General features: G+C 44.7%; 2 protein-coding genes across 3 annotated transcripts; one reads left to right on the plus strand and one right to left on the minus strand.

Moving 5' to 3' along the window:
- Positions 1-30,362: 30,362 nt before the first annotated feature.
- Positions 30,363-39,405, minus strand: PFDN4 (prefoldin subunit 4). Its single transcript, XM_030212839.1, has 4 exons — positions 39,299-39,405; positions 35,614-35,721; positions 31,679-31,819; positions 30,363-30,874 (listed from the first exon to the last, which is right to left on the minus strand). Exons 1-4 carry the CDS (start codon positions 39,374-39,376, stop codon positions 30,743-30,745), a joined length of 459 nt encoding a protein of 152 aa, XP_030068699.1. The 5' UTR covers positions 39,377-39,405; the 3' UTR covers positions 30,363-30,742.
- A 221-nt stretch (positions 39,406-39,626) lies between these two features.
- On the plus strand, positions 39,627-96,492 carry LOC115476453 (1,25-dihydroxyvitamin D(3) 24-hydroxylase, mitochondrial). Of its 2 annotated transcripts, none has more exons than XM_030212838.1 (12): positions 39,627-39,691; positions 63,161-63,351; positions 69,231-69,324; positions 75,096-75,192; positions 77,129-77,220; positions 78,060-78,171; positions 81,398-81,543; positions 84,113-84,279; positions 84,405-84,483; positions 87,663-87,860; positions 92,249-92,360; positions 95,749-96,492. In XM_030212838.1, the coding sequence occupies exons 2-11, from the start codon at positions 63,197-63,199 to the stop codon at positions 92,357-92,359; spliced, it is 1,251 nt and encodes a 416-aa protein (XP_030068698.1). In that variant the 5' UTR covers positions 39,627-39,691; positions 63,161-63,196; the 3' UTR covers position 92,360; positions 95,749-96,492. The 2 variants fall into 2 exon arrangements, with proteins under 2 accessions (XP_030068698.1, XP_030068697.1); XM_030212837.1 differs by lacking the exon at positions 39,627-39,691 and adding an exon at positions 62,586-62,868.
- The last annotated feature ends 47,687 nt before the right edge of the window (positions 96,493-144,179 follow it).

Consider the following 144,179-nt stretch of genomic DNA (forward strand, 5'->3'; position numbering starts at 1 on the left):
CTGGGGAAGACCAAAGGTCCATTGAGCCCAGCATCCTATTTCCAACAGTGGCCAATCCAGGTCACAAATACCCGGCAAGATCCCAAAAATGTACAAAACATTTTATACTGCTTATCCCAGAAATAGTGGATTTTCCCCAAGTCCATTTAATAACGGTCTATGGACTTTTCCTTTAGGAAGCCATCCAAACCTTTTTTAAACTCCGCTAAGCTAACTGCATTTACCACATTCTCTGGCAACGAATTCCAGAGTTTAATTACACGTTGAGTGAAGAAACATTTTCTCCGATTCGTTTTAAATTTACTACATTGTAGCTTCATCGCATGCCCCCTAGTCCTAGTATTTTTGGAAAGCGTGAACAGACGCTTCACATCTACCCGTTCAACTCCACTCATTATTTTATAGACCTGTATCATATCTTCCCTCAGCCGCCTTTTCTCCAAGCTGAAGAGCCCTAGCTGCTTCATAGGGAAGTCGTCCCATCCCCTTTATCATTTTCCTCGCCCTTCTCTGCACCTTTTCTAATTCCACTATATCTTTTTTGAGATGCGGCAACCAGAATTGAACACAATATTCGAGGTGCGGTCGCAACATGGAGCGATACAAAGGCATTATAACATCCTCATTTTTGTTTTCCATTCCTTTCCTAATAATACCTAACATTCTATTTGCTTTCTTAGCCGCAGCAGCACACTGAGCAGAAAGTTTCAACGTATCATCAACGACGACACCTAGATCCCTTTCTTGGTCCGTGACTCCTATCGTGAAACCTTGCATGACGTAGCTATAATTTGGGTTTCTCTTTCCAACATGCATCACTTTGCACTTGCTCAAATTAAACGACATTTGCCATTTAGACGCCCAGTCTCCCAGTCTCGTAAGGTCCACTTATAATTTTTCACAATCTTCCCGCGATTTAACAACTTTGAATAACTTTGTGTCATCAGCAAATTTAATTACCTCACTAGTTACTCCCATCTCTAGGTCATTTATAAATATGTTAAAAAGCAGCGGTACCAGCACAGAGCCCTGGGGAACCCCACTAACTACCCTTCTCCATTGAGAATACTGACCATTTAACCCTACTCTCTGTTTTCTATCTTTTAACCAGTTTTTAATCCACAATAGAACACTACCTCCTATCCCATGACTCTCCAATTTCCTCTGGAGTCTTTCATGAGGTACTTTGTCAAACGCCTTCTGAAAATCCAGATACACAATATCAACTGGCTCCCCTTTATCCACATGTTTGTTCACCCTTCAAAGAAATGTAGTAGATTGGTGAGGCAAGATTTCCCTTCACTAAATCCATGTTGACTTTGTCTCATTAATCCATGCTTTTGAATATGCTCTGTAATTTTGTTCTTAATAACAGACTCTACCATTTTGCCCGGCACCGACGTCAGACTCACTGGTCTATAATTTCCCGGATCTCCTCTGGAACCTTTTTAAAAAATCGGCGTTACATTGGCCACCCTCCAATCTTCCCAAATCCCCCCCCCCCAAAACCCACTCCCCACAACTGTACACCACTAGCATAGCCCTTAGGGATGAGGGGGGGGCACCTACATGTGGGTACAGTGAGTTTTAGGGTGGGTTTGTAGGGCTCCCATTTACCACCACAAGTGTAACAGGTAGGGGGGGATGGGCCTGGGTCCGCCTACCTGAAGTGTATTGCACCCACTAAAACTGCTTCAGGGACCTGCATACTGCTGTCATGGAGCTCGGTATGACATTTGAGGCTGGCATAGAGGCTGGCAAAAAAATGATTTTTTTTTTGGGTGGGAGGGGGTTGGTGACCACTGGGGGAGTAACGGGAGGTCATCCCCCATTCCCTCCTGTGGTCATCTGGTCAGTTGGGGCACCTTTTTAAGGCTTGGTTGTGAACAGAAAGGGACCAAGTAAAGTCGGCCAAATGCTCGTGAGTGCCGGCTTTCTTTTTTCCATTATCAGCCGAAGCCGGACATCTCTTAACCACACCCTCATCCCGCTTTCGGTACCCTGCCGAGACACCCCCTTGAACTTTGGCCGGCCCTGCGATGGAAAGCATTTGAAGCCAGCCAAAATTGGCTTTCGATTATACTGATTTGGCCGGCTTTAGGAGAAGGCCGGCCATCTCCCAATTTGTGTCGGAAGATGGCCGGGCTTCTCGTTCAAAAATAAGCAGGATAACCAGCTATCTGCCAAGTTTTCAGCCCAACTTTAATGGCTATATTTGGCCATGTGAATACATAGGATATCTTTGTTCAGTTTGAATATAACTGGCTAAGGGGTCATTTTACTAAGGTGCACTGAAAAATGGCCTGCACTAGTGTAAGTGCCTGTTTTGGAAGTGCGCAGATCCATTTTTTGACATACCTGTAAAAATGCCTTTTTAAATTTTGACCGAAAATGGAAGTGTGGCAAAAATGAAAAATGGCGTGCGTCCATTTTGGGTCTGAGACCTTATCGCCACCCAGTGGCGTTCCGACCCTAGCTGACACCCGGGGTGGATCGCCGATGCGCCCCCCCCCCCCAGGGTGCAGCGCGACCCCCCCCCCCCCCCCCCCGGCGAAATTACACCTCTTCCCCCTCCCTCTGGGAGCAGTGAACACATGCGAATTGCGAAATCGGACTGAAACAGGGCAACAGGCGCGCGCCGCGGCACCCCCCCAGCGGCATGCACCCGGGGCGGACCGCCCCCACTGCCCCCCCTTGGTACACCACTGCCGCCACCCATTGACTTAGTGGTAAGATCTCAAGCGTTAACCAGGCAGTAATGGTCTATGCTCATCAAATGACTTTTACCGCCCAGTAGCACCACTCACCAGAAAATAAAAATTATTTTGTGGTACACGTAGTGGATGCGCGTCAAAAATGAAATTACCGCCCAGGCCACGCGGTAGCCGGTCAGTAACTCGGAATTGGCGGCACGTTGGTGTGCACGTAGGTGCTTACGCAGCTTAGTAAAAGGGCCCCTAAGTCTGAACATTGATGTAGCCAGTTATGTTTAAACCCGCCAAAAATAAACCAGATATTCAATGCTGGTCACCAGAAACTCCTGTGGTCTGAATATCGGTCCCCCAATAACCTTTGTTTGTATAGCTATGAAATTCAACTTCTTTCTGGCAAAAAAAAGTTCCTGTTATGAGATTTGACTCTGCAGTTTTTCTCTCATTTGGGCACACAAGATTTCTCTGACCCAAAGAGAATTCTACAACCTCCTCACAATCAGTCCTTCAATTCTCTTTCACCTATTGTCTCAAGCCACTGAACTGAAACTACTGACAAATTGCTATCCACATGACTCTTTGACTCCAATGTTTTAGATAAACAATTTTCTGATTTATATATGATGTTCATCATTTATTAAAACAAGCTGCGATAATGTTGGAAGTGGTCAGAGTAACAAGGAGATTTGGGAGAAGGTGAGGATGGACTCTAACAACACGGCACAAAAGTCACTTTCTCTGAGTCAGAAATATATTTCTAAGCTATGGAACTGCTAGAAGACCTTAGATGATATTGTATCAAAATTCCACATACAAAGAAAAACATGGTCATAACATTTTCAGAGAAAATGTTTTAAAGTCCGGTTGTCTAGAGCTGAAAAAGTTGTTTGTTAAGTTACTAGAAAAATATATTTTAAATCAGCTCCCCTGGAACTCTGAAATCGGCATGAAAGTCTCAAAAAGCTCATTAGTTATGGTAATTTGTATTTTGGATGCTAAACTAAATGACAGATTATCCTGCTATCAAGATGATTCATGTGTGCATCTCGAATAAACAAAATTTTCCACAGCAAATGCTGAAAATGAATAGAAACCTTGGGATTGACTCAAGGGAAGCAAAACACACTGGTATATTTTTCTGCTCCATATCAGACAAAAGGAGATTTTTATACTCCGCGGGGCCTTTCTCTAAGCTGCGTTAGTTGCTAACATATGTCTAATATAGCAAAAAATGGAATACAGCAGGACAAACTCAGGTGTCCTAAAATAACTTTGAAATCTGTGCATGCTAATTGCGTGCTAAAAATGTTTCTATTTTCTTTTTTTTCGGGGGGGGGGGGGTGCAAGTCAGAAGTGGAGAGTGGGTGGTCCTGCACTAACCAGAAAGCACATCTACATTACTACACACTAATTGGTTAGCATATAGATAATGCAGGACCCCTTACCATCTACAAAATGGGTGGTGGTAAGTGCTCATGCAGTAATATTTTTTAAATGGCTGCACGCTAATGGCAACCTTAGGGGCCTTTTTACTAAACCGCGTATGCATCTACACATGCCAAAATGGAGTTACCACCTGACTACCATGTGGCTCTTTTGGTAATTTCATTTTTGGCATGCATCCAATATGCGCATCTGAAAAATATTTTCTTCTTTTCGGACCCACGTAACGGACGCAAGCCAAGAGGCATTTGGCTTGCTTAGGTCATTACCGCCCGGTTACCGCGTGAGTCTTTACCACTAGATCAATTGCTGGCGGTAAGGTCTCAGACCCAAAATGGACACACGTCCATTTTCGGCAAAAATTTTTAAAAAGGCCTTTTTTTTTACAGGCACGCTAATAAATGGATTGACGCACACCCAAAACCCACGCCTACATTACTGCAAGCCATTTTGCAGCGCGTCTTTGTAAAAGGACCACATTAGCACATAATACTCAAAAGGCTCAATATAAAAGTCTACTTCCTCAATGTAATTGATACAACAAACAGCGGACCTTAAAGTTCACATAAATATCACTAGATTGGTACTACTGCTGTTCCCATTACTGCTGTGTCTACTGCTATTACTACTTTAGCTCCTATTATTAGTGCTACAGCTGTTACCACTCTATGCTATTTATAATGCTGCTGCTGCTGCTACTATTGTTGATTCTACCATTGGTACTTTGTTGATCCTACCATTGGTACTATTGCTGCTACCATTACTGCTGTGTCTAATACTATTACTACTGTCCTTTCTACTACTAGTACTATTATTACTACCACTAATGCTATATGAATTGCCACTACTGATTCTAACACTAGTAGTACTACTGCTACCATTACTGCTATGTCTTCTGCTGTTACTACTTTAGCTCCTACTATTAGTGCTACAGATGTTACCACTCTATGCTACATATAATGCTGCTACTATTGTTGATCCTACCATTGGTACTACTGCTGCTACCATTACTGCTGTGTCTACTGCTATTACTACTTTAGCTCCTACTATTAGTACACAGCTGTTACCACTCTATGCTATAAATAATGCTGCTGCTGCTGCTACTATTGTTGATTCTACCATTGGTACTTTGTTGATCCTACCATTGGTACTATTGCTGCTACCATTACTGCTGTGTCTAATACTATTACTACTGTCCTTTCTACTACTAGTACTATTATTGCTACCACTAATGCTATATGAATTGTCACTACTGATTCTAACACTAGTAGTACTGCTGCTACCATTACTGCTATGTCTTCTGTTGTTACTACTTTAGCTCCTACTATTAGTGCTATAGATGTTAGCACTGATGCTACATATAATGCTACTGCAATTGTTGATCCTACCTCAGGTACTACTGCTGCATCTGATACTATTACTACCATTGTTCTTGCAACTAGTACTACTGTTTCTACTAATAATGCTAAGTGTGCTGCTACTACTACTACTACTCATTCTATTACTACTGTTTGTTCAACTGCTACTTCTGTTGCTACTACTGCTCTTACTAGTCATACTGCTAGTCCAATTACTACTACCATGTAGGTGTTCTATCAACTAGAAAAGGATGGACACATTTTCTACATGAAGAGGATATGCTTATTTTTGGCTTGTGTGTACTAGGAAACTCCTTTTCCAAAAATAGCTTACACTGCCTAAATCTTTACATATGAGAATAACTCTTCTCCTCTGCTTCTCAGCATGGATTGCATTAATTAGATTTTGTCCCTGGAACACATGTGTGATATCATCAGCTCATTTTATCCTGGTTTTAGTGTCTTTCTTGCAACTAAACTGGGTGGCAAAGTGATACAAAGCAAATTCATCAGCATTATGAGAGTGTAATTACCACTTCACAAACAGACACTTACGCAGTTAATGTCCTGAGGATGAAAGTGCAATTAAAGAATTTCACTCTTGGGCATACAAACTAATATCTTTTTCTGTCTATTCACTGATGTTCATTAAAACCTTACAGACCATTAACTAATTAATAATTGTGGAATGCAAATAGGGTGAGATGGAGTGGATCTAATATATTGCTCGCTGGCTATAAACAGCACTTCAATACCACAGTGACAAAACACTTTGCTATCATTACTGGACGTGGGACCATCAATAATATAAGTCTCAGGAAAAAGAAAGCCATTTTGAACAATATTGACAGAACAGAAAATCATTCTATTCCTTTTGAACACAGAGAGCGGACAGTCAGATAAATGATGCCCATAGATGGAGGAAACACGTTGCATATTGAAGGAGAGATTTTTTTTTCTATTAAACATTGCTCTGGCAGTCAACAGGTTATGCAGTAAGGATGGAGGTTCATTAACGTGAATTCAGTTCTTTAGCTTGCATTCAAAATTTCAGTGTATGTAAATCCGACTTAATGTGCATTAACCTACAAAGTAACGCTTGTAAAATTGATTTGCATGTTGTGGTAACATGAGAAAGGGCTGTCCTAGAGCCTGGACAAAGCAGAGCTGAACAGCAGGTTCAGGGGGAAAATAATAATACTTTATTAACAGTGCCAGGTATGAGGGGTCCTGTTAGCATCTCAAGCAAGCAAGAATTAAAATACACTAGGGCATATAAAAGTTCTCCCGTGGTCCTGCTCCTGCAGGCCACGGCATGCACTATGGTCTCTTGTCAACAATATTCACAAGCCTGCCTCTGGCTGAGTCAAGAATACTGTTCTTCAAGGTCCCAAGTTAAACTTGACCTACCTGGCTGTCATGGTTACAGTTCACAGACACAGGGAGGAGGCATACACAGTGGGCCTTTGCTGCTTCCCTCTGGGCCTCCTTAACCTACCTGTGCTCTGAGGTTTTATACTTCTTGGACCATGCCCTCCTGGCTCCAACCCTCCAGTGTCACTTCCCCCATAGGTGGGACTATAAGTTTTATGGTGGTGCTGACTCAGTGAGGGAGTATCCTTAAGGGGAAATGGTCACATCCTGTAGACTCCCTCAAACATGTTGAAATGATCTAACACATGTTTTTAAAAATGATATTAACACAAATGTGTGAAATAAAGTGAAAAATGTCCGTTGAGAAAAAAATACCAAAAATTCATAAACGACCCAAATGATTTTTGCCCTGTTTACATTCCTAGCACTCTGCGAGTGAAGAAACTCTACAATGTCTCAGTGGTATTGGCAGTCTACAGCCAAAAACATACATACAATTATATGCATTGTGATAGGCATATAGGGCTGGATTCAGTGATGGCGCCAAAACTTAGGCGTTGAAAAATTCAGTGCTAAGGGCCATATTCTATATATGGCACCTGAAAAATGCACACGGAAAAAAATATGCCTAGGCGTATTCTCTAAAGTATACCTAAATGTTATAGAATAGGCTTAAATTTCTGCATGGTATATTGAATATCGCCAAGCACCTCACCTGTGACCAAATGTGGTCACGTCTATTTAGGTTATGTTTTACTTGGAATAAATTCTGATGCCTAAATTAGGCGCAGAGTGAGTATATTATATTTAATATTTATTACCTCTCTTTATCCAAGGCAGAGTACAAAGTCACATGAATAATAAAACACAATACATAAAAACAAGCATAGTCCTTACAATCAAAACTCAAAAGTAATATTTTTGAAATGCCCATTCCACATCAATAACCACGCCCCTTTTCAACTTGGAATTTATGCACATAAATCATTAATGCCAATTAGTGCTGATAATTGCTTGTTAACATCCAATTAGCAGCACTGATTAGCTAGTTAACCAATTAAGTTACACGCATTATTATAGAATACGCTTTGATTTCCACATGGAAATTAAGGTGCCTTGACTTTAACTAACCATCAAATTATCCTGACTGACTCTGTACCATGCATCTTGTTGCCATCTTGGTCCCTCAGCTATAGGGTAAACGGTATTGTAGAAAATCTTTAGCATCATATCTCTGTTAGCTGAATGTTCTAATGTATGCTTATTAGGTTTATTTATTTATTTGTTTGTTTGTTACATTTATATCCCACATTTTCCCACCTATTTGTAGGCTCAATATGGCTTACATAGTACCGGAGAGGCATTACAGACTCCGGTGTAAACAAATACAACATGATGTTGTGGTAAGATAAAGTTCATGTGGCACAGCCACACTAGGGAATCGTACAACGGAAGAGTTGTGTTATGTCCATTACATTCTTTAGTTTTGTTGTTTTGCAGAGATCAGGCATTTATGTTGGATCGGTAGGGTATGCCTTTTTAAACAGGTTAATTTTTAATGTTTTCTGGAAGTTTAGGTGGTCGTTCGTATTTTTCAAGGCTTTTGGTAATGCGTTCCACAGTTGTGTGCTTATGTAGGAAAAACTGGAAGCGTAAGTTGATTTGTACTTGAGTCCTTTGCAGCTTAGGTAGTGCAGATTTAGGTACATTCGTGTTGATTCGGATGTGTTTCTAGTTGGTAGGTCGATGAAGTCTGTCATGTATCCCGGAGCTTCACCTTAGATAATTTTGTGAACCAGAGAGCAGATTTTGAAAGCAATGCGTTCTTTGATTGGGAGCCAGTGTAGTTTTTCGCGAAGGGGTTTTGCACTTTCCAATCATGTTTTTCCAAAGATAAGCCTAGCTGCCGTGTTTTGAGCGGTCTGAAGTTTCTTTAAGGTTTGTTCTTTGCATCCCGCATAAATTCCATTGCAGTAGTCTACATGGCTTAGTACCATTGATTGTATCAGGTTGCAAAATGTTCCCCTCGGGAAGAATTGTTTCACGCGTTTGAGTTAGTTATATCATTAGTATTATGTTAACACAGTATTATATCTCTGGTATTTGAATTCCAGTGCTGTTAAATGTGTATATTTTTGATACTGTTTTATGGTAGTTCAGCTTATTGTTTTCAAGTTTACCTCATTTATTGTATTTATGTTTATTCTTGGTTATTTTACTATTATTATGCTGTTAACAAAATTATAAGTTTTATGTTAAATTGTACCTACTGTACACCACCTTGGGTAAATCTCTTCATAAAGCCAGTTAATACATCCTAATAATAAATAAATGAAGGTATATAGAATTTGGGGGTAAGTGCTATTCTATAAAGGGCATGCACCTTATATAGAATACCTTTAGCGCTGACCCCGCACCTAACTTTTGGGCACCAGACTTATTACTGCTAAAACCTTGTATAAACATCAGCACCCAAATTAGTTGTGGTTAGGCAGTATTTTGTAATTCGATGTGCAACTTTACAGAATGCCCATGACACGCCCATGCCCCCTTTTGAGATACACGCCATGGGAGTTAGGTGTCGTGCCTTATAGAATAGTACACAGCCAAATGCCCACACAAATTATAACGAGTGCCATTATTATTATTAGCATTTGTATAGCGCTACCAGACGCACGCAGCTCTGAACACCTGACACACAGAGACAGTCCCTGCTCAAAAAGAGCTCACAATCTAAATAATACAGACAGACAAGACAGTTACGGGTGAGGGAAGTACTGGGTGAAAAGGAAGGAAGGAGCAAGGGGAGGGCAAATGAGTAGAGGCCATTAAACTTCAATAATTGGTTCTTAGCACCCAATTATTGATGGTTCAGAGCTGATTATCCAATTTCTTTGGGTGCCCTATATAGAAACTGGGGGGGTATTGACTCCATTGTTATCTCATGCATATGCACTGTGGAAATCCTGAAAAGCTGACTGGTTGTGGGATTCCAAGAAGAGACTTGGGAAGCTCTGTTATAAAAAGACTTTTAGGGGTCCTTTTATGAAGCTGCAACAAAAGTGGGCCTATGCTGGCATTGGCGATTGTTTTTGACATGCACCGAGGCCCTCTTTTACCGTAGTGGGTAAAAGGCCGTTTTCCCTTTTCTTAAAGAAATGGCCATGCGGCAAGTGAACAACTTGCCTCATGGCCATTTTGAGGGGGAGCAATTACCGCCACCCATTGAGGTGGCGGTAAGGGCTCCCGCGGTAACAACTAGGCTACTCTAAATGTCATCAAGTGGCCACATCAGGGCCGCCGAGAGGGGGGCAGGGGGGACAAAATTCCCTGGGCCCGGGCCTCCAAGGGGGCCCGGCGCCGCAGTTCCCTCCACCCGCCCCCCTCCGTCCACCACCGGGCTGGGCCCCCTGAATTCAAATCATAGTGCCTCACTTCGACCTCGCTCCATGTGAAAGAAGCGTAGCAGTGGCAGTTTGCAGATCACCTCCCTTCGGGCCTTCCCTCCCTGTGTCCCAGCCCCGCTGTCGTCTGACATAACTTGCGCGAGAGCGGGACACAGGGAGGGAAGGCCCAAAGGGAAACGATCTGCAGACTACCGCTGCTGCGCTTCTTTCACATGGAGCGAGGTCGAGGTGAGGCGCTATGATTATAATTCAGGGAGGCCCGGTGGTGGACGGAGGGGGGCAGCAATGACGATGACCTCGGGGGAGGGGCGGCGGCAGGGGCGGGGCCACGGGGAGGGCGGCCTTGCCCCGGGCCTGGCCCAGTCTCTCAGTGGCCCTGAGCCACATCAAAGTCCAGACCTGAATCCAATAGAAAATCTGGGGCAAGACTTAAAGACTGCAGTCCACAGATGATCCTTAGTTAATTTGAAAGAACTTGAAGAATTGTTGGGGAAAAAAACCCCATTCCTCTCTAAAGCTTGTAGATACAAAGGACTAGCGGCTGTTATTACTGCAAAAGGGGCTTGCATCAAGTATTAAGTCAACGGGTGTAAAGCCTTATGCAATCAAAGCATTTGGGTTTCTTATTCTTCACTACTATTATTGTTCTTTCTTTGTTGAAAGTGTTGAGTATGTTGTGTAAATCACTGAAACACAAATTCCAACTTTAATGCATTTTGAATGATAGGTTTTAGACAATAAAAAGTGAAAAACATACAAGAGGGCGAAGACTTTTAAGAGGCACTGTATATAGTCAAATATGGAATGCAACTAAATGTCTTTCATATATCTCCACATGGTTATTAATATCTGAATTAGTTTAGGAATACATTAGCCTTCAAGGTATATTAGATCAAGCAAGAAAATGACTCACAGGAATTAGTGCTTTTTTTTTTTTTGTTAGAGATCTTGAGCACAGTATAGAATCGGCTGCGAATACTCCAGGAAAAGTGTCGGATCTGATGTCCTATTTTCATTTATTTTAAACAGTTACTAGTGGACATGTGTGTTCTCTTAGTTGACAGCATGGATTATTGCAGAAGACAGGGGGCAATTCTATAACTTGGTGCCTCATTTTACGTGTCCCAGTGCTGCACTTACCCCTTAGCACATAAGCACCGCCATACTGGGAAAAGACCAAAGGTCCATCAAGCCCAGCGTCCTGTCTCTGACAGCGGCCAATCCAGGCTTCAAGAACCCGGCAACCCCCCCCCCCCCAAAAAAAAATATATATATATGTATTTAATAATGTTCAATGGACTTTTCCTTCAGCAATCTGTCCAAACCCCCCTTAAACTCCGTAAGGCCAGCTGCTTTCACTACATTCTCCGGTAACGAGTTCCAGAGTCCAACTACATACTGAGTAAAGAAAAACTTTCTCCTATTTGTTTTAAATCTACCCTATTCTAGCTTTTTTTTAATAAAAGTTGCTAAAAATTGTACGTGCAAATTTGGGTACATGCCCAATTTGTGTGCGCAATTTAATTGATTATTGAACTAATTAGCACTGCTAATTGAATTCTTATGAAGCAATTATTGGCACTAATTATATTAAAATGTGCATGTGTAAATATTGGACTTGAGTCGAAAAAAATGGGAAGGTCATGGGTGGGTCATGAGCAAATTGAGAAGCATTTAATTAGAGAATAAGGGTATCTGCATCTAAATTTTCATGCATGTACTTGCACCACATTTTAGTTGGTGCACATGGTCACGCCTAAAGTTAGGCACCAATCGGGGGTATAAGTGCTATTCTACAAACTGCAGCTAAATTTAAGTGCATTTTGTAGAATAGCACTATTTTTTGTGCCATATATAGAATTTACCCCTTAGTGCCAATTCTATAATGGTGTCTAGGTACCTAGTTGTTATATAATACTAGCGTAAGTTGATATTGGTGCACAGCACATCATCCTGCTAACCAACAGTTACACCACGTCTATGGCAATCCCAAGTGTGCCAAGCGATGTGAGTAATGTACAGTATTCTGTAAGGTACATGCATAACCTGGAGAAGCATCCGGCTTCTCCTGCATAAGCGCACAACTATGGAATGGCCTTCCAAAAGCGGTGTAAACAATCCATGACCACCTGAACTTCAGGAAATCACTAAAAACCAACCTCGTCAAAAAGGCCTACCTCAACGACCCCACGTAAACCTCTTCACCCAGGAACATAACATGACTAATGATCGTACCGGACATCACACAATCTTCATCCCTTCCGATCCTCCACATGTACCTCATTCGATCTTTATACAACCTGTATTTGTTATCAACTGACTGGGCAAACGCCTTTGACGGTATTATGTAAGCCATATTGACCCTGCAAATAGGTGGGAAAATGTGGGGTACAAATGCAATAAATAAATAAATAAACTGTCCTTGCTCTACCTGTGGGTACACCCTCCACACATTTACCCACACAATGATTTGAGCATATAAGTTACAGAATAGCACCTGCCATATATGCACTTAAGTGCACATTATCCCTCGGATTCTATATAGCGTGATTTAAGCTGTGCATGCAAATGCAGTCGTATTCTGGATTTGGCTGTGCAACTTAATTAGTTAACAAGCCAGTGTCAATAATAGCCAACTAACAAGCAATTATTGACACTAATTAGCATTAATTAGAATTTACATGCACAACTGTCTAAGCGTATTCTATAACGTGATGCACATAACTTCAAAGTCACATAGCTGAAAAGGGGGTGTGGGCATGGGCGTGGAATGGGGGGGTTGTGGGTGTTTCTAAAATCTGTGCGCATTGTTACAGAATACACCCGGTCCACGCCTAATTTAGGCATCAGCATTTGCACCAAGTTTTACTTGGCGTAACTACCCACAACTAAATTTAGTCATGCAGATGGGTGCTTGGTGTATTTTATAAACCGTGTGGAAATTTAGGCTTATTCTACAAAATATGCTGAAATTTAGGCATATTTTATAGAATACGCCTAGGCCTAGTTCATTTTGGTGCTGATTTTTAAGCACGATATATAGAATCTAATCTTATACATATATAAATGCTAGAAATATATAACTTATGAACGTAATTAGCACCAATTTTGCACCAGGTTATGGAATGAGGTGGGACAGACATACATTCTGGGTGGTTTGTAATCTGGAAAGTAATATGAAGGGAAGACCTTCATTGTGGCTAATACGTATAGTTTGATTAAATGAGCTGGACCCGTGGCTCAGTACCCTTAGCACTACCAGAAGAAAGGTTCCCAGTTCAATTGCCAAGTCAAGTCTATGGCTACTCAAAGCAGCTGGAGTTCAGGAAGATTTGGAGGTGGTTTTCACAGCCCACCAAGGGGGGGTAGAGCCCAATTTTGCAAGGAAGCATGGGTAGATGGATCCCAACCATTGCTCCCTCTAAGCTGAGCAGGTGTCCTCTAACTGTATTGCTGCCAGTAGGTGATGGTGCTTCAATATGCTGTTTTCTAGGGTTACCATATTTGTCCCCCCCCCCCCCCAAAAAAAAAAGAGGACATGCCCCATCCCACCACACCCTTGCCCCGCCCCACCCCTTGTCACATACCACCCCCCCTCCCCATCACACACCACTAAGGGTGTCCTATCCTCCCCTTCCCTTACTATACTGCCCTAGTGGTCTAGTGACCTCTTCAGGGCAGGAAAGAGCCTTTTCTTTCCTGGCCGGAGCACCTACATACTGTTCTCCTTGCTGACTCTGGTCCCGGTGCCGATTCAAAATGGCCACCGAGAGTTGAAGCGGCCTTGCGAGACTTCCACTCTCAGCAGCCATTTTGAATCAGCGCCAGGACTGGCGATAGTTTGGGCTTGGCACACCGCAAGCCCATTGTCACTCACCAACCCTTTAGTAAAAGGGCCCCTTAACCTTCCATTTCCCCCGATACAAAATAATTACCTGTATATATTTGTTCGGAACCCTTATTTTATTTTATATTTCACATTGTTTTCTACTGTTTTATTAAAATTCTATTAACTTTGTATTTCAAATTACTATGTAAGCCGCGTTGAGCCTGCATTATGTGGGGAAAGCGCAGGGTACAAATGTAATAATAATCATCATCCTCACTTTAATATTCCCTTCTCTCTTGTTTGTCCTGTTTGTCTGTCCTAATTAGATTGTAAGCTCTGTCGAGCAGGGACTGTCTCTTCATGTTCAAGTGTACAGCGCTGCGTACGTCTAGTAGCGCTATAGAAATGATAAGTAGTAGTAGTAAGCCGCTTTGATTGTAACCACAGAAAGGAGGTATATCAAAGTCCCATCCCCTTTTCCACAAAAGTTGCGTTTAGTTTGAGGTTGCTTAGTGAGGGAATCCAAATAGATCTTTGATCCTGTAAGATTGGAAAGTCTTCCAAGCAGCACAATGGGGCAGTATAGCCTAATAAGCAAAATGTCACCTGTTATTCAAGGTGAAAAGATCAGTCACAGAGACAAGAGCAGATGGGAAAAGATATCTGTAATTCCACCGTGTTGCCAGTCAGAAGCTGTGTTTCACCTCATAAATTATTTCTGCTTTCCAATGAATTATTGTCACTTGAGCAGGAGTGATCACTTATCCTGGCATTTCCATGGCAGGCAGAATTACGAGCTTAATCCTTTATTCGTTTTCATGTGCTTAATGCAGCTTAATATGAATAACCAGGAAATGGAGTAGCAAGTATGAAGTATTTCATTTCACTGTGTTCTGTAAAACAACACGGACTTTTCCATTTTATAATTCCCAAGGTCTGCACAGTTATATCATTTATTATTCTCTTTCTAAACCCAAAGGAAAATATTAAGGGTAATGAAATCTGCTCATGAAAATGGATCTGTTGGAAAAAGCTAAAATCAGCACAATGAAAAATGAAATGAAATTCATGTGTGAATGTCAGTCATATTTTTCAGGTGTTCAGCATGCCAGCAACTGTTTTATTCTCCAATAAATAACATTATCTTTTTATATACAGATCAATATTTCTTAATGAGGTAAAGTATATATTTTTACTGATCTGAAATGACTGGTGATGATTTTGAGCTGTCTTCTCATGATAAGGATATTTTTGGCAGACTCTAAAAGACAAGGTAGCTTTTAAACTTTTTAAAAATTCTTTCAGATACATAAAATTATACCTAATACTCACTCAGGTATACAAATGAAAATGTTACGCTTAAGCCATTATTGTTCACATTTTCAAAAAGTATTTTTCACAATTCCCCTGTACAAAGTCACAAAATTGTCTCATTTAAAAGATGGTGGATGCTTAGACTACACTCTCAGTGGAGGAAGTGAAGACTTAACCTGTAACATAATTCAAGAAAGGATGGGATAAGACAGAGGACCCCAAATAATGAGAAGATGGAATTGAAGCAAAATGTAAATGACTTTCAAACTTCTCAAAAGGCAAAAGAGGTATAGCCTGCACAGAGCAGAGTGGCAAATAGAACTCTAGCCATGTTACTGGGCAGTTCAGAAAGCCTCTTATGAGAAAGATTATCAAAGGTTTTCCTAAACTATAAGTAGACCACATCCATGCATGTCCTCCTTGATCTAGTTCTGTGATCACCCTGCCAAAGAAATCAATCAGATTCATTTGACACAATCTTCTTTTGGTGAAACCAGGCTTGCCTTGAAGCTTGCAACCTACTGGATTCTGGAAATTCACTATCCTTTCCTTCAGCAGAAACTTCATTACTTTTCTCAGCATAAGGTATTCTGGCCTGTAGTTTCCCACCTCTTCTCTGTTACCCCTCTTGTGAAGAAGGACCACTTCAGCCCTTCTCTAATCCATTTTAAGGAGAAAGCTCATTAAGGGGGGGGGGGGGGGGGTCTTTTACTAAGCTGTGGTAACATTTTTAGCTTGCGGTAGAAATCAGCTGGCAGTAAATACCGATATGTCCGTTATATTCCTATGGGCGTCTCGGCGTTTACTGCCAGCTGATTTCTACCCTGAGCTAAACACACTTATTTGCACATCCACACACTAATCACAAAAGAATGCATCCTCTTTTGAAAGGGTGCAAATTTTCACAAAGGTTGCAGCCACTTTTGGAAGAGGGTGTACGATTTTCTAACAGTGTGAGCATTCTCCCCCTAATGCTACAGTGATGTGGTAGCCATATTAGTCCACTTTTAAAGGTAATCAACAGAAATAAAATAAAACATAGAAAGGAAAATAAGATGATACCTTTTTTATTGGACTAAATCAGTGGCATTCCAACGCTGGCTGACACCCGGGGTGGATCGCCGATGCGACCCCCCCCCCCCCCCCCGGCGAAATGACCCCCCCTCGGGTGCACGCCGCTGGGGGGGGGGGGTGCCGTGGCACACGCCTGTCGCCCTGTCGGGTCCGAGTTTGCATGTGTTCACTGCGCCCTCTGCCCCGGAACAGGAAGTAACCTGTTCCGGGGCAGAGGGAGCAGTGAACACATGCAAACTCGGAGACAGGGCGACAGGCGCACGCCATGGCACCCCGCCAGCGGCGTGCATCCGGGGCGGACCGCCCCCACCCCCACCCCCCTTGGTACGCCACTGGACTAAATACATTTTTTGATTAGCTTTTGAAGGTAATCCTTCTTCATCAGATCAGAAATAAGCAAATGCTGATAAATAACAGCACATATAAGCATTCCAATGACAGTCTCACAGGATAAGGGTGGGTGGGCTAGCTGAGAGATATGCATCCACCCTGCCCTCCCTGTCTCTCACCTAACCCACCCCACCCTGTGAGACTGTCACTGGAATGTTTTGATGCTTTACTTATATATACTGTTATTTATCAACATTTGCTTATGACGAAGAAGGATTACCTTCAAAAGCTAATCAAAAATGTATTATGTTAGTCCAAGAAAAAAGGTATCATCTTATTTTCTTTTCCATGTTTTATTTTATATCTATTGATTACCCTTAATGTTAGAAACTAGCACATCTAATTTTACGCTTAGCATTCAAGGTTGCATGCAGAAGTTATACTGGCAGTTGCATGTGTAACTTAAATAATTAGATGTTAATCAGAATTAACATTTATTGGCTACAATTGGTGTTAATTGGCAATAATTGGCACTAATTAGCAGTTATATCTGTAACTGCCTGGTCAGTATTCTATAAACTGTGTGTGCAAAATTGAAAGTGTACGATTAAAGGGAGGTGTCGATCTCAGAGGGGCATGGGCTGGTTAGCGACATGCCCAACACTTGCATGCACAGATTGTGGAATACTACATTTAAGCGCAAGCATTTACACAAGCCATTGAGCTAGTATAAGAGCTTGTGCCTACAGTTAGGCGTGTAACTGTGGAATTATGTTAGTATTCTATAATGGCAATTGCACACTTAAGAGGTGAATTCTATAAATTGCACCAGAACAATAAATTTGAAACTGCAAAACCACTCAAAGAAATTCTGCATTGGCTCCCTATGAAAGAACGAATAGCCTTTAAATTATGTACATTAATCCACAGAATAATCTACGGTGAGGTACCAGAATACATGCTTGAATTGGTTGATTTACCACCTAGAAACAGAACCAGTTCATCGCGATCTTATCTGAACTTACATTACCCAGACTGCAATGGCTTAAAGTATAAATCAATTTACGCCTCAAACTTCACTTCCATTGGCACTCAACTGTGGAACGTCTTACCCAAATTAACAAAAACTACCCAGAACTATCTAAGCTTTAGGAAATCATTGAAAACAGTATTGTTCAAGAAGGCTTACTCCCCAGGTTCAACATAATCAGAATTATCCCTTACTATTATAAGATCCAATAGACTCTAATTATATCTTATCTTTCATATTTACTACTGATTAATTGTTATTCATATCCTACTTCAATACCCATCGCTGTTTAACTGTTATTTTTTTTATTCTGCTAAATTTGAAAAATTGTACTTCTTGCATTGTAACTTACTACAATATTTTTGTAAGCCACTTTGAGCCTGCTATCAGTGGGAAAAGGTGGGATACAAATGTGATAAATAAATAAACATACCAAGTAAAATCAGACTCAAACATACCACCACTGTGGAAAGCAGCCTGCGAAGTACCTCAAGGATCACCATTATCACCAATACTCTTCAACATAATGATGATCCCACTGGCAAAGTCCCTATCCAATCGAGGCCTCAACCCGTTCATCTATGCAGATGACGTTACAATCTACATTCCCTTCAGACATGACTTAACAGAAATAACCAATGAAATTAATGACAGCCTGAACATCATGGACTCTTGGGCAAATTCATTCCAACTGAAACGGAACACTGAAAAAACACACTGCCTCATCCTCTCATCTCAACATAACAAGTACAAACCCACAACCATAAACACCCCAGGACACACCCTCCCTACTTCGGACAGCCTAAAAATACTCTGAGTCACAATCGACCAAAACCTTATCCTTGAGAACCAAGTAAACTCCATAATAAAGAAAATGTTCTACTCAATGTGGAAACGTAAACGATTAAAACCTTTCTTGCCGAGAAAAATCTTTTGAAACGTAATATAATCAATGGTCCTAAGCCATGTAGATTACTGCAACGGAATCTACGCGGGATGCAAAGAACAACTCACAAAAAAACTCCAGACCGCCCAAAACACAGCAGCCAGGCTGATATTTGGTAAAACACGATTCAAAAGTGCAAAACCCCTCCGAGAAAAGCTGCATTGGCTCCCAATCAAAGAAAGGATCATATTCAAAATCTGCACTTTGGTCCACAAAATTATCTACGGCGTAGTCCCAGGATACATGACAGATCTCATAGAGCTACCAACTAGAAACAGAACCGGATCATCACGATCATACCTAAACCTACATTACCCAAATTTCAAAGGACTTAAATACAAAACAACTTACGAATCATGCTTCTCCTACATAAGCACACAACTATGGAATTGACTCCCAAAAGCTGTGAAAACAATCCATGACCATTTAAATTTCAGGATATCACTAAAAACCAACCTTTTCAAAAAGGCTTACCCCACCGATCCACTGTAAATCCCCATATTCAACAACACAGCATAACCAATGATTGTACTGGACAATATACAATCTTCATTCCCTTTGACCCTCATGGTGTCTGATACACACCCACCTCATTAGACCACAATATAACCTTGTATTTGTTATCAACCGACTTGGCGAACGCCAAGTCGGTACTATGTAAGCCACATTGAGCCTGCAAATAGGTGGGAAAATGTGGGGTACAAATGTAATAAATAAATAAATAAAAATAAAAAATCAGCATGGAAAACGCTTAAGTACTATTCTATAAGCAGTGCCTAAAGTTAGACATGGTTTATAGAAGGGTCACATGTAAATTTAGGTGCCTCCATTTGCACCAACGAAAACACGGTGCAAACGCCACCTAAAATTTATGTGTGGCACCCTCTTATTCTGTAATTGTGCACGTAACTCAAACCCACGCCCATGTTCCACCCCAAAATGTCCATGACCTTCCCATTTCTGTGCCCTCTTTCCCCAGGACGGATGTAAAATTTAGGCATGGCTCATGTGCTTAAATTTATAGGCATGATTTCAATTAGCACCAATAATTGCTTAAGTCAATTATTGGCACTAATCAGCTCATTATATTCAATTAACTTGTGCATGCAATTTTTGGCAACTTTTATAGAATTAGCACACATCATCCTGGCACCTAATTTTAAGCAGTCTATACAGAACTACCCTCTATTCATGCACCTGCAGAGCGAGAGAGGGTGTAATCTTTTGGAATAATTTGCATTATTAATGATGCATATTTTTTTTTTAACTGAGGTTTTCTTCCTGTTGTTTTGGGCAGAAAATGAAAATTTTCATGTCATTTCAACCGAATGCACATCCCTATCAGATATATCTTTAGGGTAAATTCCTACTAAATAGGACATTTAGCAGTTGCCAGGGAACCTATTTGAAAAACATGTTGGCTACGATTACTTCATGTTAAAGCTGTTGCACTATTTACCAACATGTGGCAACTTATATCATTTATAAAGCCTTTCCAAGAAAACATACGTAGGTAGGTCTAGCTGTTTAATACTTGCTGCTTTGTGTTGCTGAGAAAGAGGAATGTGCTGTCATTCGGTATATATCATTCAGTGTAAAAAATGTAACGAAGGATGCTATATTGGAGAAACAGGCCAGATGCTTAAGACAAGATTCAATTTACATAGACATCACATGAACAATACAGCCAGTAGGGCCCCCACCCCTGTGGGACAGCACTTCACAGAACCAGGACACTGTACCAGTGATTTCACAGTGAGAATACTGAAAGGTAACTTTAAAACCATACAAGAACGCAAGACCTTTGAAGTCAGAATGATTGAATATTTTAACACCCAACAGAAAGGACTTAACAAGGATCTGGGGTTCCTAGCCCATTAAAAACCATAAAGCTGTATGTCTCTGTTGATCACCCTCCCCTCACCTATCCACACCCATCCTATTAGAATATCAATGATATGCTTTGATGTCCCCATGCATACTTCCTACCCACCCCCCTCCTCCCACCCTGTCAGACTGTCATAGTAATGCTTGAATGTTTTCACTTATATACACTGTCAGCTAGCACATTTGCTTATTTCCGATCTGAGGAAGAAGGGCAACCTTCGAAAACTAATCAAGAAATGTATTAAGTTATGTCCAATAAAAAAGGTATCATCTTATTTTCTTTTCCATGTTTTATTGTGTTTGATTTCTATGAATGACACGGAAAACACAAACCTGATATTTAAACTCAATGATCAGCACTGCTTTAAAATGCCGACCATGAGGTTTAAACTTATACCCAGATTCTGGTGCAGAATCTCCAGGTATAAAATGGCCACTGGAAGTTAATCCAGGTACCAGTGGCTTCTAGCAGGGGCTTGAGGGGACATGGCAAGTATGGACAAAATGGTTTTTATTCTCCTGTTTACCTATCCTGTTGGGATGTACGCAACTTTCCTTTTTTAACGGAGTTCCTTTCTTTTCTTATGTTTATAATTTTATTGTAAACCGCTTTGTTTTCCTTTTACAATTTAAGCGGTATATTAGAGGGCATTTTCCATATGTCTAAATCCGATTTTGGACGTCTTGCTGAAAACGTCCAAAAATCAAGTGGCACACAAAGCGATTTTCAAACCACAAAAATATCTTTATCTTTTTGTTTCAAAAATGGCCATTTCCTAGATGCTTTGTGCGTTTTTCCTTTGTGACCATGATTGGGGGGACCACAAAAACAAGCCATTGGGGTGCATTTGAGGAGGGGGCAGCATTCTTAGTTGACTGGCCATACAGACATCGAACCAGAGCGAAGGAGCACCCTAGGCTGCAATGGACTTCACATACAGCTACACATCTCACTGTAATCTCCTTATATTGTAAGGCGAGCCCTCCCGAACCCACAAAAAAAACCTACTGTACTTACATATAGGTGACACCTGCAGACATAAGGGTTAGTGTAGTGGAGTACAGTTTGGTACGGTCGGTTTTTGGTGGGATTTGGAGGGCTCACACTGTCCACTACAAGTGTAACAGTGGGGTATGGGATAGAAGCGGAGCCAGCTTGACGGCGCGGGGGGAGCGAAAGCGGTATGAGCGGACTTCCGCCAGCGCGCATTTTTTATGCAACACGTTAGGCGCCGGCAGAACTCTGTTTGGGGGAGCGACCGCTCCCCTGGTGCCCCACCTAGCTACGCCACTGGTATGGGCCTGGTCCCCTTCTCTAAAGTGTACTGCACCAACCACTAGGCTACTCCTGTTTGCTGCTCTAATAGGACTGGCCATAACAGCTGATGCTGTCATAGCGGCTGCTATATACTGTTTCTTTCACAGGGTGGGAGGAGGAATCGTGCCTTAATCTCTCCAGTGGTCATCTGGTCATTTAGGGAATCTTTTTATGACGTGGAGGTATATTTTCAAAGCACTTAAGACTTACAAAATTCCATAATAACCTATAAAACTTTGTAAGTCTTAAGTGCTGTGAAAATGAGGCACTTAGTCACAACTGAACCAGGTCTAGACCAAAACATCTTTTAGCCCTGGACATTTTTGCTTTGTTCCATTATGGAAGAAAAACGTCCTAGTTCTGCGAACACCCAAATCACGTCCCCTGGTGATTTGGAAACATCGCAGCTGAACTGCATAGAAAAACATCGCAAAATAAGTTTTTAAAATAGTGATTTGGATTTTTGGCAAAAAAAAACCAAAACCTGTGCATCTGCAGCTTTGTGCCACTTTTTGGAAGTTTTCTTTTTGAAAAATGAGCTCCTAAGTGTATTAAACAATAAAGATCTATCTGGACAGGTTAGGATGGCACAGATGAAATCAGTAAAAGATTCAGCAACACTATCCAAATAATGTCGCTGAAAATCAGTGCCTGGTCCTGGTGAATGGCACTCATCTGGGTAGGAGCTGTTCTTACCTGGATAAGGTCTGCAGAATATTGGACCAAAACCCGATTGTTGGTTGATTTTGTGGCCTTTTTACTAAAGTGTTCGTACCACACCTTAACTGCAAAGCTTAAGGCGCAGTACGTGAACAGCTTGGCAGAGTTTAAAAAGGGGTTAGACGGTTTCCAAAAGGACAAGTCCATAAACCGCTACTAAATGGACTTGGGAAGAATCCACAATTCCGGGAATAACATGTATAGAATGTTTGTACGTTTGGGAAGCTCGCCAGGTGCCCTTGGCCTGGATTGGCCGCTGTCGTGGACAGGATGCTGGGCTCGATGGACCCTTGGTCTTTTCCCAGTGTGGCATGTACATTTACTGTTTAATACAGAGAAGACCCAGCATGAGAGCACCAAAGTATGTAATATGGTGCCAGCCTAAATCTCTCCCCCTCCCCCCAAAAAGCAACAATGGTGCAACCCACCCCACTGAAGGCCTTGATCTGATTCTCCTCCCCCCACATGCCCACTCTTCAGAAGACCCCCAGCACAATGCCCCTTAAACACAGATGCATCTCCAGAGCACAGACCCCACCAATCCTCCAGCAGAGATCCTGACCCACCCCAGTCTCCCTGATCCTTACCCGAGGGTCTTCCTGGTAGTCTAGTGGCCCAGCACAGGAGCATTCACCCTCCACTCTCACCCTGGTACGGCACTGGGTTCAAAATAGTGCCAATGACCCCTAGAAGTCGTCTCACACTACTACCACTAGGGGTCAGCCTTTAAGACTTGCTTCCACCCTAAGCTGATAGACCATAGGTTCTCAACACACACTAGGCCTAACCCAAAGGGTACAAAGCACATGTTGAGAACCAATGCGTGTTCCTGCTTTGCGTTCCTCCCACATGGTTGCTGTCGTTTCCCCAACTTACAGCGGTCACACAGGCCCAGTTTAAGTGGACGCCAGTCCCCTGTTCCAAGCTAGGAAGTTAATGTTGGAGGGGGGAGAGGCAGAGGACCAGCAAATTCAACAACATCCACTTGAAGACTGGGGCCATGCAACTGCTATAAGCTGTGTGGTCACTTCCACTGCTGCTTTAGAGGAGGGGGAGGAGAAGGCGAAGAAGCAGCAACAGCTGAGGGAAGGGAGAATAGAAGGTGCAAGGGAAGAGAAAAGACAGTGGATAGAAAGGTGGAGGAGAAAGAGGGGAGAGAACGGAAGGGGGGGGGGGGAGACAAATAGTGCCCAGCACTATCCCCGCCTCCCAACCACCAGTCCCGCCTCCCACCACCGGCTCTGGCACAGACCGTATAAGTCTGCCCAGCACTATCCCCGCCTCCCAACCACCAGCCCCGCTTCCCACCACCGGCGCTGGCACAGACCGTATAAGTCTGCCCAGCACTATCCCCACCTCCCAACCACCAGCCCCGCCTCCCGCCACCGGCTGTGCCACAGACCGTATAAGTCTGCCCAGCACTATCCCCGCCTCCCAACCACCAGTCCTGACAGAAGGATACTGAGAAAAAGAGGATAGAGTTAGTGAAAAACTGGGGAATAGGACAGCCAGGGTCAGGGAAAGAGATGGAAGGAAGTAGATAGACACAGTAAAAGAGAAAAATTGGATCATAAGAATAAATTAAATTTGGGCAAAGAGGCTGAACAATAAATTGAAGAAAGCTGAAAGGGAAAGGAAGAGAGAACAAAATGGCACAAAGATTTAAGAGAGGATGGAGGAAAACAGAAACCAGGCTTGAACCAACATAATTAGAAAAATAAAATAACCAGACAACAAATTAAAAAAAAAGTACAACTCTTTCTATTTTGCTATTAGAATATATGTCTTCTTTGGAATGTTTAAAATCTCTGCTGATCGACGCTCAGGGGTACTTGGTTGAAATTTGTCCGAGATAGGGGGTACCTGACTTGAAATTGAAAAACAATGCACTAAACTACCAGGTAGATCCCCAAGTGCCAGGGGATAGAGGGTGAGGTGGGGTGGGGGTTGCTTAGGAAGCAGGGTACACGCTTGGTAGGTCAGTTTCAGGAATAACATGTATAGAATGTTTGTACGTTTGGGAAGCTTGCCAGGTGCCCTTGGCCTGGATTGGCCGCTGTCGTGGACAGGATGCTGGGCTCGATGGATCCTTGGTCTTTTCCCAGTGTGGCATTACTTATGTACTTATGTAAATCAGGAGAAAAAAACAAACAAAAAATCAGAGGAATGCAGTACTGCAACTTTCATGCTTTGTAACTGGGTTAGCAGTTGCACCACTGAACTGCAGGTAGCATCGAGTGCAGCCACACTATCAGCAGTTATCATAGCAAACGTGCAGCACCAACCACACACTATCACAACCAGCCCCTGTCACGTCCATGACCCACCCCTACTTGCATTAAGAAGCCAGCATGTTTTTTTTTTTTTAACCATGCAACAGCCCCGTACTACAGGTCCACGTTACCATCTACATTCCTTTATAAAACAACTCCAGAGAATTGCCCCTTGTAAAATTATTTTCTTTGTGTGTTAAATCGCATGGGAAGATACTGGACACACCCCTAACAGTTACCACAGAGGATTTGTGGTAATCACAATAAACATGCAGTTACTGCAAATGCATATTTCAACAAAAGGGCCCCAACTGGTTTCTTCTTGCCTAAGCAGAAATGCTAAATTCCAGGAAGGGACATTTTCCAAGCTTTTTTCTTTAATTTTACCTTTTTTGGAAACCTAATTCTATCACCTTCCCCAAAATTCTATATATGATGCCTTAAGATGTGTACACTAATGCGTGCACAATTTATGAACAAGCCAATCAGTGCTAATAACTGGTACTTAACAAATTAGCAGCACTAACTGGCTTTAATTTGAATTTATGTGCACAACTTTCTAGGTGTACTCTTAATGCGGTGCGCATAAATTCTAATGTGCAAAATTGAAAAGGGGGTGTGACTGTGGGCATTTCAAAAATCTATGTGCACTATTATAGAATACACCCGATGTGTGTCCAACCTTAGGTGCAGGTATTTAGGCCTGGTTTTAGGTAGCCTAAAATGGGTGCGCCTAAATTTTAATCACAAGAACGGCATGTGAGCGTATTCTACAAACTACACCTAACTTTAGCCATAGTTTTACAGCAACAATTTTTAAAGGTGTCATATATAGAATCCCTCCCCCCCCCCCCTTTATGTTTAATTGAATTTCCTATTGTATGAATGCTACATTTTAGTACACATATTTTAATGGCATTTTAATGCATGGGTCTAATTGAGGGTAGGAATAAAAGCAGTCAATTGCAAAGCAATAGATAACTAGAGAGGAAGAGACCTGGGCAAAATGGAAGGGCCAAATGACCTCTATCCAACATCATCATTTACTAATATTTACTAACATCTGCGTAACAAACTCCAGCATACTAGTACTAGGTGACATCAACCTTCATCTAGAAGACTCAAACTCCACCAACGCACGGGAATGCAAAGAATTCCTCCAGCTCTGGGACCTCAAACTGCCATATATGCAAGCAAAACATGTCAAAGGGCACACACTTGACCTCCTCACACACAAACTATCCACAGACCAAAACCTAATAATATCAGTCACTAACTGGACAGACACACCATGACCAGACCATTACAAACTAAACCTATCCCTTCAATCGTGCAAAAAAGGCATAAACCGAATACAAGAACACACGACTTGCACCACAAGAGGCCAAATAGACTCGGAAACATTCTGGCAAAAGATCTACGATAATGAATGGTCAGCTCAAACTGACTCGATACACTATCTCCTCGACTGGGATAAAAGATGAAGTAGCATATCAGACGAAATAGCACCATTAAAAACAAGAACCTCACGCAGACATAACTCGATACCGTGGTACAAAGAAGAACTGAAAAAACTAAAAACACAAACAAGAAAACACGAACGAGCATGGAAGAAAACAAAATATGTACACACACTTAACGCATGGAAATAAACTTAAAGAAAGTACAAATATGCAATAAGACAAACCAAGAGGTCATACTACAAAACCAAAATAGGACATGATTATAAAGATACGAAGAAACTATATCACCTCGTGAACAAACTACTAGACACTACTCCGGTCACCACAACCAACACAGACATCCCATCTGCGGACAAACTTGCTAAATACTTTAAGGACAAAATTGTAAATCTATGCAACACACTACCACAAAACACCACTGACAGAGAAATTCATTGAATGCCTGGACCCAACCCTCGATGAACATCCAGTGGACCGAACCTGGACAAACTTCGCCCTCCTCACCCCCGAAACAGTCACCCATGCGATCAACATTTGCCAAGACTCACTGTAAATTGGACACCTGCCCCAGCTACTTAATAAAATCCGCTCCTCAATGCTTCATATTAGATCTCACATCCCACCTAAACTATCTGCTTCAACACGGACTCCTCCCAAGGAAAACGGCAATATCCTACTTACCCCTATACTGAAAGATACAAAGAAAAAAATCAAGTGAACTCACCAACTACCGGCCGGTAGCATCTATCCCACTGGTAATCAAACTGATGGAAAGCATGGTAACCAAACAACTCATCGACTACCTAAACAAATTCTCAATACTACATGAATCACAATCTGGATTTCGCCCTAACCACGGCATCGAAACAGTACTAATTACCCTCCTAACCAAATTCAAACAAGAAATCGCAGCAGGCAAAAGCTTACTGCTCCTACAATTCGACATGCTCGATATGGTTAACCATAAAATTCTACTAAACATCTTAGATTACTTTGGGATTGTGGAAGTGTACTCAGCTGGATCAAGGGCTTCCCTAACCACCAGAACTTATCAAGTCAAATCAAAATCGAACACATCATCACCATGAAATACAGACTGCGGCATACCCCAAGGATCACTACTATCACCGATCCTATTCAACCTAATGATGACCCCACTAGCCACATCCCTATCCAACCAAAGACTATACGCAGATGAAGTCATGATATACATCCCATCAAACACGACCCAACAGAAATCACCAATGAAACCGAACTGAGCCTGCAAATCATGAACTCATGGGCAGATGCATTCCAACTAAAACTAAATGCAGAGAAAACACACTGTCTCATCCTGACATCCCAATACACCACCAACAATCCCAACAATATTACCATCGACCGAAACCTCACGCTAGAAACCCAATCGAAAACTATAACAAGGAAAATGTTCCAATCAATGTGGAAACTCAAATGAATAAAACCTTTCTTCCCGAGGGCAACATTCCGCAACTTGGTACAATCAATGGTACTAAGTCACCTAGACTGTTGTAATGCAATTTATGCAGGATGCAAAGAACAAATCATAAAGAAACTCCAAACTGTGCAAAACACCGCAGCCAGACTTATTTTTGGAAAAACGAGATACGAAAGTGCCAAACCTCTACGCGAAAAACTACACTGGCTCCCGATCAAAGAACGCATTGCCTTTAAAATCTGTACTCTAGTGCATAAAATCATTTACGGCGAGACCCCAGGATACATGACAGACCTCACTGACCTCCCAGCCACAAACACTACAAGATCAACAAGCACATACCTAAACCTCCATCACCCAAGCTGAAAAGGACTTAAATATAAATCAACCTATGCATCCAGTTTCTCCTTCATAAGCACACAACTATGGAACGCATTACCAAACGCCTTGAAAACAACGCACGACCTAACAAATTTTCGGAAATCTCTAAAAACTAACTTATTCAAAAAGGCATGCCCTAATGACCCAACCTAAAAGCCTCGATCCTGCAACACAACAAAACTAATACTCGAACTGGTCACAACTCAACCCTTCCTCCTTATTCTCTGATGTGCCTGTCCTACATGAACCTTCTACATTGTCACTCTGTATCTGTTATACCGGAATTGGCGATCGCCATCACGGTTATTATGTAAGCCACATTGAGCCTGCAAATAGGTGGGAAAATGTGGGATACAAATGCAATAAATAAATAAATATGTAAAATGAGTCATAAAATGGTGCCGCTCTTCTGATTCAAACACAACCGTCAACTATCCAGGAAACACCCCAAGCTAGAAAAATGTGCTTGAGTTAACAGTGGCCTGAATGGTGATACTACACATCAATTCCTGAATCACACCACTTCACGGCTTCTTAAAAAGGGCAGATCACCAGTACAAATATGTATGTATAAGTACATATATGCAGGAATTAAGATTTCTCTCATTAAAAAATTACAAACAAAACACTGCTGCTCGTCTTGTATGCAGCGCGTCTCGCTTTGCAAAAGCTTCCCCCTCTTTTATTAAAACTGACCTGGCTTCCCATAAACGCCAGGATCACCTTTAAAATGTGTGACTGTAGACCAAATTCTCTATGGTTTATCACCTTCTTACATGAAATATCTCACTGATTCACCTCCACATAATGCAACAGACCTACAGAAATTACCTCTCGCTCCGCTATCCAAATTGTAAAAGATTACCTTACAAATCGATTCTTCTCACAGGTTTCACATATCAGTGTACCAAATTACGGAATTCTATGTTTAAATGATTATTTGAGATTTCACAAATTATCAAAAGCCTTTCTGCTTATTGACAATAAACTAATGTTGCCTTTTATTCTTATCCATCTTCTTCATATTAAACATGTAATTATTCTCGATTTGTTATAATGTTTCAATATAACTGACTGTATTCTAATTTGATGTTGCTATATAAGCCACATTGAACCTAATCCTGTTTGGGAGTGGAGGAGTAGCCTAATGGTTAGTGCAGCTTTGAACCTGGAGACCTGGGTTCAATTTCCACTGCAGCTCCTTGTGAGTCTGGGTAAGTCACTTAACCCTCCATTGCCTCAGGTACCAAAAACTTCGATTGCAAGTCCTCTATGGACAGAGAAAGTACCTGCATATAATGTGTACAGTGCTGCATACGTCTAGTAGCGCTACAGAAATGATTAGTAGTAGTAGTAATAATGTGAAAAAATTTAATTAACTGAAAAGAGAGACTATAGAAAAGGTTGAAAGAAGAGCGATCAAAATGATAAAGGGTATGAAACTCCTCTCGAATGAGGAAAGGCTAAAGAGGTTAGGGCTCTTCTTCTTGGAAAAGAGATGGATGAGGGAAGATACGATTGAGGTCTACAAAATCCTGAGTGGGGTAGAAGTAAATCAATTTTTTACTGGTTCCAAAAGTACAAAGACTAGAGGACACTTGAGGAAGTTACATGGAAATACTTTTAAAACAAAACAGGAGGAAATATTTTTTCACTCAACAGATAGTTAAGCTCTGGAACTCTTTGCTGGAGGATGTGGTAACAGTGGTTAGCATATCTGGGTTTTAAAAAAGGTTTGGACAAATTCCTGGAGGAAAAGTCTATAGTCTGCTATTGACATAGGAAGCAACTGCTTGCCCTGGGATTTGTAGTATGGCGTGTAGCCACGATTTTGGTTTCTGCCAGGTACTTGTGACCTGGCTTGGCCACTGTTTGGAAAACAGGATACTGGGCTAGATGGACCATTGGTCTGACCCAGTAGCAGTAACACAGGTGTGGCTGGCAGAAACCCTGCAGACATAAAATAAGGGCATCAGATTAGGGCATAAAAGTTAGACACTGGCCAATATAAACATTCATCAGAGTTATCTGGAAAGAAGATCAAGCTCTCAAGAAAACAAGCTTTTAATGAAATCTCTGTCAGCAAAATTATAAAACCTACATCTGAATTTCATGTCATTTCAAAGTGCATTTGACTTTGAAACAAATACAATGTAATAAGTCAAGAAAGCTTACAGAGTTATTACTATTTTTCAAACAATAAGCAATACTGTACCACTCCCCAGAGCAATGGTACTTCTGTAATAAATAAACTGTAAAGGTGTAAAAATGAACCATGTTTCCCTTAAAATAAGTACAGCACAGGAACTCTTGAAATGAGTAAAACAGTGCATTTGTATTGACATTATTGTTTGATTGAGAGCTGTGACAATTGATGTAGGTCAAGTATAATTAGCAAATAATGATTTTAAAATGTTTTCAAAAATGTTTAGCTCTCATCTGCTTCAAGATTAATGTTATTCCCAAACTTTGCATACAGCTGAACTTTGAGTTCAGATAACACTTGGCTGATCGATTCCACTCTGGATTCTAATGCTTCCACCTTTTCTCGTAAATTTTTCTAGAAGAAAGCAGAAAAGGATTCCAGTTGAAATATGGAGAAAGCATGTTTTGTAACAAGTTGCCTAGAAGAGAGCAAGAAGGTGCCTCTTATTTATTTAGACTTATTTATTTTCTGAGCACTGTTCACTAATGAATAATATATTTCTATATGTAATATTTTTATTCAACTATTTTTGCTGGATATTGCATTATTTGTAGTATTTTATTTTATTCACGAGAAAACAGATTTCCATTCACAACATCATTATTTATTTTCTGGCCAATATTCAGCCAGTGGAAGTCAGCATTATTATTGTTTTTTTAACGCTGACCATAGCTGAGTAAATTAGCCCTGGATATTCACTGCCAGGCCATGAAACTGAAAAACCAGGGCTAATTTGACAGATGTTTGCTGTTGGGATTTTTCTTTAAAGCCCTCCAAAAATTTCCCTCCTTTCCTCCCCCCAGCTCACCATCAGGCAGAGCTCCCCCTACCCCCTCCCAAAAAGAAATTCCCTACCCCCCACCCCTCCCGTGGTCAAGATTTTGGCAGGTGTAAATGCTCATGTCCAAAGTGAGGCGCAAAATGCACGCTAAGCTAGTACTCGGTAAAGGTCGTTCCGCTCAGAGTGCTCTTTGAAGAATACTACCTTAGCGCTGATCATCCCGTTACCTAACTTTGGATGCCATATACTAATGGAGGAGGAGTGGCCTAGTGATTAGAGCACCGGTCTTGCAATCCAAGGACTGGGTTGAGAACCACTGCTCTAGGGACTGAAAATTACATCTCTGGCATTTTACACAATGGAAATTGGCTGTATACCTTTGCAGCCTCCAACATATCCAGCGTCTCCTCCTGGGAATGGCAAATAAAAACGTCTCCAATCTGATAGGGTATTTTTGGTGTTTCATCATCTAGCATCATGATGTCATCGCATGCATCTTCCAGGTTTTGAAGCTGTTTCTGTAAAATGACAAAAGCACGAATATTAAGTCCATCAAACACGTCCTGCATGTTATGGGCTCTTGGGCAAACGCTTTTCAACTAAAGCTTAATACAGAAAAAACACACTGCCTTGTACTGTCTTCCCAGCGCAAAATAATTCATCCAACTTCTATTGTTGTTAACAATCTCATCCTTCCTATCTCTGATCAATTGAAGATTTTGGGTGTTATCTTTGACCGTTTTTTAACATTTGAAAGTCAGGCAATGGCGCAAACGAAGATGTTCATCATGATGTGGAAGCTGAAACGGGTAAGCCACCTCTTCGAGAGGCATCTCTTTAGAAATATGATACAATCATTAGTGCTTTGTCATACAGACTACTGCAATGGTATGTTAGCAGGGTGTAAAAACTTTGTTTTGAGGTAATTACAGACTGCCCAAAATACAGTGGCAACACTTTTCTTCAATAAAGCCCGGTTCGATAGCGCAAAGCCTCTTCTTGCTAAACTTCACTGGCTTCCAATCAAGGAGCGAATTGTATTCAAGGTTTGCACTATGGTACACAAAATCATCAACGGGAATGTACCAAGTTACATGCTGAACATGATTGACCTGCCTGCCAGAAATGCTGACCCAACATCTCGATTATACCTCACCTTGCATTACCCAAGCTGGAAAGGATGTAAGCATGGCTCTATTCAGGCGTCCAGCTTTCCCTTCATCAGTGCGCACAACTGGAATGCACTTCCCAGAGCCATAACCAGTCTGAGTGACTACCTTCTCTTTTGCAAGGCACTAAAAACGCATCTGTTTGCAAAAACATTTTCTACAGGACCTATGTAGGACCATAACCCCTGCAAGCATGCAAACGTGGATTCTGGTTGGACCCATTGTTTTGAAATGTTCTATGTAAAGTGTCTTTTCTTTCTTGCACTTTTGCTCTTCAATTCTAATTTGTATCTGATATCACCCAGAGATCTCTCTCTCTCTGGTTTTGTAAGTCACATTGAGCCTGCATGTTTGTGGGGATGTGGGGTATAAATACATTGATAAATAAATAAATATATGTATGAAACCCTGTCCAGGCACAATAAGAAATATGAGAACAGTTTGACACACATTCTTTCTTGCTGTGTAGAAAGCATCAAAGGATTTTAGTCACCAGACAGTTTAACTTTCTCAGCATGTATCAGAAATCCAAAGCAATTAATGTACTTCATGTTATTTAGGTCAGCTGGGCAGTGAATTAATCTACAAAATGCCAATTTCTAAAATAATATAGAAGTAATAACCTTTTGACCAAGAAAACTGTATATGCAAAGAGTGCTTTTGGTTCCTAACCACTACTCAATTCACCTATCCTTGTTCCTTCTCACCCAGTTCTTTCCTCGCCCTTAATTGTCTTGTCTGTCTCTATTTTTAGATTGTAAGCTCTATCGAGCAGGGACTGTCTCTCTGTGTCAGGTGTTCAGCGCTGTGTGCGTCTGGTAGCGCTAGACAAATGTTAATAATAATAATAACTTAACTCTCATGACACCTTTCATTGTTCTTTAAAATGTTGTTTTGGCTTATTTCCTAGACAACACTCTGTAAACACTAAACTCAAGTTTACATGGACATTTGTCTTTTAAAACACTGATGCCCATAAAAAAGTTTTCCAAATAAAACGTCCTGAAAAAAAAAACCACACACACAGGGTCAGCATACTAGTATTTAACAAATGGGGGGAAAGGATGCTTGGCATTGGCCAGTACAATTTGAAGTATAAAAACACCACTGGGCAAATCATTAAGCCACAAAATGTTCACCTCCTGCCAGCTTTAGGAGGGCCTTCTCTGTTGTATCATGAGTGAGGGGCTGAGATGTGTGCTCCAAGGACTGGGTCTACATCTGTACAGCCCTTAGAAGTGTCTATTTTCTATTTTAATTGGTTAGCAAGTGCAGTCTGGTATAGGAATGAATTACTTTCGCTTTCAAGTACATGTTATTTTAACCATTTTTGAGTTTATAAATGATAGTACTTATGGCCGGCTCTCAGATCATCTGTTTGCATGGAATGGTGAATAACAAAAATATCCATTTAGGGTATAATATGTATGAATTATTGTTTTATTTCTGTTATGGTATATGGTTGTTCACCACTGGGTGATTTATTTGTTTATTTTTGTTACATTTGTACCCCGCACTTTCCCACTCATGGCAGGCTCAATGTGGCTTACATGGGGCAATGGAGGGTTAAGTGACTTGCCCAGAGTCACAAGGAGCTGCCTGTGCCTGAAGTGGGAATCAAACTCAGTTCCTCAGTTCCCCAGGACCAAAGTCCACCTCCCTAACCACTAGGCCACTCCTCCACTGTTGCTACTATTTGAGATTCTACATGGAATGTTGCTATTCCACTAGCAACATTCCATGTAGAAGTTGGCCCTTGCAGATCACCAATGTGGCCGCGCAGGCTTCTACATGGAATATTGCTAGTGGAATAGCAACATTCCATGTAGAATCTCCAATAGTAGCAACATTCCATGTAGAATCTCCAATAGTATCTATTTTATTTTTGTTACATTTGTACCCCGCGCTTTCCCACTCGTGGCAGGCTCAATGCGGCTTACATGGGGCAATGGAGGGTTAAGTGACTTGCCCAGAGTCACAAGGAGCTGCCTGTGCCTGAAGTGGGAATTGAACTCAGTTCCCCAGGACCAAAGTCCACCACCATAACCACTAGGTGAATACGTTTAATGAAATGAAATATCAAATGTCTAAATGCTGGAAGGCAAGTGTGAGAGGAAGGGGAGGTTTGAACACATTAATTAATTCTGCAACTGGGAGAAGTAGTTTTACCATGCTACACATATTCACAGTACTTTTGCATATCTGCTCACTGAAAATGTTCTGATGAGTTATCATTAACAAATTTTAATAAAAACAAATTAAAAAACAAAGCAGTGCTTGTTTGGAGGTCTATGCTAAAGTTAAATTTCAAGCAGGCTAATTACAGTGGAAGTACAACAAGACTTAGTAAGTTTTGCACCCTATGAGCTAAATAAGGGGGCCCTGCTTGCACTAGCTGTAACAAACCAATGATATAAAAAGGTCTCGCCCGGAGTTTTGAAATTACCCCAGCAGATGCTGGCTGTTGCTTCAGCCCTAGTCAGGAAAAAAAAAAAAAAAGAGAGCAGGATCTCTTTGCTGAGGCTCAATAAACAAACAGTTATATATCCTGATCTTCCAAGATACTTTTCAGAAAGTAAGCAAAATGTATAGCTAGTGTTAGAATTGATCCATATTTCAGTTACCTGTTATTGTTTGCATTGTTCCAGTGTGAGAATAAAATAAACACATTTGTTCATTCTGCCTGTCTGGGCTGATAAAGAATCCTGGTGGTTTGTGTGTTTGGTCTGCGAGTGCTTTCTGGGAACTGTAGGACCACAGGGAGTGGGGCTCCAGTAACATAGAAATCACTGGGGATAACTTCAGAGTGGGAGACACGCCAAGAGGCTGTTGTGACACAGTCAGTGGGAGGCAGGTGCTAGAGTAGAGCATGAACGGCAGGGTGTAGGCGGACCTGAGCTGAGCTGGGGATAGACCCTCTAAGTGGTCGCAGGGTAACCCCGGGCGGGTGGCTAGGCGTTTCGTGACAGATAGTTTTATCCTATATGTCTTTTGATGTTTTTTTTCTCTTCAGGACATTTACTCCGTTACCTCCTTGATGTCGTAATTTATGCAATAAGATGAATAAAGAAAAAGGAAATTACATTAACACTGTTCTGAAAATCAACCTGCTCATTATAAAATTCAAATCCTGCCAGGTATACCTTTTTATCTTCTATTTCTTCCTTCAGCTCCGTTATTCTGCTTGTATTCCTAGCAAATTTATTAATCTTCTGTTGATCTTCAAAAGTAACATTGACATCTTCTGCAGCCTGGATAAAGAAGAAAAAAGTACATAGCCTCAATCATGTGGGGAAACAGTTTTACAGGTTGAAGAATTCTTCCAGAAAGGTACTATCGACTTGCAATTCTTTCTGTTACTATTTGTTACTTAAATTCCAGACAATCCACAGCATATACGTATACAAACAGCTTGACTTTACAGGAGTTTGCCAATTCTACCTCATCCTCCTCGTCGCCCATCTTCACACTGAGAAATCACACAGAGAATAGTTAAAGCTGAACTCACAAACCATCATAATGGGATAGGCCGATGCATGGCTGCTGACATCACAGTCTGCCTTTATGCGCTGGTTTTCAAAACTTCAAACAATGTTATATCTGCTAAGCTAGTCTGCAGTTTTAATAAGGGAATATGGTAGTGTGACTTTATTATTGTTGCTTAACAACAAACTAGGATACTATATAGTAAAGCCACCTCTCTTATTGGCGGGGTTCAGGTAACATTCTTATAAAGGAGGTGATAGTGCCGTTGTATAAGTCTCTGATGAGGCCTCATTTGGAGTACTGCGTGCAGTTCTGGAGACCGCACCTACAGAAAGATATAAACAGGATGGAGTCGGTCCAGAGGGCGGCTATGAAATTAGTAAGCGGTCTTGAATGCAAAAATTATAGGGACAGGCTTATGAACCTCAACATGGAAGACAGGAGGGAGCGAGGAGACATGATAGAAACGTTTAAATATCTCAAGGGCATTTATGTACAGGAAGAGAACCTTTTTCAAATGAAGGAGAGCTCTGGAATGAGGGGGGCATATGACTAAGTTAAGAGGGAACAGGCTTAGGAGTAACCTAAGTATTATTTCACAGAAAGGGTGGTGGGAGCGTGGAATGGCATCCCGGTGGAGGTGGTGGAGTCAAGGACTGTTCCAGAATTTAAAAAGGCAAGGGATAAGCATGTGGGATCACTTAGGAACAGGAAGAATTAGGGGTTACAGAGGAGGGGCAGACTGGATGGGTCATATGGCCTTTATCTGCCGTCATGTTTCTATGTTTCTATACATATTATTACTCACCTTGAGTTACAAGTGAAAAAAGGTGCAAGCTAAATCCCTTCCCTACTGTCCTATTTCAAATACTTCTAAAGTAATAAAAACACTTGCTACTGTCCAAGTTTCATTGTATAAGGATGTAAATAAAACTAGAAGTACTCCCTGCATCTTTGCCAAATATATGAAGTGCTGATTTTAGGTAAAATTTCTAGACTATCAGTGTCCTCTATAGAAATTAGGGGACTTTGCAGGTTGCAATATTTTGAAATCGCCAAGCAAAAAACGGTCATGAATTTTGAAACTAGGCTGGTCCTTTCTTCAAGGGTATAAACGAAACTTGAAAGCTCACAAAATATAATTTTTTTTCCTTTAATTTCCAGGCCATTTTAGAGGTATCAAAATCTACTGTCGGGTCGATATTCAAAAAAAGTTCAGCTCCTAAATTAAATTTATACCTAAATTTGTGCACTATTTTCAGTCAGAAGCTTATGTTTTCAGCTAAAAATTCATCTTAATTTAGGAGCTTAAAATTATGTTTATAAATTTAGGACTGCCAAATTCATTTGCCTAGATTTGAGCTAAGCTCATAACCAATTTCTCCACCCTAAATCCTCCCTTGTTGCCATTTACCAAGTTTAGTAGTTTTAGCATAAATTTAGGCACTCAGCTCTAGAAAATTTTCAGAGGCCGATTTATGAACATAATTTTCAAAGGGGCCCTTTTACTAAGCTGTGTTAGGCACTAATGCACGCCTAACACAGCAAAATGGCCTAATGGAGAAAGCACTAAAGCGTTGTGTTCTGTCATTTATGCAAGCTAAAGGCGGGGCAGAAAATTGTCATGGATGTGCTAAGTTAGCGTGCTGATTTTAGCACATCCATAACACTGACACCCTTAGCCAGTGCTGTTCATCTACAGAAAAAGGTGCCGGTACTCAAAATGTCAGGCCACCCCTTCAGGGGTGGGGTGATCACTGAGGGACCCACCCCACAATGGCCAGGCTCCCCTGTAACCAGTCACAGAATCTATGGCAAGAATTGGTGTGTAGAGCCTGAGCTCTTTCATTAAAACTTGGGGACCATGGGTTAATTTTAGCAGACAACGGAAAAGGTGCCATATTCAGTATCCCCTCAAACAAAAGTCCTGCCCTTAACTATTCCTAAACAGCAGGCAGTAAAAGTTCCTGAGTTAACTTTTTTTTTTAACATTAGCACATGGTCATATATTCAATAAATAGGGTTTGTGGCTGGTGGGCTACACTTCTCCCCCTTCCCCCACCCAAACCTACCATAGTGCACCTGGTGGTCTGTTTGGGCAGGAAAGAATCCCACTCTTTCCTGCCTGCTGCTACTGACCTCCGCGCAGCCGCAACTTCTTGAGAATGGCTGGTGAGACTTTGCCATACATGGGGGGAAGGGAAAAGGGGGAAAAGCAGCACATGGATAGAAGGGGATGGAGAAGAGCGGGGGACATGCAGCTCATGGATGGGAGGGAAAGGAAATGGGGACATGCTGCTCATGGATGTTTGCTTTTTTGGAAATGTACATCTTTTCTAATTTTGTATTTAGACTACAGAAGAAAATACATTTCTGCCACTTTTACCAGCATTTTACTGTTGATAGAATATGGCTTTCAAGGTGAGAAACAACGGGCGCACGGCTGGATGGCATTTTATTTGTTTCTGTCCTCTTTTTTTTTTGTCTCCACAAATATGGTAACCCTAAGTAAAATGTACATAATAATAAAACAATAGTACATCAGTCCACCATCACTAAAAGGAACAGGCTCAGCTCCACATCTTAACCAAAAAAAAAAGGTGTTTTCAGGCCTTTCCTAAACTGCTCCACACTCCCCCAATCTCAGATATCCAGGCAACCAGTTCCAAAATACTAGTCCTGCTTAAGAGGGAAAGAGAAATGGGACTTGATATACCGCCTTTCTGAGGTTTTTGCAACTACATTCAAAGCGGTTTACATGTATTCAGGTACTTATTTTGTACCAGGGGCAATGGAGGGTTAAGTGACTTGCCCAGAGTCACAAGGAGCTGCAGTGGGAATCGAACTCAGTTAAAAGGAGCCCCATAAGGGTGGTTATTTCAAGCAGAGGGGAGGGGGGAAGACATGGAGTTTAGAATCTCCTGTCACTATCAACTGTGCAACCCCTCCCACCCCCACCCGAGATGCCAAGTTAGCCACTTGCAGGCTGTAGATTTTGGAACAGTCTGACCACCCCTTCTAGTGCCTTGTGGGATGCAGCAGATTTAAATGGGCAGGATCACGCACTACAAGCACTACAAATCCCACACTGCCTTTGGATGTACGTTCAGAACCCGAGCTGGTCAAAAAGTCTCCAGCTTGGAACTGGGCAACTTGCATCTCTGCCCTGTCACCGGCAAAAGCATCCGATCCTGGTTTCCCCGTGATCACTACACAGGAAGCCCGTGTAGCAGGAGTAGGAGACTCCCCGGACCGGTAAAATACCTAGGACCCGGCCTGCTAACTCTCCCTGTCTCCCAAACGGCAGAAAAGAAAAGACCGCTGGCTACTACCCTCACTCACCGCCTTCTTCATGGTGGCCGCCATTGTGGGACTGGACGACTGTCCGCCGCAGCGCGGGGGTGCACTGCCGAACCGCATGATCAGGCGGGGGGAGCGCCTGAATTAGATTCACTGAGGGTCGGATAGGGCAACTCGCTTTGTTCATAGGGTGGGGAGGGGGGATGTAAGGTGACAACAAGCGCTTCGCCCCTAAACAGGATCCAAAAATGGTTCGCCCCAGTTAAAGGGCACGCTGGGAACACCTCCCCGACTTTAAGAGCCCTTTAAGGCCGAGAAGAAGAACGTCTAGAGGCTGAGTGGCGCTAGAGGGCAGCCGTGGCTCGCGACTCCGTCTCTTAGTAAGTTTGACTGGAGCCGAGCAGAAAGGGAGATGCTCCTGCACCTGTGCAAAAGGTGAGCAGAAAGAAAGGTTCATACGTGAAAGCAGCAGCAGCACAAATTGATTTATTAATTTATTATTACCTTATTATTGAGCTAAGCCCCCCCCCCCCTTCCTTAGGTAAAAGGGGATGGGTTTTTGATATACCTCCTGTCTGTAGTTACAATCGAAGCGGTTCACAAGGAACTGCTATGGTAACAGAGCCCCAGTTTTCCTGGTTCTTAGGCTACTGCACTAACCATTAAACTGCTTCAGATTAGAGCAACCAGAGTTTAACATTAGACCCCTTACTCTACTTTTACTAGATACCACGAGAAGGCTGAACCTCCTTAGGGTTACCATACTTGTCCTTTTTTTGAACTTTTTCAGATATAGCCAGGTTTTTTAATTTTTAGGCAAATATCTTCTTTTTCTTTTATTTATATATTTATTTATTTAGGTCATTTATACCCCGCCTTTTGCCGCATTTTAGCAGGCCCAAAGCGGCTTACAATGAACTAATGAAATAATTACAATGAGAATTGAGAGGGTGGAAGGCAGGGGCGTAGCCAGACACCCAATTTTGGGTGGGCCTGGGCCCAAGATGGGTGGGCAGAAGAACCCCACCTCATCCCACAGATGATGTGGTCTCTCCTCTCACCTGCATTCCATATGTTCTCTCAAATATCCTCCCTCTCTCGCATACCTTTTAAATAGCAGATTTTCACCGGCAACGGGCAGCAACTAATACACACTGCAGGTGATGGCTCCATCCTGTTTCCGCCTAGGCAAGAATACATCAGAGCAAAGGCTATGGGGCTGGTGTGAGTAGTATGCATCAGTCACTGCTCACTGCAGGCGAAGATCTACTATTTACAAGGTATGCAGAAGGGACAGTTGTTGGGAGTTTTCGGCTGGTGGGGCTTGGGGATCCCTGCCAGCCACATTATAGCTATGCTGGTACTGGGTGGGCCTGAGCCCAAAGTGGGTGGGCCTGGGCCCACCCAAGCCCACCTTTGGCTACGCCACTGGTAGAAGGAACAGAGAGAGAGAGGAAGGAAGGAAGGGAATATAAATACAATCTTAAAACAAATAAATAAGTAGGCAGGGAAATGGAAGCAAAAAAGAGGAGGAAGGAAGGAAAAGGCCAAAATCACCTATCCACATAATGAGAGACACCATCTCTGGCATATTAGTCAGTCTGGACACATGAGGGTGCTAAAGAGAGAGGAGGCACTGCTGATATGTTTCCCTGCTGGTTGATTCTGTCAAAGGAAACTTGTTCAAAGATTTTCAGGTGTATCTCAGAAGCCAGCCAGAGTTGCTGAGGGATATCTGCGCTTTTTGATAAGTACAGTTGGGCTCACACAGTTCAAACCTGGAAGTTTTTAAACAGCAGATTATATTGTCTACTGCAAGTCACTGTTTGATGTGTGTTAATTAGCTAAAATCTACTAAATAGATAATAAGGGGAAGTGGGAACAACAAATCGCTAGAATAGGTCCATGAAACTATGTATCACAAAGTGGTATAAATAGACAAGAAGCTATCAGAACTGTGTAGTTCATAGAAGGAAAAACGGCCTCAAAGAGCTCATGGATATAAATTATCTGTAGAGCTAAACCGGATCAAATAGATCCTCTCTTCATCATCGGCAAGTAAAAAAAACCTTCAAAGATGGAGTCTAAACCACGACACTATACAAGTGGTGAAACATACATTGCTGGTGCAATTTACACTAACTCAGTCTCTGGCTGAGTTCTAAGCTTCAAGCTAAATAGTAAACTGAATGTGCTTCAGTACAACAAGAGCACTTATCTTTCTAATTTGTGCCCACAAGATTATCCTGTGCCTGTATCCACTGCATGAGTCTGCCACTGGTGTAGGCACCTATGTGGCTTAGTAAAAGGTCCCCTATGTTTACCTGAGGCAATGGAGGGTTAAGTGACTTGCCCAAGATCACAAGGGGCAGCAGTGAGATTTGAACTGGCCACCTCTGGGTGTCAGGACCCATGCTCTAACCACTAGGCTGCTGCTCCTCCACACCTTTTGCCTCAACGTGGGTGGACTTGTAGTTGTTTCATTACATTATATTAAGTAGCCTATATATGGCAGTTGCTATTCACGCTTGCTTATTATTTTTTTTTTTTATTTCCACCAAATACCTCAGTGGCAGATTTGCCTTTTGCAGATGACAAGAAAGATCTGTAATAAACGGTAAAGGCAAAATGAGATGTGAGTGGGATATGAACCAGCCACCTCTGGATTGCAAGACCGGTGCTCTAACCACTAGGCCACTCCTCCAATCCAATTTTCTGTCACTGGAAAGCAAAGATGCATGAGGCAAAGATGATTAAGGGGCCCTTTTACTAAGCCACTTAAGTGTCTACACGTGCCAAAATGGAGTTGCTTCCCGGCTGCCATGTGGCTCTTGCGGTAATTTCACGTTTGGCTCGCATCCGATACAATTTTCCGAAAAAATAAATGTTATTTTTGGACGTGCGTATTGGACACGTGCCAAGATCATTACTGCTCGGTTACCGTATGAGATTTTACCACTAGGTCAATAGCTGGCGGTAAGGTCTCAGACCCAAAATGGACGCGCGGCAATTTTCATTTTGCCGCACGTCCATTTTCAGCAAAAATGTTAAAGAGGCATTTTTTTATGGGTGCGCTGAAAAATGATTCTGCGCACACCCAAAGCACGTATCTACACTACCACAGGCCATTTTTCAGCGTGCCGTTGTAAAAGGGCCCCTAATTGACTTGCCCAAGATCACAAGGAGCCACAGAGGGATTTGAACTAGGCTCCTCTGATTCTCAGCCTTAACCATTAGGCTGTCCTAAACCATTCCAGAAGGAAGCCAGTGCTATAATAAGCACCACCTTTCCTGCCACATGCTTTCAATTTTTATTGATGATACGATGTAAAAACAGAAGAAGCAAGTCTTCGCAAAAATATAAATAACAAAACAGCGAAGATGACTAAAAGAAAATGGACGACGCTCCAAATAAAAATGCAATGTTTATTGATCGATGAACAAGACTCGACACAGCTGTGTTTCGACCTAGAGGGCCTGCATCAGGAGTCTTTTGCGATCAGAAAGATTGATCCTTGTATTTGTCATATAGTTGTTAATACCTCTACGCAGGAAATCTAGACTTCCCCAACTTGACATTTCGTCCTTTAGATTGTAAGCTCTTTTGAGCAGGGTCTGTCCTTCTTTGTTAAACTCTACAGCGCTGCGTAACCCTAGTAGCGCTCTAAAAATGTTAAGTAGTAGTAGATCAATAAACATTGGATTTTTATCTGGAGCGTCGTCCATTTTCTTTTAGTCATCTTCGCTGTTTTGTTTGTTATTCAATTTTTATTGCCCATAAGCTTTTAACATCCCAAGCCGACACACTGGCTCATCTGTAAAACCTTCACTGGCAGAATCAAGTTGGGCAGATCAGATTCAGACCTCATTTGAAGGCCAGGCCTGCTCCTAGAATTTATCCTACTGAAATTCCCCAGAACCTGCTCATGGTAAAGTGGTAAGCATTGCAGGATCATTCTTCCCTGGAGTTGTCTTTTTTTTTAATCTTTGCCTCTAGTGATAAGCCCTGGCCCTTCCTGCTATAATGCTCGATTTACAAGCATGTTCATAAGAAAAGGCGTTTATGCTTACTACTTCTGTATGAGTCCCAAGGGAGTAACATGCTTTTAGCTACATGTGTCACCTCTTACTTCTATGACTGAACATGTGTGCTGGTTTATGTGACTCGCTGAACTATTGCAAAATACAAATCTGTATTTATGAGGAGCCGCTTTGAAGCAATTAAAAGCATAACAAGCACTTAGCCTGCAGAAAAGCAGGGTTACATGTCTAAACCTAGTTTCTGCTTCTCAGGGAAGCAGAGGCTGGGGATGGAACAGAGCCTACTGTCCTAGGAGGGTTGAAGACCTGCTGATGACATGATTGCACTGCCTTATCAGCTGGACATGGATGCATGAGTGCTGGTTTCTAGATGGAAAAAAAACTTTCAGAAAGCAGCATTGACATTGTGTGGCATCTTATGTTGTTGCTGGGTTCCAGAGGGAGCCATGACCTGTGGTAAAAATGTGAAACAATGCCCACTGCTTAAATATATGTCTTTCTTCCAACCCTCTCAGCGGAAGAAGAAGATACAATGTGCTAATCACAAGAGTACAAACAAGATTTACAGACAGCATATACACTTATGTAGTATTAAAACTAGGGGACACTCAATGAAGCTAATAAGTGGCGAATTTAACACTAATCAACAAAAATGCAATTTGTTGGCAGAAGAGGCATTCAACGTAATGGTGTAGAGGAGTAGCCTAGTGGTTAGCGCAGTAATTTGAAAATCTGGGGAACTGAGTTCAATTCCTACCACTGCTCCCTGTCCCTTTGGGCAAGTCACTTAACCCTTCATTGCTCCAGGTACAAAATAAGTAGCCATATATAATATGTAAACTGCTTAGAGTGTAACCACAGAAAGGTGGTATATCCCATCCTCATCCCATCCCCTGGCCTTAAAAAAAGGTTTAGACAAGTTCCTGGAGGAAAAATCCATAATACTGCAAGGAATGGCAAGTACAACCCTAAACAAAGACATACCCCCCCTTTACTAAGCCACCCTAGCAGCTACCCAATACTCCATTCAAAGTAAATGGTCTGTCAGCATTAGCACACGGCAGCCACCTAGTAAACGGGGTGGGGGTAGAAAGGTGCAACCTGCATGCAGCTGCCAATACAATCCTAATCAAAGCCACAGAGGGGAGCAACCTCCATGAAGGAGCAGGTACCACCCTAGTCACTTCACTGTGCAGTGTGCTCTTTATGTCCCATCATCTACCATGTTACTGTGTTTCTCAATTTACATTATTAGCAGGGCTTTTTTTTGAGAGGGTACTGAGTACCGGCACCTTTTCCATTGTCTGCTAAAATTCACCCGTGGTCCCCAAGTTTTAATGAAAGAGCTCAGGCTCTACACACCAATTCTGTTTTGTCATAGATTCTGTGACTGGTTGCAGGGGGCCCGGCTATTGTGGAGTGGATCTCTCAGTGATTACCCCACCCCTGAAGGGTGGCCTGGCATTTGAGTACCGGCACCTTTTTCACCAGAAAAAATGCACTGATTATTAGCCATGGGAAAACCGAAGTTTACCACTGAGTGTGAGCAACAATGAATTGATCCTGCTGGGTACTTGTGACCTGCCTGGATTGGCCAGTATTGAAGAAAAGAGGCTGGATTTGATGGATCATCACTCTGACCCAGTATGACCCATCTGATGTTCTTATATATTTTATTTATTAAAAAAAAATATTCCACTGTTCATGGTGGAATACAATCAAGCATACATATTTAAGAAAAACAACATAAAACATAAAATAAAGTGATATGAGGAATGGATCCTCAGAAGCTTAGCAGAGATTGGGTGGCAGCACCAGTGGTTGGGAGGTGGGGCTATTGGTTGGGAGGCGGGGCTAGTGCTGGGCGGACTTCTACGGTCTGTGCCCTAAAAATGACAGCTATAAATCAAGGTCAGGTTTACATATAAAGTAGCACATCTGAGTTTATCTTGTTGGGCAGACTAGATGGACCATACAGGTCTTTCTCTGCCGTCATCTACTATGTTACTATCCAGCTTATAATCGAAAAAGAAAAATGCCTATATTTCGACCCAAATCGGGAGATGGGTGTTTTTCTCGCAAAGGCGCCCAAATCGGTATAATTGAAAGGCGATTTTGGACTTTTCCAACTGCACTCCGTCGCGGAAACGAATAAAGTTGATGGGGGCGTGGTGGAGGCGGGACTGGGGCGTGGTTATCAGCTGAGATGGGCATCTTTAGCTGGTAATCGAAAAAAAAAGGCGTTTTGACCGCGATTTTGGGTCACTTTTTTTGGACCCTTTTTTCTCATGAACAAGTCCCAAAAAAGTGCCCCAACTGCCCAGATGACCACTAGAGGGAATCGGGGATGACCTCCCCGAACTCCCCCAGTGGTCACTAACCCCCTCCCACCAAAAAAAAACCCACTTTAAAAACTTTTTTCCAGCCTGTATGCCAGCCTCAAATGCCGTACCCACCTCCATGACAGCAGAATGTGTTTGATCCTGTTACAGCCTTTCCCTGGGTCAGATGTGGCTCTCGGGTGCAGTACAGGGTCACATCAGCATTGCATTGTGGTGGGTGTAGGGTATTGGGCTCCGTGATTTCATTAGCTTGTGTTACAGTCTCACGATGTTGGTAGTTGGTAGGCTCTTCTCCCATGGTGCTTTTCCCCCTGCCTACTGGGTCAGAGTGTGCCCTGTTGTGTTTCCTGTTGTAGTCCATGCGGTAGTGGCCATTTTTGTAAGCCAGTTTTAGTTCCCTTTCCTGTGTTAGCCACGTTAGAGAACTTGGTTATTACCTTGAATGTGGCTGAAAGAGGGCATTGTACAGCATTCTGCCAGCTCTGACCTACTGCTCATCTCAGTACCAGGGAGACTCGTTGCCAGTGGGGCACAACCTCTGATCTGCAGTTAACTGTGAGTAAACGCGGTTATTGCAATAAAGGACGTTTTCGGAAAGATTAGTCTTCAGATGTCAACTGGTGTGCCAATGTTATACAGCAGCAACAAGTCCTAGAGGCCTGCGTGTATGCAGGTCCCTGGAGCACTTTTAGTGGGTACCGCAGTGCACTTCAGCTAGGTGGCCCTAGGTCCATCCCCCCCACCTGTAACACTTGTGCTGGTAAATGGGAGGGCTCCAAAACCCACTGTACCCACATGTAGGTGCCCCCTTCACCCCTAAGAGCTATGGTAGTGTTGTACATTTGTGGGTAGTGGGTTTTGGGGGAGGGGGGTTGAGAGCTCAGCACCCGTGGTAAGGGAGCTATGGATGTGGGAGCTTTTTCTGAAGTCCACCGCACTGACCTAGGGTGCCCAGTTGGTGTCCTAGCATATCAGGGGGGCCAGTGTATTACGAATCCTGGCCCCTCCCACGACCAAATGGCTCGGATTAGGACGTTTTTGAGCTGGGCGTTTTTAGTTTCCATTATCGCTAAAAAAAAACAAATGCCCAGCTCAAAAACGTCCATTTTTTCGAAAATACGGTTCGGGCCGCCCCTTCACAGACCCGTTCTCGGAGATAAACACCCATGGAGATAGGCGTTTGCGTTCGATTATGCCCCTCCACGAGATCATTATCCAGACTTCACATCCACGCTCTTATTAAATCCTTCTGGGCTAAATTAGGTAAAACTGTCATAAATGTTTTGGGAGCAATTTTTAATAATCTGTATATATGTGCAATAGTAAAGCCCACATTTTAACAAATTTTAATAAAAGGCTCCTAATATTGTAAGCTCTTCTGAGTAAGGATACGTTGTCTCTGAATTCTTATCACCAGTGTATAGAACTGCCTATGGGCAATAGTGTTATTAGAAAATAAGTATTATGAGTGCCCACAGAAAAACAGTTGCAGAATGAAACAGTGGTGCAAAATGCAGGAGTGGAGAGGAGAACACCTGAACTCCCTTACCTCCACCCATACATTACTCTTTCAGGAGACCAAGTCCATCAGGGTCATATAAAAGGTCTGTCAGTGTGTCAGGTTCAGGAACGTTCAAGAAGCACTTGTTGAGTATCTGCCAGCTTGGATTGAAGTTCAGACTCGTGCATTGGCACTTTTCCAGGGTGGAGGAGTGGCCTAGTGGTTAGAGCACCGATCTTGCAATTCAGAGGTGACCTGGTTCAAATCCTGATACTGCTCCTTGTGATTTTGGGCAAGTCACTTAACTCTCCATTGCCTCAGGTACAAACTTAGATTGTGAGCCCTCCTGGGACAGAGAAATATCCTGAATGTAACTCACCTTGAGCTACTACTAACAAAGGTGTGAGCAAAATCTAAAATAAATAAATAGCAGGGTTGGGGTGTGCACTCTTTGATTACAGATAATATTGATCTGGGGCAAGTGGAGGTTGTTCAGGTTATTGTGTATTTTCTGTTTAAAGTTCCCATGCTCTAATGGGTGGGAGCTGCTGTTACTTCATACAGACTGGGACATTGAATTTAATTTAAAATGACAGCCTCTATCAAATGGATTACAATCAATGCAGCCTGAAAGCATAAAATCAATTTTGTAGATTTTTTAAAAATCCCCAGCTGCGGTAAAAAATAGCCCAGCTTGCACCAAAAACACACACCCACACTACCACAGGCCACTTTTTTTGCCTCAGGTTAGTAAAAGGGCCTGGCAGTATTTTGTCCTCCATTCTCCCCTATGAAATATGCCCTTATCTCCTTACTGATTCTGTTGTGCCTCTTCCAGTTTCACATACACCTAATTGTATTGATATGTATTTTTTATCACATAATTCATTTTCGCGTTCTCATAATTTACACAGTACTTAATAGCACGTTTTTAGTTTATACTTGATTAATTCATTTGGTTATTATGAGGCTCATTTTCTAAAGAGAAAAACAGCCAAAAAGTGTCATAGAGCACCATTTGGACAGATTTCTTCTAAAAACATCCAAATCGGTATTTTCAAAACCAGTTTTGCAGACGTTTATCCATGCATTTCATCTGTAGTGCGTTCAGATCACAAGGGGGCATGTCGGGGGGTTGCAGAGGTGGGATTAGGGCGTACCTAACACTTGGCCGTTTCACAGCTATAATGGAAGAAAACGAAAACATCTAGGGGGAAAACTTCAATGTTGTGGTCTAGACTAGAGAATGACACGGAGACGGGGGCCCGCAGTAACTGCGGGGATGGGGACGGGGACAGAGCTTGCAAGGACAGATCTCATGGAGACAAGGTGGGGAGGGGGACAGAGCCCACGGGGACGGGGACAAACTTTGTCCCTGTCATTTTCTACTTTGTTAATGAACTGGACTGTTATTTATGTTTGAGTGATGCAGACAATAATATTTTGAATTTTTGGGGAAAAACAAGCAAACATGCTGGCCACAACTAGCAAAATTTGCATGGGGGATCCTGTACATTCCTGCTACCAGCACATCTTCTAGGAAGACATCTTCTATTGCAGGAAGGACTGTGAAAGACAGGAGAGCTAGATTGAATCCTGAGATTGTTGATGACTTCTTATTTATCCACAGATTAAAAAATCATAGTGCTTCATAAGGCATATTTCTCCCCTCTAGGGCATACAGAACGGGTTGCATTTTGTACCACTCGCAGGCGGAGAACTCAAAATGCTCCACGGTAAATATAACAGTGCAAAGACAGTGGGAGAACGACCAATGATACCAAAGACAGGAAGATGTTCCTTAATAAAAGAGTTTATTTGGAGGGTGAAGACTCGACACAACGTCGTGTTTCGGCCATTAGGCCTGCATCAGGAGTCTCTTGTGCAAAGTGTTGCTGGTCAATGTTGAAGACAGTCTTCAAAGTAGTATATCAATCTTTAAAAAGACTGTTGAAAGCGTAGGCACATGAATCGCGATGACCTTCTGCGTGCGCTGCAAAATATCCACGCAGAAGGTCATTGTGTTGTTGTGTCGAGTCTTCATCCTCCAAATAAACTCTTTTATTAAGGAACATCTTCCTGTCTTTGGTATCCTTGGTCGTTCTCCCACTGTCTTTGCACTTTTGTACCACTCAACATTTTAACAGGGTAGATTAGGATTCCTTGGGGTAGTAGAATCAGCTATTGTTGGGTTGGAAGAGTAGAGGGTGGTGAGGAGGAGGGTTATTATAGCTTCTCGCTGTTATTATTGTTTTCTATTTGTAATTTATACACAATAGTTGCACAGCATATTGTTCCTTTTTATACTTTAATAAAAAGATTTAAATATAAAATCATAATTGCTCGAGGCTTCTGCAGATGAGGACAGAGCCCATGGGGATGGGATGGGGACAGGACCTGCAGGGATGGGGCGGGGACAGAGACAGGGCCAGCGGGAACGGAGAGAAAACCCACAGGGATAGGGCAGGGAAGGGGACAAACTTTGTCCCTGTGTCATTCTCTAGTCTAGACCTGTTTGTTTTTAGAATGAATAAGGCACAAAAAGGTGCCCTAAATGACCAGATGACTACTGGATGGAATTAGGGATGACCCCCCCCCCCCCCCTTAGTCTCTCAGTGGTCACTGACTCTTTAAAAAAAATGTGAATAAAAATAGTTCTTAACAGCCTCTATGACAGCTTTAGATGTCATGGCCAGGTCTATTAGAACAGCAAGCAGGTCCCTGGAGTAGAATAATGATCAGTATAGTGCAGTGTTGAGAAGAAAACTCAGGCCTATATCTCCCTCTACCTGTTACACTTGTGGTAGAAAGAGTCAGTCCCCCGAAACCCTACTGTAACCACATTTAGATGACCCCTTCACCCATAAGGGCTATTGTAGTGGTGAACAGTTGGGAGCAGTGGGTTTTGGAGGGCTCTCCATACAATATAAGGGAGCAACGGTAAGATGTGTACCTGAGAACCTTTGTATAAAGTCCACAGCAGTGCCCCCTAGGATGCCCTACTGCTCTCCTGGGATGACTGTGTGACCAGTCCACTAAAAATGCTGCCTCCTCCTACATCCCAGTGGCTTGGTTTTCTACATTTTTGACTTGTATGTTTGTTTTGTTTTTTTTTTTGGGGGGGGGGTCCGAAAATGGTCTAAAAAGATAAACACAGAGATCACAAACAGATGTTACGTACAGTATTTTTGAAAAAAAAAAAAGATAAACATTTTGCTTTTTCAAAAATGGCTATATTTCATATGTGGATTTGGGACGTATAACGCAAAGGACTAGATTGTATTATATCACGCCTAAAATATCGTCACCGAAAAACAATTCGCCTAGGTGTATCCTATAAAGTACTACTACTACTACTACTTGACATTTCTAAAGCGCTACTAGGGTTATGCAGCGCTGTACAATTTAACATAGAAGGACAGTCCCTGCTCAAAGGAGCTTACAATCTAAAGGACAAATGTACAGTCAGTCAAATAGGGGCAGTCTAGATTTCCTGAAAGGTATAAAGGTTAGGTGCCGAAAGCAACATTGAAGAGGTGGGCTTTGAGCAAGGATTTGAAGATGGGTAGGGAGGGGGCTTGGCGTAAGGGCTCAGGAAGTTTATTCCAAGCATAGGGTGAGGCGAGGCAGAATGAGCGGAGCCTGGAGTTGGCGTACTTTATAGATTACGCCTAAATTTGCGTGTGGTTTATAGAATATGTTGAATTCCCATCCACACGACTAAATTTAGTCGCGGGCAGTTATGCTAAGTAAAACATGATGTAAATGCTGACTCCTAAATTAGACGTGGACAACATGCATAGATTTTAGAAAAGCCCATGACCTACCCATTCCACGCCCAAGGCCTTGCCCCCTTTTCAACTATGCAATTTAGAATTTATACATATCACTCTACCAGAACCCTTATCCATACTCTTATTACCTCTCGCCTAGATTACTGCAACCTGCTTCTCACTGGCCTCCCTCTTAGCCATCTCTCTCCTCTTCAATCAGTCCAAAACTCTGCTGCGCAACTCATTTTCCGCCAAAGTCGCTATGCTCACATTAGCCCTCTCCTCAAATCACTTCACTGGCTCCCTATCCGTTTTCGCATTCAATTTAAACTTCTCTTACTGATCTATAAGTGCATTCACTCTGCCACTCCCCAGTACCTCTCCACTCTTGTCTCTCCCTACGCCCCCTCTTGGATACTCCGCTCTGTAGATAAATCTCTCTTGTCTGTCCCCTTCTCCTCTACTGCTAATTCCAGACTTTGTTCCTTTTATCTCGCTGCACCTCACGCCTGGAATCGACTTCCAGAGCCTGCACGTCTGCCGTTTTCAAGTCCAGGCTAAAAGCCCACCTCTTTGACACTGCTTTTGACTCCTAACCGCTACTAACTTACCCTGTACCCCATCTCTTTAATTCCCTTACCTCTTAGTCTGTCTGTTTACCTGTGTTATTTAGATTGTGAGCTCTTTGAGCAGGGACTGTCTCTTTGTGTATGGTGTACAGCGCTGCGTATGCCTTGTAGCGCTATAGAAGTGATAAGTAGTAGTAGTTGCAAAATATGCTTTGACAGTTGTGCATGTAAATTCTAATTTATGCCAATTAGTGTCAATTGCCCGTTAATTAGCAATTATCAGCACTTATTGGTTTGTTAACTGATTAAATTGCATGCACTAATCCAGATTATGACCAGATTTGTGCACACAGTTTAAGTCATGCAATATAAAATCCGGGGGAAACACCCACAGTCTGCTCCTCCACATATTTTATATTAATTGTGGTTCACTTTCATTTATTTGGGGGGGTCAAAAATGGATGTGCGCAAAATAAAAATTGGTGTACGTCTATTTTGGGCCTGAGACCTTACCGCCACCCATTGACTTAGCGGTAAGGTCTCACGCGTTAACTAGGCAGTACTGATCTATGCACGTAGAATGATGATTACTGCCCGGTTTCTGCCGCGCACCGGAAAAATAAAAATTATTTTCCGCTGTGCATAGCAGAGACGTGTAAAAGTCAAAATTACTGCCCGGGCCACGCAGTAGCTGGGCAGTAACTCCGAACTGATGCACGTTGGGCGTGCGTAGGCGCTTATGTGGCTTAGTATAATGGCCTACCAGTGTGGCAAATGCGACAAAGCCCATTCAATTCATGGGCTTTGTAGCATTAGCCACGCTGGCATCGCAAGCGCGACTTTGTAAAAGGAGCTGTATGTAACCATGAATATTTTATTTGCCTACACAAATTCATTCAAACTGAACCCCACCCCTCCCCAAAAATAGCACATATATATAAAAAAAACCTGTCTTCTTATTGTAAATTCCTGCTTTCCTGAAAAATTAAACAATAAAAAAAAGCCATGCGTCCAAGATTTCACTACAGCAAGGAACAGCAATGCCACACCACTTATTCTAAAAGGGGAGAAAATCTCCAACCAGAGGAATAGCCTTGAATTAAAGCTGGAATTTAGAGAAGCCAGAATCCTTCAACTGAGAACTTGTTGCACCTCTAATAAAATATGCTTATCTATTTCTAGCACACAAAGAGATAATCTATACAGTGTGGGGTTTCCTGCTCTTTTACTTCATGTAACCTTGCTTTGCAGGGCACCAGTAGCTGGAAATGATTAACTCTCCAATGAGGAAGTCTTTTCAGCACTTTCACTACTTGATTTCCATAGCCCAGTAAACTTGCTAACCTTAAGAGGTCATAAGGTTTCTCTGAGCTGCTGAGGATTTCTTTCATTAGGCATTTCCAACATAATCTTCCAGTAAATGCTTTTTTTCCTAAATGCAGAAACCTAAATAATAATAATTGAAAATGTTTGACAAGAAAATGCAACTTTCCTAGTGCTACAATTTAAAGCGCAAAGAGGAAAGAGAATCCAATAGGGGTGTGTATGGGGGAAAATGTGTTGGGGGGGCGGGGGGTTCATTTCATTTTGTTTCTGTGCTTTGATGCACACTAAGGGCCCATTTTACTAAGCTGCAGTAAGTACTCCCACACTAACCCAGCGGCAACCAGGCAGTGTGCGGCGCTGCAAGCGCCATCCAGAAAAAAAATAAAAAAATATTTCTGGTTGTGCCAGAAATGCAATGCGCTGGGGTTGGTACTACCAATGGCTCCTGTGGTGGGACGGCTGTAATGCATGCCAACACGGCAGTAGCTGTACTGCGACATTCGTTTTTGGGGAAATGTCTTTATTAAAGAATGGTTCACAACATAATTATAACAAAACATTTTGAAAAGTAATTAACTGTACAGTTGACATACACATCATGGGGTCACAGTACCTATAATAGCATGCTCGTTTACAATCATTACAACGGTATCTCTACGTGTACCACTCTCATTTTTCTTTTGCTCCCCTAAGCGACCCCCCTCCCCCCAACTCCCTGCTATTACTCCATGCCCTTCCCAGAAGAATTAATACTCTCCTGTCTGTCCAGGAAGACCTGTGCAGATTTCCAGAAATTTATCTATTTATTTATTTATTTGATGCATTTGTATCCCACATTTTCCCACTTCTTTGCAGGCTCAATGTGGCTTACGTTATGCCGTAATGGCGATCGCCATTACCGGAATAAGAAATACAGAGTGGTATTGCACTAAAGTTCATAAGTGACAGAGTATTTTAAGCAGTCAGGTATAGAGAGTTCATTTCCGGAATGAGAAATAAAGTGGTATTGCGTTAAAGGTCATTATTGACAGAGGAAATTAAGCAATCAAGTATAGAGGGTTTGGTTTTGTCCAGTTCTGGTATAAGTTTCGTTGTCTGGTATTTAGGATGGATCATTGTGGTATGCCTTTTTGAACAGGTTGGTTTTTAGTATTTTTCGGAATTTAGTTATGTCGTGTATTGTTTTTGTGGCTTTTGGTAGTGCATTCCATAGTTGCGTGCTTATGTAGGAGAAGCTGGATGCATATGTTGATTTATATTTTAGTCCTTTGCAGCTGGGATAGTGGAGATTCAGGAATGTGCGTGCTGACCTTTTTGTGTTCCTGGTTGATAGATCCCTGTACCGTCCCCTTCCAATTGGATTCCCCCCCAGTGAGAGGCTTACTCGACAGCTCCCAAGTTGCCATTTGTTTCATACTAGCTTTCCACTCGGCCAGTATCTGCGAATATACTAAGAGCAATGAGCGCAATTCAAGCAAAAGGTACTGCGGCATTCTAATCCATTTAGCACAGCCTAAAACACGAAAACCAAAAGAAATTTATTGGCTTTCTTTAGCCATTGTTTCAGATTAGAAATAACGAAACTTAGAGCAAGAAATAGTGTTGTCCATTTTACATGACTACATATCCCTGGGATCTAAGAAAGAGAATTATATATAGATTCCCAAAAAGAAAAACAAGAAATAATATTTTGAAAATAAATAGCAAAATACTGGTCAGGTGAGTGGCGTGCGGTAAATTGAAGTTTGCGTTTATGCAGCCAGAAACATCGCATGCTCCTGGCCACAGCAACACAAAGACAGAGGGACCAAAGTCAGGCCCACTATCTTTTAAAGGGGCGGTATTGTAGTTGGTGAGGACAACAAGTGCTCATGGATTCCCCTCCCCCTCAAAAAAAAAAGAATTCCCTAATGTGGGTCTCCACAACAAGAACCAAGTAAACAGGAACCCCACCAACTGGAATCTCCCACATGAACCCTTCCACCCCCACCTCCTGATCTTCCCCTTGTCATCAAATGTTTTTTCCTGGTGGCTAGTAGGTTGTGGGGCGGGGGGAGGAGAAGGACTGATCCTCAGTTGTTCCAGCACTACTGGTGCCCAAGTTCTGAAAGGGGTTATTGTCAAATAAGGGAGCTCCAGGTCCAACCATGTCAAGGGTTGCTTCAGTCTAATACCGTTTACTGTCTGGACATTCCGATGTGCAAGACAGATGCCAAACATCACAATTTAATTGGGTATCGTGGTTTCCTGTTTGCTGCCTCCACCTGATGAATTAAGTAAGCTTGAGCAGTTCCACATTTTTGTAAAGCATAATCTATGACTGGACAAATGGGTATTTGGGATCATGACCATAACCTCAAAAAAAAAAAAAAAAACCCCAGACAATGGCATCATGGAATAGGTTACTGTAGCTCAGCCGGCATGAAATGGGGAGTGAGGACTGCAGTAAAGTCAGGAGCTGAGGCTGCAGGACAGATTGAAACAGAGGCATCAGAAGAAATGGGATCCTGTGAGTTTTGGGGTTATAGCCGTGGAAAGCACCTTATCAGATGCCAAGCAGATGAAGCCAGGGGTCAAATCTCTGTAACAACCTGGTGATCTGTACTAAGCCAGGCTACATTTGAAATCCAAATAATAATTTGGGATGTGCCTTTTTGAGCTGGTCATAGCTGACTCATGGGTCCTGTAAACCACACAAGCAAACACACAGACTGTGTCGTTTTTAGACATCCATAAAAAAAGCCTCTTTGCAGCTGTATCACTTTTCTTTTCTTGGAAATAAGAACAGGCTTACTTTTTTGATCTACACGGATTTCAGCTGAACTGCAACAGATCCTTCCTCCTTCCCGTGTCAACTTCTCTTAGATCTTTTAAATAAACTAGCTCGCTTGCAAATGGATGGAACATTTTCCTTTTAAAATGGTTTCTTCAATTCAGTAGCTACTGAAAAAAAAAAACATCTTTGGAAAACAGGGTTCAGAAAGTGCTGCAGGCACTGAATTCACTGACCCAGGCCTCCAAATTTCTTATCAAGTGACTCAGTCTGCCTTGTTTGCAGGGAATGTACTCGTACATATAAACATACACCCGTACAGTGTCATCTGGTCAAAACCACACCCTACGCCCTCAAATTCTCTGTTCTGCTGCCATAAAATTCCCATTTTTTTCTCTTAAAAAACTTGGGGCCCTGTTTACTAAGGACCCTTTTACTAATCCGCGTAAGCGCCTATGCGTGCCAAAATGAACTTACCGCCCGACTACCGTGTGGCTGTTGTGGTAATTTCATTTTTGGCGCACGCCCGCTACGCGCATCTGAAAAATATTTTTTATTTTCTGGCCCATGTAGCAGATGCGCACCAAGTGGCATCTGATGTGCATAGGTCATTGCTGCCCAAATTCTTTACCGCTAGATCTATGGCTGGCGGTAAGGTCAGAGACCCAAAATGGACGCGCAACAATTTTGATTTTGCTGCACGTCCATTTTCATGAAAAAAAGAGGCTTTTTTTACAGGCGCGCTGAAAAAATAATTCTTCGTGCGCCCAAAACCTGCACCTACACTACCGCAGGTCACTTTTTACTGTGGCTAAGTAAAAGGACCCCTAAGCCATGCTAGAGGCGTGTTAGCATTTTTAGCATGCGCTGTGTAAATGCCCATAATAGTCTTATGGTCATCTACACAGCACACGCTAATTTTTAATAGGGCCCTTGGTATTATTTTTTTCTCTCTTTTAAAGACTTGAGGGCCCTTTTACAAAGCTGCAACAAAAAGTGGCCCTTAGTGCGTCGTTACACAGGTCTTTCCCACGAACTAAGGCCACTTTTTGCCGTGGCCTGAAAATGGCTGATTTTCCATTTTCCGATTTAATGGCCATGTGCTAATGTTGATATTAACACATAGCCATTAACAAAACTTAGTGCGTGAGCCCTAACCGCCACGTATTTTGTAGACAGTAAGGGCTCACGTGCTAATCAGATCATGGCAATCTGCAGACATGCCCACTCAGACACACACCCCTGCAAAAAAAAATTTATTTTATTTTTTAGCATGCCTGTAGCGTGTGCATATGTCAAACATACCACAGGATACCTTGGTGTGCCCGCAAACCCCAGGATTCTATATAGTGCGCTTAGATTTAGGTGCTGAACTCAGTGTGGATGCTATAACACCACATATAACTTAATTGGCTTAACAAGCAATAATGTACACCAATTTTCACTGATTAGAACTTAGGCGCACAGCTCATTAAGCGTATTTTGTATCAAGCGTATTTTGTAATGATATGCGTCGAACCTCTAATGTATGCAAGCAAAAAGGGACATGGTTAAGGGTGTTCTGAAATTTAGGTGCTTAGTTATAGAATATGGCCCAGTGCGCCTAAATCTACACACCGGGATTTACACCATGGTGTAAATGGATGCATTCAGATTTAGGCACTGAAATATCAACTAAGTGTATCTATAATCAGTGCCTAAATCTAGGTGTTGATTTATATAATGTGCTTAGTTGGCACTGATTTTCCGCGCCGATTTGTAAGGCATCATATCTGGGGCGTAGCCAGACTTCGGCGGGAGGGGGTCCAGAGCCCAAGGTGAGGGGGCACATTTTAGCTGCTGACCCCCCCCCCCCCCGCCGCCACCACCACCAACAACTTTGACCCCTCCCTGCCGATGACCCTCTCGACCCCCCCCCCCCCCCGCCGCCAACCCTCCCCCGCCACCGCCTACTTTTGCTGGTGGGGGACCCCAACCCCCGCCAGCCGAGGTCCTCTTCTTCCTTCATTCTGTTTCTGAGTCTGACGTCCTGCACGTACAACGGCTGGCGGGGGTTAGGGGTCCCCCACCATCAAAGGTAGGCGACAACGAGGGCAGGTTGGCGACGGCGGGTTGGCGGTGGGGGGGGTCGAGAGGGTCATCGGCAGGGGGGTCCAGGGCCAAATCTACAGGGGCCCAGGCCCCTGTGGCCCCACGTAGCTATGCCACTGCATCATATACAGGGGTGATGTGTGCTAAGCCTCAAATTCAAAACAGCAGTCCTGTCTGGAACTAGCGTAAGTCTGCAGTTTCGTTCCTAGCTGTAGATATGAGCATTCACGCCATATCAAAGGCTGGTGTAAGTGCAGTTAGGTGGGTTAACCTATTTACTCTTTAACCTGGTCACCAAACTCTTAGGCACACGCCTGACCTGCCCATGCCCCTCCCACATCCAGGGCTGCCGAGAGACTAGGCCGGGCCGAGGATAAGGGCGCCCCCCGTCACTCCTGCCCCCTGTCACTCCCTCTGCCGCTGCAGTCCCCGGTCTCACCTGCCTGCCTCCATGACTCTGGGCCCCTTCCATTCAAAGTGGCAGGGCCACCGAGAGGGGGGCAGGGGGGACAAAATTCCCCAGGCCGGGCCTCCAAGGGGGGCCCGGTGTCGGGGTCAGGCCGTCGTCCCACCCTCGTCTGATGTAACTTCCGGTTTCCGCAAGGGTGGGACACAGGGAGGGAAGGCCCGAAGGGAAGCGGAGGAGGCAGGCAGGTGAGACCGGGGACTGCAGCGCTGATGGCCTGACCCCGGCGCAGAGCCCCCCTTGGAGGCCCGGGCCCGGGGAATTTTGTCCCCCCGCCCCCCCCTCTCGGCGGCCCTGCCCACATCCACGCCCCTTAGAAGATGTACACGATGGAATTGGAGTGCGGAGCTTCTAGAACAGTGACAAAGGGCAGTTGCATGTGGAAATGCTAATTGGCGCCAATTAATGCCAGTTTAAGTCAATAATGGGCAGTTAACTCCAATTAACAGCCAATTATTCAGTTGTGCACTCAACTGCCCTTTTATTCTAGAAGTTGTGCGTGCAAATTTATATGCTAGGTATAAATGTGGACATGCAAGTTTATAGGATCGGGGGATAATGTACTGCATTAACAACGTACAATAGCTACTGCATTCAAGGGCCCTTTTACTATGCTGTGGTAAAAGGGGCCCTGTGATGTCCCCGCTGCGTGGATTTGCCGCTTGCCGAGGCCCCTTTTACCACAGTGGTGTTTTTGTGAAAAAAAAGGAAATGGTTGTGTAGTAAGTATATACTTGCATGTGGTCATTTTCGGGGGGGGGGGGGGCCTTACCGCCTTCTATTTAGGAGGAGGTAGGGGCTTCTGCGCTAACTCGGTGATAACTGGGCAGCGCTGATTATCGCCAGGTAAGCACCTGGCAGAATATATATTTTTTATATACTTTAGATCATTTTACATTTACATTCCCAGCATAAATGTAATGGAAATATTCAGGAAATCAACAAATTATAGTAATTAAATCAAAAGGAAATATTGTTCTCTATACATTTTGTCCACTAAACAGTGATCCAAGTACTAAGAAAAGAATGAAAAGGAAAATCTTGTCATTGAAACTTGGAGAGAAAACTTAATCCTGCTAGTTTACATTATAGCATTCTCACTGGGGGACAACTAAAGGCTTATTAACACTTTCTTGCAATTGAATAAATTGTAACAATTTGGGGGGATCAAAGAAAACGTAATTATTTACATTTAGGGAAACCAAACACCTACAAGGAAATGGCAGAAAAAAATTTAAATTTCCGGTGCACCGCAAATGGTGCACTGTGGGGGTGGTATTACTGCCAGCTCCTGCGGTGAGCCAATGGCAGTGCTGGATTGGCACACGACAAACGCGGTGGTAGCTCTACCTCTGCTTTGTAAAATTGTTCCTCAAATTTTTTATGCAGAAATTTGTGTAATGGATGAGGAGTGCACTTTGCATGTTGGTATTAATAATATGTGTAGGACCAGATTTTGCAAATGGCGTCTAAAAAAAAATAGGCAAATCCAAAAATAGTACTTAGCACTATTCTATAAACCACACCTAAAGTTAGGCGTAGTTTAAGGAATAGCACATGGGGCCAGGGAACAGGGCCACGGAGAGACTGGGCCAGGCCCGGGGCAAGGCCGCCCCCGAGGTCATCGTCGCCGCCACCGCTCCCCCCCCCCCCCCGGGCTGCCGCAGTCCCACCCGCCTCCCTCCGCCCGCCACCGGGCTGGGCCCTCTGCAATGAAATCATCACAGCGCCTCTCCTGTCACCTCGCTGCGTGACTGAAAGCGCAGCAGTGGCAGATCGGATTTGCTTCCCTTTGGGCCTTCCCTCCCTGGGTCCCGCCCTCGCGGAAGTTACATCAGATGAGGGCGGGACACAGGGAGGGAAGGCCCGAAGGGAGGTGAATCCGATCTGCCGCAGCTGCGCTTTCAGTCACGGAGGTGACAGGTGAGGCACTGTGATGATTTCAATGCAGGAGGCCCGGCCTGGTGGTGGACGGAGGGGGGCGGGTGAGAACTGTGGCGTGGTGACCTCGTAGGCAGGGCTGAGGGTGGGTGAGATCAGGGACTGTGGCGCTGGGCCCCCCTTGGAGGCCTGGGGAATTTTGTCCCCTCTACCCCCCCCCCCCTCGGCAGCCCTGCCAGGGAATGTGCCTACATTTAGGCATGACCAGGAGCATAGCCAGACCTTAACGGTAGGGGGGGGGTCAGAGCCCAAGGTGGGGAGGTACATTTTGGCCTGCCTTCCTGCCCCCTGCCGGTAGGGGGGGGCTGTCGCCATCTCCACCCTCCCCCCGCGGCCGCTACTGCCTCCCCGCCTCTGCCCTCCTGCCGCCGCTTCTGCCTCCTGCCACCGCTCCCCCCCACCACAAAGGCATCTTGGCTGGTGGGGGCCCCCAGAGCTAATTTGGGGGGCACAGGCCCCACCGTGGCCCCCTGTAACTACGCCACTGGGCATGACCATTTATACCCCTGAAAACCTAGCATAAATACCCACACCTAAATATAGGCATGTTCCCCCAAATTCTATAACAAGATGTGTAAATTTGAGGAACACCTGAACATGCCCACACTCCTCCCGTGGCCAAGCCCCCCTTTTTAGTTGCACACATTACAATTTATGCATGCCTCTTTTTAGATACGATTAAAAAGATGCACGTAGTGCTGATCAATGGTTGTTATCAGCCAATTATCAGTACTGATTGGCTCGTCATTCAATTTGTGTGCGTAAATTGGGTGCAACTCGCTGTGCCTTGTATAGAATCTGGGGGTAAGGGTGTGTAGGGAAAAAATTCAGGTTTCTTTTTGGGTCATTTTCTGACTTATACCCATTTGTTTTGGTTTGTGAGAAGTAGAGCGGTCACATTTCGTGTGGCATCGCTATAGGCGCCAGAGTGTGGTAGATACTTGGAATGCCCTCCGGCAGGAGGTGGTGGAAATGAAAACAGTAATGGAATTGAAAAATGCATGGGATAAACACAAAGAAATCCTGTTTAGAAGGAATGGATCCACAGAAGCTTAGCAGAGATTGGGTGGCAACTCTAGTAATTGGGAAGCAAAGCCAGTGCTGGGCAGACTTCTGTGGTCTGTGCCCTGAAAATGGCAAGGACAAATCAAGGACAGGTATACATATAAAGTATCACATACAATGAGTTTATCTTGTTGGGCAGACTAGATGGATCGTACAGGTCTTTATCTGCCGTCATCTACTATGCTATGCTATAAGACCTAGTTTTGGGATTGAAGAACAGTGCCAGTGATAGAGCACAGTGCCACCCAATAGCCCAGTTTCTAGAGTTGTACTTTTGGCCATTTCTAACGTTAAAATGTGCATGCAAGTGCACTGTGGCATCCGCTGCACTACTTCACCCCTTTGAAATTAGCATCAGAGATAGTGAACCCGTATCGAAGTCACCCAGAGCTCAGATATGGAGCCGTGAGTAATCAAGTCTAAAATCTAGACCCGGAGCTGGTGTCACGAACCCAGGACTGACCTAATCTGTCTCCAGAAATTGCAGAGACAGAAGAAGGCAAAGAGTTCATCTTAAGCAATGCAACAGTGTTTGGGAGGAGGAGGAAGAGAGCAAGCCAACCTGACAGGGCAATTTAGAGATGGCAATCTTGCCAGTACCTACTTTGGGAGGAGCTGGGGAGGCAGGCAAAACACGTTACAACATAATACAAAAAAATATGTATTATTTCTTAAAATGTGTTTGAACTCATTTCCTACAACTGGCTTTCTGCCCTGAAAACATCTGGGTGCAAATTATGTTTTGATGCATCCACCTTCTTACCTCGACGATCTTGCACGTATTAACCTTGTTTATCGGGTTACTCCATTTAAATACTGTAGGTGGAAATAAAGGCAGCAGATGAGACTTCCGAGTGAAATAACGTAATCTCTTGTGACTAGCTCCCCCCAGAACATGTGAGCAGAGTTGTGAACAGTAAGTCAGAGAAACACAGAATTGCAATTTATTTTAATTATCTACATTCTCACACTTGGCCAATCCTCACTTTCGTTTGCCCTGCAAATCATTTGTTGACCTTGTTCCCCATCTGTTTCATTTACCCAACAATTGCTGAGAAAGTTAGCATCAGCTCTGACACTTGCAGTGCACAGCACTCTCTTTGCTTAAGACCAGAGAAGAGAAAGCATGACTGAGAAAATTGACAGGGAATAAAGCAAAACCAATCAGAAGAGGCTCCTCCACTGCCAATCAAGGCTCACGACCAATCAGAAGTTGGCTTTCTTTTCGGCTGGTTTATACACCCCTGTCAGTATTGCAGCATGGAAAACAGCCTTATAATGAACCTGTACTTTATGCATTGTCTTCCCATCCCAGCCACATGCCAACCTACCGAGCTCTCTGATTGGCCACAGATTAAAGTCCAACAAATATTTCTAAGATCCAGGACTATATATATATATCATAGCATCATAGGAAAATGCAACCTCTTTTTATGGCAAAAGGAGACTAATTCCCTGCTCTGATTTCCTTAGACTCAGGTTATCCTACCTCTTGCATCATGAGCTCTCAGATTATGAAAGATTTGATCTGGAAGTTTGTGACCAAGAGAAGCATAAGCTTTCCGTCCTCCTCTGTGTGTCCCCTTCACCGTAAGGAGGCACCCACTCCTCAAACTTGTCTGCATGCTCTCTCTTCCATCCCTGGACCCACTAACTGGCCAGTTCTAGGCAGCCTGATAGAAATCCTCAGGAAAGGAGGATTAAAGAAGCAACACAAAACCTTGGTAAGGAAAACACTAGACCAGTTGCCTTTTTTTTTTTTTAAAACCCCTCTCTGCTGAACTCAAAAATCTGAATGCCATGAAAAATGAAGCAAAATGATTAAATGCCTGCACCTCTTGGAAGCAATTAAGCTTGGCTATTAAAATTCCACTGCAAGGGCAGAGTTGAAATTGGCAGAAAGTCACAGGCGTTGCATTCATTCTCACAGATGACGCTTAAAACAAACATGAAAGTGAGAACTTTGTGCTGCTGTTGTTAAATGTTGTATTTGTTCGTGCCTTGCATGCTGTCTAGGCTGATTACCACAAACAGTTTGGAAAGATCTTCCGGATGAAGCTGGGCTCTTTTGATTCCGTCCACATCGGCTCCCCTTGCCTGTTGGAAGCTCTGTATAGAAAGGAAAGCACTTACCCGCAGAGGCTGGAGATTAAGCCCTGGAAGGCGTATAGAGACTTCAGGAATGAGGCGTATGGACTGCTGATACTGTAGGTAAACTCTGCCTTCTTAGCACCCTGGCAAGGCAGAGCTCTTTGCGCTTCTAATCTAGAAAGGCTTTACACTATTGAAGATACAGGTTATCATTAAAAACGCTGTTAGAACTTGCTTTGATTTAGAATTTTAATCTTCAAATTGCTGTGGACTCTGCCTAGAATGTTATTTCCTGAGTATATTTTTATGGATTTTTTTAATGTAGCACACTTTGAACATATGGTAAGGCAGGCAAAAGAGTTTAATTATCATTTCATCTTATTGTTGTCCAGAAGTTAGAGGCGTATTTCTCTATCCATTTTCAAGTAACAGAGTTAAAGTGAAGCACTCCTACCAGGAAAGATGCACGGTAAAATGCCATGCTATTCTCCCATCACAGCAATTGATTAGGTCTGAAAAATAAATGTATGTGCTAGAAATATGATGGCCATTCAGACTGGTTCAATGCAAAACCAGAGCCTGGAAACAAGTTCTTGCAGGTCAACACAATTCCTGCAGGGGAGGTGCAGTTTCTACCTCTTAAGTTAGGTAGCACTAGAGGAACTGAGATTCAAGCAATGGCTCTGCAATGATTAATGCAGAAGATCCTCCGAGGAAGCAAGTTTGGTGAAACGGGTGCCTGTCAGGATCTTCCGTTTCCTCATGATGCTTTCCAGATTTGTGAATAACATAAAAAGAAGAAAAAAATCAAGCACAGTGAAATTGTATGAACAGTGACATTATAAAATTTCTCTATTTAGGGGGGGGGGGGGGGGTTGGACCAATGATTGAGTTAACACTAAAGATGTGTTGTGTAGCCACAGACTAAAGTGGCAGTTATAACATCTTGTGACATCTGAGGTCCTTTTTCCCCCCTTCTAGTGAAGTGATAAGTGGATCTGTGTGGTTCTCGGTATACGTTTTAGGTATGTTATAAAGACACATGGAGGCTCATTTTCAAAGCACTTAGCCTCCCAAAGTTCCATAGAAACCTATGGAACTTAGCCTCCCAAAGTGCTTTGAAAATATGCCTCATGGGCACCTATATACCAGGGGCGTATCTGGACTCGGGCGGTAGGGGGAGCCAGAGGGAGAGGGCACATTTTACCCCCCCCCCCCCGGCGCCACCGATCCCCCCCCCCCCGCCATTTCCGGACCCCCCCCTCGCCACCAATGACACCCTCCCCCGCTGCTGTCACTTACCTTTGCTGGCGGGGGACCCCAACCCCCCGCCAGCCGAGGTCCTCTCTTCCATGCAGGCTGCGCCGCTGCAAGTTGCAACACTTCCTGTTCTTCTGAGTCTGACATCCTGCACGTACAACGCGCAGGACGTCAGACTGAATTCCAAATTCTGAGTCTGACGTTCTGCACAGGAACTTGCATCCTGCACGGAAGAGAGGACTTCGGCTGGCGGGGGCTTGGGGTCCCCCGCCAGCAAAGATCGGCGACGGGTTGGTGGCGGGCGGGAGGGAAGGGGAGGTGGAGAGGGTCTGTGGTAGGGGGGTCCAGGGCGAAATCTGCGGGGGCCCAGGCCCCTGTGGCCCCACGCAGATACGCCCCTGCTATATACCCTTGTAAAACAGAACCTAGGTGGGTGCCTAATTGCCCTCTTAAACCAGGTACCCTGTGATAAAATTACCCTCTTAGTGTTCACTGTTTGTTCATAGTGAATCCATTGTGCAGAACAGCCTAATAGTGAGGCTGGAAAAATTACATTCCGTATCTTGGGCTGTGCATCTATTAGCACCCATTTGATCTGTTATCAGGCTTTGAAAAAATGTAATACATGAAAAATCAATTTAATTTGCATTTTCCTAAAAATCAACATGCATAAAGTCAATTACAACATGTTAATGAGCTTTAGCCTGTGTTAAAAAGTAGTTTGTTAACATAAATGCATAAAAAATGTTCAAAAACTGAGAAAAAAAAAAGTCTGAAAACGACCTGAGAACAAACCAAAATTTTTTCATGCACATCCTAACTATGGGCCCCTTTTACTACGCCACGTAGGCGCCTAAGTGTGCTAAATTGGAGTTACCACCCGGTTACTGCATGGCCCTTGCGGTAATTTCAATTTTGGCCGCATGTCCGCTATGTGCATCTGAAAATTATTTTTTTTATTTTTCGGCGTGTGTAACGGACACACGTCAAGTGGCATCTGACGTGCATATGTCATTACCGCCCAGACTCTTTACCACTAGGTCTATGGCGGGCGGTAAAGTCTCAGATCCAAAATGGACATGTGGCAATGTTGATTTTGCCGCACGTCCATTTTTGGCAAAAAAGAGGCCTTTTTTTACAGGTGCGCTAAAAAATGGATTGGTGCTCGGCCAAAACCCGCGCCTACACTACCGCAAGCCATTTTTCAGCATGCCTTTGTAAAAGGGCTCCTATATCCACTAAATCAGTACACCGCTCTGTTTAAGAATTACCCAGTGTATTCTCCTTAAATAGTATAACAGTATAAATTGACTGTGTTACCTTCACATATTGAGCAACAGTTAGGGGTCCTTTTACTAACGTGCCCTGAAAAGTGGCCTGTGATAGTGTAGGCACGTGTTTTGGGCGCACGCAGATCCATGTCTCAGCACGCCTGCAAAAAAATGCCTTTTTAAAATTTTTGCCCAAAATGGATGTGCGGCAAAATTAAAATTGGCGCGCGTCCATTTTGGGGCTCTGAGACCTTACCGCCAGCCATTGACTTAGCAGTAAGGTCTCGCATGTTAACTGGGCGGTAATGACCTACCTGTGCCAAATGCCACTTGGCACAAATCGGACGCGTGCCAGAAAATACAAAATTATTTTTCAGACTTGTGTATCAGATGTGCGCAAAAAATGAAATTACCACAAGAGCCACACGGTAGCATGGCGGTAACTCCAAATCGGTGTGTGCGTTGGGCATGCGTAGATGCTTACGCAGTTGAGTAAAAGGGCCCCTTAGTAAGGGCCCTGTTTACTAAGGTGTGCTAGTGTTCTTAGCGTGCGCTAAAAATTAGCATGCACTAACCGTGTAGACGCTCATAAGAATATTATGGGCACGGCTTAGTAAACAGGGCCCTAAGTGTCATGCAATAGCTGTTACATACCAAAAATTGTTTGACATAGCAAGACATTGCATTACAAAAATTATGGGGGCTGAGGGGGGTGCCAGGCTAGTAACAGTAGTTATTCCTGCCCCCATCACCTTTTCCCTTCAGATTACCACAGGAATTATTTTAGTGGTCCTTTTACCGAACGGCAGTATAAGGGGTCTTGTAGTGGCTTCAGTTTTTTGGTTTGATGCACACTGAGGCCCCCTTTTACCGCCACCAGTAAAAGGGATTTATTTTTCTTTTAAGGAAGTAAGTGGCTGTGCGGTAAGTTAAACACTTGCCATACGGCTGTTTCCTGGAAAGCCCTTATTGCCTCCTGTTTAGGAGGCAGTAGAGGCTCCAGCATTGGCCCAGCAGTAACCGGATAGCCCTAGTGCTAGATTGGGCCCAGCAATGTGCATAGCTGCTGAGAGGGGGGGCAGGGGGGACAAAATTCCCCAGGCCTCCAAGGGGGGCCTGGCGCCGCAGTCCCACCCGCCCTCCGTCGTTGACGGTCTGCCACCTGGCCAGGCACCCTGCATTGAAATCACAGCGCCTCTCACCTCCGTGTGGGCAGCAGATCGCCTCCCTTCGGGCCTCCTTCCCTCCCTGTGTCCCGCCCTCGTCTGACGTAATTTCTACGAGGGCGGGACACAAGGAGGGAAGGAGGCCCGAAGGGAGGCGATCTGCTGCCCTGCTGTCTGCAGCGCTTTCACACGGAGGTGAGAGGTGCTGTGATTTCAATGCAGGGGGCCAGGCCCGGTGGCGGACGGAGGGGGGAGCGGATGCGGTGACCTCGGGGGGAGGTGGAGGGGGGAGCGGTGGTGGCGACCTCGGGGGAACGGCAGGGGCAGGGTCCCGGGGGCAGCCTTGCCCCGGGCCCGGCCCCGTCTCTCGGCGGCCCTGGCAATGTGCCAAGACGGTGCTACCTCTACCACCCTTTTGTAAAAGGGCTCCGTTTACAAAACCATGCTAGCGCTTTTAGCTTACAATATAAATCAGCTGGTGGTAAACACTGAGATGCCCATAGGAATATAATGGGCGTCTCAGCGTTTACCATCAGTTGATTTTTACTGTGAACTAAAAATGTTATCACGGCTTTGTAGAAGACCTCCTTAGTGATTTGTTTCAAAAACCTGGTCACAAAGGGGGAGATTCTATATATGGTGCCTAAAAAATCAGCGCAGAAATCAATGCCGACTAAGTGTATTCTATAAGCGGAGTCTAGATTTAGGCGCAGTATGTAGAATACGCTTAGTTGATATCTCAGCGCCTAGATCTACACGCCTCCATTTACACCAACGAAAATGTGGCCTAAATCCTGTCATGTAGATTTAGGCACACTGGGCCATATCTTATAAGTAAGCGTGTAAATTTTGGAACACCCATAAAAAGCCTATTTCCCCACCCATAACCACTCCTCTTTTTGCCTGCGCACGTCAGAACTTAGATGCACTGCATTACAGTATGTGCTTAGCGAGTTGTGTGCATAAATTCTAATTATTGCCAATTAATAATCATTATTGCATGTTAAGAGCTGTTATCAATGCTGATTAACTTGTTAAGCCAACTAAGTTATATGCAGTGCACTTTTTCTAGCGAAAAAGGTGCCGGTACTCAAATGCCAGGCCACCTTTCAGGGGTGGGGTGATCACTGAGGGGGACCCACCCCATAATAGCCAGGCCCCCTGCAACCAGTCACAAAATCTATGACAAAGCAGAATTGGTGTGTAGAGCCTGAGCTCTTTTATTAAAACTTGGGGACCATGGGTCAATTTTAGCAGACAATGGAAAAGGTGCCGGTACTCAGTACCCCCAAGTACCCCCTCAAAAAAAGCCCTGGCTTATATGATTTGTTATAGAATACGCTTGGATTTTGGCACAGATCTCTAGGCATGCTATATAGAATCTAGGGGAAAGTGTATTAAGTTAAACTGTTCAAATGTTTCATCTGATCCTACGATATAAATGAGCTGTGACTGACGTGCCGTGCATGCGCAGAACAGCGCAGCTGTTTTGCGCATGTGTCACTTCACAGGTCTCTCCCGAGCCACCCAGCGATTCTCCTCTCTCCCCTGCCCCCCCTTCCAGTCACCCAACGATTCTCCTCTCTCCCCTGCCCCCCCCCTTCAGCCACCAAGCGATTCTCATCGCTCCCCTGCCCCCCTCCAGCCACCCAGCGATTCTCCTTACTCCCCTTATTACCTCTGTCAAAGCAGCCGCGTCATTGAAAGCCCTGCCCGTCTCCAGCCTTCCCTTCGAGTTTGTTCCCTCTGAGTCCCGCCTTCTGACATCATTTCCTCTTTCCACGAGGGCGGGACTCTGAGTGAATGAACTCGAAGGGAAGGCTAGAGACGGTCAGGGCTTTCAATAACGCGGCCACTTCGATGGAGGTAATCAGGGGAGCGAGGAGAATCACTGGGTGGCTGGAGGGGGGGGGAGGGGAGAGAGGAGAATCGCTGGGTGGCTGGAGAGGGGGCAGGGGAGAGAGGAGAATCACACACACTCTTTCTCTCACAGACACACTCGCACCCAGTCTCACTCTCTCTCTCTGTCACACACACACACACTCGCACATTCACTCTCTCTCTCTCTCTCTCACAGAGTCACTCTCACACACACTCTGTCAAACATACATACTCCGAGGAAAACCTTGCTAGTGCCCATTTCATTTGTGTCAGAAACGGGCCTTTTTTACTAGTATGTGTGTGTATATGTGTATATATATATATATATATTCATTTTTGTTAACTTGTATCTTTTACTTCTGTGTTATAAAATATGACCTTTCTGTATTTCTCTCTGTACGTATTGAACATCTCCAGGGAGGGAAAAGAATGGCAGAGGGTGAGGAGTGCATTTCAGAAAAAGCTAATGAAGCCGACAGAAGTCGAGAAGCTGGATAAAAAAATCAATGAGGTAAAGAAAAGGTGCCTTTGATTGAACGTGTGCAAGTTAACAGCCCAGAGCAATAACAAAGAAGGATCTCACTGAATACTGTTTAAAGTACTGGATTCAAAAATGATCAGTACCCAGTGAGCGTATGGTTAGAATTTAATGGAAAGATATATACTCGGCCTGAAAAGCTTCATTTGCTAAAGGTTTTCTCTAGTACTGTGTGTATGGTGTGGGGACAGTAGGAGAAAATTTTAGGGAATCGGACCTTAATTATTAGAAAAAATTTTGTTGTGTGTTGTTTCCCAGGTAGGACTTAATTTTATAAAGGATTTTTTGTGTGTATATGTCTGGTGAAGGCGGTTAGCTTGGCAGAGTTTAAAAAGGGGTTAGATGGTTTCCTAAAGGACAAGTCCATAAACCACTACTAAATGGACTTGGGAAAAATCCACTATTCCAGGAATAACATGTATAGAATGTTTGTATGTTTGGGAAGCTTGCCAGGTGCCCTTGGCCTGGATTGGCCGCTATCAGGGAGAGGATGCTGGGCTTGATGGAACCTTGGTCTTTTCCCAGTGTGGTATTACTTATGTACTTATGTAATCTCCCGGATTCTATATATGGAGCCTAAAAATCCATGTGGAAACCGAAGCGTATTCCATAACAACGCGCATAACTTAATTGGTTAACTAGCTAATCAGCGCTGTTAATTGGATGGTAAGCAATTATCAGCACTAATTGGCATTAATTGAGATTTATGCGCACAACTCGCTAAATGCATTCTATAACGTGGTGCACCTAAATTCTAAGTTGCATAGTTCAACAGGGGGCAGGGGCATTTCTAAAATCTATGCACGTTATTATAGAATACACTCACTCTGCGCCTAATTTAGGCATCGGGATTTACACCAAGTAAAACATGGCGTAAATGGCCACGACTAAATTTGTTCAAAGTGGAAAGGCGCTCGGCGTATTCTATATGCCCTGTGGAAAGTCTACTCTATAAAATTTAGGCATACTTTAGAGAATATGCCTAGGCATAATTTTTTTCCACGAGGATTTTTCAGGTGCCATATATAGAATCTAACCCAAAGTGTCTCTTATAATTACTACATATTAATTAGTAACATAATAAATGATGGCAGATAAAGAGCTACGAGGTCCTTCCAATCTGCCCAGTAAGGTGGGCAGGGATGTACCTGCTGCTCCATGTTGCTTACAACCAGGGGTGTAGCTGGACCTCGGCAGGAGGGGGGGGTCCAGAGCCCGAGGTGGGGGGGGACACATTTTAGCCCCCCCCCCCCCCCCGCCACCCTTCCCCCATCACCGCCAGGTACCTTTGCTGGCATGGGTCCCCAACCCCCCGGTAGCCGAAATCTTCTTCAGCGCCGGTCTCCAGCGCGTTCGCAGGTCTGTTTCTGTGAGTCCTGACTCCTGACATCCTGCATGCACGTCCTGCACGTTATGTGCATGCAGGACATCAGGAGTCAGGACTCACAGAAACAGATCAGCGAACGCGTCGGAGACCGGCGCTGAAGACTTCGGCTGTCGGGGGTTGGGGACCTCTGCCAGCAAAGGTACCTGGCGGCGGCAGGGGAGGGTCGGCGGCAGTGGCAGGAGGGGGGGGGGGTCGAAAGTGGCGGGAGAGGGTTGTTGGTGGTGGGGGATCGAAAGTAGAGGGGGCCCATGCCCCCGTGGCCCCGCCTAGCTACGCCCCTGCTTACAACCCTCTTTGCTCTGTGAGGGTCATTTGAGTTTTGCTTTTATTGTCTCCTCTTTCTTTGTATCCCACAAGTTTTTGAATCCTGTCACTGTTTTTGTTTTCAGCACCTCCACCGGGGGGTGCTAGCCAGAAGTCTCCCCATTTCACAGGTGCAGAATTTGCATCTAGAGGCCAAGGTTTGGGGTTTGAATCCCAGCACAGCCAATCAGCCAAACTCAGTGAGGAGTGGGGTAAAAGCCTGTACTAGTCAACATTTTTGAGTGGAGGAGTGGCCTAATGGTTATTGCAGCGGGCTTTGATCCTGGAAACCTGGGTTCAATTCCCACTGCAGCTACTTGTGACCTTGGGCAAGTCTCTTAACCTTCCATTGCCCCAGGTAAAAAAAACTTAGATTGTGAGCCCTCAGGGGACAGAGAAAGTGCCTGCATATGTGTACAGCACTGCATACATCTAGTAGAACTATAAAAATGATTAGCAGTAGTATTCACCACCCTCTCCATGAAAAACTATTTTCAATGGGAAATAACAAATGTTGATATTTTCAAGCCACTTTCAAATTACATCGCATCCCTAGTATTATAAAATTATCTTCTTTGTGCTGAATGCACATATGTATCATGCATTTGGAAAACTGACTGACTAAGGCTGTTCTCAGCATTGCTCTTTGTATTGAGCTGCATTCTGGAGTAGATGTTGGTGTGGGGTCCAAGAGTGTGGGACTGTCGCTATAAAACTGACTGTGGGTTTTGGAAATATGGCAGAGTGAATTTTTCCACAGTGGCATTGTGAAGACCCCAGGCCAGGGTTATGGGGGTGGCCCTGGGAATAACTCAGCCAGACAAGGTATATAAATGTGAAAATAAATGTTTTATTCACCTGAGCTCTGGGACCTGTTACCTCACAGACCAGGAACCTCAGATGCAACAGTTTCTCTGGTTCAGTAACAGTCTTTGAGTAGGTCTCTGGCTAGCAGACCAAGCATTCTGTGGCTGGTAGGGCTGCCCCACCCCAAGCACAGTTTGTTAGTTCTCAGGTCTTCTGAGAATTCGGGTCTGGCTCCAGCCAGACCTCAGCATGGCTTGTAAGCTTTAACAAGAAGCAAAGTTGGCTTACTTCAGCCAGGTCACAGCAGCTAAAAGTATTCTATAAAAGCATAGGCTTGGGCTTCAGTTCTTCCTTCCCTGGGCCTCTCTGCCCTTAGCCACGGTTGCCAGATGGGAAAAATTTTCCCCGCCCAAAATCAGCCTTAAACCAGCCCAACGTCATCGACCTCGCCTCCAACGTCATCGACCCCGCCTCCAACGTCACCAACCCTGCCCCCTGACGTCAGCTCTGACGTCATTTCCCCGCCCCCAACGACAGCTCTGGCGTCATAAACCCCGCCCCCGATGTCAACCCCGCCCCGGAAAAGCTTCTATTGGACCAAATTGGACCAATAGAAGCCCCGGAAAAGCTTCTATTGGACCAAATTAGACCAATAGAAGCCCCGAAAAAAGAGCCCACACCCTGCACAGCTGCAGTGAAAAAGAAGCCCAATTTCCCACAGCCCGCAACCTTCGATAATTTCCCGCATCCTGGCTTAAAAACCAGCCCAATTGGGTGGGAAACCAGCCCACCTGGCAACTTTGCCCTTAGCCTGGCCCTGTCTTTTAAACCCCCAGGTATTGGCTCCACCCTCTCCCAGCTCACTTCCTCCCTGGGCGGGATCCGTGGTCTTAAGGTGGTCCAGGCTAGTTAGAGAGGGAATGTTCTTAATGGTGAGGGGCATTCTCAGTTTCATTTAAAATGAGTGTGCACGACAATGAAAGCAGGACAGGGCACCAGCAATGTAAGATCAGTGCAGGACAAACGCTTTAGCTGGTGGGGATTGGGGACCCCCGACAGCCAAGGTACCCTCCAGTGGCGGGGGGAGCGGTGGTGGTACCTTCCAGCGGCGGCGGGGGGGGGGGGGAGCGGCAGCAACGAGGATACAGAAACCGCGGGGGGGGGGGGGGCAGAGGTGACGGTGGGAAGGTGGTAGCAGGGAGGAGGGCCAAAATGTGCCCCCCACCTTGGGCTCTGCCCCCCCTCCCATCAAGGTCTGGCTAAGCCCCTGTTATAGAATAGAGCATAAATTGGCATGCGAACACCTAACTTTAGATGCGAGCGTTTATGTGATGTCAAAGGCTGGTGTAAAAGGTCACACTTAAAGTCGAGAGTTGTGCGCAAAAGAGATAGTAGGTCAATAACATATGTGCACAACTGCAAGACACGTCCCTGATCCATCCACCATGTGCACGCTGTGCACTACAGCTTTTTGGTGCTAAGTTTATAGAATAATATCTAAGGGGCCCTTTTAGCCACATTGAGCCTGCAAAGAGGTGGGAAAATGTGGGATACAAATGCAATAAATAAATAAATACTAAGGGTTGCTGTGCGGCAACCCGGAACTACCGCCGGCCCAACGCAAATTGGCACCTAATTTAGGGGCCCTTTTACTAAGCTGCAGAAAAAAAGTGGCCTGCGCTAGTGTGGGCATGTGAAATTGCCATGCGCTGGGCCACTTTTTGCCACGGCGGAAAAAAGGCCTTTTTTTATAAATAGGGCAGTGAATGGCCATGCAGTAAAATTGAAAGTAGTGGGTGGCTATTTACTGCCTGAGCCCTTACCTCCACCTATTTACTCGTCGGTAAGGGCTCACACACTACTTGCGCAGTAAGCAGGTAGTGAATGTGGCCGTGCTGCCAATTACCGCCGGGAACGCCCCCCTCCCACACAATATAAAATTAGTTTCTACTGAGGGAAACAGCACACGCCAACTTCGCAATTACCGCCGGGCGTCCACGCTACCCCAGTGGTAGTTCTGATTTGGTGCACGCCAATACATTAGCCCTACCACTGCTTAGTAAATGGGTCCCTAAATTAGGCACACAGCTGGCACTGTTCTATAACTTGTGCGCCCAAATATGCACGCTAGTCATAAATTTAGGCCTGTGACTATAAATAGTGGAACATAACAGTGGGAACCTTCTATCCTAGAAAACATCAACAAAATCAACGCTTCAAAAGTGCCAAAGCCCTCCGAGAAAAGTTGCATTGGTTCTCAATCAAAGAACGGATCATCTTCAAAATCTGCACCTTTGTCCGCAAAATCATATACGGCGTAGTCCCAGAATACATGACAGACCTCATAGACTTATATCAATAAGAAACAAAGTCAGATCATCAAGATCCTACCTAAACCTACACTACCCAAATTGCAAAGGACTGAAATACAAAACAACTTACGCAGCCGGCTTCTCCTACATAAGCGCACAACTACGGAATGGGCTCCCAAAAGCTGTGAAAACAATCCACGACCACTTGAACTTCAGGAAATCACTAAAACCCAACCTCTTCAAAAAGGCCTACCCCAACGACCCCACGTAACCCTCTTCACCTACCAACACAGCATGACTATGATCGCACAGGACAACACGCAATCTTCATCCATTCCGAACCTCCACTTACACCTCATACGATCACTGTACAACTTTGTATTTGTTATCACCGACTGGGCAAACGCCTTTGACTGTATTATGTAAGCCACATTGAGCCTGCAAATAGGTGGGAAAATGTGGGGTACAAATGCAATAAATAAATAATGATTTTTTTTTTTTGCAATCTCTGATTTCCTTGAGTAGAATTTCAAAAATGAAATTTACAATTCCCAGAAGTCACTGAGATTTGCCAAACTTGTCACCAGCCACATAACAGATTGAATTGAACTGCAAAAGCTGACGGCAGACCTGCACAGTAGTCAAAGGAGGCGGAGTCCTTTATCTCACCACAATCCACTCTAACCATCCCTGACACAAGAGCAATAAGCTATCTAACAAGGCTCTTACTGCCAAGAAAACTGTACCCTCTTGTAACAGTTAGATAAAAATGAACAGTAATTACTTCTATCTTGCAAATCTAAGATTATGAAGCTCTTAAGTTCACGCAGAGTTTATTTGGGGTTCTGAACCATCCTGGATTGTTCTGCAGCTTTATGATGTCACTAAGGAAGTGGTTTTGCTCATTTTAGCTTTGTTGTGTTTCTTGATTTTAGGTTTTGGTAGATTTCATGCTAAGAATGGACAGCCTTTGTGACCAGAATGGACAAATTCCTGATTTGTCTTGTGAACTGAATAAATGGTCATTTGAAAGTAAGTCTTGGTTCTTCTTGTGGACAATTTTTTAAGAATCCCAGGCACACACACCAGACACTGAGCACAGAGAATATATCCCCTACAGCTGCAACCATTGTAAGCAATGAGAATCCCAGACATAGGTGGTCTCGGCTGCCCTTGTTGGTCAGCTGAAATATGGCAAACTGCAGACTGTGGGTAGCATTCCTGTTTAAATGAACAGTGCAAACCCAACTTTTAAAAGCATACTCCCAATTTCATCAGATACTAATTAATGGCATAGAATTAACAGATTATAGTGTTAGGTTCAGGTTTATTACATTTGCTTAACCATCTAGAGAAGTCATATCATCTGAAAGAACTCCAAAAACAGGACAGGAAAGAAAAGGTATATTAGTTTATTGCATAATTGATATTATATGACATTCACATCTTAGGTGTTCCTTGCACTTGACTTATCGTGCTATACCCCTTCCCAGGCTTCATGTCCCTGTCACATGTAGGAACACTATTAGAGTGTTCATCCAGAACAGTTTCATTTTGTTGTCATTTACCATGTTATTTCTTTCAAAAAAAAAAAAAAAACATACACGATTAACAAAGAGCCACACTTTTGATAGTGGTGGGTCTGGGTAGGCTGAGGCCCAGCCACTTAGGGCTCAGGCCCACCCAACAGCAGCAAACCCTTAGTGGTAGCTGTTGGGGATCTCAAGCTCCAGTGGCGTAGGAAGGGCAGGGCGGTGGGGTTGGTCTTCCCCGTGGAGAACTCAAGAGATCCCATGAAGAAACTCAAGCCAAGGAAGAGAGCGGGAATAAAAACCAGGGGGTATCCAGAGACAGGACCAAAAAAAGATCTCGAGTAAAACAGTCTTTATTCATGATCGAAATGACTCAACGCAACGCTGTGTTTCGGCCACAAGGCCTGCATCAGGAGTCTGTGTATTTGTTTGGGGAAAACGAGAGTTCAGGAATCGCAGCGAATGGCCGTGACGGTCTTTAAAAAGACCGTGGCATGAAGTTCCGACTGGATAGTAAGACAAGCAATCTTGTAAAAAATGCTGAAATTACTGCCAGGAGGGTGCGCTAGCCTGGTAGTAGTTTCGTTTTGACGCACGCTGCATTCTCGTAGAGCCTACCGCGCCTTTTGAAAAGGGCCCCTAAGTGACTTACCCAAGGTCCTGCAGTATGAATTGAACCCAGGATAAAGCCAGCTACACTAACCATAAGGCTACTCCTCCATAGTAACATAGTAGATGACGGCAGAAAAAGACCTGCACGGTCTATCTAGTCTGCCCAACAATTTAAACTCATAAGTACTACTTTTTGTGTATACCTGACCTTGATTTGTTTCTGCCATTTTCAGGGCACAGACTGTAGAAGTCTGCCCAGAACAAGGCCCACCTCCCAACCACCAGCCCCGCCTCCCCCCACCTGCTCTGCCACCCAATCTCGGCTAAGCTTCTGAGGATCCGTTCCTTCCGAACAGGATTCCTTTATGTTTATCCCACGCATTTTTGAATTTCGTTACCGTTTTCATTTCCACCACCTCCCGCAGGAGGGCATTCCAAGCATCCACCACTCTCTCCGTGAAAAAATACTTCCTGACATTTTTCTTGAGTCTGCCCCTCTTCAATCTCATTTCATGTCCTCTCGTTTTACCGCCTTCCCCTCTCCGGAAAAGGTTTGTTTGCGGATTTATACCTTTCAAATATTTGAACGCCTGTATCATATCACCCCTGTTTCTCCTTTCCTCCGGGGTATACATGTTCAGTTCCATCAACCGCCCTCCACCGGGCCGGGCCCCCTGCATTGAAAACATTCTCTGCTCTGTGCAAGATTTTGTTTCTTGTGAATCTTAAAGAAATGAATCAGATCTTAGCCAGTGCACTCTTGGAATGACAGCTAACTGGTTTTTTTTTTTTGTTTTGTTTTTTTACGTATTTTGAAATAACAGGTATTTGTCTGCTGCTGTATGAGAAAAGGTTTGGACTTCTGCAGCAGACCGTAGGAGAAGATGCTTTAAAATTCATCAAAGCTATAAAAACAGTGAGTACAGGTTTCATATAAACCACCTTGAACATGCAGTGCTGCGGGTGCTGGTGTTTTGCAGTAACTACTGTTGATAGAAAATACTTTAGAGCTGATATTCAGTAGTTTGATAAGTTATTTATATATCTTTAATGGGAATATTTCTATAAGTGGGACTGCTTAATATTCCAGTCTAAGTTCAAACAGATAACATATCCATATTAAGTCAGACCTGGTGTTTTTTGCAGTGTAACTTAAATGGGTAAGTTATATGAATAGTGTCAAAAATATCACAGCTACCTTTGAACTTTAGACACCTCCCATAGAATGCCCCAGCCCCTCCTCCTGATAGATGGATATATTTTGGGTGTATATCAACTTATAAATCCAAAATTTAACTGTTTAGCATGGTAAAAGCTGATAGTGAAGCTGGGTATAGAAGAGGGTTGAACAAGTTCCTGGAGGAAAAATCTATAAACCATTTATTTATTTATTTGTAACATTTGTATCCCGCATTTTCCCACATATTAGCAGGCTCAATGTGGCTTACAAAATACCGTAATGGTGAACACCAAGTACGGTAGGTATTAAACAAATACAATTAGAAAATGGGTCAGGTAAGGTAGGGGTAAATGGGTACAATAAGGGACAAGGAAATAATAAATAAAAATGATTAAGATAGACTTGGGGAAGGCCTCTGCTTGGCCCTGGGGGTATGCAGCGTGGACTCTATCCACCTTTTGGGATTCTGTCAGTGACCTGGGTTGACCGTTGTTGAAAACTGTATATTGGGCTTGATGGACCTTGATTCTGAGCCAGGACAGCAGTTTTTAGGTTCCTGTTTTGCTTTTGTTCAGATGATGAGTACCTTTGGTATGATGATGGTGACGCCTGTTGAACTTCACAAGAGTTTAAACACAAAAATCTGGAAGGATCATACTCAGGCCTGGGACAATATCTTCGAAACAGGTAAATTCAAACACATTTGTAAATGTGTGAGGATGCAGCTCTAACGTTCACACTTGGTCAGATTTGCTCCTACTGTATCACCTCATTTTGTTAATAAAATCTTTGCTCCCCTTTCTTTGAAGCTACTGTCGTTGAACCCTCCCTAGACAATATGCCTTTTCGCCAGGGCTGCCGAGAGAGTGGGTCGGGCCCGGGGCAAGGCCGCCCCTGAGGTCGTTGCCGTCGCGCCGCAGTCCACACCCACCCCCCTCCGTCTGCCACCGGGTTGGGCCATCACAGCGCCTCACCTGTCACCTCGCTCCGTAACTGAAAGCGCAGCAGCGGCAGATCGGATTCGCCTCCCTTCAGGCCTTCCCTCCCTGTGTCCTGCCCTCGCGGAAGTTATATCAGATGAGGGCGGGACACAGGGAGGGAAGGCCCGAAGGGAGGTGAATCCGATCTGCCGCTGCTGCACTTTCAGTCACGGAGGTGACAGGTGAGAGGCGCTGTGATGATTTCAATGCGGGGGGCCCGGCCCGGTGGAGGACGGTCGATGGAACTGAGGGCAGGTGAGATCGGGGACTGCGGCACTAGGCCCAGGGAATTTTGTCCCCCCTGCCCCCCCCCCTCAGCGGCCCTGGCCTTCGCAACTCAAGGGACCATGGTGAAACTGAGGGTTTGGGGTGGGGGGAGAGCCTCCTCATGTACTGCTCATCAGCTAGCAAACACTGTCACAGTGCTGGCCATCTTCTCTCCCTCCCTCAGCCTGAACTCTTTATCAGCTTTATAGGACAGAATTCTATGGTTGTATGGGTTCTGGACAGAGCCAGAATCTGTGCAGGATATGACACCTTTGCTTTTCATAGGCAGCAGCCCTCACAAAAATGCTGGGAACACACTGAATAGTTGGCACAGAGGCTCTGCAGTTACCAGGCATTAATTTTATCTATTTCTGCACAGTACCTTTCAAACATTAATGCACTTTAATAAATAGGGGTAAAGGGTCATGGATTTGATTATATCACCTTTCTTTGGTACAACCAAAGCAGTTTATATATATTATATACAGAAACTTTCTCTGTCCTTAGTGGGCTTACAATCCAAGGTCACAAGGATCTGCAGTGAGAATCAAACCCGATTCACCAGGTTCTCAGTCCACTGTACTAATCAACAGATACGGCTCCACAGTGGGTTCAGAATGGATTTTTGTTTTTTTAAATGTTTTTTTTTTTTTTTTTTTTTGCAGTGTTTTTGCATGCACACTCCTTCAAGTAGCATAATTCTAAGTAGAGGCTGATCGAATTTCGGTTTTGGATCTGGCTCGGAACTGACCCAACATAAGAACAGCCATACTGGGTTAGACCAGTGGTTCATCTCACCCAGTATCCTGCTTCCAACAGTGGCCAATCCAGGTCACAAGTACCTGGCAGAAACCCAATTATCGCAACATTCCATGCTACCAATCCCAGGGCAAGCAGTGGCTTCCCCCATGTCTTCCTCAATAACCGACTATGGACTTTTCCTTCAGGAAATTGTTTAAAGCTTTTTTAAACCCAGATATGCTAACCACTGTTACCACATCCTCCGACAACCAATTCCAGAGCTTAACTATTTGAGTGAAAAAATATTTCCTCCTATATGTTTTACAAGTATTTCCTTGTAATTTCATTGAGTGTCCCCTGGTCTTTGTTCTTTTTGAAAGAGTAAAAAATCAATTTACTTTTACTCATTCTACACCAGTCAGGATTTTATAGACCTCAATCATATCCCCCCTCAGCCATCTCTTTTCCAGGCTGAAAAGCCCTACCCTCTTTAGCTTTTCCCCATATGAGAATAGTTCCATCCCCTTTATCATTTTGGTCACTCTTCTTTTCCAAGCTGAAGATCTGTACTGGTACCAGTGCCGTTTAATATATTTTTTAATGATCTAGAAATCGGAACAATGAGTGAAGTGATTAAATTTTGAGTTTCGGCTGAAAATGCCTGTGCATTTTTGATGGAAACTAAAACCACGGCCCTGCCCCCAGCCACCACTGCTGCTGAAAGCCCGTCTCCCTGAGTCAACCTCCCCTCTGACAGAAAAACCCATCCCCCTGGGCTGCCCACCAGCTCTGCCCTCCCCCATCCCCCCAAGCCCTCCCCTGACCTACCTTCTAAAAGCTCTAGTGGTCTAGTGGCCTCTTCGGAGCAGAAGCATCCCAAGACTGCTGTGGAAGGTCACGACCACCATTTTGGGACTGGAACCAGCATGGACAGGAGCAATCTCCAGTTGTACCTGCTGATGCCATTTCCAATCTCAAAATGGTGGCCTTCAAGTAGTATCCACCCAATATTTAGCACTATTTAATTGGTCAGAATGGATGCTAACGGATTAAATAGCATTTAACCGACTATCCGCTGATATTCAGCAGGGGATAACCGGCTATCCTCCACTGAATATCTGCGGTTAGCGGCTGGTGGATAACCGGTTATATCATGCGATATAACTGGCTATCTGCCGATTTTTAAACTGGGTTTGGTGGTCATATTTGGCCACGTCAAACCCTGGTATATTTTTGGCCGGTTATCCGGCTATGTCTGAATATCGACATAGCCGGTTATCTTCAAACCAGCCCCCCCCCCCCCCCCCCCCCCCCAAATCCAGATATTTAATGCCAGTCACCGGAAATGGCCTGGCATTGAAAATCCGGGTTCAGACCAGACCACGGGAGACAGCCCGGCTATCTCCCATGGTCTGAATATCAGGGCCTATAATTATAAGCCAGGTTGAAGTTCCATGTTTTCCACTTCATAGCCCGAGGTGCTCAAACCACTTATCTCGTACCGTTGTCCTTGCTCTGTATGTTACCATGATGCAGAGTTCTGGATTGGAATGCACATTCCAAGAAGTGGCAGGGCCTGAAAGAAAATGACTCATGTTTGTTTATTTTGAGCTGTGCTATAGGTTATGTAACCTTACCCACAGGGGCAGAGAAGTTGTCAGGATTGCAAAATGATGGTGAAGTCTAGATAACAATTTAAGTAAAATATTTCTTCCCCATGGGGGTCACACTATTTAAATGGGATTACATTCAGCCTCATTCATTTTGGTGTGGTTTGACACCGCTGACACGACTTCTGAAAAGAAGATCATTGATTTATGATGGCAGAGGAAACTTAATTGATCAATGCATGCTATTTGTTATACCATTTTTGTACTGTTGATGCACTTTAACTATACTCTTTTGCAAATGATCTCCCCTAATAGCAAAGTGTCACATAGACCGAAGATTGATGAAACATCCTGATGAAGCCACTGAAGATTTCCTGTGTAATATTTATGCTGACAGTCAGCTTTCCAAGAAAGAGATATATGCGGCCATCACCGAGATACAGATTGGGGCTGTAGAGACGGTAAAAACTGGTCATCATTTTCTTTTTTTCTAATTTTTCTCAGACCCATTTGTTGTTGGTTTTTTGTTTGTTTGTTTTTTTAACCTGCTCCTTGAACTTTCAAGTCAGATGGAACCAGGGCTGGGATTTGAACCCTTGAACTTTCATTCCCAGGGATGTTTCTCACCATTGTTAGCCTTCCTCTCATCCCAAACATCCTTAGGGGCCCTTTTTACTAAGCCGCATAGGCGCCTATGTGCGCCCAACGCGTGCCAATTTGGAACTACCGCCCAGCTGCCGCGAGGTCCGGGCGGTAATTTCATTTTTTACGCGCGTCCGCTATGCACGCCGGAAGATTTCCAGAGCACGGTGCTAACTGGGCAGTAATTGGCAGTGCACACGTGCTGACGATTACCGCCCAGTTAACGCGTGATACTTTACTGCTAAGTCAGTGGGTGGCGGTGAGGTTCTCAGGCCCAAAATGGACGCGCGCCAATTTTAATTTTGCCGCACGTCCATTTTCAGCACAAAAAAAGGCCTTTTTTGCAGGCGCGCTGAAAAATGGACGTACGTGCCTCCAGTACATGCGTCTACACCAGTGCAGGCCATTTTTTCAGCGCACCTTATTAAAAGGACCCCTTAGTCTGGAGTCTGGTTATTGCAGTGACTGATTTTGACTGGGAGCCAAGCACTGGAACCTACTACTGGAAGCCTGCAATCACAGGCCTGAATTCAGCCACTAGGTGTTGCCCTTAAAACAATGTCACTTCAAGCTCATATGTTTAGCACAAGTCCATCAAATGATAACTTTCAAACCTTATGATGCTGGGCTTGTGGTACTTGCAATTAAAGAAAACCTTTTTTTTGTAAGACATGGCGGGGTCATGGGGCTCTCATCGATTTTGGCCTCCACTCTCCAATCGTCACAACTCTTTAAAAGTTCAAAAAAATATACATATATAAAAAATATAATGATAAAAATATTTAAAATACATATTTGAAGACCAGTGACGATTGGAGAGCGGAGGCCAAAATCGATGAGAGACCCATGACTCCACCAAACTGAGGTCTTACAAAAAAAAAGGTTTTCTTTAATTGCAAGTATCACAAGCCCAGCATCATAAGGTTTGAAAGCCCTTAAACAATGACCATATACCAGCTTGTGCTTTGTGCACTTTTAGACATTATCTGATTTTAAAGTAGCCCATATACATTACTAAAACAGCATTTTAGATATAAAATTGGTTTATAACATTACCTTCTTTGTGTCTATGGGGAAAAATGCTCAGTCTGTTGGTTTTCTACGGGGCCCTTTTACTAAGCTGCAGTAAAAAGTGGCCTGTGGTAATTTGGATGTGTGAAATTGGTATTCGTTGGGCCATTTTTTACCATGGCTGGGAAAAAAAGGCTTTTTTAATGGGGCAGTAAATGGCTGTGTGCTAAAGTTAAAAGTAGAGCGCACTGGCTGAGCCCTTACCACTAACCATTGACCTAGCGGCTACTAGCATGTTAATCATGCAGTTCGCAACCAATGTGGCCGTGCTGCCATTTACCGCCGGGAGCGCCCTCCACTGTAGAAAACAGAAAAATATTTTCTACCACGGGAAACAGCACATACCAGCTTCTAAATTACCTCCGGGCTCTTGCATTTCCCCAGTGGTAGTGTCGATTTGGTGCGCGCTACTCACATGTTAGCCCTACTGCTGCTTAGTAAAAGAGCCCCTAAGGGGCTACACGCACCCATCATGCACCAGCTACCATGTGGCTCTTGCAGTAATTTCATTTCTGGCACGTGTCCGATGTCAGCTGCCAATGAATAATTTTTATTTTCGGATGCGCGTATCGGATGTGCGCCAAGTGGCATTTGATGCACGTAGGTCATTACCGCCCGGTTACTGAGTGAGACTTTACCGCTAAGTCAGTGGCTGGTGGTAAGGTCACAGACCCAAAATGGACGTGTGGCAATTTGGTTTTGCCGCGCGTCCATTTTCGGCAAAAATTTTTAAAAGACCTTTTTTTACAGGCACGCTGAAAAATGGATCGGCACACGCCCAAAACCTGCGCCTACACCAGAGGCATAGCTAGGTGGGGCCACGGGGGCATGAGCCCCCACAGATTTAGTCCTGGCCCCCTCCACTTTCAACCCACCGACCCTCCCTCGCCACTTTCGACCCCCCTACCGCTGCCGCAAGGTACCTTTGCTGGCGGCAGGGGGTCGAAAGTGGCGGGGGAGGGTCGGCGGGGAGAGTTGGCGGCTGGGGGAGGCAGGCTAAAATGTGCCCCCCCCACCTTGGACTCTGGACCCCTTCCAGCCAAGGTCTGGCTACGCCCCTGGCCTACACTACCGCAAGCAGTTTTTCAGCGCACCTTAGTAAAAGGACCCCAGCTGAGTTATGCTAATATAGCTTGAAATGTTTGTGCTGGATAAAGCTATTAATTGTGAATTTGGAAGCGAATGAGATGAATGATTGTGGACTTATTGACTTCTGCTGAATTTTCAGTGAGTGAAGTTCTAGTGTGTTGTCTCCCAGTGGTAATGGAGTGGCCCAGGACACTAAAATGAACATGTGTATCTTACTTCATATTACAGACAGCCAACAGTTTACTCTGGGTAATATTTCACATTTCGCGCAACCCACCTGTCCAGAAAAAGCTTCTGGAAGAAATTCAGAGAGTGCTGGCACCAGATCAGATGCCGAGTGCTGAAGCCCTCAAGAGAATGCCTTATATTAAAGCATGCCTGAAAGAATCTATGAGGTAATTATTGACTTGCTTTTTTTTATTGAAATAAATGTGCCAAATTATCCTTTGATGTTTAATGGAGCAAAAAAAAAAATGTTATGTGCTCCTCTGAAAATCTATTCTTTCTGAATGGTCTGCAGGATTACACCATCTGTACCCTTCACGACTCGCACGCTTGATAAAGAAACAGTGCTCGGAGAATATTTGCTGCCGAAAGGAGTGAGTACCATTTCTTATCAGACAATGATTCAAACAAGCAAACAGTTGTACATAGAACAGAAATAAGGGGCCCTTTTTACTAAGCTGTGTAGGTGCCTATGCACGCCCAACATGCATCAATTTAGAGTTACCACCCGGCTAATGCGTGGCCCTTCTGGTAATTTTATTTTTGACGTGCGTCCGCTAGGTGTGCCGGAAAATATTTTTATTCTCTGGTGCGCGGGCGGTAATCAGGTAGTCATCGTCATTCTACGCGTTACCACCCGGTTACCGCTTGAGACCTTACCGCCAGGACCGCCGAGAGACTGGGCCAGGCCCGGGACAAGGCCGCCCCCCCTGGCCCCCCCCCCACCCAAGGTCACCGGGCCCTCTCTCCACCCCCCGGGCCCTCTGCACAGACCTTAAGCACCTCACCTTCAAAAGTGCAGCAAGCAGCGGCAGACCACTCCTTCCTTCTGTGTTCTGCCTTCATGGGTTACGTCAGGCGAGGACGGGACACGGAAGAAAGGAGTGGTCTGCCACTGCTTGCTGCGCTTTCGAAGGTGAGACGATTAAGTTCAATGCCAGGGAGCGACGGAGGGCAGGCAGGCCGGACTGCGGCTGCGGCGCTGCCCCCCCCCCCCCCCCCCCCGGAGGCCCGGGCCCGGGGAATTTTGTCCCCTCTGTCCCCCCCTCTCAGCGGCCCTGCTTACCGCTAGGCCAATGGCTGGCGGTAAGGTCTCAGATCCAAAATGGACATGCGGCAATTTTACTTTTGCTGCACGTCCATTTTCGGAAAAAATTATAAAAAAGGCATTTCTTTTTACAGATGCGCCAAAAAAATAATTCTGCGCGCACCCAAAACACGCATCTACGCTACTGCAGGCCATTTTTCAGCGTGCCTTTGTAAAAGGGCCCCTAAATGCATTGAGGGACATGAAGAAAATCAGTGCAGTAAGCACAACAAAATACACTTCTCTTCAATGCACAACAGTAAGCCCAGCTGAAGGTAATATTGAAAAGTACTTGTACAGTCAGGGGTAGTGCCAATTGCGTAATTGCTTGGGTTTTTAAAAATCCTGGTCAGGTCTGTGTATAACTTTGGCCATTTTAATTTTTAGAAAGGTGGCCAAATTTATACATTGAAGGATGGGCAAAAAGGTTAAACATTCAGGACCCTGTTTACTAAGGTGCGTTAGTGTTTTTAGCACGCCTACACTTAATCCGCACGCTAACCATGTGGGCACCTATAGTGATATTGTAGGCACATACATGGTTAATGTGCTTTAAAAACGTTAACGCACCTATAACGCTGCTTAGTAAACAGGGCCCTCAGTGGCAAAATTGAGGCACTGAGGAGGGTTAAGTCCATTCTTTAAGCACCTATTATGGACCAAATTATATAAATAGCATCAAAAAATCAACGCTGAAAAATAACATGTTAAGCACTAAAGGTTAGACACAGTTGCACCAGGATCAGCGTCTTAACTTTCGACATTGAGGATTCACACCAAGTAAATCCTCGTGTTTGATGGGTCCTTTTACAAAGCTGCAACAAAAGGGGGCCTGCGCTGGCATCGTGCCGAGGCCATCTTTTACCGCAGCGGGTAAAAGGCAGGGTTTTTAAAAAAAAAGAAATGGACGTGTGGCAAGTGAAGCACTTGCTGCGTGCCCATTTCGGGTGGGAGCAGTGGCGTAGCAAGGGCGGGGCGGTGGGGGCGGTCCGCCCCGGGTGCACGCTACTGGAGGGTGCAGAGAGCAGCCGTGCACCTGTCAGCTCCGCTGGTTCCCTTCTCCCTCTGTCCCGGAACAGGTTACTTCAGAGAAGGGCAACAAAGATGATTAAGGGGATGGGACGATTTTCCTATGAGGAAAGGCTAAAGCGGCTTGGGCTCTTCAGCTTGGAGAAAAGGCAGCTGAGCAGTGATATAATAGAGGTATATAAAATAATGAGTGGAGTGGAAAAGATAGATATGGAGCGTCTGTTTACGCTTTCCAAAAATACTAGGACAAGGGGGCATGCGATGAAGCTGGATTGCAGTAAGTTTAAAACAAATAAGAGAAATTTTTTCTTTACTCAGCACGTAATTCGACTCTGGAATTTGTTGCCGGAGAATGTGGTTAAGGCGGTTAGCTTAGCAGAGTTTAAGAAAGGTTTGGACGGCTTCCTGAAGGAAAAGGCCATAGAATGTTATTAAATGGACATAGGAGAAAATCCACTATTCCTGGGACAAGCAGTACAAAATGCTTTGCTCCGTGGATCTTGTCGGGTGATTGTGACCTGGATTGGCCACTGTTGGAGACAGGGTGCTGGGCTAGATGGACCTTTGGTCTGTCCTAGTGTGGCGATGCTTATGTCTTATGACAGGCGCGCAGCAGCTCTTTGCACCCTCCAGCAGCCAAGAATGCGCCGGGGAGGGGAGGGGGGTGTCATTGCGCGGGGGGAGGAGGGGTGTCATTGTGCCGGGGGAGGGAGGCTTGATGCATCAGGGAGGGGGATGTCATGTTGCACCCTGGGGGACGGACGCCGCTGCACCCGGGGGGGGGGGGGGGATACACAGCGGCAATCCGCCCCGGGTGGCAGCTGACCTAGGATCGCCACTGGGAGCACTTCCCTACTGAGATGAAAGTAAAGGCTCCCATGCAACCCTGGCAGTAACCGGGCAGCATGCGGCACTGCCCGATTACAGCCAGATTAGGCCACCGAAATAGCAGGCCTGTCTTCGGCCAATTTGAACTTAACCGGCCTGCGCTGAATATCAGCTTGGCTGGCTAAGTTGAACCTGGCCATAAACACCTGGATATTCAATGCCGGTAAACGAAAATGGTGTGGCATTGAATATCTGGGCTGAGCGCCGACCACAGGAGTCAGCCCGGCTAACTTTGTGGTCTGAATATTGGGCCCTTAATCTCTGTTTGTTTCTTTATAAAATTTATAACTTGCACGTTTGGTAATACCATCATAGTGGTGAACATTTTTTTTTAATGGTGAACTTTATTAATAAAATCACAGAACAAACCATACAATCAGGCAATGTGGTAGCCAACATAGCATTGACGGTAAACTGGATTAACAAAAAAACATGGGATGATAAGAAACAAGGGGGAGAGGGATGTATAGAATACCACTAACTAACCAGAAACGTTCAAACGGTACAAGAGGTAAATTGGGTCTCTTCTGTTGTTGTTCGACTTTGCAGACAGTACTGACAATAAACAGTCATGCTGTGGGGTTGAATGAAGAGTACTTCGATGACTGGAGTCAGTTCAGACCGGAGCGTTGGCTTGAGGAAAAGGGTAACATTAATCCTTTTGCGCATATTCCGTTTGGCATCGGGAAAAGGATGTGCATTGGGCGTCGTCTGGCAGAGTTAAAGCTCCAGTTAGCTCTCTGTTGGGTGAGTATAAACTTATTGCTTTCTTAAGTACATAAATAATGCCACACTGGGAAAAGACCAAGGGTCCATCGAGCCCAGCATCCTGTCCACGACAGCGGCCAATCCAGGCCAAGGGCACCTGGCGAGCTTCCCAAATGTACAAACATTCTATACATGTTATTCCTGGAATTGTGGATTTTTTCCCAACTCCATTTAGTAGTGATTTATGGACTTGTTCTTTAGGAAACTGTCTAACACATTTTTAAACTCTGCTAAGCTAACCGCCTTCACCACGTTCTCCGGCAACAAATTCCAGAGTTTAATTATGCGTTGGGTGAAGAAAATGTTTCTCCGATTTGTTTTAAATTTACTACACTGTAGTTTCATTGCATGCCCCCTAGTCCTAGTATTTTTGGAAAGCGTGAACAGACACTTCACATCCACCTGTTCCGCTTCACTCATTATTTTATATACCTCTATCATGTCTCCCCTCAGCCGTCTCTTCTCCAAGCTGAAAAGCCCTAGCCTCCTTAGTCTTTCTTCATGCTCCCATTGGCTGTGTCCATCCAGTTCGCTAGCTCTAGTCAGGAAATCTTTAATTATGCAATGCCTTCTTTATTTTCAGAAAATGCCATAAAAAAGGGAGATATGGTTTAGAGTCTGATGGTTAGAGCACTGAAGTGCAAGTCAAAACAAAATACTTGAGAAGCCTTTTCCACTTCTCATTCGGCACTGACATCTTAGGCAGCTCTTTCCACTTCAGATTATCACAATGGCAACCATTATAACTTTAGTTTTAAATCACTGCTTTAAAAGTATCAGTTAGGTGTTTAATAACTTATATCCAAATTACTGAGTAAACCGAGCAGAATAACCAGGCCTGAAAGGCCATTTTTGTGAAATTGTTTGTTTTAACCAATTTGACATCGATATAGGATTTTACACTCAGACACAGTAGGTATTTTCCTATCCATTTTATAATCTTGCCAGAGACGTTTTACATACCTTAGTGCAGGAGTCTTCGAATCCAGTCCTTGAAGCCATAGGAGCCGACTTTTCAAAATGATTGGGGGTGCTGATTTTTTTTTTTACAGGTGGTCCCCTCCCCCTCTCCCCCTCTCCACTCCCCACTCCCTCTCCTCTCCCCCGAATTCCAGGCCCACCCTCCCTCCGACTCGAGTTCCAGCCTGACCTCTTCTTCCACTCCCACAACAGTCCTTCGCCTGCCCCTCGCCTTCCTGCATGCCGCCCAGAATTTAAAAGTCATCTTACCGGGATCCCAGCGTCAGCAGTGAAAGGCGGCGAGTCGGCGCTTCAGCCTGCCTTCCCTTCTCTTTGCTCTCAGCTCTGCCTCTGGACCCGCCCTCATTTCCTGTTTCCGCAAGGGCGGGACCAGAGGCAGAGCTGAGAGCAAAGAGAAGGGAAAGCAGGCTGAAGCGCCGACTCACTGAGCCTGCTCACCTTTCACTGCTGCCGGCGAGACCCTTGTAAGATGACTTTTAAATTCTGGGCGGCATGCAGGAAGGAAGGCGAGGGGCAGGCGGAATCTGTTGATGGAGATGGGAGAAGAGGTCGGGCAGCGGGCTGGCTCCTGGCTGGGAGCTTCCGGTTCCGGCAGGGAAAATATTGGGGGTGCTCGAGCACCCACAGCACCCATGGAGTCGGCGCCAATGCTTGAGGCCCACAACCTAGCCTAGTGTTCAGGATTTTGAGATCTATTTGCAGTCACCGCTTCCATCGCATGCAAATAAATCTCATGCATATTCATTGTGGAAATCCTGAAAATCTAGGACTGGATTTGCGGACCTCTGCCTTAATGCATGCCTTTATTACAGGTCACCTTGATTATTGCAATTCCTTGTTGAATGCTACATATCAAGCACTCTGGTATCTTATTTATTTATTTATTGCATTTGTATCCCACATTTTCCCACCTATTTGCAGGCTCAATGTGGCTTACATAGTTTTATTAACATTGTCGTTAACATAGTATCTTCTACTATGACCATATTACACCTCTAGAACATAAGAGTGCCTATACTGGGTAAGACCAATGGTCTATCTAGCCCAGTTTCCTGTTTTCAACAGTGGCCAAGCCAGGTCACAAGTACCTGGCAGAAACCCAAATCGTGGCAACATTCCATTCAGAATCTCAAAGATTAACAAGATTCCATGTAGAACCCCAAAGAATAGCAAGATTCCAGATCCTAAATAGTGACAAGATTCCGTGCAGAATCTCAGAATAGCAACATTCCATGCTACAAATCCCAGGGCAAGCAGCTGCTTCCCCATGTCTGTCTCAATAGCAGACTATGGACTTTTCTTCCAGGAATTTGTCCAAACCTTTTTTAAATCCAGATACGCTAACCGCTGTTACCACATCCTTCAACAGCGAGTTCCAGAGCTTAACTATTTGTTGAGTGAAAAAATATTTAAAAGTATGTCCATAGTATTTCCATGTAACATCCTTGAGTGTCCCCTTGTCTTTCTACATTTTCCATTTCACATATACTACAAACAAAATAGGTTTACACAAAATAAAAAAAAAAGAAGTAAAATAGAAATGATGGGAGGAGAGAAATATGAGGAGGCCTAAATTACAATTGTAAATGATACGTGTATAAAATTTATTGTAAGTACAAATTAGCTGAACGTGTAGGTAAATTTACTCTAAAATACATAGAGGGGTATAATTGAACGAAAACATCTATCTCCATGGGCGTTTATCTCCGAGAACGAGTCCAGGAAGGGGCGGACCGAACCGTGTTTTCGAAAAAAAATAGACGTCCATGTTTTATTCGACAATTTGTGAGCTGGGCGTTTTTGTTTTTCAGCGATAATGGAAAATGAAAGCGCCCAGCTCAAAAACGAATAAATGCAAGGCATTTGTTCGTGGGAGGGGCCAGGAGTCGTAGTGCACTGGTCCCCCTCACATGCCAGGACACCAACTGGGCACCCTAGGGGGCACTTTTACAAAAAAAAAAAAAAAGGTAAAAGAGCTCCCAGGTGCATAGCACCCTTCCCTTGTGTGTTGAGCCCCCCAAATCCCCCTCAAAACCCACTACCCACAAGTCTACACCATTATTATAGCCCTAAGGGGTGAAGGGGGGCACCTACATGTGGGTACAGTGGGTTTGGGGGGTTGGACGACTAAGCATTAAGCAGCACAATTGTAACAGGTAGGGGGGGGATGGGCCTGGGTCCACCTGCCTGAAGTCCACTGTACCCCCTAACAACTGCTCCAGGGACCTGCATACTGCTGCCAGGGAGGTGGGTATGACATTTGAGGGTGAAAATAAAAAGTTGTGAAACATCATGTTTTGTGGTGGGAGGGGGTTAGTGACCACTGGGGGAGTCAGGGGAGGTCATTCCCGATTCCCTCCGATGGTCATCTGGTCATTTAGAGCACTTTTTTGGGACCTGTTCGTGTGAAAAAAGGGTCCAACAAAAGTGTCCTAAATGTTCGCTAAAAATGCCTTTATTTTTTCGATTCTCTCTCCTCGGCCGATAACCACGCCCCAGTTCCACCTTCGCCACGCCTCCGACACGCCCCCGTCAACTTTGTACGCTTCTGCGATGGAGTGCAGTTAAAAACGTCCAAAATCGGCTTTCCATTATACCGATTTATTCGTTTTTGTGAGATAAACGTCTATCTCCCGATTTGGGTCGAAATCTAGGCGTTTTTCTCTTGCAATTATAAGGTGGATAGGGTGGGGGGTGGGGGGAGGCAGTGAAAAGAAGCAGACAGACTGTGGTTTATGGTTTATTTGATTTGATATATCGCTCTTCCTTTTTAAAATAGAGCAGTTCACGATATAAAATCAAAAAACAAAGCAAAGAACACCAATTTATAGCAGGAAAGTAAGTGATAGGTACAATTGGAGAAACAAAGAACAAGAGAAAAAAATTAATAATTAGGTATTAAAAGACAGACAGAGGCATTACCAGAAATTGGTTAATCCCCAAGGCCTCTGAGTCACTGAAGCTGTGCTTCCAGGAATCACAAAAGTGGAAGAATTATACTGCATGTCATTGAGTTTTAGTGTGGAATGCCTTGGATTAAAAAAAAAAAAAATAGGCCTTAAGAATTGCCTTGAACTTTTGAAATGATATTTCCAGTCAAAGCTCAGTAGGAATTGGTATTCCAGAGCAAGGGGGGCCTGGAAGAGTGCTGTGACTGTCAAATAGTTTTCAATATCAACCCTTAAGTTTGTACCTGAGGCAATGGAGGGTGGGGCACCTTGCCCGAGATCACAAGGAGCCACAGTGGGATTTGAACCCTGGCTTTCTTGATTCTCAGCCCACTGCTCTTCTCAGTGTTGGTGTCACTGGCTGACTTTTTTGATGCAATGTGAAGAACTATTGGGGAAGAGTTTTGCAACCATTTAATGGTATCTTTTGTTTTCCAGCTTCTTCGAAAGTACAAAATCATAGCAACGGACAGTGATCCAGTAGAAACCATCCATTCTGGAACATTGATCCCCAATCGAGAAATCCCAGTAGCTTTCTTGAGGCGATAAGGTAAGAATGATTATCTGTTGGTCTGTCTGTGGGTGGGATAATGATTCCTCCAGAAATTTGTCTAAACTTTTTTAAAACTCAGATACACTAACCGCTGATACTACATCCTCTGGCAACGAGTTCTAGAGCTTAACTATTCTTTGAGTGTAAGAACATAAGAATAGTATAAGTATAATAATCAGTGATGGCACTCACATGCCTAATTATTCAAAGAATGGACTTGTTGTGTGGTCCTTTCTGCCTGGTTAGGTATATGGCAAGGAGGTTTAATGACAGGAGACGATATGATGTCACAAGCTGAAGCCGGTCTCCACCCACTCCACCTAAGGAGGTTTTAATTCTCCCCAATGCAGCCGCTGCCATCTTGGTATACCCAAAATAATGTAATATATAGGGCAACAAGCTCCACCTACTGGCTTCAGCCTACATAATAGGCCAGATAGGCTCATGCCATCTCCTGTCATTAAACCTCCTTGGTATGCGGACACCGGCACTAAATATGGCCAGTGCTCACATATCTACCAACTCTGCGCATACTCCGCCCAATACAACCTGGACACTAACTGGACAGTGCCATGGCGGTCAAAGGAGATATTCAGTGGAACCACCTTGTTAAGTGCTGTGAATATCTGGCATTTAAGCAGGCAGCAGACTCTCATGCCCATTTAAATCCCTTATTTTAAGTGAAATGAATTGTGTTTTTGTTTCTTTAAACGTGCCCGGTGTTCCTTCAGTGTTAACATCACAGTCTGACTTTTGGTGGGGAATGATTATGGTGTCAGAACCAGAACATTGCATCTTAGGATGAGATACAGCACAGTGTTAGAGGGATGACCAGAGTCCTCTGGGCCGATGCTTAGAACTCCCGTGGTAAAGCCAACAGCTAGAACCCATACTGTTGGAACAGCTCAGAAGACTAGCTCGCCAGTGCTCAAAGGAAATGGTATTCAAATTATATGTGTGCTGGGAAAGTGAAAGCAAGGGGGAACATGCTTGGTGCGTGGACAGAAGAATTTCGTGGTAAGCTCAGCTCTTGTGCGCATGCGCCAGGTAAACCCAAAAGTGAAGCACACATTAGCTCCTGTTTTCTGCGCCTTTAAATATAAGCTTTGCAATAGTTTTTTTTTCCACGTGGAAGGCTTATATTTAAGAACAAGAAACAAGCAAAGTTGCCATGGCTGCGGGTTTCTCGCCCAGTTGGGTCCTTTCCGCGACCCGCTGCAGCTTTTTCACGCCGCGTGCGGGTTGCGGGATTTTGGGTGCCTTTTTTTTGCCCAGCTGCGTTTTTTTTCACCAGCCGCGGGTTGGCTGGTTTTTCCGCAGCCACGGCCAATAGAAGCCCCACGGAGGCGGGCTTAATGATGTCATTTGTATGCAAATTGACTCATTAATATTTATTAATGTCATTCGTATGCAAATTGACATCATTAATATTAGTGATGTCATTCATATGCAAATTACTTCGTGCGGGGGGGGGGGGGGGTTGGGCTAGTTTGGGGCGTTGAAAATTTTCTCCATCTGGCAACACTGGAAACAGGCACCAATGTGTACTTTCACTTTCGGGTTTGCTCTGACTCGCACACATTCGTCTCTCACTACCAGTGCTTAGGAGTTTGCACAGGCTTCCTTCTGCTTCCAAATTATATAAAAACTGGCAGATTTTAAAGAAAGAATCATGAGAAATCCTCTATTCAAACACCCTAATGCCTGGTCCAAACTGGTGTTACTTTTTTCAGCAGTAAGGGTGGCTTTGTTTTGTGCACTGTTCTCTGAGCTTTGGGAGGAAATAGGAAATGACCTCACTAACATCCATTTGACTACATTTTCATGCTATTTGAGCTCATCTTTGGTACACACATTGTCTCTTGCACTTCAATTACTTCCATTGAAAGCAATGGAAGTAAAACCCGGCTGGCTCAATCCGTCCTCCTTTTTCTAGAGCCATATGGTAACCCTAACTTCAGCCCTCTGAGCCTTCTATGCTTAGTAATGCCAGAGCTAGTCTGGTGCTAATCGCCTCTAGCCCCAGCGTTATGTTTTGAGCATCGGCCCACAGGTTTGGGTTAAAGGAGCTCTACCAACCTTAATTTTGAATCCCAGCTTTGAACTTATCCTTCAGAAGATAATTATGTGAGAGTGCTATTTGCATTTGTAGACGACGTGGTCTGTAAGGTAGTACCTGTCTCTTATGTGTAACTGTAGAGCAGGGCTTCTCAACCCAGTTGTCAGGACACACCTAGCCAGTCAGGTTTTCAGGAAACAACAATGAATATGCATGAGATAAATTTGCATACACTACCTCCACTGTGTGCAGATCTATCTCATGCATATTCATTGTGGGTAGGGTTACCATATCTCCGGATTTACCCGACATGTCCTCTTTTTGAGGACGTGTCCGGGCAACTGGGCGGGTTTTGCCAACCTGCCCGTTTGTCCAGAAATCCGGACAGACGGGCAGATTGCTACCTTCCCCTCCCCTTAGTTACTACTGCCCTGGTGGTCTAGTGACCTCTTTCGCCTTCGGGCAGGAAAGAACTCCCTCTTTCCTGCCCGAAGCACTGCCCTGCACGCATCCTTCCTGTTGGTGATCTCAGCGCTGATTCAAAATGGCCGCTGAGAGTTGAAGTGGCCTCGCAAGACTTCAACTCTCGGCGGCCATTTTGAATCGGCGCCGAAATCACCAACAGGAAGGATGCGTGCAGGGCAGCGCTCCGGGCAGGAAAGAGTGGGCTCTTTCCTACCCCGAAGAGGTCACTAGACCACCAGGGCAGTAGTAAGGTAAGGGGAGGGGAGCTGAAGGGGTGTGTGACAGGCGGGAGGGGAAAATGTGACAGGGGTGGAGTGAGGGTGTGAAAGAGGATGGGTGGGGCGTGAAAGGGGATGGGTGGGGTGTGAAAGGTGGCGGGGCATGTGTCCTCTTTTTGGGGGACAAAATATGGTAACCCTAATTGTGAGTATCCTGAAAACCTGACTGGCTAGGTGTGCCCTGAGGATTGGGTTGAGAACCCCTGCTGTATAGGGCTCCATGTGTTTAGTAAGATTGTATAAATGAAGGGACAACGTTCAGCAGGCAGTGGGCAGCATTTTATTAAATGTTGACCACTAGCTGAATTGTTCCCAGATATTCAGTACTGGGTCCTATTCAGATACAGGTGCTGAATGTTTGGGCAAAAGGCAGCCATCAGGCACCGCTGATATTCAGTGCATCTAGGCATTACCAATCTGAATCAAGCATTAGGTCCTTAGTCTTCACTCCCAGACTTGAAGGACCACTAGTGGCTCTGGTTTTCAGAATTTCTCTAATGAATATGCATGAGATTGTTCTGTTCAGATTTGCAAAAGTGATTAATCAAATCTTATAACCTGTTGCATTTTTTTTCTGCCTCAGGTACTAGATGGTTTAGGTTTCTGAAGGGCGGCACACATGCCTTTGAAATCCTTGTCCCTGGAGATTGCGATCAATCAGTCTTGTGCAAGACACTGATAAAGACAGAAGAAAGTAAACAGGCTCTGAAGATCTACTATCATGCATGACGTATGGTGTAGGTGTGTGAGCGGCCAGCCAGTCAGGACCAGAATTTCTAATGCCAGCCTAAACATGAACTGTTGCTGTGTGTCTAAGTTTGTAAATAGAGCACACGATAATATTTATTTTTCCTGAGCGGAAGTCAAGGCTAATGGAATGTCTTTTTAAAACTTTACTGTTTTGTCAGAGCAGAGTGCTGTGTAATAGGGAAGTATACAAAACGAAGCTTACTATGGTTTGAAATTAAAAACAGAGAAAAACAATTGCCATGCTTTCATCTTAGAAGCTATTTTGGGTAAGCCATCAACCTCTATGGACTGAAAGAGAAGCCACAACTGGCTGAGAACCAGGGAAGTCCAGTTGAAATCCCCCAGTGGCTACTTATGATCTTGGGTCAACCATTTAACCCTTCATTGCCTCAGTAACAAGCTTAGGAGTCATTGTACTAATAGGCATTAAGTTTTAGACTTAATGCATTGTAACGCTTGATTTAACAGGCAGCAAGACCACAACTAATACTGCATCAAAAAGGAACAATCCAGTATTTTTTTTTATTGCCGAACATAAGACCATAAGAATAGCCATACTGGGTCAGACCAATGTTCCAACTAGCCCAGTATCCTGTTTCCAACAGTGGCCAATCCAGGTCACATGTACCTGGCAGAAATGGTAGCAACATTTTATGCTATCAATCCCAGGGCAAGAAGTGGCTTCCTACATAACTGTCTCAATAGCAGCCTACTGACTTTTTTGCCCAGAGCACTCTCAGTCCGCCCCTGTTCTCTTGGTTCCATAGCTTTATTTTTTTCTTTCCCTATATTTGGGTGATTTACATTTCCTTGTGACTCTGGGCAAGTCACTTAACCCTCCATTGCCCCTGGTACAAAATAAGTACCTGAATATATGTAAATTGCTTTGAATGTACTTGCAAAAACCTCAGAAAGGCGATATATCAAGTCCCATTTCCCTTTCCCTATTTGAGATTCTACATGGAATGTTGCTACTATTGGATATTCTAGATGGAATGTTGCTATTATTTCATATTTTTTTGAGATTATACATGGAATGTTGATACTATTTGAGATTCTAGGTGGAATGTTGCTACTATTGGAGATTCTAGATGGAATGTTGCTATTCCACTAGCGATAAACTAAAGTGATATCAGGGAACTAGTTTACAAAAAGCTATTCCACTAGCAACATTCCATGTAGAAGCCTGCCCTTGCAGATCAGCAACGCGGCCGCGCAGGCTTCTGTTTCTGCGAGTCTGACGTCCTGCACATACGTGCAGGACGTCAGACTCACAGAAACAGAAGCCTGCACGGCCGCATTGGTGATCTGCAAGAGCAGGCTTCTACATGGAATGTTCCTAGTGGAGGAGTAGCCTAGTGATTAGTGCAGTGGACTTTGATCCTGGGGAACTGAGTTCAATTCCCACTGCAGCTCCTTGTGACTCTGGGCAAGTCACTTAACCCTCCGTTGCTCCAGGTACAAAAATAAGTACCTGCATATAATATGTAAACGACTTTGAATGTAGTTGCAAAAACCTCAGAAAGGCGGTATATCAAGTCCCATTTCCTTTCCCTCCTTTCCCTTATGACATCACAATATCAGAAGTGAGCTAAGTATCGGGCAATCAAGCCATTGTGACATCACTGATGAGGTTGGCTCTTATTGGTGGAATGAGTGGAGGAGTAGCCTAGTGGTTAGTGCAGCAGACTTTGATCCTGGGGAACTGAGTTCAATTCCCACTGCAGCTCCTTGTGACTCTGGGCAAGTCACTTAACCCTCCATTGCCCCTGGTACAAAATAAGTACCTGAATATATGTAAACCGCTTTGAATGTAGTTGTAAAAAACCTCAGAAAGGCAGTATATCAAGTCCCCTTTTCCATGATTGTATATTTCTGTGTTTCTAAGAATTGCATTGTTTGATATGATCCCGTAATTGAAAGTCTTGTGCAAAACAGCTGGGTCTGCTTGCACAATTTTAAATTAGTACAATAAAAGATATCACTTTCTATCTTGTTTTGTGTTTAATGGTCTTTAATTACCTACACAAAGCAACTATAGTCTTGAAATAACAGCTCCTTTCTCCAAGAGGTCCATTTCCTGCAGAAAGAAATTACAACAGTGAGTACAGCAGGACATTTGACCCAAGGACGAAACTTAAGCATTGATCAAGAATGTCTACGCAGATATTGGTTGTGAAAGCTTTGCAACAATTGTTTTCATTTGTGCACTTTATTTTCCTTGTTAACAAGTTGCTAGAAATTAAAACCTTCTTGCATTAACAGTTTCAACTTTTATTCTTCTATCTAATACTTAAGTCTCTTCCTCTTGCCAGCAGCCCATCCACTGTCTCATAGAGTTTTAGGCTTTAACCAGAACGTACCCAGAATAACTATGAGGCTAACGTGAGCTCCTAAATTCAGGCACCAAAGTTCTGTGCATATTTTCAGACAAAGAGGAAAATGTTATAATCACATGCAAGAGTAAAAAAAATATATATATACAGATTGTTTTCACTCTGTTGACCTTACTGGAATTTCAAGCAAAACTATACCAGTCCTAAAACCTTGACAGAACATAAGAACCAAATTCCCCTCCCTGTTTTCAACTGAATTTAGGATCCTAAATCATCCCCTCCCTAGCTCCATCCCTACAGCTGCCTACATGTTACGCTCCTAAATTTAGGTGCTTAAAAAATCAGTGCTTAAATCAATGCCGACTAAGCATCAAACATATAAACGGCGAGTGACCGTACTCACTCGCAAATGCGCAGTAGAGACCTTCTCTGCCCCGCCCCCACGTCAATACGTGATGACGGGGGGCGGAACACAGAGGGTCTGTACTGCGCATTGCTGAGGGAGGGACACCGCCGTCTAACGCTCCCCCCGCCTCTGTCCCGTCACACGAGGGCGGGACAGGCAGAGAAGAAGAACGAAGGCCGACGTCGGCAGCTCAGCAGAGCTCAGTGCTGCGTTCCCGGACTCTCGCTGTTTCAATAGCGGAGCGAGGGCCCGGCCGGGTGGAAGATGGGTGGTGACGGCTCGGTGGGGGGGCGCGAACTCGGAGGGGGAGGGGCAGCGGCGAACTCGGCGGTGGGGGCGGGCCTGTCAACCCCCCCTTCCTATAATAGCCCGTTTTTACGGGCTCAAAGTCTAGTCAAACATATAAATGGCGAGTGTCGTACTCACTCGCAAATGCGCAGTAGAGACCTTCTCTGCCCCGCCCCCACGTCAATACGTGATGACGGGGGGCGGAACACAGAGGGTCTGTACTGCGCATTGCTGAGGGAGGGACACCGCCGTCTAACGCTCCCCCCGCCTCTGTCCCGTCACACGAGGGCGGGACAGGCAGAGAAGAAGAACGAAGGCCGACGTCGGCAGCTCAGCAGAGCTCAGTGCTGCGTTCCCGGACTCTCGCTGGTGGGGGGGCGCGAACTCGAGGGGGAGGGGCAGCGGCGAACTCGGCGGTGGGGGCGGGCCTGTCAACCCCCCCTTCCTATAATAGCCCGTTTTTACGGGCTCAAAGTCTAGTCAAACATATAAATGGCGAGTGTCGTACTCACTCGCAAATGCGCAGTAGAGACCCTCTCTGCCCCGCTCCCGCGTCAATACATGATGATGGGGCGGAACAGAGAGGGTCTCTACTGCGCATTTGCAAGGGATGAAACCGCCGTTGCTAACGCTCCCCCCACCCTCCACCCGGCCGGGCCCTCGCTCCGCTATTGAAACAGCGAGGGAATGCAGCACACAGCTCTGCTGAGCTGCCGTCCTTCCTTCTTCTCTGCTTGTGTCCCGCCCTCAACGACGTTACATCACACAAGGGCGGGACACAGGCCGAGAAGAAGAAGGAAGGCCGACGGCAGCTCAGCAGAGCAGAGCTGTGTGCTGCGTTCCCTCGCTGTTTCAATAGCGGAGTGAGGGCCCGGGCCAGATGGAGGGGTGGCGACGACTCGGGGGGGGGGGGGCAGCTCGGCGGCGGGGGGGCCTTGCAGCGGCGACGGAAAGGGGCTTTCAACCCCCCCCCTTTCCTATACTAGCCCGTTTTTACAGGCTCAACGGCTAGTATTCTATAAACGGCACCTAGATTTAGGCATGTTATATAGAATATGCTTAGTTGATATTTCAGCACCTAAATCAAAGCACATTCATTTACATCAACTAAAACTTGGTGTACATCCCGGCACATGTAAATTTGGGAACGCTCATGAAATGCCCATTTCCCCGTCCATAACCACACCCCTTTTTACACCTGCACACGTTACAAATTAGGTGCACTGTGTTACAGGTTAAGCTTACAGGCTTATTTTCGAAAGAGAAGGGCGTCCATCATTCGACACAAATCGCAAGATGGGCGTCCTTCTCCCAGGGTCGCCCAAATCGGCATAATCGAAAGCCGATTTTGGGCGTCCTCAACTGCTTTCCGTTGCGGGGACGACCAAAGTTCACGGGAGCATGTCGGAAGCATAGTGAAGGCGGGACTGGGGCGTGCTTAACACATGGGCGTCCTTGGCTGGTAATGGAAAAAAGAAGGGCATCCCTAACGAGCACTTGGCCGACTTTACTTGGTCCATTATTTCTTGCAGCCAAGCCTCAAAAAGGTGCCTGAACTGACCACATGACCATCGGAGGGAATCGGGGATGACCTCCCCTTACTTCCCCAGTGGTCACTAACCCCCTCCCACCCTCAAAAAAACTTTTAAAATATTTTTTGACAGCCTCAAATGTCATACCCAGCTCCCTGACAGCAGTATGTAGGTCCCTGGAGCAGTTTTAGTGGGTGTAGTGCACTTCAGGCAGGCAGACCCAGGCCCCCCCCCCCCCACCTGTTACACTTGTGGTGGTAAATGTGAGCCCTTCAAAACCCACCACAAACCCACTGTACCCACATGTAGGTGCCCCCCTTCACCCCGTAGGGCTATGGTAGTGTTGTACAGGTGTGGGTAGTGGGTTTTGGGGGGCTCAGCACCTAAGGTAAAGGAGCTATGCACCCGGGAGCAATTTGTGAAGTCCACTGCAGTGCCCCTTAGGGTGCCCGGTTGGTGTCCTGGCATATGAGGGGGACCAGTGCACTACGAATGCTGGCTCCTCCCATGACCAAATGGCTTGGATTTGGTCGTTTCTGAGATGGGCGGCGTCGGTTTCCATTATCGCTGAAAACCATTAAGGACGACCATCTCTAAGTCGACCTAAATGTTGAGATTTAGGCGTCCCTGACCGTATTATCAAAACAAAAGATGGCCGCCCATTTTGTTTCGATAATATGGGTTTCCCCGCCCCTTCGCGAGGACGCCTTCAGGAAAACTTGGGGGCCCCGTTTGATTATGCTCTTCGACACATGAGTTGTGCACATAAATTCTAATTAGTGCCAATTAGTGCTCACTATTGCTTGTTAAGTGCTGATTAGCTTGTTAAGCCAACTAAGTTATGCGTGGTATTATAGAATTTGCTTGGATTTCAGTGCGGATCTCTAGGGAAGAGGAACTCCTAAAGTTAGGCACATTAATATTTTGTAAAACACTTCTTGGGCTTTATTTTAATTGTTAGCTTTACTTTTACATACTAATTATGTTTCCCTGATTTAATTAATTCATCTGAGTTTTTCTTTTTTTTTTTTTAAATTGCTTGCATAGCCTAATAAAGTCTGTGGGAGAAATTCTCTGCTGATAAATTTGATCTGTACATATAAGTGTGTGCAGATTTATCTTCAAACACTCCCCCAACCCCAGTCCAGCATGTCCTCTTCATTCTCACATTCCCCCAGTCAAATACCTCTCCCTCATTCTAAACCTCGCAACCCCAGTATCTCCCCCTCCTTCTCAAACCCCCAGTCAAATACCTCTCTCTCATTCTCAAACCCCCAGCCCCAACACCTCCTTCATTCTCAAAACCACAGCCCCAGTCCAATACCTCTCCCTCATTCTCACACTCCCCACCCCCATGAGCCACCTTCCAACTTGCCTTTGAAGGTGAGGGGACTGGTCTCCAAATGTGTGCAAAGAGAGGTGCTTGGCATGTGAACATGTTAGTGGCGTAGCCACAGGTGGGCTTGGGTGGGCCAGGGCCCACCCATTTATGGCTCAGGCCCACCTGACAGTAGCACATGTTTAGTGGTAACTGGTGGGAATCCCAAGCTCTGTCAGCTTAAGATTTTCCCCTGATGGTAACGAAAACGCTACTCTCCATGACACCGGCCCCTGCGCATGCTCAGTTTTCAATGCATGCCTGCTGCCAAGGTGGAAAGGAGCATTTTCCCACCAGCTGAGATTTTTTTATTGGGGGGGGGGGGGGGGGAGAACACTTGGTGCCCACCCAATTCTTGTCTAGGCCCACCCAAAATCTGTTGTCTGGCTACGCCCCTGGAACATGTGAAGGCAGCTGAATACATGAGATTTGGTATCTCTGGGAAGGGAGAGATGTAGCAGGAGGAAGAAGAGAAGTACTGATGGGGTACATATGCAACACACACATTTTGAATGGCTATGCCACTGCTGTAGAGAGAAACCATGGAGGTACAAATATACATGGAGGAAAGAGAAATGATGATGACAAGGGGAAAAGACTAGAAGAGAATCCTTAAAAGAAGGAATGTGAGGACAGTGAGAAAACCAAGATCAAGAGTCAGAGGTCGGAAGTTAAACTACAGACACAGAACTTGGAAAACTGTTTAACTTTTTAGTAAAGATTTCTGTCTCAGCTGGGCTAAATCAAGGGTCACTGCGCTCCTCCGGGGTCTTACTCCAGGGGCAGTGACGTGAGAGGCGAGAGGAGCGGCTGCAGAGCCGACAGCCAATGCCTGATGGCTGCCTGCGGTGCCGCGCTTTCTTTTTAAAAACATTTTTGCTTGTTTAAATTACCTCCTTTGTTTTTGTAGCGGCCACTGCTGCTCAACAGGAGAAGGGGAGCTGGCGCCGCGTGTTTCATGGGAGACTTGGCAGGCCTGTGTTGGGTGGGCGGGCCTGGATGGAAAGAAGGGGATAGAGAGAGAGACACTGGATGGAAGAAGCGGGAGAGGAGGGTAGACGGATGGAAGGATGGGTAGAGAAAGAGGGAAAACAGATGGAAGGATGAGGAGAGAAAGACACAATGGAAGGGTGAGGAGAGAGAGGGGGATATGGATGAATGGATACAGAGAGAAAGGGGAGAGTAGTGAACTGAAATTACAGGCCTGGGCTGGAATCACAAGTGGGTAACAATTGCTCAGCCTCAAGGTCTCAGTATGCAGGAGACCTGGCATGTCAAAGCTCAAACAGCTTCCTACTTCCCAGCAACCCCTTTCAAGTGAGTTCTAACTAATCCTTGATACCTAAGAATGTGACCTTGAAGAAAAATCCCTAAACCGTTACTAGCCCTTGCTGTTGATGTTGGTCATGTGTTCCATAGTCAACATCACTACCCAAACTCTTGCAGATTTCTATGACGAAGTGGTAGATACCTGGAATGCCCTCCTGCAAGAGGTGGTGGAGATGAAAATGGTAACGTAATTCAAAAATGTGTGGGATAAACACAAAGGAATCCTGTAGAGAAGGAATGGATCCAAAGAAGCTTAGCGATAATTAGATGGCAACACTATAATTGGGAAGGAAAGTCAGTGCTGGGCAGACTTCTATGGTCTGTGCCATGATCATGGTTGGACAGATTTAGCTTCAGTAGCTGGAGAACAAGGACAGTGCCGGACAGACTTCTACGGTCTATGCCCTGAAAATGGAAAGGACAAATCAAGGTCAGATATATATATGAAATATCACATCATACCTTATGCTATGAGCTTATCTTGTTGGGTAGACTGGATGGACCATACAGGTCTTTTTCTGCTATCATCTACAATGTTATGTTGCTATGTCAAGCAGCAATGGGGAAACGGTCTGAGCCTGACCATTTGGGTTAGACTAGAGCTTGCTGACAATGAGAATGGAAAGTGGAAAATAGGCCTGAGGTAAACAAACTGCCTGCTAAGCTGTTTTGGTGTGTGAATGGATTTTAACCAAGGTACTAAGGTTGTAATAAAAATAGACTATTTGACGCATGCCATTGTATTCATTAAACTAGCTTGAAAGCTAAAATAGTGGAAGTAGTTTAAAGAAAACTGATTAATGGAGATGCTTTCAGTCCACAAGGACTTGTGTAGCACATTTTTTTCCAAGTCCATTAAACATTTACCAGGACAGAATTTTCATGAATCAGTTTTTGGCTCTGTTGAATGCAAAAGTGCACTGAATGAACCTGGGCTCCTGCCAAGCTAATGTTACCTTACTAACCAGTGCTCTAAGAGCCGAATGGGACCCCAAAGCAGGAAAATAAATAATTCTCTTGTTTTCTTTTTCTTATTGACTTTGCATGGATGTCATGACCCACAATGACATGGAAACACTGACTGGAAACAAGGCTGCATCAAAAAACAAAGGCAGCAAAACAATTAGTTAAAAACATGTTTCCTTGAGTAATCTTATACTCTTATTTTACAGAATTGGATGAAACTGGATGTATAGTTTTGTTTGTTGTATTTTTTATGTTGTTTCAATTTTATGAATGTTTTATTTGTAACCTGCTTAATAAATAAATTTAAGGAGTACTTTTAAACCTGCCCAGAGGGGACAACAAAGAAGGACATTTTTTAAAAAAGTCTAAGTCCATTAAAAAAAAAAAAAAAAAAAAAGTCCTGCTCATAATGTCCAAACAAAATGGCCATCTCACAGCCATAATCAAACAGAAAAAAATGTCTAGATTTCCTGATCGGTCCATCAAGCCCAGTATCTTGTCTCCAACAGTTGCCAATCCAGGTCACAAGTACCTGGCAAAATCCCAAAACAGTACAATACATTTTATGCTGCTTATCCTAGAAATAAGCAGTGGATTTTCCCCAAGTCCATTTTAATAATGGTCCATGGATTTTCCTTTAGGAAACAATATTCAATCGGGGAACTCCCGCTTGGAAAAAGTTTGTAAACCCGCTTGTATTTTTGTTGTTGATGTCATTTTTCCTTTAGGAAGACATCCAAACTTTTTTTAAACCCCGCTAAACTAACTGCTTTTACCACATTCTCTGGCAACGAATTCCAGAGTTTAATTACACATTGAGTGAAGAAACATTTTCTCCGATTTGTTTTAAATACACTACTTTGTAGCTTCATTGTGTGCACCCTAGTCCTAGTATTTTTGGAAAGAGTAAAAAAGCGATTCATGTCTATCCGTTCCACTCCACTCAGTATTTTATAGACCTCTATCATATCTCCCCTCAGCCGTCTTTTCTCCAAGCTGAAGAGCCCTAGCCGTTTCAGCCTTTCCTCATAGGGAAATCTTCCCATCCCCTTAATCATTTTCGTCGCCCTTCTCTGTACCTTTCTTAATTCCACTATATCTTTTTTGAGATGCTACAACCAGAATTGAACACAATATTCGTGATGCGGTTTGAGTCCAGTTGTCCTCTTTCAGCACAGCTTCTTCTTCCCCACTGCCGGAAATCGTTGATGCTTCATGAAGCATTTCATCAATGTATTTCTCATTTTTTGTGGATGCTTCTCAATCATGCCACCTCCTTTCTCTTCTTTCATGAGGGATTCAAGCTGAAAACATCTTGTACATGGAACTAGACCTTCTCTTGAGATCACATTTTCTGTTTGCACAAAGGCAGAAGCTGTAACTGGGGCAACATGTTTGGTGACATGATGGTTCCCAGCCATACTGCAGTTGCAGAAGTATTTGCACCTATAGAAAGAAAACAGAAAAAGCCCTACCAACAGTGGCATTCCTAGGGGGAGGGGCGGTGGGGGCGGTCCGCCCCGGGTGCACGCTGCCAGGGGGGTGCCGCGCGCGCCTGCCCTCCGTTGTTCCATGCTTCTTCTCTGCCCCGGAACAGGTTACTTCCTGTTCCGGGGCAGAGAAGAAGCATGGAACAACGGAGGACAGGCGCACGCGGCACCCCCCCGGAGGCGTGCACCCGGCAGGGGGTTCCTTCGCGGAAGTGTCCTTTCGCTGGGGGGTCCGCGCTGCATCGGGGGGGGGCGCTGCACCCGGGGGGCGGGGTGAATCGGCGATCCGCCCCGGGTGCCAGCCCCCCTAGGAACGCCACTGCCTACCAAAGTCCCTAACGTTTCCTCAGCTGTCAATGAAAATGTTGCAGCGTCCTGATGCTATGATACTTTAGGCAGATAGCATTTTTATATAACTAGTGAAACGTTTCCAATTTTTTATTCACTTTTTACCTATTTCTAATTGTGGATATATAACCAAGTTCTTTACAGTATTTCCTTTCTCTGTATGGTTTTAAATAGAGTCACTTACCAGAATTTGTATAAAATGGCCTGTGGGAGTGATTGGGTAATGGGCCAGTGGAATTATGGGAAATGTAACCTTAAGTACCTAATAAAAAGGTCACGTGGAGCACTAACATGTCTGGCAATGACTGCCAACTAGGCTTTATCACCTCAAAAGTTCATTCCACAGTCCCCTGGCAGGCATATTACACAATCAGTTACCTGTAATCTGTGTTTCAGTCTGTCTGCCATGACAGTAGGCCCATATAATTTGAACAAAGTATAGAAATCCTCATGCAATTATCAGACGATCTCCTTTTGGAAGGCTTCTAACCAGGCACTTGAGCTACTTCATCTACTAGAGGTCAAAGAGGTCTTCGTGTGAGTCCTGTCATGGACTATGACACAAAATCAACCAACATCATCTATCTTGTAAAGACTGACACTGAGATGAACAGCAGAATGCCATTGTCCTTGGGGAGCTATTATGTCTGTCCTCTAATAATGCATAATATGTTTTCATGATTGTTTAGTAAATGCTTTGTATATAATAATATAAAGGATCATTAAAAAGAGTTAAACAGAAAGGGTTTTGTTTTATAACAGGACACCTACCTATGTGACAAGTCCCAAAATGTGCCTATTTTAAGCCTACTCTTGAAAGCCAACATAGGCGCATCTATTCCTTTATATATATATATATATATATATATATATATATATAGTGTCTGTGAGACAGAGAGTGTGTGTGAGTGTGTATGTGAGACACAGTGACTGTGAGAGAGAGTGTTCCACACAGATATACTGTGTGTGAGAGAGAATGTGTGTGAGAGAGAGTGTGCAAGAATATGTGTGCAATACACAGACTCTCTGTGAGTCCAAGAGAGTGTATTTGAGGGAGTGTGTGAGACTGAGAGTGTGTGTGTGAGACCGACTGTGTGACACATAGAGAGTGAATGTGATTCAGTGTGAGACATAGTGTGAGAGACTGTGTGTGAGAGAGAAAGACACTGACTGTGAGAGAGTGTGTGTGACAGAGAGTGTGTGTGTGTGACAGAGATATCGCCCCCTCCCTCTGTGGTCTCAGGACCCCTTCCCCCCTCTGAGGTCTGAGGACCCCTTTCCCCTCCCCCCCTCCTGTGGTTTCAGATCTTCTTCCCTCCCTCCCCCCCCCTGCATGGTTTGCAGCACCGTGCGAGTGTGTGTGTGTGACAGAGAGAGAGAGTGTGTCTGTGAGACAGATAGTGTGTGTGTGAGGCAGAGAGTGTGTGCGATTCTGCTGTCTCCCCCGCCCCCCTGCAGCCACCCAGCATTTCTGCTCTCTCGCCTGCTCCTCCAGTCACCCAGCAAATCTGTTTTCTTCCCTGCCCCCCCTACAGCCACCCATCGATTCTGCTGTTTCCCTTGCCCCCCCTTCAGCCACCCAGTGATTCTGGTCTGTCCCCTGGCCCCCCCCCAGCGATTCTGCTGTGCCCCTGCCCCCCCATCTTCATCCTCTGCAGCCACCCAACGATTGTGATCTCTCCCCTGCCCCCCCTTTAGCTACCTATCTGTTTTCCTCATCTCTCTTCTCTCTATTTAAAACGCACCTCCAGCATTCTTTTGAAGCCTCCAAAAGTTCCAACATTTGTGTAGTGCTGTAGATCAATATCTGCCCCGCCCTCGCGTCAAACGTGATGACATCGAGGGCGTAGCGATGTGATTGGTTGAGTGCCATTGCTCCGCCCTCGATGTCATCACGTTTGACGTGAGAGCGGGGCAAACACTCATGGGCGAATTTTGATCTACACCACCATGGATTTAGAACGTTGGGACTTGTGGAGGCTTCATTAGAGCGTTGGAGGTGCGTTTTATATATATATATATGATAGGGAAACTCTCTTTTAGAGTGCATAAACTATTATCTGCACTCTTTATTTTTTAATATTCTCACTGCATGCAAATCTCTCTCATGGATATCCTGAAAACCTGACTGTCTGGGGGTTCCCCCAGGGCAGGTGTGGGAACCACTGATGTGGGCTCTTAACAGCACACAAATGCCAGCACACATATTTACTCCTGCTCATGTGTATGCATTAGGGATTTGCATTTGTTTAAAACATTTCCTACATCATTTCATGTTATTTTCAACTGAAAACAACAGGACGAAACATGAAATTTCGTGTTTGATTTTTCATGTGTTGTTAATAGTGAGAACTCTTTCAAAACTGTGGATGCTTATTTAAAACAGTCCCATAATGAAAAAATGCAAAGAGCAATAAACAAGCAAGCAAACAAACAAAAAATCCACATTTTCATAACATAGGGAATGACATAACATGAACATTTCTGGGCAACATATCCATAGTGTGCATATAAGATTCTCAACCCAGAATTCAGGGATCTGCAAGCCAGTCTGGTTTTCAAGATAACCTCAATGAATATGCAAATCTATCTCAAGCATATTCACGGCGCATATCTCAAAAACCAGACTGGCTTGGGGTTCCTCAAGGACTTGGTTGAGAAACCCTACCAATGCATGTGTATTTTAAAAAATATAAGTGTACTTCACAGCTCCACCTCTATTCTGCCCAAAATGTAGCCCTGGTAATGCCAACACACAGTTCACATACAAGTAGATGCATTCTTTTCTTGGGTGTACTTTTTACATGTGTACACAGTCACAAACTTTTATAAACACCCCTTTCGCTGCCCCCCTGTGCTCAATTTTCCTATCAAATTTTTTATAATTCCTTTGAACTTTTGCCCTTATTTTAGTGATCATCGTAAACCGCTTTGCAGTTGTCTTGTGAAAGGCGGTATAATAAAAATAATGAATCATAAACCATAGACCATAAAAACATTATAAAATCATTCTTCATAGTTTCTAGCATCCAGTTGAGCCAAATTTTAGAGAAATACTTTGGTCTCTCCGGCTCTCACGCTAATGCAGACTCCCCCCCTCCCCAAAAAAAATTGGTATCTAATTTGACAGGCCAGCCATAGGTAGAGTTTGATGCCAGCCCATACTCGGCTCTGGCTATTCACATTTGTTTCCACACAAAGGAGAGCCTTGAACTTGTCAACTCAGAGAGAATATTTGTTCCTTCTAATCTTGACCCGGGTACAAAGAGTTGATCCTATCACATATACCACAGCTGTACTGTTGGATTGCAGACTGGCTTCATTTCTGTTCATTAGCTTGATGGGATTTGGGATAATACATTGCTCAGCAAATCAACGTGATTTATACTGGGAAACAGTAGAATCTGCCTATCCGCTGGCGGGCTTACAATCCAATGGGCAATTCTATAAAATGGTGCCTGGAGAGAAGCGCCACCTATGCGTGTCAAATGTACCGGTAAATTGACAGGTGCTTATGTGTATTAGGTGCTATTCGATACGGTAGCGCCTGAGGGGCTCATTTTCAAAGCACTTAGACTTACAAAGTTCCATAGGTTACTATGGAGCTCATTTTCGAAAGAGAAAAATGTCCAAAAAGTATCATAAAGCAGCATTTGGACGAATTTTTTCTCAAAACATCGGCGGCGGCGGGGGGCGGGGGGGAGGGGCTAAAATGTGCCCCCTCACCTCGGGCTCTGGACCCCCCCTCCCGTCGAAGTCTGGCTATGCCCATGATATATACAGCATTATACAGTGGTGATCAGTACTCAAGTACAACCTATCCCTTCCCTGAGGAATCTGAGTGGGTCCCTAAGGCAAAGGGAGATAAAATGATGTGCCTGAGGTCACAAGGATACTCAGTGCAAGAAGCAGGATTTGAACCCTGGCTTCCAGGGACGTGAATTCAGTTGAAATAACATATCAGTTCAAGTCAGTTATGGCTCAAAATAACAAGAGCGGTAATAAATAAAACAAACAAGATAAGATGATACCTTTTTTTAAAAAATTGGACTAACACTTAATACACCACATAATTAGATTGTAAGCTCTGTCGAGCAGGGACTGTCTCTTCATGTTCAAGTGTACAGCGCTGCGTACGTCTAGTAGCGCTTTAGAAATGATAAGTAGTACTAGTAGTACATTTTGAGCTAGATTCCTTTCATTTCATTTCACTTCAGTTCATTTATTTAAATGTATATTCCACACTTACCCAGAGCGGAGTACAAAAACAACACGCATAATAAAATTCAATAAATGGCACCCAACATCCGCGCTAGGCTTGTATTGTGTAAAGGGAGCTCTGCAAGGTACATTTTCCCCCGGATTCTATATATGGTACTGAAAAATTGGCACAAAACTTTGTGTTCGCCTCGGAGATGCGTATGTAAGTAAACTGAATAATGAGCAATGGAACATCAATAATTGACTGCTAACAATCAATTATTGATGTTAATTGATCGTTAGCGACTAATAGACCAACTTGTTTACGTGTGGATCTCGGATCCTTGTCCAAATTTGAGAGACCTACGTAGAATCTGGGGATTTTTGAGTAGCTATCAAATATAGTATCTTCTTTTGGGGGGGGGGGGGTCAGAAAAAGAAGAAAGTTCTGTCTTCGAAATGCTACTCAAAAAAAATATAGTGTTAGTCCAATAAAAAAAGGTATCATCTTCCTTTTTTACCTTGTTTGTTTTGTTTTATTTCTATTTATTACCTTTAAACGTGTACAAACATCTCACTATTTTATACACAAAATAACCCAGAATTTCAGTTTTTTTCCCTGTGTCAGAAACATCCGTAGTGTGATCTATATGGACAGACAGACAGATTGACCCTGAATAATAGATGCTCCCATTTTTGTCGGAAATGCTCCTAAAAAGGCTTCCTGGGTAAATCTCTCTTATCTGCACCCTTCTCATCCACCGCTAACTCCAGACTCCGTTCCTTTTATCTTGCTGCACCATATGCCTGGAATAGACTTCCTGAGCCGGTACGTCAAGCTCCATCTCTGACCCAAGCTAAAAGCCCACCTTTTTGATGCTGCTTTTAACTCCTAACCCTTATTCACTTGTTCAGAATCCTTATTTCATCATCCTCACTTTAATGTTCCCTTATCTCTTGTTTGTCCTGTTTGTCTGTCCTAATTAGATTGTAAGCTCTGTCAAGCAGGGACTGTCTCTTCATGTTCATGTGTACAGCGCTGCATACGTCTAGTAGCACTATAGAAATGATAAGTAGTAGTAGTAGTCTTTGGGATTCCGGAATCTTGCTACTCTTTGGGATTCTGCACGGAATCTTGCTACTCTTTGGGATTCCGGAATCTTGCTACTCTTTGTCCTTATCCCTCATTTGTCCTGTTTGTCTGTCTTGATTAGATTGTAAGCTCTGTCGAGCAGGGACTGTCTCTTCATGTTCAAGTGTACAGCGCTGCGTACGTCTAGCAGCGTTATAGAAATGATAAGTAGTAGTAGTAGTACTATAAGAAAGATGTATGACTTCATTTCTGAGTGTTGTACTGGAACATTAAACTCCTACACTACATGATGGAGGGATGAGCAGTGTGTATGAGTCAACTGTCAACACTGCTGTATGACACCACAGTAAATATAGTCTGACACAGCATTTTGAAACCCATCCACTTACTCACCTCAGATGAACAACCTGGCATGCACCTCCTGACCCCTAGTAGCTAAAATAACTGCTAAAGTTTAACAGCCTGTACTAAAGCTTACACTAACATTGCTTTAACCAAACATTGTAAAACTTGTTTGCCTCAGCAAACAAACAGGGTCTTTTTTATCTAGTGTTTAACCCTTGCATTCTGTCCCAGTTGGAAAACAAAGCTCCAGGAAAACAAGTAAGCGGAAGATTTGCAAGATCCAGCACGGCATAGAAAAAGAAAAGCAGATCGCCAGGAAAATAAAAGCTTTAAAAAAATGTCCAATTTATTCACCACTAAAACCGTAAATAAGTAAATAGTTAAAAGCCTGACATGGTCATGTTTCGCTCTCACAAAGGGCTGCATTAGAGGCATGAGATCGAACCCGGTGGTATAGTCAGAAAATTTCACCTTCTCTCCTGAAAAGCAGCAGCTTTTACTGCTGTTCCTGCAGCTTTTCAGGAGAGAAACTGGGTTCGATCTCAAGACCCCAACGCAGGGGCAAAACATGGCTGTGTCGGGCATTTAACTATTTATTCATTTATGGTTTTAGTAGTGAATAAATTGGACATTTTTTGAAACTTTATTTTCCTGGCGATTTGCTTCTTTTTGTATGCCCTGTTGGAAAACAAAGCAGCAAAATGTCCTGAGATCCCAGGTTCAGATAGCACTAAAAGTACTGCAGTGTGGAAAGTTAGGGATACATCCAGGGGCGGACTGAGGGTGGTCTGGGTCCCTGGGCACTGAGGGTGATCTGGGCCCCCCGCCCAGTCGCTGCCCGACACCCCCTTACCGCCACGCTGCTGCCCCCCAACACGCAGCTGATGCCCCCATGCCCCGGTCATACCTGAAGGGCCCTGGTGGTATAGTGGTCTCTGCGGAGGGGGGGAACATGTTCTTTCCTGCCCGCTGTTCTGCCGCTATTCCCCTGCCTGCCGGTGCCGCTTTGTTTTCAAAATGGCAGCCAAGACTTCCCGCGGTAGTCTCGTGGGTCTCGCCAGTCTTGCAAAACAGCTGCAGGGAGTCTCGGATGCCATTTTTTAAATACGCAGGTGCCGGGCAGGGGAAATAGCAGCAGTACAACAGGCAGGAAAGAACATGTTCCCCCCCCCCCCCCCCCCCCCCGCAGAGGCCACTAAATCACCAGTGGTGCACCTTTAAAAGTAGGACTGGGGAGGGCTGTAGTGTGCGGTGGGCATCCGGGCAGAGCCTTTGGGTCCTCGGGCATTGTCTGGCTGCCCAAATGGTCAGTCTGCCCCCGGTTACAGCCTCCAGCACTTTTACTGCATGCCCGGTCCACCAGGGTGTAGCTGGTAGTAGAGAAGTAATCCTTAAAAGTGAGTGTACACAGCTTGGCCAACTGATTGAGAATATTTTTTTAAAGAGAAAATTCTATAAATGGACCCTACAGTTAGGCGCTAATTCTACATCCAAATGTAGGCGCGGAAAGGCGTTCCAACAGATGCAAGGCGCCAAATCATGACTGAAATGGCAGATTGCAATGGAAATACACTTGCACACCCAATTATAGGATAGTGCCTATGTGTATCTGCATGCCACTGCAAAGGGGGTGTTCCCATGGGAGAGGCATGGGTGGGTCAGGGATGTTCTGGAAAATAGAGCGCAGTATTATAGAATACCACAGATATGTACCTAACTTGCACGCCAGGATTTATATGTGGTTTCAGTTGATGTCATGCCCAAAGTTGGGTGCGGAATTCGTCGACCAACATTATTCTATAAAGAGCGCTCATCCTGGAGGCAGCCTTTATAGAGGAACATTGGGTGCCATTTACTGAATCTGGTCCTTACTGTTGAAACTAGGAGTATATATTTGTTTGAAATGACATGGGAAATAGAAACGATGTTGCCCATGTCATTACGTGTCATGTACAAATGAAAATGACAAGAAAGAAAAATACAAAATGTTGTTTTTCCATCTGCTGTTAATAGTGTGCACTATTTGCAGAGGGTACATTCTTAACGACACTCTTCATGACATTGCCCCCATAACAAAGTAGGCCAAAACCTCCCCAAACATAGAAACACAATGACGGGTAAAGGCCAAATGGTCCTTCCAGTCCGCCCAGCCACTCGATTCCTCTAAGCTAAGTGGAGTGTCCCAACTGTATTGCTACCACTAGGGGGTGGTGCTTCAATACTGTGTTTTCATTCACTAGGGGCAGACAGGTTCCCTGGAGTCCTGCAGAACTAGCCTATCCCTCACTATTGAAAATGTCATAGTGAAACAGCACCACCCACTGCGCTTTTAGATGGGGTAGCGGGATGGTAGCAAAAAAAAAAAAAAACACTTCCTCAGCCTTCTCTCTCCTGGCTCTTTACCCTTCCTCAGGGACCCACCCTCCTAGCTCAACCTGAGTGTCCTGAGATAGAAAATAGGCAAAAAAAATAGTCTTTCCCTCCAAAATGTGGGCCTTATATAACCCAAGGAACCCCTAGTTTCTCCCCTGTGCATTTCCCACTTGGGAACCCACCAAGGGCTTTCGTCTCCTATGCCAAGGCTTCCCAAACTGTAGGCTCTGGCCACAAAACCCAAATTTGGAATTGCAACCTGGGCAGTCCCTCCATAGGACCTCAATGGTCCATACAGCTGGGGAGGGAGAAGTCACACACTTTCTGTGGCCAGATGAATGGGGTCATGGCTACAGAAAGACTGATAAGCACTGCCCAGTGTGGCTTCCAGGGAAATTCCACCCTTGAAAGGGCAGATTAAAAAATATATTCATCCTCAGCTTCAAGGGCTATAGTGACACCTGAGTCATATCTATTTGTCCAAAGCACAATAACATTCCTCTGCGTGGAACAATAAAGGTCAAATTTGGAGTGAAAAACACTATGGACTTCGAATTTTTCTTACTAAAAATTACCCCAATCTTTGAAGACTGAGATTGTTGGGAAAGCGCTGGAAAATACATGCATATGCCTGGGTTCTATGTCCTTTCTTGTTTCCATATCTCCAGCGAGATGTTATCATATTTTGCTGGAGTTTTCACAAGGTTCTCTCAAGGCTGGAGTAAAGTCATGCAGTTTCTCAAAGAGGTCAGGAAGGTTATAAGATGCTTGAACCCTAATTATAGTTCATCTCAGCAAATTATCTTTTTTTTTTTTCAAGAGTTCATTTTGAAACCTTCCTTGGAAAACACTTCACTACAGAACATCCAGTGTCATCTGGTTCAAAGGGTTCAATTTCAATTACAGTTGTCCACTCCTTGTTTGTTTTGCTTCGAGCTTCAAAGAAACACTGATAAAGCAAAAGTGATTTTTATATGTCAATGATAAATATCTAGGAAAACCTTCTGTAAGGGCATTTGTCTGCTTGCCAAAAATATTATCATAGTTGCATTGTCAATGTTGACCATGTGTTCCTTAAACCGTAACTAACCTCTCATCCAATTACAAGCACCAGCCGGCCAGAAGTGAGTGAGTGCAGCAGCCTCAGAGCATTTTTATGAGTAAATCTCTGTTGTAGCTAAGTGAAAATAGCTAACAGTCAGTTTCTAATTATTGATGCAATTAAACTGCCTGCAGCACAGTATTGGAGTGTTATTGTGAAAGACAAGATAATAAAAAGGAATGTGGTTTTGCATAATAGGTTGGTCTGAGATTTTTTCATAGGGCTATGAAAAAAAGCCATATTTTGCTATGAGTCATAACTTCAACCTCTATTAGCTTAAACTTTTCCATGGACCCTTTCACCTGATGCTTCAGGGTTGAAATCTCGATTGTGCCACTGCTTAAAGCTTTCAAACTAATTTGGCTGCCCTCAGTATTACGCTCTCATTACCTCTCGCCTTGATTACTGCAACTTACTCCTCACCGGCCTCCCACTTAGCCATCTATCCCCCCTTCAATCTGTTCAGAACTCTGCTGCACGTCTCATATTCCGCCAGAACCGATATACTCATATCACCCCTCTCCTCAGGTCACTTCACTGGCTTCCGATCAGATACCGCATTCAATTCAAGCTTCTCCTTCTTACCTACAAATGCACTCAGTCTGCTGCCCCTCACTACCTCTCTACCCTCATCTCCCCTTACATTCCCGCTCGAAACCTCCGTTCACAGGACAAATCCCTCCTCTCAGTACCCTTCTCCACCACCGCCAACTCCAGGCTCCGATCATTCTGCCTCGCCTCACCCTATGCTTGGAACAACCTTCCTGAGCCCCTACGCCAAGCCCCCTCCCTGCCCATCTTCAAGTCTTTGCTTAAAGCCCACCTGTTCAATGCTGCGTTCGGCACATAACTCTTACCGTTCAGGAAATCCAGACTACCCCAATATGACTGCCCCTATCGGACCGACCATTCACTTGTCTATTAGATTGTAACCCTAGTAGCGCTTTAGAAATGTTAAGTAGTAGTAGTAGTACTGAAGGCAGATAACAGCGGCTGATAAGAGCATGGGGGTAATTAGTGGGGTTAAAAGTGTATAATAGTAGGTAACAACTGGGATGACATCTGAAGGGATGTTGTGAAAGAGATGTGGTGGTTGGGTGAGGAAGGAAATTAAAACTGATTGGATGGCTAGGTGTAGTGATCTTGCGAATTGGCAGGCTGAGGGAACATTATTGGATAGGTGGGTGGTTGGAAGTGAGCAGATAATGACGGTGAATGTGAGTGGAATTTTTTCCCACTCTCCCTCTCTTTGGATCATTTTGAGATTTTAGATTTCAATAGGGAGTGGGGGTGGTGTTGGGTGAGCAGTCTCAACCTTGTCTTTTGCTTTTTTTTTTTTGTCATGTAAATGCAAGCAGAGAGCAGCAGCCTGCAGTGCTAGGCTTGATGGAGGATAGGGCCAAGAATTACTAAACCAGTCTTGGGGGTCAAGGAAAAAGAGAGGTTTTGTTTAGCAATCTAGGTGCAAATATTTATACCAGCTCTATGACTGGTGTAAGCAGCTGCACCTAAAATATAGGTATCTATCTGTCTACTTATCATTTCTATAGCGCCACAAGGCATACGCAGCGCTGTACACCATACATAGAAGCCAGTCCCTGCTCAAAGAGCTTACAATCTAGATAAGACGGGCAAACAGACAGAACAATTAAGGGTGAGGGAATAAAGAGGTGAGGATAAAGGACAGGGTAAGTGAGTTAGGAGTCAAAAGCAGTGGTAAAGAGGTAGGTTTTGAGTATGTGGTTTCCCTTCTAGACTACTATTCTGTAAAGGTTCAAAGTTTCCTTTATTTGATTGTCCGTTTAGGGTGAGACCATTAACGTGGATTACACAAAAGAGAAAAATGTAATAGTAATAGAGATACAATCCAATAACAACAATAAAAGATAAATAATAAATGTGTCCAACAGTATTGGACGGTAAAGGACCCGCCGGCATACTGGCACTGGAGGAACCAGTTGCACTTGTTGGTATCCTGGGAGGCCAGGGATGCAAGGCTTTCGCAGAGGAGGAGAATGACCTTTTTGGCGATCTGGGGTCCTTACCTACAAATACTAAATCCAAGAGGACGTAGCCTACTTTTGAATGAAGGATGAGTTCCCTCTAGCGTGCAGCTTCATTTTGATATTCAGGTTCCTGGGGGGTTGGGGGGGAGATAGGGGAAGGAGAGGGGGAGGGAAGAAAGGGGGGGACATTGATGGATAAAATAGTAAAGTTTGAGAAAGGTTGTTTAATCATCTTATACTGTTGGGATCATAATAGTTATTAGCACTGGAATGAATGAGATTGTGTAATCAATGGGGGATCTCAACAAAAGGATTAAAGTAATGAGAGGGAGGGTTGGACGGAAAAGATCAAAAATAATGGTTGATGCACTCAGCATCTCATTCGTACTCAGATGGATGTTAACTATGTTTTGATATGTTAAATGCGATGACTGTTTTGTTAAATCCTCAATAAAAATTGTTGAAAATTAATAGATAAATAATACCAAACATCACAAAAGCACTATCCTCCATAGGACACTAGGGCCAAAGCAAACCTAGGAAAGAAGGTGATTACTCTGTTCTCTAGTGGAGGAGTAGCCTAGTGATTAGAGCACCGGTCTTGACACCCAGAGGTGCCCGGTTCTAAATCCCACTGCTGTGCCTTGTGATCTTGGGCAAGTCACTTAACCTTCTGTTGTCTCAGATTGTGAGCCCTCCAGGGACAGGGAAATACCTCACCTTGAGCTACTATTGACAAAGGTGTGAGCAAATTGAGGGGCCCTTTTATAAAGGCACAATAGGCTCTACATCCTGTGACAAGGCAAGCCCCAGAGACTCGCAGTTGAGCCCCAGAACTACAGGTCCCAGAAGTCCTGGCAAGAATGGGTGAGGAGAGTAGTCCTAAAAAGATGGATTGGATTCCCAGTCCCAGCAGGGGGAGCAATGGCTCGAGGCAGGGTGAGCCTGTTTCTCCCTTCCCCACTAGAGGGCGAGGGAAGGATGAAGCTCAGTTTCCCTGGCTTTTCGCCATCAAGTATATAATTCCCCCCAGCTATGAGAAGGGGAGAGCAGATTTCCTGGAGGCTCTCAGTCACCAGGAGGGAGGAGAGATGAAGGGAGAGAGAGATTCCATGGAGTATGTGGAGGAAGGAAGTAGCCTACCACTAGAGCCAGGGCCGTGCAAAGGGTCTGTGGCGCCCCCCTGCAGAAGATCAGTTGGCGCCCCCAGTGCCCCCCCCCCCCCCCCGCAGATGAACAGTTGATGTCAGAAGAAGGCGGAACACTGAGCGAAGGGAAGGCTAGTAGAGACGTCGGGAGCGCCGCCTCCTTCACTGACGCTGCGCCTTTGTTGCCGGACGGAGGTAAATTTAAAAGGGATCTTGTTGGGGGGGGGGAGAAGAGGGCGGGCAGTTGGGACATGGGAGCGGGAGGGCGAGGTAAGCATGGTGCGGCGGGGCGCCCCCCAGAGGACGACGCCCTCCTGCCGTGCTTACCTCGCTTACCGTGTTGGCACGGCCCTGACTAGAGCTGCCCAAGGGATAGGAGCCCGCTACCATGGAGTGGGAAAATTCAAAGGTTGCCCTGCCCAGCACCTGAAGGCAGTGGAAGAGGCCACACCGGGTGTGGTGCTGAGAGGTGGGAGAAACTGCCAACACAGGGTTCCCTCTGTGCTGTGTAAAAAGCAGGTGATTTGTGGTATTGATCTAATGTGCAAAGACGGTCAATGAAGAGTTTTTCTGAACTATTGTGCCTTATTGGAAGTATGCCAGACTCTTACTGAACCCTTCTGATGGAGGGATTTTGGGACCTGGACTGTACTGTTTTCTTTTGAAGATTATCTTATGAGGGCTGTACCTTTTGTTTTGAGGAACATATTATGCTTTTTGGTATGAAATTACCTTGCTAATAAAATACTTTGGCCCTGAGTCCCAGTATCAGCAGTATTCTATCCTGGAACCCTGGGAGCCCCACAGGCTTGCCGGCTCCACCAAAGAGGAGGAAGAGGACCCCCCTCCCCCCCCCCCCCCCCCCCATTACAATCCAAAACAAGACTACTGCCAGGCTAGTGTACCTCTGGGGGGTAATTTCAGATTTGGCATGTGCCCATAACACCATGACAAATTATGTTGTGTGGTGTATCCAGCATTAATCGGCAGTTGGCGTGCGCCGATCTGACCTGTCCCCGCATGTGTAGTGACTCCAGGGCTCAGGCCGTAAATAGGTACGCGCTGGTTTCAATTTTACCGCAGGCCCTTTTCCCAACCCCATTGAAAAAAAAAAGCCCTTTCCCCCAGATGCGGTAAAAGCTGGCCCGGCGTGCACCAAATACACGCGCCAATACTTCCGAAGGCCACTTTTTGCCACGCCTTAGTAAAATATAGAACGGTTCCAAATCGGCATCCTGTAGACAATTACTCTGTCTCAAGGTTGCCTGTTACCTGCTTACTGAGCAGATAATCAGTCTGAAAAGTCGGTCACTGAGTTCTATGATTCTGCTAACACGTTGGTTAAACCCATCAAAGATAATCATCACGCTCTCTGGCAGTTCTCAAGAAACGTAAGTTAGCTTGTGTCACAATTTTAAACTCTGTGCCGTGTGTAGGGGTGGGGCGTCCCTTGCAAAAGCAAACAAGTACATCATGATGTGCCATGCCTTTCCCCCGCAGAATGCAAACATGCAGCACACACCCGGCTCTTGGCTTCTCGAAGTTCTTAGCCCTGTACATTGTGCAAGCGTTCAGATTGTGTGCTGGACAGGAGAGCGAGTTCTCTTTGGTACAATTTTGCAATTCTAGTTGATTCAGTCGAGGGGGAGGGGGAACGATTATGAACATTTGCCGTAATCAAGCGTTATCTAGCTGGGAAACTACGCACATTCATTTGCACCAATGAAACTGTGGCGTAAATCCCTGCGTGTAGATTTACCTGGACTAGGCCATATTCTATATGCGTAAGTGCGTAAATTTGGGAATACCCACAAAGCACCCATTTCCCCACCTATAGCCATGCCCCTTTTGAACTGCACGCTTTAGAATTTAGGCGCAGTTCATTACATCATACACTTAGGGGCCCTTTTACTAAGCCGCGTAAGCGTCTACGCGCGCAACGCATGCCAAAATGGAGTTACCACCCAGCTACCACGTGGCTCTTGTGGTAATTTCATTTTTGGCGCATTCAAAAAATAATTTTTATTTTCGGACACACGTATTGGACGCATGCCAAGTGGCATTTGACACGCATAGGTCATTACCGCCCAGTTACTGCGTGAGACTTTACCACTAGGTCAATGGCTGGCGGTAAGGTCTCAGACCCAAAATGTATGCGCACCAATTTTGATTTTGCCGCACATCCATTTTTGGCAAAAATTTTTTTAAAAAGGCCTTTTCTACAGCCGCGCTGAAAACTGAATCGGCACACTTGTTCAGCACACCTTCGTAAAAGGACCCTAGAGTGAGTTATGCGTGTAAATTCTAAGAGGAGTGGCCTAGTGGTTAGAGCACTGGTCTTGCAATCCAGAGGTGGCCAGTTTAAATCCCACTGCTGCTCCTTGTGATCTTGGGCAAGTCATTTAACCCTCCATTGCCTCAGGTACAAACTTAGGGGCAGATGCACTAAAGCTAAATGAGCCTTTAATGACTCTCCAACGAGGAAAATTTGATCCGTTGCATGCATCAAAGGGCTTTTACCGAGGACGCCAGCAGCTAACGAAAACGGAATGGAGATGAGCAATTAGTGTGAAAACCCCATTGAAACGACATGCACTAACCTTTTCCGATTGCCTTTACGCAGGAAAAAGGCAGGAAAACTAACGACAGGTCTGGACCACTCGTTAGGACAGCTCTGTGCCAGGAAAAATCATTAAGAGAAAAAATAAACAAACTTTGAGCCAATCCCAGCGCATTAGCAGAGCTAAAAGCGCTGTGATTGGTCCAAAGGACGTCAGAAAAACATAAATAAATAAAAATAAAAAAAAAGGGTCGTGAGGGGGCAAGGGCGCTCATCAGGAGCGTCCTGTACGGACGGCCTTGCCCCCCCCCCCGCTGCTCCCCACTTTCCGCCGCTCCCCCCACCCGAAAAAGCAAAATTCGAGCAGCCCCTGCCCCCCGCCCTTCCTCACTACTCTCTCACCTCAGCTCCGCCTCCCGACATCCTCCGTCCTGTGCCCCGCCCCCTTTTGGGGTCGTCGCCGCCATTCCCCTCCTCCATCGGGCCCCCTCCCTCTTACCGGGCCCGTGCAGCGCCTCTCTCCTCTGTCCGAAGGCGCTGCATGGGCAAGAAGAAAGCCTGATGCCTGCCTTCGCCCAGCTTCGATGGCGCGTCTTTCTCCTGCTGGGCCCGCCCCTGTCTGACGTCGGTTACCTACGTAGGTTACTGACGTCAGACAGGGGCGGGCCCAGCAGGAGAAAGACGCGCCGAAGCTGGGCGAAGGCAGGCATCAGGCTTTCTTCTTGCCCGTGCAGCACCTTCGGACAGAGGAGAGAGGCGCTGCACGGGCCCGGTAAGAGGGAGGGGGGCCCGATGGAGGAGGGGAATGGCGGCGACGACCCCAAAAGGGGCGGGGCACAGGACGGAGGATGTCGGGAGGCGGAGCTGAGGTGAGAGAGTAGTGAGGAAGGGAGGGGGCAGGAGCTGCTCGAATTTTGCTTTTTCGGGGTGGGGGGAGCGGCGGAAAGTGGGGAGCAGGGCTGCTTGAATTTTGCTTTTTCGGGGTGGGGGGAGCGGCGGAAAGTGGGGAGCAGCGGGGGGGGGGGGCAAGGCCATCTGTACAGGACGCTCCTGATGAGCGCCCTTGCCCCCTCCCGACCCTTTTTTTTTCTTTTTGTTTTGATTTGGGAGCCATGTGCTTGTGATTTGACTGTGTTTTGACTGTTTGTGGCATGCGCAGAGCAGCTAACATAACGCTTGGCTGCTCTGCGCATGATTTGGGGGCCGATTAACAATGTGTATTGTGATTCTTTGATACATTGTACGTTTCTATACCGATCTGAGCATGTGTGACTTTTTTTTTTGGTGCATTCTTCGTTTTTTAAAAATCGTTAGGGCCTTTAACGATTTTGATTTTTTTACGTTTGCTTGATGCATCTACCCCTTAGATTGTGAGCCCTCCTGGGACAGAGAAATAACCAGATTACCTGAATGTAAATCACCTTGAGCTACTACTGAAAAAGGTGTGAGCAAAATCTAAATAAATAAATAGTGCTCACTATTGCTTGTTAAGTGCTGTTGAGAATGCTGATTGACTTGTTAAGCCAATTAAGTTACACACATTGTTATGGAAGATTTAGGAACTAGGGGATCCTTTGAAGCTGCAGCAAAAAGGGGCCTGCATTGGTGTTGGTGTGCTCGCCGAGACCCCCTTTTACCACAGTGGGTAAAAGGCATGTTTCCCTTTCCTTAAAGAAATGGCCGTGCGGCAAGTGAACCACTTGCTACGCGGCCATTTTGGGAGATGCACTTACCACCACGTATTGTAAGCTCTTTCTTCTATGTTTGTGCAGCGCTGCGTATGCTTTGTAGCGCTATAGAAATGCTAAATAGTAGTAGTAAGGGCTCCCGCACTAAACCGGCAGTAACCGGGTGGCACGTGGCACTGTCCAATTACCGTCGGGTACACACCAGTGCTGCAAAAATTGAGATGTTTTTGCAGTGCCAGAAACGGCACGCGCTGGGGGAGGGAACTACCGCTGGGCTGCTGTGGTAGCTCGGCAGTACTTCCCTTTTAGTGAGCGGTAAGCTCGCAATGGGCTTACCTGCATTTCGTAAAAGGGCCCCTAGGCGCGATATATAGAATGTGACAGTATGTGTCAAGCATAATAAGTGTTCCCCTAGCTGTCATGGACTGTGTTTTATGTGGTCCCATTTATGCGGTTACCCTGGCTGGTTGAATGTTAAAAATCAGCACTTAACTGATGCTATGCACTGTTACAGAATATGCCAGATCTGCGCCTACATAAGACGTGAGAGGCTCTGTGATTTCAATGCAGGGGGCCCGGCCCGGTGGCAGATAGAGGGGGGCGGGTGGAGGGGGGAGCGGTAGTGGCGGCGACCTCGGGGGGGGGGGTGGAAGGGGGAAGGTACGGTGGCGACCTCAGGGGGGGGGAGGGGGGAGCGGCGGTGACCTTGGGGGGCGGGGCCTCGAGGGTGGCCTTGCCCCAGGCCTGGCCCAATCTCTCAGCGGCCCTGCCTGCTCACCTTTTTCCACATTTTTGTTCACCCCTTCAAAGAAATGTAGTAGATTGGTGAGGCAAGATTTCCTTTCACTAAATCCGTTGGCTTTGTCTCATTAATCCATGCTTTTGAATATGCTCTGTAATTTTGTTCTTTATAATAGTCTCTACCATTTTGCCCGGCACTGACGTCAGGCTCACTGGTCTATAATTTCCTGGATCACCTCTGGAACCTTTTAAAAAATTGACACTAAGTTTAGGAAAGGTCTTCTATTTGTTTCTTTCTAAATTGAAAAAGAGATACATGGTTTATGGTTTATTTAAATTTGATATTCCATTACTGTTTTGAATATCTAAGCAGGTTACACTAAAGATAAGAGTGGCATGTGTTACCACTGATACATTGATATTTAGACCTGTACTGCCATCTACTGATTGATTGCATTATGGTAACTTTCCAGTCTGCATTTATCCATGCAACAGATGACAAATACAGTGAAACCTCGGTTTTCGTTCACTTCAGATTTCGTCGGTTTCGGTTTTCGTCGTTTTTTTTGTCAAAACCTTTGTCTCAGTTTTCGTTGGTCGCCTCGGAATTCGTCAACTTTTTACAGAGACCACGCATAGGCAATCTGTTACTTCTAATAAGCGTTTGCTATTCTTTTGGGTGAACCAATGTGGCGGCAAGCTCCACCTACTGGCTTCAGCCCACATAATGGCTGGCTAGATAGGCTGGTTCATGCCGTCTCCTGTTCTCGAATCTCAACCTATTCTCCTTGAGTCGTCTCACTCCTTGCTCCTGACCTACCCTCAGTCTCAGAAGAAGTGGCAGGGTAATCTGCACTTGCGCGTTTCGATTAGTTCGCCTTTCCCGAGTCGCGCTCGAATGACGTAAGGGCAGGGGGAGTCGGAAGTTGCGAATGCGAAGTGGCAGGGTGTGGCAGTGTAGATTGATAGTGAGGGTGTGTATCTGTGCCCACGTGCTGGTGTGTGTGTGTATAACTGTACACTTTCTTTCTGCCACTCTGTCTGCAGAGGAGAGAGTGGGTTTGGAGCAGGGGCTGCGGCTTTTTGCCGCAGAGCGTTACTTTTTCCTTGGTATCCGGCTGAGTGTTGTTCCTGGCTGTGGGCACCATGGAGAACTTTGAGTTCAGTCTTTCGGCACTGAAGAGCCTCGTTCCGCAGAGTGAGAATAGCTGCAGCCCGAGTGAGCTGGGCAAGCTCTTTCTCGGCAGGTGAGTGTGCTGTGAAGGGAAGAGTAGCCGGCGGTAGTACCCAGTCTTTACTTTCGGTACTGGATGTCTTGTGGTAGTGGGGGAAAACTCACTTTAGATCTGGTTGAGCTTTGTTTAAGCTGGATCTTCACAGGAAGTATGACCATATGTTGCCTCGGTTTTCATCAGTTTCGGTTTTCGTCGATAATTTTCGGACAAATTATCGACGAAAACCGAGGTTTCACTGTAGTGCAACCCTAGAGATTTATTTGTTGTGAGTGATTGCCTTTAGCTGCAGAAACACGGGTCTGCCAAGGGCTTCTTAAGAAATAAACCAGGGTAATGCAGGAGCATTACCCTGGTTTGGTTGTTGCTTGTATTATTTATATTCCCAAAGGTACATTTAGGGAATTGTATTTTTGAGTATATGGGCTTATTAAGGTCAGATATCCATGGCCTGAGGATTCTCATGGCACTGAACAAAATTTTGAGAGACTATCAATAAATGTTTGCATTTCTTAGGATTGGTTGCAGTGGCCTTTTGCAAACAGAAGGAAAAACAATTATAAAAAAATGTCTACTCGTGGAGGAGTAGCCTAGTGGTTAGTGCAGTAGACGTTGATCCTGGGGAACTGAGTTCAATTCCCACTGCAGCTCCTTGTGACTCTGGGCAAGTCACTTAACCCTCCATTGCCCCTGGTACAAAATAAGTACCTGGATGTATGTAAACCTCTTTGAATGTAGTTGCAAAAACCTCAGAAAGGCAGTATATCAAGTCCCATTTCCCTCCCCTTCCCTACTTAAGGAAAGAAAAACAGCTATAAAAAAGAAAGACATTAATGAGTGGTCCAAATTAACCCCAAAGCATCATATTCTGGGCTCATCAAGGTGATCCTCTCTCACTTTTGGTTAAATGATTCTTCACATACCTGATTTAAAGGTGAGTCACATCCAGTTTTAGCAAATATTTCCCTGTACATGAGGGTTACAGTCTAATGATGAACTTTACTAACGTATGTCAGTGTTTTCATATTCCTTATTTCAGATCAGAAGTTCTCAACCAGTTCTCAGGACACACCCAACCAATCAGGTTTTCAGAATACCCACAATAAAGATGTATGAGATAAATTTGCAGGGCCTACTTCCATTCTATGCAAATCTATCTTATGCATATCCATTGTGGGTACCCTGAAAATCTGACTGGCTAGGTGTGTCCTGCGGACTGGGTTGAGAAACCCTGCTCCAGATTACTACTACTATAATCATTTCTATAGCGCTACTAAACATACGCAGTACTGTACACATTATATGCAGGTACTTTCTCTGTCCCTTGAGGCTCACAATCTACGTTTTGTACCTGGAGCAATGGAGGGTTAAGTGACTTGCCCAGAGTCACAAGGAGCTGCAGTGGGAATCGAACCCATTTCCCCAGGATCAAAGTCTCCCTCCCTTTAAGCAGGCTATCACAGTAGCAGTCCTCGGTCAGGGTCATGCAACCAGCTATTCTCTGAAACATGCAATCATGGTCCTTGAGAGTGGCCCCAAGATGTTGCTTTTGAGCTCCACCCACCCCCATTCAGATTAACACACATTAATGTGGAATAACACACATTAGTAAAACTAACTCCATGCTTTGTAGATCAGGAAAGGAAAAACGAAGTGACACACCCAAGACCATAAGGAGGAGCAGTGAGTGGACTGAGGTGAGAAGAACTCTGACTTTCCTGGTTTAGAGGTCTCTGCTCTAATCATTAGCCTTCTCATCCATGGATCCAGGAGCAAGTTATTTGCCTTTCCTGGGACCACCTGTATCGAGAAAATAATCTCTTACTTTGTACTTAGCAACTAAACTCTGATAGACTCTTCTGAGTAGGGCCATCACATGAATTAGCCCATTCAGTGTGCCTTGGCCAGATGGTAAATTTAAGTTGAGGAAATGGGCAAAATGTATGGGCAGAACACATTTCCTCTCTGCCCCCCATCTACTCCCCACCCCCTGTGCTCCCCTCACCACAGCTCAACTTAAAATATAAAACTTAACAGACAAATCCTTAAGCACTGACAGCTGAAACAGAGAAAAATGATTGCAGATATAGACCACACGGCCTATCTAGTCTTCCTATCCATGCCATCTACTATCCCTTCCTCTCCTTTAGAGATGCTGTGTGCTTGTCCCATGCTTTCCTGAAATCAGTCTTTGTGTTCACCACCTTGAAGCCTTTCCACACATCCACTAAAAGATGTTTTTCCTTAGATTACCCCTGAGTCTGTTCCCTTTCAACTTTATCCAATGAATCCTCATTCCAAAGTTTCTTTTCATTTGAAAGAGACTTGCAGAGGTATTTAAACATCTCTATCATCTCCTGCCCTTCTTCTAAAGGAATACATATTGAGATCTTTTAGTCTGTCTCCATCTGCTTTATGATGAAGATCGCCAACGATTTTAGTTGTCACCCTCTGGAGCAAAGATAATGCCCGAATTCCCCTTAGCCAAGCTCGGCAGTCAGCAGCAGAATTTCTGAGCTGCTGGTGTGGCATGTGTGAAAAATGTGTTTTCAGAGGGTACTAGCGTCAGTGGCTCTGAAACACTGCTCCTAATTGTCAAGTTGGGTTAGGGGTTCTGGTGGCCTTCAAAGGATGTCTTTAGCTGGCAGGACTTGGGTGAGGGGGGGGGGGGTCCCCTCCAGCTCCAGCATGGGAGCACCGCTGCTGAGCCCAAAGTGAATGGCCCCTTCTCACCCAGGTCCACAGGTTCAGCATTGTTGGGAAATGTGAAACGCAACTTCTGTGTAACAGTGTAAAATATGGACAATTTCTGCAAAATCCTTTGATTGCAAGTACATTTATAAATTTTCTGAGTGCAGTATCCTTGCAGGAAGTTGGATATCTTGACCCAGTTAATTACCGTAAGCAAACTCATTAGGCTGTTATTAGCACAGACATCTCATAGACCCCATAACGCTTTGCTGAATGTTTCTTCTGTAGATGTTTAATGGAGGTGACCAGCAGCAGAACCACATCTCCAGACTTCAGGTTCATAAGGTTTTCAAAGGCTTTTAGGTCAGAAAAAAATAATAGCACAGAGCCTTCCTGAGTAATAAATGAACAGACAACAGATTGTGGGGTAAAGCAGTAAACTTCAGCCTATTTTCAGCATTTTAGTTTAAAGAAGAGACATTGGATGAATTGATGGGGGGGGGGGGGGGATCTATTTTTAGAACCGGTGCAGGGCTTGCAGTCCTGCTGATACAAGGTTATTGGGTCTCTAAGTGAACCTTCATCTTGTGCCCCCTCATCAAATTAACTTTCAGGCTTCTAAGGCTCCATTCTGAGAGTCTGATATATTGAACTCATTAATCAGAAGCATCCCAACATCACTGCTCCTTGAACAATCCTGTGAACCAAAATGCAACCCGGAGTAGAAAATGACTCATGACCATCAAGACAGGAGTACCAGTAAAAAAAAAAAAGTCTTTATTGAGGCACCAAAGTGAGACCTGACATGAGACCGCGTTTCAGCGGAACAAGCCGCCTGCGTCAGGGGTCACATATGACAACATTGCGTTGGATCTTGCAGCATTCTTACACAGCTGCTCTTCGTTGGCAGTGCATTCGCTGTGTACACATACACATGCATGATGCATAAGGTACCCTACACAGAGCAGTGGCATAATCGATTTCTGTGACCCTCGAAGCAGGCGGCTTGTTCCACTGACACACGGACCCGTGTTGGGTCTCACTTTGGTGCCTCAATAGACTTTTATACTGCTACGCCTGTCTTGTGAATCATCCTCTACTCCATGTTGCATTTTGCTACCTACCTCAGTTGCCACCCTGAGCAGAGCACCCCCCCAGGCAGAGCACCCTCTCCTCTAAACAAGATAGTGCATGGAACAAACGTGCAGTTTTAGGCTCTGCCGGTTCCCTGCTCCAGAACAAGAAGTTGACATTGGAGGGGTCAGGGAACTGGCAGAGCCAACAGCCGCATGCATGCTCCATACACCCCCTTGCTGCCTGAACCCAGGGCGGACTTCCCCTACCGCCCCACCCTTGGTACACTAGAGGCTGGCGAAAATGGGTGTGCCTAAATGCGGCGAGCAACATACGCAATTTATAGTATTCTATAAGTTGTACATGTAGGTGGGAGACACACCCATGTTTGTACACCCCTCCAGTTCTGTTGCTTGCTTAATAAATTCCATTTTGGATCATCCCGGTCTACATTTTGGTCTGTTCGTCATTTTGTTACATATGCTCCATCCACACGTTCACATCCCTTACATTTACGCTCTCAAGGGCCCTTTTACAAAGGCGCATAGGCACCTACGTGCATCCAAGGAGCCTAATTGTAAGACTGATCATGCCAAATATATCATCCTTTACCCATCGTCAACAAGTTTATGTAGGGAATAACAACCAATCTTTCATTTTGAGGATTGAGGAACGTTAATCAAATGTTCATAGGGAAAAGTTGGAAGTATCTTTAGTAACCCACTGTATGCAAATGGGTCATAGGTCATAATTTTAAATCTCTGCACTGTTTTATTTTACTATGCGCCCCCATCCTGGCAAGAGGAGAGCATCATGGGAGACATTTGATCCAATGTGAAAAAGATGAATTTGCAAGTTACAAGGCGTGGAACTAAAGGGACTGAATGCCAGTATAAAATGGAATGGTTTTTTTTCTAAATTAAACAGGTTGGTTTGGTTAAACTTAAGATTTAAAAAATGTAGCAGTCATGTGATTTTGAACATGGTTAGTAATTGGTCAATTAAAAAAGTTGGCGTCTAGAACCAATCTTGACATCCAGAGGTGGCTGGTTCAAATCCCACTGCTGCAAGTCACTTCACCCTCCATTGCCTCAGGTACAAAATTAGACTTTGAGCCCTCCAGGGACAGGGAACTGCAGGTGTGCCTGAATGTAACTCACCTTGAGTTAGCAAAATCCAAATAAATAAATATGGCTATACGGGAAAATAGAAGTATCTACTATTCTCACCTTGAATCTACCAGATACTCAGCTTTCTTCTTTATTGCACCTTCCCTCTGTAATTCTCCTCCTGTAGAACTCAGAGCAGAGCTCTCCTACCTCCAATTTGGGTCTCCCTAAAAGCTCATTTATTCTCTTTAGCGTTTTCTGAAAAACCTCTAATGCGATCAAGATGGCTGTACAGAGGCATCACTTCTGGTGCATTGTTTGTTCTTCTATCCTATCATTATATTGTAGCTTTTTTCTACCTTTATATTGAAAGATTGTAAACTGCTTTGACTCCTATCCTGAAAGTACGGAATACACAAACAATGCACGGAAGATGTGAGTGTATATAAAAATACATGGAATGGTGTTGATGCACAATTTTCTTTTTTAAAATTGTTTGAGAACATGAGGTTTCTAGTGTGATACTGCTGAATAAGCCTGATAAGGGCAATGAGATTTGAGAGAAGTGTTCTTGTTCTACATTTTGAACGCTCGACCAGTTGATGATATGGTGATACAAAAGGAAGGTTGTTTTTTTAAAGACCAATGAATAAAGTTTTAGCCTGTTTTTTCATTAGTGGCTCTAGGGTCTACTGAAGTCTTTTTCCTCTATTATAAATTGATAGGAATTGAAATAAGTTGTGAAAAATGGCAAGTTATAAATTTATAAACTTAAATTAAAATTTGAATTATTTCATTGGAAAGAAATTGATTAATTTTCCATATAATCACCATTGTTTTACATCCAGCTTTTTTTATCAGCAGGTTTGGTTTGCTGAATAAACCTGTCAGTTGGTTTCCCAATATATATTTCTCTGATAACCATAGACAAACCACAGCTTCTACCAAGGTTGCTGGAACAAACACCCAACCTTAAACAACTTTTCCAAAACTATGAAAATGAGGGCAGAAGTGACCGAGAGACTGAACTCGTGACTTGGAAATTAGCTTTTCTTTTCCAGAGGCTGAATTGATGGGGGTGAACAAGGACACACAACGCTGAGATTCATGAGCCTTGGAATCCAGTGGGTGGAAGGGATTCAGCTATTCATTATCCTTTGGGTTCTGTCAGGTTTTCAATTCCCCCATAGCCGAGAGGCACACGACTAGGGAAACTGAAGTTTTACTGTTTTCACTTCTGGAATTGATGACTGATTTGGACGATAAATTTGATGTGCAGTTGAAAGGAAGATGGACTCGTATCTCTTCAGCTCAAGATGGCTGATTTATCAATCTTCATAGAATGAATGGTCTTTTCTGACACCTATAGGCAAGCTGCTTCTTTTGTTTCTGGCAGGTGTTACTTAGAGATAAGTGATACTTGTTCAAAGTCTTCCATGAAGACGTGTAGTTTTTGCCTACTTCAAGAGCAGTTCACTGCACACAATATTTAAACACATGGTTAGTGCTTTGAATACAGGGAGTGTAGATTTCAAAGCCATTTCTATAGGAAAAATAATGCTTTATCCACAAAAACAAGCTGTTATAAAAAGTTTCTTTGTATAAGAGTAAAAGGGTGTGTGTAGAGCTATTCCGTGTGCATTTTTACTGGCAGTAGAGGGAGGCGTTATTGAGGTCAGGCTTTGGTCAATCTTTGGAACTACAAACATCACACTTACAGGGCAATTCTATAAACTGGTACACAATCAGGGGAATTTTCAAAAGAGAAGGGTGCCCATCTTCCGACACAAATCGGGAGATGGGCATCTTTCTCTCAGGGTCGCCCAAATTGGCATAATCGAAAGCTGATTTTGGGCGTCCTCAACTGCTTTCTGTCGCGGGGATGACCAAAGTTCCCGGGGGCGTGTCGGAGGTGTAGCAAAGGCAGGACTGGGGCATGCTTAAGAGATGGGCGTCCTCGGCCGATAATAGAAAAAAGAAGGGTGTCCCTGACCAGCATTTGGCCGACTTTACTTGGTCCATTTTTTTTCACGACCAAGCCTCGAAAAGGTGCCCGAACTGACCAGATGACCACGAGAGGGAATCGGGGATGACCTCCCCTTACTCCCCCAGTGGTGACCAACCCCCTCCCACCCAAAAAAGAAAAATTTAAAAACATTTTTTGCCAGCCTCTATGCCAGCCTCAAATGTTATACCCAGCTCCATGACAGCAGTATGCAGGTCCATGGAGCAGTTTTTAGTGGGTACTGCAGTGCACTTCAGGCAGGCGGACCCAGGCCCATCCCCCCCTACCTTACACTTGTGGTGGTAAATGTGAACCCTTCAAAACCCACTGTACCCACATGTAGGTGCCCCCCTTCACCCCTTAGGGCTATGGTAGTAATGTACAGTTGTGGGGAGTGGGTTTTGGGGGGGTTGGGGGGCTCAGCACCTAAGGTAAGGGAGCTATGCACCTGGGAGCAATTTGTGAAGTCCACTGCAGTGCTCCCTAAGGTGCCCGGTTGGTGTCCTGGCATGTGAGGGGGACCAGTGCACTACGAATGCTAGCTCCTCCCACAACCAAAGGGCTTGGATTTGGTTGTTTTTGAGATAGGCGTCCTCGGTTTCCATTATGGCCGAAAACCAGGGACGACCATTTCTAAGGTCAACCATCTCAACATTTAGGTCGACCATCTCTATGGTCGACCTAAATGTGGAGATATGGGTTTCCCCGACCGTATTATCGAAACGAAAGATGGACACCCATCTTGTTTTGATAATACGGGATGCCCCACCCCTTCGCGGCACCGTCCTTAGAGATGGGTGTCCCCGTTCGAAAATGCCCCTCAATGGGTCGCTTTTACTAAGCGGTGGTAAGCCCAATGCGTGCTTACCACTTGCTAAACAGGAAGTACCGCCGGGTTACCAAAGCAGCTCGACGGTACTTACCACCCCTAGCGCGCCATCATATCCAGCGCTACAAAAATATATTTACTTTTGTAGCACCAGAGTGTACCCAGCGGTAATTGGGCAGTGCTGTGCGCAGCTCAGTTACCGCCAGGTTAGCGCAGGAGCACTTATCACCACCTCTATGCTTTACTTGCCATATGGCCATTTCCTGCAGGAAATAGAGACTTCTCATTTACCCACTGCGGTAAAAGGGGGCCTTGGCGCGCATAAAAAAACACATGCTGATGCCAGCCAGGCCCCCTTTTGCTGCAGCTTGGTAAAGGGGGCCCAATGTTTGGCATCAAATACGTGAGAGGCTTATAGATATTAGTATTTGTGTGTGCAAATGCTAGACTCTGTTCTATAAAGTACAGACCAAAATCGCTTAGGGCCCCTTTACAAAGACACGCTACCGTTTTTAGTGCGCACTTAAAATTAGTATGCACTAAGGGCCAGATTCTATATAGGATGCCTAAAATATTCGTGCTGTAAACAATTCTAAGTGTATTCTCTAAGCAATGCCTAGATTTAGGCTCAGTAAATAGAATACGCTGAGTTGATATCCCAGTGCGTAAAACTATGCACGTCCATTTACACCAATGAAAACGTAGTGTAAATCCTGGCATGTAGATTTACATGCACTGGGCTATAAGCTATAACAATGCGTGTAAAATTTTAGAATGCCCATAATCATGCCCCTTTGAACTGCGTGCTTTAGAATTTAGGCACAGTTCATTACAGCATCCGCTTATCGACTGGTGTGCGTAAATTCTAATTATTTCCAATTAGTGCTTATTATTGCTTGTTAAGTGCTGTTAAATACATTGATTAACTATGTGCATTGTTATAGAATATGCTTGGATTTTGGAGCGGATCTCTAGGCATGCTATATAGAATCCGGCAGTAAAAGCTAAGACACCCATTGTATTCCTATGGGCATCTTAGCGTTCAGCGCATGTGAATTTTTAGCGCACACTAAAAATGCTAGCACGCCTTTGTAAAAGACCCCCTTAGTGCATAACTGCAAAGAGGCATAAGTGTTCATAGGCCATGGGTATGTCTCCAAATGACGTGCACAACTTCTAGAATACTTTCACTTGCACGTCTTAGGTGCGCTAACCTACCCCATCCATTGACCTGCCAAAAGCGGGAGCACTTAAGTTTCGACGCACCGACAAGCCTTTGTGCTTGTATTCTATAATGTCTTAAGTGCACAATGAAGTCGTTATTGAATTGGCGGCAAGCACGTAGCTAATGTAGCTAAAAGCCAGATATTTCTTCTCTCGGGCTCTAATTTGGTACATTTTCCTGATTTCTTTGATTTTTTTAAGACATTGAAATTCCAGTCCTTAGAGAGAGAGATGAAGTTTCTGGGAGTATTGCTTGATATTTCTTTGTCAATGAAGCCACACCTTGAAACAGTTATTCAATGTATTTTATTTAAATTACAATTATTACGACCCCTAAAGAATATATTGAGTCCAGCAAATTTTCATACCACGGTACAGGCATTTGTTTATCCTTTGTTTGACTACTGTCATTCTCTTGGGACTATCAAAAAATGAGCTGAATGCCCTTCAAGTGGACCAAAATGCTGTTGCTAGCAGGGGAGTAGCCAGATGGCTAATTTTGGGTGGGCCTGAGCCCAAGGTGGGTGGGCATGGAATTTGCCCCCCCCCCCGCCCCCCTCTGGTTTGCTCTTGCTCCTCTCTCCACCCCTCCCTGCCCACAAACCCCAAATATTAAATACTTGAACTGGAGGGATCCCAAAACCCTGCCAGCTGAAGATTTCCTCCTCCTCCTCCTCCTCAAGCAGCCAGCACGCTTCCAAACGGCAGCCAGCAGCACTTGCCTCACACTGATGCTGCTGTCCAGGCTGTGCATGCTCAGTGCTTTTCCATGTGTGAAAACTGAGCATGTGCAAAAGGGCCGGTCTCAGCGCCAGCTCAATGCAAGTGCTGCTGGCTGACATTTGGAAGAGCGCTGGCTGCCCAAGGAGGGAAAATTTTCAGCTGGCAAGGTTTGAGGATCCCCACCAGCCACAGCAAGAGTGTCACAATTTTGGGTGGGCCTGAGTCCAAAGTGGGTGGGCCCTGGCCCACCCAGGCCCATCTGTGGCTACGCCACTGGCTGCTAGTCTCATCACTGGTTGTTCACATTTTGAGCACATTACACCGTTTCTAAAACAACTTCATTGGTTGCTTATAACTTGGTGAATACATTTTACAATTTTAACGTTGATTTTTAAGACTCTTACTGATAAGATCCCTTCATGTTTAGCTGCTACTTTAAACATTTATGTTCCATTCTGCTCTTTGTACTCCAGTTCTCAAGCCTTACTTGAGGTCCCAAGTTTTCTACACGTTAGATTCGATATACATAGAGGGGCATAATTGAACGAAAACGTCTATCTCCATGGGCGTTTATCTCCGAGAACGGGTCCGTGAAGGGGCGGACCGAACCGTATTTTCGCAAAAAATAGACGTCCATGTTTTATTCGACAATTTGTGAGCTGGGCGTTTTTGTTTTTCAGCGATAATGGAAAATGAAAGCGCCCAGCTCAAAAACGAATACATCCAAGGCATTTGTTCATGGGAGGGGCCAGGATTCGTAGTGCACTGGTCCCCCTCACATGCCAGGACACCAACTGGGCACCCTAGGGGGCACTTTTACAAAAGCAAAAAAAAAGGTAAAAGAGCTCCCAGGTGCATAGCACCCTTCCCTTGTGTGTTGAGCCCCCCAAATCCCCCTCAAAACCCACTGCCCACAAGTCTACACCATTACTATAGCCCTAAGGGGTGAAGGGGGGCACCTACATGTGGGTACAGTGGGTTTGGGGGGGGGGGGGGTTGGATGACTAATAAGCATTAAGCAGCACAATTGTAACAGGTAGGGGGGGATGGGCCTGGGTCCACCTGCCTGAAGTCCACTGCACCCCCTAACAACTGCTCCAGGGACCTGCATACTGCTGCCAGGGAGGTGGGTATGACATTTGATGGTGAAAATAAAAAGTTGTGAAACATCATTTTTTTGTGGTGGGAGGGGGTTAGTGACCACTGGGGGAGTCAGGGGAGGTCATCCCCGATTCCCTCTGGGGGTAATCTGCTCATTTAGGGCACTTTTTGGGGCCTTATTCGTGAAAAAACAGGGTCCAGGAAAAGTGCCTTAAATTCTAGCTACAAACGCATACTTTTTTTCCATTATCGGCGAAAGGCGCCCATCTCTGTTCGGGTGATAACCATGCCCCAGTCCTGCCTTCACCACGCCTCTGACACGCCCCCGTCAACTTTGTACGCTTCCGCGATGGAGTGCAGTTCAAAACGTCCAAGTTCGGCTTTCGATTATACCGCGTTATTCGTTTTTGTGAGATAAACGTCCATCTCCCGATTTAGGTCGGAACTTGGGCATTTTTCTCGTTCGATTATAAGCAGGATAGGGAAATCAATTTTATGATTGTAGGCCCAACATTATGGAATTTATTTGCCATCAGATTTGCAACACCTTGGGTTTTTGCCTTAGTTTAAAAGCAGTTAAAAACCCGTTTGTTTTCAACAGGCATACAGCTGATACTATAGCAGAATTTGAGTTGTTTATTTTTTAACTTTAAATGTGAGTGGCTTTTTTTTAATGTATTAAATTTAAAAATGTTCCAAAAGAAAAATAGTCTACATGGCCTGCAATAGAAAATACCTTTATATGGATACTAAATATTTATTTATTTATTTATTATTTATTACATTTGTATCCCACAGTTTCCCACCTATTTGTAGGCTCAATGGTGGCTTACATAGTACCGGAGATAACATATAACACCGATTTATACAAAATTAGGAAAAAACATTCACAATGTAAGTCTGATTCCACAATAAGAGATCCAAGAATGGAGGCAGGGCCGGTCTTAGGGTTTCTGGCGCCCTCCTGCAGCCTATTAGTCGGCGCCCCTACCCATCCAGGGGGGATCACTATGGCTCCGCTCCTACACTAGTCACACCCCTTTTACTAGCCATGGCAACATTGAAAATATACACCAGTAAAAAAATAACGTGTTTTTTTTTGTTTTCATTACAAATAATTTCTGTAAGCTGTTACAGCTCCATTATACTCAAAATGACACAACCAAATTATCATCCAGACCATGAATTATGAGAACAGACAGTCTGTCAACTCTGAAAAACAATGTGTTAGCAAAATCTCTGAATCTAAAAACAGATCCCTATTCAGACACTTGGCCTTGCAGTCACACATGCAGAACAGAGATAGCCCCTCTTCAAATTCTTCAAAAATTAACCTGAAATCCTAAGAAGTTAGACTCTGCATGCAGCACAATACCAGAAAAACAGAAAGAATCACATTGCTATACATTGCAAATAAGATAGCAGGTGTAAGTTCTCAAACGGACATATTCCAAACACTAAATTAAATTAAAATGATTTTTTTTTTCTACCTTTGTTGTCTGGTGACTTTTGTTTTTCTGATCATACTGGCCCAGTAATCTGATTCTGCTCCTATCTGTCCTCGTAACTCTGTTTCCAGGCTTCCTTTCCATTTATTTCTGTACTTTCTTCCTTTCTTGCTCTATATCCATAAGTAAAAGCTGGGCCCTCCGCAGACTTGACTGTCCAGTGGATCTAGCTTCTGCCTATTTCTCCATCCATGTGCATTTTTCTCCTCTCTTCCTTTTCCCTCATCTCATCTCCTTCCTCTCTCTCCCTTCCCCTCCATCCATGTGCATCTCCTTCCTGTCTTCCCTTGCATCCCCTCCATCCATGTCCAACAATTCTCTCCCTGCCCTGCCCTCCCCTCCATCCACCCATGTCCAGGCAACTCCCCTGCCCTCCATCCATCTATCCATCCATATCCAGCATTCTCCTCTCCCCTGCCCTCACCCTCCATGTCCAGCAATTCTCCTCTCTCCCTGGGCCCTGCCCCCCATCCATGTCCATCGATGCTCCTCTCTCCCCTGCCCCCCTCCATCCATCCTATATCCAGCAATTCTCCTCCCTCCCCTCCACGTCCAGTAATTTCTCCTGTCTCCCTGGGCCCTGGCCTCCCATCCATGTCCATCCTTGTCCATCGATGCTCCTCTCTCCCCTGCCCCCCTTCATCCATCCATATCCAGCAATTCTCCTCCCTCCCCTCCCCTCCATGTCCAGCAATTTCTCCTCTTTCCCGGGCCCCGCCCTCCCATCCCATGTCCATCGATCAATGCTCCTCTTTCCCGTGCCCTCCCGCTCCCATGCCCACCTGTCCACCCTCTTTTCTGGCTTAAATCTTGTGTTTAAATTTACCTCCGATGTCGCAGCAGCTGCGCAGCGTCAGTGAAAGCGCTGCTGCTGACGTCTCCCAGCCTTCCCATCGCTCGTTCATTCCCTCTCTGTTTCCCGCCCTCACAAGGAAATGACATCAGAAGAAGGCGGGACACTGAGGGAACGAACAAGTGAAGGGAAAGCTAGAGACGTCGGGCAGCAGCGCTTTCACTGACACTGCGCAGCTGCTGCAATTCAGAGGTAAATTAAATACAATAGTTAAATCCCCCAGGGCGGTGCGGGTACCGGAGCAGGAAACCGAAGGCAGGGCTGCTGTCGGGGTCCAGGAGCAGAGGTAAGCAGCGAGGGTAAACATGGCGCGGCGGCGCCCTCCAGAGGTTGGCGCCCTCCTGCCATGCTTACCTCGCTTACTGGGCTGGACCGGCCCTGAATGGAGGAAATGAAGAAGAATAATGGAGGGCATCTGCTCTGTGTTGCTCTGGATAAATCGGGAAAAACTAACACACTTGATCCACAAAATGTGGTGTCCTTATAATGAAAGTACAGTCAAAGAATCCAATTCCTATCAGGTTCTAAGGAGAAAGTGGCGAAAGTTACCTTAGCTGATGTTAAAACAGACTGAGAGATTTCTTAAGAAACTCATGAGATCTAAACTCTTTGCTTCATTCTTCCTTTCACCTTCTTCTCTACCACCATTGCCCATGGTAACATAGAAAGCTCTTGTGAGAGGAGGCATGGAGTCTTTAGATATCTGTAGGATTTCTCCAGAATACTCTTGACCATATCCTTAGGTGTGTTTACAGGAGAATAGGGAAGTTCACAAACATTAAATTTAGTCTACTATTAAAATTCTCCATAACTTCCATTCTCTGATGGACCCATTTATTATCTGTAATTAATTCCTGTTGACATTCTTGAATTTTCCCAAGACCTTTATCGATCCTACTGAAATTCCCAACATGTTTTTCCAAGAGTTCTAGGTGCTGACCCACTTGCCCTTGGAGGGAGAGTAACTCTTCCCCAGTTGTCCAAATGCATAGTCATTGAATGCTCCAATTTCTCGATGGCTTTACATACCTCAGCTAAAGTTTCTGCCTCATTCCTCTGAGCATTAATTGATGTCTCTGCTGCACTTTCACTTGATGACAAACTGCTAGGAGCCAAACCAGGCACTGATTCATCCTTTCCACGCCCCTTTTTTACCCAGTCGGGTCAGGAGTTGGGAGAGCGAGGCAGCGATACTTTTCCATCCAGAATGGCCCCACCATCTCCAGGGACCACTGTAGTACCTTCCACATCAGAGGCCCCTGGAGGTCATTCAGAAAACCCAGTCTAGGTGGAGTCTTACATTGTTCGAGACTTAGCGATGTAAGTTTGATGTTTTAACCAGGTTGTTTATGTGTATTGTCAAAATTTTATTACATACGTATTATTGTAAGCCATCTAGATTTGTAGATACAATTGACATGCTTTTTAAGCAGTAACCATTATGTCATTATTAATTCCATAGAAGGACACAATACTATTTACTTGCCACCTTTTTAAAACCATGGTTCTCCCCTTGTTTTAGATTTCGAACATTACCTGCATCACGTTGGGCTTAGCTTTACATCAGCATACATCTAAACAAAGGTATTTATTGGGATCATCATGCCCATTTTATGTACTTGCAATTGTTAATATATTTTAAAGGTATTTTTTGCATTAAAGTTCATCCTGTATGATATATCTTAAAGTTTTTCCACATCATATTTATTTAAAGTTTGCTTGTGGTTTGTAACAGTTTTCCAATATACTAGGACTAGGGGATGCGATGAAACTACAGTGTAGTAAATTTAAAACAAATCGGAGAAACATTTTCTTCACCCAACGCATAATTAAACTCTGGAATTCATTGACGGAGAACGTGGTGAAGGCGGTTAGCTTGGCAGAGTTTAAAAGGGGTTAGACGGTTTCCTAAAGGACAAGTCCATAAACCACTACTAAATGGACTTGGGGAAAATCCACAATTCCAGGAATAACATGTATAGAATGTTTGTACATTTGGGAAGCTTGCCAGGTACCCTTGGCCTGGATTGGCCGCTGTCGTGGACAGGATGCTGGGCTCGATGGACCCTTGGTCTTTTCCCAGTGTGGCATTACTTATGTACTTATGTAAATGTATGTGTCCATTTATTCCAAAATTATTGCATTTTTATATTTTTTATGCAAAACATATATTTACGTTGAGATAAATGTAATTTATATGTATTTATGCTGTGTCAAATGAAAACGATTATTATTTATTATTGTATTATTTATATTGATTTGTATATATGTATTTTTAGACTCCAAGGAAGGCCTTTGAGGGCTGAAACATGACTTGTGGATGTTTAATAAAGGTGTTAGTTTGAACATCGTCTGCTGCCCTCTCTTTTGTCAGCCTTTTGTGACTCCATCCTTAAAGACCCCCACCCTAGACCAGCCATTGGAGGGGAGTTCTCTTCCCAAACTACCCAAAGCACCATAGGTCAGCAAAAGCCCTGGTTGCAGGTGTCACTTTTTACTGGGCATAATAAAATTAGTCCAGTAAAACAGTCTCTCCTACAACTTCCTTAATCCTTCTTTATATTGAGAAAAACGGTTAATCTGTCACCTGATCAACTTCATGCTTATTCACTCACTCGAAAGCCATGAAGCCTTGAATTTTCATGCATTCAGTATTGGAGAGAGGAAGCAGGCAGATTAAACTAGGACTAGCCTGGTCTGACTAGTAGAAATTGAGCCCATTGGACATCGTGGAGGGGCATAATCGAACGTTGCCGGCGAACTAGATCGCCTATTTGGGCGGCGGCGCAACAGCTGGCCGGAACCATATTATCGAAAAAGATGGCCGTCCGTCTTTTTTTTCGATAATACGGTTTAGCCCGGCCAAATGCCACAGTTCGCCAGGTTTGAGATCGCCGGTTTTGTTTTTCAGCGATAAGGGAAAAAAATGCCGGCCATCTCAAACCCGGCGAAATCCAAGGCATTTGGTCATGGGAGGAGCCAACATTTGTAGTGCACTGGTCCCCCTCACATGCCAGGACACCAACCGGGCACCCTAGGGGGCACTTCTAAAAATGTTTAAAAAATACACAAATAGCTCCCAGGTGCATAGCTCCCTTACCTTGTGTGCTGAGCCCCCCAAATCCCCCCCAAACCCACTCGCCACAACTCTACACCATTACCATAGCCCTTATGGGTGAAGGGGGGGCACCTAAATGTGGGTACAGTGGGTTTTGGGGGGGTGGAAGGCTCAACACTTAGCACCACAAGTGTAACAGGTAGGGGGGGGGGGTGGACCTGGGTCTGCCTGCCTGAAGTTCACTGCACCCATTAAAAACTGCTCCAGGGACTTGCATACTGCTGTCAGGGAGCTGGGTATGACATTTGAGGCTGGCATAGAGGCTGGCAAAAAAGTGTTTTATTTTTTAGTGTGGGAGAGGGTTGGTGACCACTGGGGGAGTACGGGGAGGTCATCCCCCATTCCCTCCAGTGGTCATCTGGTCAGTTGGGGCACCTTTTTGAGGCTTGGTCATGAAAATAAAAGGACCAAGTAAACCCGGTGAAATACTGCTTAATGCCGCTTTTTTTTCCATTATCCGCGAAAGCCGGCCATCTGGTAGCCACGCCCATGCCCGCCCATGTCCCGCCTTCACTACATCGCCGACACGCCCCCCTTGAACTTTCGCCGGCGCGGCGATGGGAAAGCAGCGATGGTGTTAAAAAAGCCGCTTTCGATTATACCGATTTCACTGCTTTTGAGAGATCGCCGGCCAACTCCCGAATTATGTCGGAAAATGGCCGGCGATCACGTTCTAAAATAAGTCTGATAGTCTTGATTCACTGCTTCCTTTAAACTTCCATCAGGAAGTGTAAGCACAGGTAAATATTTTGCTCATCTACAAATGTATTTCTATTGAGTTCTCCATTTAATGTAATAGGAATCATTTAGGTTGTTTCCCCTGTAAAGCAAGGACTGGAGCTGGTAAAGATGCTTAGCCTTTAGCCTCAGAGTTTATTTGGTCTCTGAAGTTGATTACTTTGAAAACCACAAGCAGTTACCAATTTATCATTTAAGGAACACATTGAAAGCCAACAGCCATATGACTGAACTTAATCAAAATGGAATCAAATAAAGAGGAAAAGATGTTCTTCGGCTACCAAACTAAGACCTGAAGGGGTACTGTACATTGTAACTGCTAATTCTGGTGTGTAATAACACAGTCTCACAGGTTGGTCTGCTAGCATGCTGAATTCTTTTAAGAATCAATGTGCACCTACCACAGCAGTACAAAAAGTAGGAATGTGTAGGCAAAAAATGATAATTGTATTTAGTTTCCTATCCTGCTTATTTTCGAACGGCAAGGCCCCATCTTCCGACACAAATCGGGAGATGGCCGGCCATCTCCTGAACCCGGCCAAATCGGTATAATCGAAAGCCGACTTTGGCCGGCTTCAACTGCATTCCGTCGCAGGGCCAGCCAAAGTTCAAGGGGGTGTTCGGCAGGGTACGGAAGGCGGGACGGGGACGTGGTTACAAGATGGCCGGCTTCAGCCGATAATGGAAAAAAAAAGGCCGGCTCTGACGAGCACTTCGCCAGCTTCACTTGGTTTATTTATTTTTAGAACAAAGCCTCCAAAAAGTGCCCCAACTGACCAGATGACCACTGGAGGGCACCGGGGATCACCTCCGCTTACTCCCCCAGTGGTCACCAACCCCCTCCCACCCCAAAAAATTTTTTAAACATTTTTGCCAGCCTTTATGCCAGTCTCAAATGTCATACCAAGCTCCATCACAGCAGTATGCAGGACCCTGGAGCAGTTTTTAGTGGGTGCAGTGCACTTCAGGCAGGTGGACACAGGCCCATACCCCCCCTACCTGTTACACTTGTGGTGATAAATGTGAGGCCTCCAAAACCCACCCAAACCCACTGTACCCACATGTGCCCCCCTTTACCCTTTAAGGGCTATGGTAGTGGTGTACAGTTGTGGGTAGTGGGTTTGGGGGGCTCAGCAACCAAGGTAAGGGAGCCATGCACCTGGGATCAATTTGTGAAGTCCACTGTAGTGCCCCCTAGGGTGCCCGGTTGGTGTCCTGGCATGTGAGGGGGACTAGTGCACTATAAATGCTGGCTCCTCCCACGACCAAATGGCTTGGATTTGGCAGGGTTTGATATGGCCGCCATTAGTTTCCATTATCGGTGGGAAACGAATGGCAGCGATTTCTAACACCAGCCCAAATGTTGAGATTTGGCCGGCCCCGACCGTATTATCGAAAAGAAAGATGGACGGCCATCTTGTTTCGATAATATGGTTGGGTATGCCGCTTTCCGGGGCCGGCTTTATAGATGGCCGCCCATATAAATGGCCGGCCCCATTCGATTATGCCCCTTCACGTCATTTTTCCTATAAAATGGCTGTGCGGTAAGTTTGCACTTGCCTCACGGCCATTTCAGGGGGAACACTTACCGCCACCCATTAAGATGGCGGTAAGGGCTCCCACATAACCCAGTGGCAACTGGGCAGTGCGTAATTTTTTCAATATTTCCACCAGCACCGGAAATGGTGCACACTAGGGGTGAAACTACTGCCAGCATCTGCATTGGACCGCGGTAGTTCTGGGCTGCCACACAGCAACCCTTTAGCAAGAGGGCCCCTTGGAGGGGCATTTTCGATCGTTGACGCCCATCTCTAAGGGTGCCCATCTCCGAGGATGGCGCCGCGAAGGGTCGGGGCCAACCGTATTTTCGAAATGAGATGACTAGCCATCTTTCGTTTCGATAATACGGTTGGGGCCGCCCAAATGTCAGAGATGGTCGGGTTTGAGATGGCCAGCCTCAGTTTTTGCCCATCATGGAAACCGAGGCCGGCGATCTCAAACCCGGCCAAATCCAAGGCATTTGGTCGTGGGAGGGGCCAGCATTTGTACTGCACTGGTCCCCCTGACATGCCAGGACACCAACCGGGCACCCTAGGGGGCACTTCTAAAAATTAAAAAAAAAAAAATAGCTCCCAGGTGCATAGCTCCCTTACCTTGGGTGCTGAGCCCCCAATCCCCCCCCCCCAAAACCCACTCCCCACAACTATACACCACTACCATAGCCCTAAGGGGTGAAGGGGGGCACCTACATGTGGGTACAGTGGATTTGGGGGGGGGGTTGAAGGGCTCCCATTTATCACCACAAGTGTAACAGGTAGGGGGGTGGGTCTGTGTCCGCTTGCCTGAAGTGCACTGCAGATGACCACCGGAGGGATTGGGGGATGACCTCCCCTTACTCCCCCAGTGGTCACGAACCCCTTCCCACCCAAAAAAAAAATTTAAAAACTTTTTTTTCAGCCTGTATGCCAGCCTCAAATGACTTACCCAACTCCATCACAGCACTATGCAGGTTCCTGGACCAGTTTTTAGTGGGTGCAGTTCACTTCAGGCAAGTGGACCCAGGCCCATCCCCCCTACCTGTTACACTTGTGGTGGTAAATGTGAGCCCTCCAAAAACCACCCGAAACCACTGTACCCACATGTAGGTGCCCCCCTTCACCCCTTAGGGCCATGGTAGTGGTGTACAGTTGTGGGGAGTGGGTTTGGGGGGGGGTTGGGGGGGCTCAGCAC

Source organism: Microcaecilia unicolor, chromosome 8, assembly GCF_901765095.1.
Source record: "Microcaecilia unicolor chromosome 8, aMicUni1.1, whole genome shotgun sequence".
Taxonomy (NCBI): domain Eukaryota; kingdom Metazoa; phylum Chordata; class Amphibia; order Gymnophiona; family Siphonopidae; genus Microcaecilia; species Microcaecilia unicolor.

Bases quoted from the DNA above. Each gene is read 5' to 3' on its own strand.
- PFDN4 (XM_030212839.1), bottom strand. From the start codon at position 39,376: ATGCGGTTCGGCAGTGCACCCCCGCGCTGCGGCGGACAGTCGTCCAGT. The intron at 35,722-39,298 runs GTGAGTGAGGGT...TTCTTTATCCAG, and splicing joins CGGCCACCATGAAGAAGGCG to GCTGCAGAAGATGTCAATGT. The intron at 31,820-35,613 runs GTATACCTGGCA...GTCATTTTACAG, and splicing joins AAGAAATAGAAGATAAAAAG to AAACAGCTTCAAAACCTGGA.
- LOC115476453 (XM_030212837.1), top strand. From the start codon at position 62,644: ATGAGCTCTCAGATTATGAAAGATTTGATCTGGAAGTTTGTGACCAAG. The intron at 75,193-77,128 runs GTAAGTCTTGGT...TTGAAATAACAG, and splicing joins GAATAAATGGTCATTTGAAA to GTATTTGTCTGCTGCTGTAT. The intron at 81,544-84,112 runs GTAAAAACTGGT...TTCATATTACAG, and splicing joins AGATTGGGGCTGTAGAGACG to ACAGCCAACAGTTTACTCTG.